Consider the following 144,179-nt stretch of genomic DNA (forward strand, 5'->3'; position numbering starts at 1 on the left):
AGGATATAGGATTTATAAAGGATAGATACAAATATAATACACTAAATCATCATTAATACAAGTAAAAGACTCTCTGTATCTCCTAGGAACTGGAACATGAAACAAAAAAACCTACGCTATTTTACATATATAAAATTCTAAACAGCTCAGTGCAACAATCAAGCTGTACTTCCACATTTGGAAGATATTAACTGCTGCTGGAGAGAAAGGTCCCACTTGGAGTTTGTGGCAAAGAGCCTCAGGAGAGACCCAAGGCCGACCCCTGGGATTTTGGAGTTGGGCGTAAGAGGGTCTGAAGAGCACTACACTCTGACTGAAAAGGGGATCTTGGCTACTTATGAAGGGGTTCGGGCTGCTTCTGAGGTAGTCAGTACTGAAACACAGCTCCTTCTGGCACCTCGACTGCCAGTATTGAACTGGATGCACAAGGGAAAAGGTCCCTCCACCCATCATGCTACTGATGCCAGTGGATTGTGTTGATTACTCAGCAAGCACAGCTGGGGAACCTCAGCCATCCAGGAATCCTAGAGGTGATCATGGACTGGACTGAAGGTAAAAAGTTTGGAACATCATCAGTAAAAGAAGTATCATGTGCTAAAGAGGGCCCACCATACAATGAACTACCAGAAAATGAAAAGAAATATGCCCTGTTCACAGGTGGATTGTGTTGTATTGTGGGGAAGCATTGCAGATGCTGGGCCAAACCAGCCCGTAAACCATTGACAGCAAGCAAGATAGAAAATGCAGATCTGAGAACAGTGGAAAAATCTAAACGCAGCATGTATATATAAAACTTCCCAGATGACAGTTATCAAATACCAAACAACAAAATAGACAATAGCAAAACTCATGTAGGATGAATAAGGAGAAGTCTCATTTTCCATTTACTGGAATGCTATAGTTGTGGGAAGTACTATAGGCATGAATTATTCATAACTTTTATGACAATGAGACAGATCTTGTCTCTCTCTTCAGCCCAGTTAAATACTCCTTATTGTTAGTCTCTTTAAGAAAACCTAGCCCACCAGCTTTTGTGTTCCTTTCTGATGACAAGCTCTAGAGGGATTTCTCCCTTTTTCTGGGTTTTCTTTATGCCACAACTTAACTCCAGAGCAGCACTGCAACATCTCCCAGGAACATGCTTTTGCCTTTGTTAGCTTCTGTACCCTTTAGCAGGTTTTTGGGCATACCAGTGGCTACTGGAAGTATCAGAGTGAAGCAGCTTTTACGTTTCAGACATCTTTTTCTTTCTGTCTAGCTTCTTTCAGATGACTTGAGCACACTGTCAAAATAGTTTATGCCAATCGACTTAACAATTCTTCCCCATGCAGTCAAAGACCAAATATTTGCTAACCCTGAGGATATTTCACACCAATATGCAAGTGCAGTTCAGCTCTAGTAGCATTAGCAACCTTTAGAATTTAGCACAGTTAGGCTCTTTTTGAGAGTATAGGCCATGGCACAAAGCAAACAAGGAGATACACAACTACATTTTCCATGTTATCAAACCCAGACAAGAACTCCCTGGGCTGTTTCTCCAGGACTTATTAGCCTAGAGCAAGCTCAGTGATAAACTGCATCTACCTGGTGTCCAGAGAATTTGCAAGGGAGAGCCTGCAGCTTTCTGAAAAAAAAAAAAAAAAAAAAAAAAAACCCACCAGCTTTCTGAAAAATACCAGGCAAATACTACATTGAATAAAATCAGTATTATAAGAGATGTCCAGGTTACCTCAGTGTTCCCAACATTGATCTTGCTTGTGATCACCTGGCCACAATGAGGATTTTCTTGGAAAATTATTCTCCTCTGAACATGGCTTAGGGCAAATATCTAAATAAACTTTCCCACACTGACTGTATACATTGCAGAAACAGTAAAGGTGAGAAGGGGAAGGATCCCCAAAAATCAAAGAACCTATGGGGAAAGGTTTGCTAATTGGATTCAGAAAAAGACCAATTTGCAGAAAAGCAATTCCAGATTTGTATACAGACTGAAAGAACTCTTGAAAGTAGCCCTGTGGAGAAGTACTTGAGGATCCTAGTGGATTAAAAGCTTGATGCAACTTGTGGTACGCTCTTGAAGCCTGGAAAGCCAACTACATCCTAGGCTGCATAAGAAGTAAGGCAGCCAGCAGGGAGCAAGTAGTCAGGGACCATTTACTCTGTCCTTGTGGGGCCCCATGTGGCATATTACTTTCAGGCTTGGGGCCCTGTAAGGAGAGGAAGTAGCAGACATAGTTGCTTTGAACAGTTTTAGATTACCCAAAAAAAGTAACAGTCACAATCTAGTAATAAAGGAAGTCTTAGTTATTCCTTTCCAAGGATCAGGGCTCACCAAACAGCCCAAAGGAGGTGACCTCCCAGTAGAGCTGCTTCCCTTGCAGTTGCCAGCCACTAAATGAGGTTAGGGAGGTGTAGCCCCAGGGAATTGCTTGCACCTGTGCTCCCAGGACTAGCATCAGGTGCTCAATCACTGGGTAACAATAACTCCCAATAGGCACCCAGCACAAGAAAGAGGTGGAGCTGACAAAGCAGATACAGAGAAGGCCACAAAGATGATTAAAGGGCTAGAGCACCTGTGAAGAAAAGTTGAGAGAAATGGGCTTCTTCAGTTTGGAAAAGAGAAGGTTCCGCAGAGACTTCATTGCAGCCTTTCAGTACTTAAATGGAGATTATAAACAGGAGGAAGAATGACTTCTTTCACAGGCAGATAAGTACAGGACAAGAGAAAGTGATTTTAAATTAAAAGAGGAAAGATGGAGATTAGATATTAGGAGGAAATCTTTTACTCAGAGGGTAGTGAGGGATAGAAACAAGTTTGACTAGAGAAGCTTTAGTTGCCCCATCTCTTGTTCAAGCAGGGGAGTCGGAACTAAATGATATTTGAGGTCTCTTCCAGACCAAGTCAATTCTGTGATTGCATGACTCAATGGTTTCTACACATTTGTATTCACACCATCAGAAAGGACAAGATCCCCATTCCCATCCAAAAATAGATTCCCAAGCCATTCTTTGCTAATTTTAATGTTATAATAGGATAATAGCAGGGTGGCAAAGCCCTTAGCACAGCAAATGAGAACTAACCCAAACACATCCAGCCATAGATACAGAAATGAAGAAAAAAGCTGCTTACCTTTGGAGGGCCACTGGAAGGTAGACAGGGATCTCTGGCAAGAGATACTCTCACTTCCACTGCCAACTCTTAAATGAGGTCTGGGAAGGAATGGTTCCACCTATTCCTTTCACTCAAGAGAATTGCTTGCACCTGATCTCCTCTGGCTTGGCCCTCCTTTCCATCAGGTGTTCAATCACTGCTTCAAGGCCATGACTTAGCATTTCTACTACGTTAATGTAATCTTCATACTATAATCATTTGTAAAGAACTTTCAAAGATGTAGCCTAAAAATCTTGTCCTTGGCCAGTGGTCCCTTTTTTCACTAAGACAGACATTATATTGGGCTATTAATAATATCCAGATATCCAAGGTATTCCAGATATCAGCCATTTGCGTAACCACAGAGATTGTTTTAATGACTGTTTCAGATGATAACAAGCTTAAAGCTGTTCTAATCACCTAGAAATCCTTGGTCTTCAGTATTTTTTCAGTGTAAAGGGATGTATTAAATTCAGATTTAGAAATTCACAGAATCACGGAATGGCTTGGCTGTATAGCCTAGGAGGCACTTCTGGAGATTGTTCCAAAATCCCCTTGCAGATCACGGTCAGATACAATAGGCTGCTCAGGACTGTGTGCAGTTAAGTTTTTAATATCTTCACACATAGAGAATCTACAACCCTTCTGGACAAGCTTTTCTAGTTGGACTGTCACAGTATTTTTTTTTTTTGCTTTAGGCTAGAATGATATTTCAATTGCATTTCATTTTGTGCCCATTGTCTCTTACTCTTTCACTAGACATTACTGGGAAGGGTTGAGGAGTCTAGCTCAGTATTCCATGCTCTCTACCCTTAGGTATTTATACACATTGAGTAGTCCCAACTCTCTCACTCTCAGCTAATACAACAAGAGAATCAGCATATTAATCATCTTTGTAGCATCTCATAAAATTTACCCCACACACATCTCTCTTGTGCTGGGGAGCTCAGCACTCCAGAGAAGCCTCACTAGTGCTGAGGAGAGTCAGTCAAGCTGATGCCAGCATTTTGCCCAACAAACTCCAGCAGGCTGTTAGATTTCTTTGCTCTAAGGGCTTGCTGCCTGCTCATGGTCAGCAAATTGACCACCAGAACCTATAATCCTTCTCTGCCAAATTATTTCCAGTTGATAATCTCCTAGCTTCTCCAGCTGCAATTAAGTATCTCTCCCAGGAGAAAGATTTAACACTTTCCTTTGTTAACTTAATGAGTTCCCCCTCATCCCATTTCTCCAGCCTTTCAAGGAATCTTTGAATAGCAGCACAAACATCACTCCTCTCAGTTTTATATTCTCTGTAAACTTGTGAGAATGTACTGTTCCTCATCATTCAGGCTGTTAATGAAGATATTAAACTGCAGCAGCCCCAGTGTCTCCCTTGGGCTAGTTGCACCTGATCCCCCCTAGGTTGGCCCTGCCATTCCACCAGGTGTTCAATCACTGCTTCAGGCCATGATTTAGCATTTCCACTACACTAATGTAATCTTTATACTATAACCATGTAAAGAACTAAGTACTACTAGTAACTAGCCTCTAGGTGCAATATAAGCCACAGATCAGAGGCCTTTCTGCCCATCAGTTTCAATCCACCTAACTCAATTCACTTCACTTATCTAAAGCCTATTTCATTAGTCTGAATGGTTTGTAAAACAGCATTAAAAACCTTGCTATAGTCCAATTAGTATTTACTGCTCTTCTTCATCTACTGAAACAGTTATTTCATAGTAGAAGTCTGCTATGTTGATCAAAATGTAACTGATGGGAAATAGCTTTTTCTCATGATACCAGAATAAAAAATGCGAGTGGTTTTACTGTCATGATCTGCCACCAGTCAGACATTTGTCAATAATTTAAGTTTTATTCTTGTATATCTTGCTTCATTGAGTGCTATCCAGTGTAAGGGTAGCAAATTCAGGATAAAAGCAATGTTTATTATGGTGGCACACTTTTTCTAATAGTGATGTCAAAATACAGCTGAAATAAAGTTCTTTGTTCATTAAACATTGTTTCAAATTATAACCTGTAATAATAAGTTGCTTCCTAGCCATTTTTCTGCTAGACTGTACTGGAATCACAATTGTGAATGTAATTATTGCTAGCTGCCTTATAAATAATATTTCATATGGGATGCCATGTAAGGATAATTAAGAAAAAATGTTATGGGGTGACACAAGAGTTGAAATTGTCACAGATTCATTTCTTCTTAATAGCTCATTAGAATTATGCAACATGAGTTTCAGATATCATTATAAAGCAGTGACATTGCTGTGATTGAACTTGTTAGGTCTGCCATAGTTTTTGTAATTTTTAAAATATTTTAGTGGATTTACTGATCCATGAAATTCACTGTTTTGAATGAGATGTTTCATGTAATACTTTCAGAAGGACCTCAGCTGGCCCTTGGCGTTCAGTAAAATGGGCACCACTGTAATAGTTCCAAGGTACTGTTTTAAAGGATGGTAGTAGTATCTACTGTCTACCTGTCTGCCTTATAGTCCTGGTAAATAATTTCATATCTTCTGAATGGGATAATAAAATCAATTGATAATACTAAACCAATTAATTTTTATGTGCACATATGTTTATTTAATGATGGTTTTTAAAAAATAACCTCTTAACCAGCACTAACCATACATTCAGCTGAGCTCACCATGGCATTCTAATAATACCACTAAAAAAAGAATCATTAGCAGAAAGTTGATTGAGTTAGGGAAAACTCCATTCTAATAAATAAACTCTTAGCTGTACAGTTTTCCATTTCTTTGTATTTGTAAAATATCATTTTAAATATTAGCACCTTTAGTATGGTAAATATTTTTAAGATCAGATCAGGTAATGGTACAATAATCACTGAAATAAGCAGTATACCAATGCTATGGGACTTAAATACAACTATGTAAAGTAGCTCAAGTTAGAGGAATTTGTTGCTTACCTATTTTTGAACAGCAACATCAAGTTTGTCACTATTGAAGTTTAGGTTTTTTTATTATTATTTTGCTCATGAAGAACAGAAAATCAAGTATCTCACTAATATGTAGATGTCAAATGCTTAATTTTTTACTGTGAAGGTTGAAAATGAATAATGTTTTCTTCAAAGGTTCGAAATAATGTTTGAAATTCTCCCTTGAGGAATACTTTTCCAGTTTACAGTTCTTCAGTAGGGACTCCTGCTGACTCTTCTTTCCTCAAGTACACATTTGTTTTTTTTAATGGAGCTACAGTACTTACACACCGGATTGTTAGCCTGTAATTCCAAGTTCATATCATGCTGAATATCTACTTTATGTAATCAAACAATTTAACATGTATTATATTGAATTTAACAAATTATGAAAACTTAAAAAGAGAAAAAAAAAAAAATCCTAAATGTGTTAGCAGACATACCAAATATAGTTTTCTGGAAATACAAACATACTCCACCCAGTCAACTTCTTCTAATCATCAGCAGTGAATTGCTTGGACAACTAAAATTGTCAAATCACCAAGTCAGAATTTTTAATAGTAAGTTTCTGAGGTTTTTATAGCTCATTCATATTACAGCTCATCTGTGACTTTCAAACCTATAAAAATCTTTTAGGTTAACCTAAAACCTGTGAGAGTGTTGCTGTTGAACTCAATAGCTACTAAGTCAAGCTTATAGGAAAGGTTTCTAATAAAAGATCTGCAAGTAAAATCTGAAATCCCTTTTTATGATTGTCAGACTAGTACACAAAGGAAATACTGGAGACTCCAGACATAAAATAAGTCTAGAGTAAACGCAGACAAATATCTGTGTCTGTCACATAAAACATATCACGAGAACATAATCCATTGTCCCTAATCTCAAAATGATATAATCCGTCACTTTTCTAGATTTGTGCTCAAGTAAATATTATTTATGTTATTAAGTTATTGGAAACCAGATTGACTAACTTTTCACTTCTAGGAGGTTGTGTGGTTAAGCAAAAGCAGTATTTGTGTAACTTAAAGGACTTAAAGGACTATGCTTAATTTGTTCTAAATACTTATGCTCTCAGTAATCAGATTCACAATTTGTATATACTTTGATAGTCACTGGTCATTCATAGCAGTGGCTATAACTCTGACAGGAATTATTTAGAAGTCATTAGCAGTAATCTTTAACATATCTGTTGCCTGCTTGCAAAATCAATGCCAACGTTAATTAACTGATCGTAGACACAAGTACAGCAAATAAAAAGAACTCACTGAATGGTTCATAGGCAACTCTAAATATATTCTACAAAAAAATAATACGTCACAAATGACAGTAAATATTAAATATACCTTCAGAATTCAAAGCGGGGGGGAGGAGAACTCATGCAAAGATTGTTGGTGGAATTATGCAATATATTTGTAACTTGATTTTTTTAACTGAACTTCAAAATGTTGGTATTGAAACCAAAATGAAGAAAAGAAAGTAACTGATCTGAAAAAAAAAATTCTTTAGTCCTTCTGTCACTGTGGTAACATTGATTCTGTCAGTAGTGAGGGTACATTTCACATAAATCACTACAGCTAAGTCCCCTCGCTTATCACAGGCTTATCACAAGTTGTCTGCGTCAATGAGCAGAGGTCACAAGTATCCACTGTCGCAGCTCACTTCTGGGGATGACTGAAAGAAGAAAAACTGTCAAATGAGACATCAAAACCCCTTCTTTTTTCAGTACTGCTAGAGTGAAAAAAACACCATGATAAGGACATTAATTTCAACTTTGTTGTGGGCAATTTTATGGCTAGTATAAATTTTTATCACCTGCAAATGTGGCTTCTTATTCATTAGTCACTACTGCCATGATTACATCGTTGAAATTTCTGATCTAGTTAGTAGACAAGCTTCTTATCTTGACATTTAGTTACTTTTAGTTGTAAAGAATAACACAACTGAAATTAGCAGTCAGGTGTTAACTTATCACCAAGAAGATCAGAACATAGATCTTCATCTAAATCAAATGAATAAATAAATAAATAAATAAATAAAACCACCACCACCACAAAAAAAAAAAAAAAAAAAAAAAAAAAAAAAAAAGTATGAAACCTTAAATTTGTATGATTCTTTACAAAAACAGGATTGTTACTCATACACGTGTGGCATTCAGACTTTATGTCAAAACCCAGGAAGCCTTTGACTATCATAGATAAGTAACTTTCTGGGGTCTAGTTTCCATCAGGTCAGTGGCACTAGAAGTAACACATGGAAGTCATTAGAAGCAAACCTGAAATCACGTAACAAGATCTATACTGTAATTTAATTGTGTATAAACTTGTGGAACAAAAATATCATTTATATCACTACAGTGATATGATTCAGTGGAGTGTGAAAAACTGATTAAGCCTTCAGCATGCTACAATTAGTCACTTTAAAAATCAAAGGAATAATGCACAGCCTTTCCCCCATCCCTCATTAGTATCAGACAAACTGCAGAGAGCTGAAGGCCTAAGTATAATCTTCAGCATTTGCTTTTTTTTTTTTTCTTTTTTTTTTTTCTTTTTTTTAATTTATTTTTGAGCATTTCATGGGTATTTAGACAGTGGAAAATATATTGCCTTTGTAAACATTTTATAATCTCACCAAAGTGGACGATGGAGTTCAACTTGAACTTTTCAATCAACATCCAAATAAGTTCAGCATCAAACAAAATGAATTCACTCATCTCTCCCTTCACACCTTGTGGCAAATGAAGCTTCCAGCAATGCAGCAAATTGTAAATTCATACCTGTGTGTTCACATGTGAAGGCCCCATTCAGAAATAAATAATACATAACTTGACAATGTATTATTTACTTCAGGAAACACAGTGTGATTGATGCAATCAGACACAATATACTGCAGCACAGAGCAGAGAAACTAAACCTTCAGGAAAAGGAGGAAAAACAAACCAAACTTTTACATCCCTGAAGAAGAAAGAAATTTGGGCATAAAGACACCAAGAAATGAAAAAAATGTTCATTCCAAGCCTTTCTTACGCTGGGAGTCCCAGAACTGAACACATTACTTCAGGTGAGGTCTCACGAAATTGGAACAGAAAAGAAACACCTCTCTCAACTTGCTAATTACACTTCTTTTTCTGCAGGTCAGGATATGGTTGACTTTCTAGGCTGCAAGTGCACATTACCAGCTCATGTCAAGCTTTTTGTTCACTGGTACCTCCTAAGTCCTTCTCTACATGGCTGCTCTCTATTCCCTTGTCACCCAGCCTATATTTATGTTTGGGATTGCTCCAATCCTCATGCATTTGGCCTTGCTGAAACACATGTTGCTCACCTGAGCCTACATCTAGAGCCTGTCAAGATTCCTCTAGATGGCATCCCTTTCCTCCAGCATGCTGACTGCTCCGCACTGTTTGGTGTCATACACAAACATCCTGAGGGTATACTCAATCCCACTGTCCATGTTGCCAACAAAAATGCTTAATAATATTGGTCCCAATGTAGACCCCTGAAGAATACCACATTTCACTGATTCCTAATTTGGACATGGAGTTGTTAACCACAACACTCCGAGTGAGACCACCCGAATAATTCCTCATCTACCAAGGGGTTCCTCTGTCATATCCATATCTCTTCAATTTGGACACAAGGAAGTCATGTGGGACATAGTGAATATTCTACTTATGAAAGTAGTAACACAATGCCATAATGAATTTTAAATCTGTTTCTTTAAACGTATGTCATGCTGTGATTTTCCTTGAGTGGTTCTTGAAAGGTAATTATAGGTCTTGCTTTCCTGAAATCTTATGAAGTACTATAAGGTTTAAAAGCTGGACCTCAAAAACAGATTCTACAGAAGGATAGAAAAGGGAGACTCTTCTTTTGTTTTCTCTCCATTTGATCAATTCTGCAGTACTGGAATCTAACCTTGTTATCTGAGTTGTTACTATGTATGTATCTCTCTCATTTATTTCCATGGAAACAGCAACAGATACAAAGAGTACAGTAACACTACTTAATAGAAAAACGTCTCAGCTACAAAACACTGTTTTTCAACATAGTCCCTACCATTAGCTGTGCATGTGATTAACTAGAGCCTGCATGCCACACTTGTAAATTCCACATGACCATCTGGAACGTGGCTTGTATTTCACATTGCTTGCCACTGCTGAAAGCACCTCACTGTGCTCACATCCACTGTTTGGTTTCCATAAATATTCAGCAAGTATTTATGAATGACAGTGGGCACCATTTTTTCCACATGGAGGAATACAGTTCCACCTCTTTGCTCCATATGCACTGCCATGTCAAACACCATAGTGTCAGACTATTCCTCTACTGCCATCTGTCCCACAGCAACAATGTGTAACAGAATATTAGTGGGAAGGTTCAACCTCTGCTGACATCCCACCAACATCCACCTCTGACGTCGTGAGCCAACATAATAAAATGAGAAGCATTACTTTCAGAATTGCCCTTGCATATAATTCTGCATTATTATTTTTCTTCTTTGAAAGGCTCAGTTTACCTTTTGGTACAAATATAGTTCCTTGATCTTGGTAGTCTAGCTCTCCACCAAACTTCCTAACTGAATTTTAAATGACTGTAAATTTACTTTGAACAACAGAATGAATGCTGAATACTGTTCTACCTATTATTTCTCTTATCAGGATTCAGACGAAAACTCCTTCAGTGACAACTGCTTTTCAGATCTGTCAATAAGTTAGCTCTTAATTCATTTCACATGGGCTTTATGGATATGAATAGTGCTATTTTGCTAAAATGGTGTTGAAGGGAACTATCTTATGCATACAGTTACCTTTATCTATCATACTTGTGATCAGAAACACTGAAAATAAGTTTACATCATAAGACAGATTTTGCTTATAGTAAGTTTGGGATATGATGGAATTGTGGGGATACTTCACATACAATTATATTTTTAGCTAATTTACTTCGGGAAAGTAAGTAGTGTTCAGAGTTCATTCTATTTAGGATAACTTTAAGAGATCTCGTTTAATTTCTGTCCTTCTCCAAACAGGGAAAGAAACTGGGAGCTCCACTCCTGTTTAAAAATCAGAAGACAGCACAGTTATCTAAACCTACCTATTTACAAAAATTGAGTCTCTAGCAAATGCTCTCTACTACTACTTGCCATCTCTAATGGATTGGAAAGTGCTTCATTTTTATCAATGGCATTATCAGACACACTAACAAAGTTTCACTGCTTTCCACATACAAAACAGGATTTCTGATTAGTGCATACTTATGCCTTTTCTACATTGTTATTCAAAGTTCCATCATCATCAGTCTGGAATCTGGTTTATGTCCCAGTATTACTTGTTATGCTTCCAGTATCTTTCAAATACTAAACAAAACAAAACAAAACAAAACAAAACAAAAACAAAACAAAACAAAACAAAACAAAACAAAAAAAACACAAACAAAAAACTGCACAGCCTTTGCTATTAGGGATATTGCAGCACAGAGCCCCCAGGTAAGGATTAAGGGTACAGATAGCAAAGCAGACATCATTATGGGTATCTACTATCAGCTGTTCACCCAGTAAAATGATACAGATGAGCTGTTCAATAGGAAAATAGATGTAATATCTGGATCAGTTACCCTTATCCTTATATGATATGTCAACTTCCCAGACATAAAATGCAAATATAATACTTACACAATAAACAACCCTGAGAAATTTCTAAAGCATGTTAAAGATAACTTCCTATCACAAGCACTGGGTGAGACAACTAGGAACTAGATTTGCTGATTGAGAATAGAGAAGATCTTGCAGGAGAAGTGATGGTAGGTGGCTGTTCCAGCCACAGTGATCATAAAACAGTTGAGTTCGACATTTTTGGTGTAAGGAGAAAAAAGATCAGCAGAATTCCTATTCTAGACATTAAGAGAGAAAATTTTAAGCTACTCAGGAATCTAGTTAGCAGTGTCCCCTGGGCATCTCTTCCTGAGGCTTTATTTGTCCATGAGAGTTTATCATTTTTTGAGAACCACCTTTTAAGAAGCATAGGAATAGGCAATTCTCTTGTGTCAGAAGTCAAGCAAGAAGTGCAGAAGACCACTCTGGCTGAACAAGGAACTCCCCCTGGAATTAGGGCAGAAAAATAAAATAAATAATCTCTATAAGTGAGGCCTGGTTTCACAGGAAGATTACAGAGCTGTAGTTCACATCTGCAGGGATAAAATAAGAAAAGTGAAAGCTCAACTTGAATTAGCACTAGCAAGTGTAGTGTCAGACAATAAAAAAATAGGCTTTTTCAATTATGTCAACAGCAAGAGGAGCCTAACGAAAACATAAGACCAACATTTTATGAGAGTGGTCACCTAACAAGTAAGGCTGATGAAAAGGCAGAGATACTTAAAGCCTTTTTATGCCTCAGTCTTTAATAGTAATAACAGAATAATAGATCTTGAGCTGCCTAATCCTCAGCATTGGACGACCTTGATTAGAGCAGTGAGTTTTTATCTGTGGTCATTGAAATTGTAACAGAACAGTTACATCTGCTGAACACTCATAAGTCCACAGGGTCTGTCTGGATTCGAAGTACTGAAGGATGTTATAGCTGGACCCCTTTCAACAATTTACCAAAGGTTCTGGGGGACTGGGGAAGTCCTTAATGACCGGAAGCTAGCCAACATTATATCCGTCTACAAAAGGGGCATGACGGAAGACTCAGGAAACTACAGACCTTTTAGTCTAACCTCAGTGTCTGGAAAAGTTATAGAGAAGATTATCCTGGATTCTACTGAAAGATATTTAAAGAACAAAGCTATTATCAGGCATAGTCAATATGGATTCATGGAAGAAAATTCCCATCTTAATAATTTTATCTTCTTTTATGATAAGGTCACCCAGTTCGTGGATGAAGGTAGAGCAGTGGATGTAATCTTTCTGGGTTTTACTAAGGCCTTTAATATCATGCCTCACTGCTTCCTTCTGGACAAATAGTCCAATTGTGAACTGAACAAGTTCACTGTACAGTGGGTGATATACTGGCTTAATGGTAGAGCTCAGAAGGTTACATTGAATAAGGCTACATCTGGTTGGCAGCCATTCACTAGTGGTGCTCCCCAGGGCTAAATTGTAGGCAAGTTCTGTTCAACATTTTTGTTAATGATCTAGATGCAGGAATTGACTGCATTCTCAGCCAGTTTGCTGATGATACTAAACTGGGAGATGCCACTGAATCTTTGGAGCAGTGTGAAGCCTTGCAGAGGGATCTGAAGTGGTCAGGCAGTTACATATGATACCGTTTTGCTCCTTTCTTACTGAACTATTCTTTCCTGACAGATCCTTCTTGCTTTTGCCAATTTTCTATGTATTCAAAGTTCTAATTTTTACTGACTTTTTTCCAAGCTTTTCTTTACTTTGATTGCATCATACTTCTTAGTAGCTTTATTTCATCACTTATGTAGTTTACTGTAATTAACTGTATAGAGGAGAAATAGGCAGGTTTAGCCAAGGTTACAAAAAAGAGGATTACTCATTTAAATTAAACATGAACACAGGACTTGAATCTGAATATAAGGTATGCTCTGAAAACAATGTCTCCTGTTTTATTAAACTGGCCTACAGTGTCAGAGGCAGATGTTGGTTGAATGGCAGTAGAGGTTGAATCTTCTGTCAGTATTCCATTACATTTTGTTACTTTGTGACAGATGGCAGCAAGGAGCAGTCTTACACTATGGTATCTGACATAGAAGTGTGTATGGAGCAAAGGTGTGTCTGTGAATGTGGAAAAAACGCCACCCACTGACATTCATAAATGCTTGCTGAATATTTATGGAGACCAAAGAGAGGATGTGAACACAGTAAGGTGGTTTCAGCAGCAGCAACAGTGATGTGAAAGACAAGTAACATTCTGGATGGTCATGTGGAATTTTACAAGTGTGTCATGCAAGCTCTTGTTCACCACTGGCAAAAATACATAGCTAACAGTGGTGACTATATTAAAAAATAATGTTTTGCATCTGAGAAATTTCTCCATCTGTACAGATAGGAGAGAGCAGAGACAGTTGCTTTAAATCAGTTTCAGATAACCTAAGAAAGGTAGCCATCACACTCCAGTAACAAAAAAGAAAACTTTTACCCTTTTCCAAGGATCAGGCCTCACTAAACATTCCAAAGGAGGCAGTCTCCAAGTAGAGGTGCTTTTCCTGTGGCTGGCAGCTCTTAAATGAGGTTAGGGAGGTACAAAGGTGAACTGCTTCCACCTATGCTTCCCAGACCAACTCAATCACTGGTTCAAGTCATGACCTGTTACTGTACTCTATCAAATAATTTTATTTTACTCTTTGTATCTCTTGTAGTTTCCACCAGAATAAGGAAAAGGCATTACTTTTGGAGTGACCTACATACTTCAGAGTTTACCTTAATATGAAAAAATTTGACATCTGCTAGCACCAAGTGTGCTGCAAGAATGAAGCATTCTTACACTAGTTTATCAGTCATTCATCCTATGCTGTGGAGACATGACCTCCCAAACATGACCAGTTTTCATTTATATTCGCATATAATTCTGTCTTTTCTCCCAGTTTTTCTGACTTATGCTTTTTAAGTTTAGAAATATCACTATTCCAGAAACTCGGCCCTTTTTAATATCTGTTACAGATGTTCTCCATTATAGATCTATAGAGAAAAATCTCTAATCGTAATAAGTAATCTATAAATAATTCCTGTGTACAATAAATAGACATTTTAAAAGGTTCCTTATTGTGTTCTGTAGCTTGATTTGACTGCTATGTAGCACACCACTTTGTACATTCCTTGTTGAGCTCATTGATCTGCATGCATTGCAGATCAAGTGCTTCTGAGTTTTTTGCGGCTTTAAGTCAGATAATGTTTTATTTTATTTAGAAGATCTCTTTTTCATGCACAGAAGCTTACATATTGTAAATTCCTTAATAAGGTAAAGCAGTTTATAATATGGTGTTCGTGTGGATCCTCACAGTCATTATTTTTTTATAATGCCAACTGTATAAAATGTTTGTCACCACCAATAGTTTCTGCTTATTTACATTTTCAAAATTTAGCTTTGATAGTAAATGAAAAACCACCTTTCTTCACAGCTTTGGGAGCTTGCTTTTATATAGGCCTTGTTTATTTAGCATTTTCTAGGATGTTCTTGCATACTACTCTTCGAGAATATCAGTGTTCTACAAAAATAGGATGGTCTGCTCGCTCAGTTTTTTTCTTGCAAAAACACAGTACCCCTAAACACACACACCATACATTAGTTCACCTCTTGTATTTTTTGCCATCTGTCTTTTCTTTAGAAAACCACAGGGACATCCAAAAAACAATTTATATTTTTCTTCTATTCAGTTGCCTTCTGAGCTCACATTGGAAGAGTTTTTGACAATGCAGTCAAGATCAATCTTGCTGTTACGATTTCCATTATGTGAATGTAGAACACCTTGTATAATCTGTGTAAACATATATATGTATTTCACTATTTATATTACAGAGTTGCTGATGAGAATTTCTGCTATGACATGCTTGAATAACTTCCATTAGCACTCGCTTTTTTATGCCAAATCGTGTTTTGTTCTTCCAACAGAATAATCTCACTATATGACTTGACAAACCTATGATAAAAATGTGAAATTTCTAGCTGCATAGAAGACCTCCTACTTCTTTTTAGCAGTTGATTATCATATCACCAATCTGTTTCATTTTCCTGGTGGTTTTTCTGCTAAGGATGTCAAATAATTTAAGCTGAAGAAAAACACTGTTGATGCTTATATTCCATTCAGTTATTGGATTACACTTAATGCTGCTGCAATTTCTCTTTCTCCCTTTTTTCTTTTCTTCCCTTTTTTTTTTTTTTTTTTTTTTTATTCTTCATCAATATGCAGATACACATGCAGGTTAGTGGTTGAATTCTTGTGGTCAGGGAGATGGAGAGATGAAGTGGGAGGGAGAATAGAAAACAGGAACTGTCCAAGGCAGCTTAGTCATTGTACTTGATTACTCATTATCTTCTTCTGTTACCTGCTGTAAAGCCATCTGTTAGTAGAAGGAACTCTACCCTATTCTTCAAATTTGCTCAAAATCCCTTGTTTATCATTCTGTTCAAGTAGTTTCCTGGGACTAATTGAAGATATAAAGTTAAATTGTGTTCTTACATTTGCATGAAAAAGGTCAAATGTTTGCCAAAAACAGTAAGAAATTACTGACTTTTTCTATTCATTCTTGAATGAATAAAAACACTACTAAGGATCACAAAATAAAACATTTTGTAAAATGCCTTCTTCCTCTGTTTTTCCCCAAACTCTAACATATTTTTCACTGAATATACTTGATGAAATTAAAGAGCTATAATCATTATTCACTTCAGCAAATAACTGGGGATTTTTTTTTAGATACCTCACCTGGGCCAGTTAGGGACAGATGGTGTTCATGTTCAAGCTTTACTGTATTAGACATTTTAACTTTACAGTACATTGAACTGAACCAGTTTTAATGGTGAAGCTATAAGTTAAGTCTTATTCTATATTTTTTGAATAATACTGTTTGTTATTTATAAGCCTATTAGTGAAAAAGCAAATAATGCATAATTTCTCCATAAAACATAGCACTGTAAAGAATTATTACAGCAGCTGTAATGTTATATAATTTTACTTCCACAATTTAAGTTTCAGATAAAAGCTTTAAAACAGTCACAACCATTCTAAACTTTTCATTGTTTTTACCCTTGAAACTAACATTGTTAATACTCAGTCTTCAATGTCTTCTTGTGTGAGGTACGGACTTGATTTATTTAATCTACTACATCTGTCCATCTGTAAATAATGGATATATAAACAGCAATAATATTTTCCTACATGTTAGGTTTTTGGTGTTTAGCATTTTTTTGGTTTTTTTTTTTTTTTTTTTTTTTGTTTGTTTTTGTTTTTAATAACAGAAGAATAACAATACTATTTCTTTAGTCATAGAATGATTACATCACAGAATTGGTTGGGTTGGAAGGGACCTCAAGGATCATCAAGCTCTTATCCCCCTGCCACAGGTGAGGCCACCAGCCCCCAGATATGGTATTGGACCAAGTTTATTGGAACACTGCTTCTCTCAAACATCTTGAATAAAGTACATGAACAGGGAAAAAGCAGGAAAATTTAACCTGCAGTCAGTGTTCCTATAAAATATTGCCATATATTTGCAGTTAAATCACTAGGATCTAGGAAACCATTAAACACATTAGGTTAAATGCTGTCCTATAAAACAGGTGGGGTTTTTACTTCATATTCCAGATGTGCTAAAATGGGAATATCAAACTATGAATATTGAATTTAATAAGTTTGTTCTGATAAAGTTGACCGCTTTATTTTATCCGGCTTTTAATTGAACTAAATTAGATTTATATAAAAACACTGAGCTTACAAAGCTTTCCTAATGAGTAAGCCCTGTTGGATTTTTCCTTTCTCATCACAAATTGCTTATAAAAAGGCTACTTCTCATTTTTGTCTTTATGAAAAATTGCTTATGACAAACTAATGATTAGTAGCTCATTATGAGCAAATGGCTGTAAAAACTAATTTTTTAATGAAAAGCTTTACATTGTGTTCTTTTTCATACCTGCTAATCTCTCCAAAACTGTCCATCAAAAGCAAGAAGTTGATGCATTTAATGTAAGGAAAGGCACAGCTATAAATTTCCTATTTGTGCTACAGACTACTTTTCATAATATTCATGACGTAAACTACTCTGAAAAATATTTGAGCAAGGTATTTGAAAAATTTAGTTTTTTTGCTCATGGTGAGGCACAATAACAGAAAACCATTTCAATGGGGAAAGTTCAAATGCAACAACAAAGATGAAAGAATGGAAAAGCAAGCAGTTTCTCACCATTCTTATTAACTAACCAGAGAGTTAAGAGATATCAAAGCAACATCCTGTAAGCTCAGGGGTACAGTAAAACCTGGATTTACTCAAGAGACAGTTCAGCTGTACATTAAACCACCTCCCAGTGAAGGGTAGGACAGACACAACACTCTAATCATCTGCTTCAGCATATGCTCAGGGTTTTGGGTATTCACAAGAGTTTTTGATTCTCATCGACTTTGACTAGTTTATACGCTGTTTTGATTTTCTAAAGTTCTGTCACATTATACCTTTTAAACTCTCCAAGAAAAGGCAGATCAGAAAATCTTCCATATTTTTTAAAGGACCAATTTCATTATAGCCTTTGCTCAGTAATTTTACACACAGATTCTGCTTTGTACATACAAAGACCAACAACAATTTAAGATATACAATTTTTGTTGTTGTTGTTCTTTTAGATGTGTGTCTATTCCAACCATAACAGTTATCTAATAACAGAGTCAATTCTCAGCTATCTTACAGATCTCACACATCATTAGATGAAACTGGTAGATAGATCCTCCTTTAAAAACATGCATGCATTTCACTGTATCTTCACATTAGGAAGAGAAATAGCTGGAAGCAAATAGAAAATTGTAAAAATATTGACATTTTTAAATTATAACAATGATTTGTGTTTAAATTAAATAAAATATTATGCTAGCTATCAGCTATAACTTAAGATCATTTAAGAGATGATTAAGCAATTTCTGGATTGTAATATTACCAGTGTAAATCATCAGAGCTTTAATAATTTACCCAACATTGATCAAAAACAAAAAAACAAAACATGCAGTGAAACAGTCCAGCCTTTGAACTTTATATTCCAAACAAGCCACAGCCAGAGGTCTGTTGCCTAGAAAACTAAAGGTCATGATTTTATCATAAGATCAATATTTCTCTCTTCCTCATTAGAATAGTAGACATCTCTAGTAACAGTAATCATAATCCAGTTGGTGGTTATTATTCTTCCTTTCCAAACTTTCTGAAATTTCTCTATAACGTTATCATCTTTTTAACACTTCTCTTCCCTTTATACTTTATTTTATCCTTGCTTTGGCTCCAACCTTCTGGTTATACATAGTTTGATAAATTTGCTCTATAAAAGATTCCCCTTGCCATTGTACAATTTTCCTGCTTTTGCAAATCTGAAGTACCTGAACAATTTGTCTGTTCCAATTGTCTGAAGACATGCTTCCTTGAAAATGAGATTCCATTATTAGCTGTAATAAGAAAGTAGGAAGAAAAACCTTTTTTTTCACTTTGTGCTTTCGATGTCTGCTCTATTCTCCTCAAATGTTTTTGCATTCACAATTCTGCACTGACTGGTTGGTCTTTTTTTCTGACAATATTACTCTCCTCTGTACTAGACTCATTTATTCATTTGGTGTCATATCCTTTTGTAGCAACAGGACAAGAGGTGATGGCCTTAAGTTGTGCCAGAGGAGGTTCTGGTTGGATATTAAAAATGACTTCTGAGAAAGAGTGGTGAAATATTGGAACAGGCTGCCCAGGAAAGTGGTAGAGCCACATTCCCTGGAGGTGTTCAAGGAAAGGGTAAATGTTGCACTGAGTGATATGGTCTAGAGTGGTCATAGGCATGATTTGATGGTTGGATGGTTGGTCTTTCCAACTTTAAAGATTGTATGATTCTATGATTCATCTTCAGAACAGTTGAAACAAGTTATTTTTTGTCCAAAAACTCCCATATCTTCTTGTCTAGCATTCCAATATTTCTTTCTTTCAGTTTCACATCTGTTCTTCAAATTTGCCACCAGCATAGCATAAAGAACACCAGCTGCTGCCCACCAGTTGCCCAGAGAGGTGGTGGATACCCCATCCTTGGAGACATTCAAGGTCAAGCTGAACAGGGCTCTGAGCAACCTGATCAAACTGTTCATTGCAGAGGAGTTGGACATCTGGGTGATCCTTTAATGTCCCTTCCAACTCAAAAGATTCCATGAGTCAATGATTCTTTGATTTATTCTGAAAATTCCGTGTTACATCTTGAAACAGTTACTATGTTGCTGCAAGCATTCTACCCTTCTGGACAGACATTTTTCTTTATTGCCCTTTCTGAAGTGAAATGCTCTTTCTTCTCCTGCAGTGATTCTAATCACAAGAATATTCTGGTCACTTCTAGAAAGAACTAATGTCTTCAACAGAATCCTACATAATGATTAGGAATTCCAAAGATTTCTTCTACAGTTTTCCTTTTGGCTTGATGCACTGGGAAGAATTTTTAAAATAGAGACAATATACATGGCCATGACCCAAAATATCTTGCTATTGGTGTAAATTAAACTCCTGTGAATTATACACACTATTAGTACCTTACAATCCTAATCAGGTGTTTAGCAACTGTATGTACTTTCATGTTACAGCTCTTATATTCCTATGCATTAATCTTGAATCTTCCATTCATACACATGCTCTGCTGCACGTTGTTTTTTAAATACTTGTCTTATTTCACTCCATGTTTTCTTTATTTTTTCATCTTTTGGGATCACTCCTCCATGTTGTGGCTTACTTTAGAATCTCTAATCTTCCCAATATTGATTTCAGAGATTGTATTTTTTTTTTTCAGCACCTTCTGTACACAACAAGAGTAGCAATAACCAATCTGAAATTAGACTTTTCAATTAATTAATGCTATTTCTAGATGTTTATTCTTGTATAGAAGCATAAATACATATTATTTTGTTCTTATTTTTGTTTTGTTGTGACTTTTTTTTTGCTGCATCATAAAAAAATTTATTTTCTACTCTATCTTTTGTTGCTGTGAATAATACTGAGCTTTTAAATTAACGTACCTCTAGAGAATGAAGCATTTACTCACTTTCCAGCAGTTGTTATTGCAATTATTCTATTCAAATGTATCCTAGTTTGACATTATTCCACTTTAATTTTAGTGAAGCCAATTCTTCCTGCACTGGTTCTATTAGTGAAATTCAATTTTTCTCCTAAAATTTTTTCTCAATCATGTATGAACATTTTGTCTGTTCTTGGAATATTTGCAAAGAAATGGAGCAGTACGTTATAGAATTCCTGATCTTATTTTATACCTGGCAGTTTACTTTTTAAAGTTTAACTAATTATTAGAAAAATTCTTTATTAACTGGGGGTGTATTATTGCATTTTCAGATATGAAAGAATGACAGGAAAATACAGCAAGTCCGATAATCTGTATACTTAAAGAACTGTGATTATTTAGTTGAGTAAATGTTCACAAGGTGATTCAAATCTATCTGTTCATAAGTAATTTTAATTATCACTCTGCTTAATGGAGCTTTTCATCAATTGAGATGCTAGAGCTGAGGGGCTACTAACATAGTTTAAAAAAAAAAAAGTATTTAACACAGAATTGGGAATAATGTTACAAATACCAGAAAATCTTCAAATCTGAAAAAAATGACATATACATTGCTCTTTCTATAGATTATTATTTTCCCTATGATTACATCTCCTTTAGGAAGGTTTGATCGATAATTCGAAAATTATTTCAAAAGCTTAAAAATATATTTATTTATTCATTCATAAAACTGAAGCCCAATTAATCATTACAAACATGAGAAAGTACAAGAAGCGTGCAGTTAAGTTTTTTTGTGACTGAGGAACAAAATCAACATGTACCCCTGTAGAGCTCCTATTGCATATAAGCACAATATAAGGAATTCCAAGAAACTTGGTATCAGACAACAAGATTTAAAGAGTCTGTATGGAAGAAAACCATGCTGACCTCTTAAAGTCCTTGAACACCACCTGGTCTTACTGTCTGTACTTAAAATAAACTGATTAACTAGGCTGCTGTTTTGATGCTTCCAAATTAAAAATCTGCAGACCTACAGATCTCAGGATGTTGTAACAGAAGACTTCAAAATACAAGAATGGGATACACCAGGGTCCTTAGTTATATAAGCACAAATCACAAATGTCTGTTGTTAACAAAAGCAAACAACTTTTCGATCTGTATAGTTTTCTTAATAAATCCTCACAAAGCTTACAAGTGTTTTTATTACAGAAATGAGTAAGTTTCTCAGTTTCCAAACAATAATTATTTTGCATTAGTCCAGTCTTACCTCAAGGGATTTAAGATGTAAGTATGTTCAGAAACATAATATCTATTTAAAAGGGAATATTGTTAAGTCAATGCTGAAAGCTGTAGGAAATTCTTCCTACACTCTTATGGTTAGGATTAAGGGAGAAAGAATTAAGTAATTTTATGGTTCAAGCAATAATTTAGTGTCAGAGAATTTTGGTCTGTAATGACTGACTGTGTAATGGTCACTAATGACAGGCTTCCTGAGTGAAAGCATATGGGTGCACACTGAAAAGTAATTCCATTATACCAGCTGAGTAAATTATGCCTATCAGCTGAGCCTTGATAACTAGACTGCTCTCGGTTTGTTCCACCATGAAAACTGTTCACACAGACCAAGTTTAACATCTCATAAATGTACTTGTAATATGAACTCCATAATCTAATGTCATGGAGACTTTCCAACTGGATGGACTAAATCTGCACATGATCAGTTACTACAATTACTACTAACAAGCAGAAACTCACTTAACTGTGGTAACTCAATCACTTTCAGCATATGCTTACATGTTAAGAAAATATTCAGAACTACCGTGAGCCTTTTCTAGGTAAGTTCTCCAGACTGTCACCCATCTGCTACTACCAAAAATATGAACTCAGTGATACAATTGATTAAATGGATATCTGCTGCCACCATTTCATTTGAAATTTTGGGGAAAACAACAGAAAACAACAGCATTATACTTCTGCAGCACTCCAGATGGTGACAATACTTCTCTAAGCATCCTAGGGCTGCAGGTAGAAGTGCACTGACAGAAACATCACTGATTTTTTTTTTACACCACTTGATATTCAAAATTAAAGCAAATATTTTTATCTGATTTTCATATTAACATTCACACTTTGTTTGTTGGAAGACTCTCAGTGTTGTCTAATAACTAGGAAGGAGATTATAGGTAGTTTTTTTCTGCTGTCATTCATATATCGAACTCATAAGAAATTCAAGTAAAATCAGAAAGTCTATTTCATTAAAACATGAACAATATGGCCTATAATTTTCTCTACCTTGAACAATTGGACCACCTAGTTCACAAGTCCTGCCCAAGCAGTTATTTACAGAATGGAGTTTTGATCTTGCATACCATACCAAGGCCTAAACTTGCAACGGTTATTTGGCTATAGAACACTGAATTAACAAGTTTAAATGATTTTATGTATCCTATTAAAAATACAGCATCAACACATTGTGTAAGAATGAATCTGATTCTACTGAAACTTGAATTTGAATTTCACAATACAACTGTGATAAAAATCTGCCATAATTTCTCAACAACACTTTGATGATATGTTTCCCCACATTCTGCAGATCTTTCAAGAGCCTTTGACTAAGCACTGACTCCCACTTTTGTTAATGCAGATCTACATTCTTAATTGATTTGGGCCTATCTCAAGGGAGTAGTAAAGCAGTTTACATTTGAGCTACTCTAATAGATTCTTCTAATAATTTAAAAGAAGCAGCAAGAAGTTGATGAAGCTCAGATATATTAGATGTTTCTGAACATGCTCTTAGTTTCAACCAACTAATAGTGGCTGAAATTTCTTAGTAACTTCTATATTTCATTATTTGAAAATAACTCTAAAATTTATTATGTTATTTTTTTTTCATTTTCATCACATAATTAAGTGCATTCCAATGAATTTTAGGAGATCACATGCTTTTGTATTTATTTCCATGAATGTTTCATTAGCAGAAGCCTTTGTGATACTATTTGAAACAGCGAGAATGAGGCAATGATTGTTCCTTGAAGCAAATTTGATTATATAAGTTAGTGAACTGTAGATGAAAATAACCTGTGTTATTGGTGAGCAATAAATAGGATGGCTTTTGTTTTCTTTTCTTTCCATTTTTTTTTTTTTTAATTCAGTCAGAACTTGAATGTTTGTCAATATGAACTACTTGGGGCTAAAGTAACATTTATTAATAATTTTCAAGAGTATTTTATTCCCTTTATTAGGCAAGGAATTGAATGTTGATTACTTTTAAACTTTTTCCAAGCAGTCTGCACCGCTTGGTTGTTTAATAACTGAAAGCCACAGCTTACTACTCATGTAAGTGAAGTTGACAGGCCTGAGTGAATAATGTATTTTAATGTTGACAGTCCTCTGGAAAACATTTTACTGACAGTCCTATTGCTGGTAGTTTTACCTTGATATATATTCTTACAGAACTCAAATGCCGCTCTGCCAACACACTAAAGACTTTTTAGATTTGCATGTATGTGAGAACTAGGTCTCTGGAGGATAGCAAAGAAGTCCTTTCAGCTAGGGACTGTACTAGACATTATTCAGCATAAAAAAAATTCTCTGTGGGACAGTGCTTGTCAGAAAGAGACTTTAATAATGCAGAGGCACTGACAGTGATTAGCTGATTAAGCTGGGGCCTCTCTTCAACAAACTAACAAAAAAAGCCAACATATTTATTTCACTACAACTTGTCATTTGAGTATCTCTCAGGCTCAGCTCAAATTTTCCTGTTGAATGTTGAGAAACCTCCAAAACAGCCATAGTATCAGAGCATTTGAATGAACAAGGAGAACTGTAAGTCAGATCTCCACTGTGCATTTGGGTAAATAGCATCATTAGCCATCAGGTGATGGATATTTTCCATTCAGTTTTACATTAAAAATATGCCATTTCAACAGTCTTATTCTGATGTAAAATTGAGTATTGGGCAAGTTACTTAGTTTTTCTCCTAGTGTGAAAGAAAAGATAATACAATTGCCTACCTTGTATTATTAACATATGTATCAACTGGTATTTGTGGTGTGCATAACAAGCTAGCTTGACATATGTAATAAGTTTTATTGTACTTATGAGAGTAATGAAGTCTGATCTTGTATTTTGCATGGGACAGTTCATTTGACCACAAGAATAAATTGAGCTTTAAAATACAGTTTTGCGTGCAACAGAATATAATATGATTTTAACAGTCAATATCTGAAGGACATGGTGAATGAAACCTATTTAGTGCCATCAGTTCTACTACACTTTTCCCCCAAACGCTTTTTAAAGCATCTTTACTCAGATATTAAGGAGTGTACAATCATTGGTAAACTGTTTATCCGATACAAAAATCAGCTAAATTAGGTATTTAAAGGCTCAAGATTTAAAGTAACATAGAGAGGATGTACTTATTTAAATCTATATCACATTCGAACTTGTATATATTACATATATGCAGAAGTAAATTGATTACTCCTTTCTGATTACTTATTATTACTCTAATTACTTAGAAGATTTGGCAATGGAAGGAGCAGTTGAAAGGCAATGCTACCTTGATAAAACAAATGTTGATTTAAAGCATTTTACAAAACATGTTACAAAAGCAGTGTGATAGGCAATGAAGAGAAGAATTTCCAGCTTTTATAAAAGCGATCACTTGAAAAAAAACTTCTCTAAGTTTAAGAGAATCATTGTTATATTTGAATGTTTTTATAGGAATAGTTTTTGTCTTCCTAATCTACACATGTGACTAATCAAGATGAGTTAATTGGTTTTACTCACATACTTATACGTGTACTTAACTATTGATATGATTATTTTCTTGGTGATTATATGGCAGAGTAATGTTCCTTTCTTATACCAACTGCATTTACAAATTATTTTTATGCTAAATATTGTCTATTATGTTGAATTTGTACAAAAAACAAACAAACAAAAATAGAAAATTGTTACTACCTCTTTGCTAGCACTGGTGAGATAGTCAAAGATCGCTTTCTAGGGCTATTATCAGCATAAATTATAATCAGCCTACTGGCAGTGGGAGGCTGATTTTCATGAACAAAACTGACCTGTTCTGCTAGTAAGAAACATTTATCTTGGAAATATCACTATATTAAACCGACAGAAAATATTACTCAAAATATCATGGACTAAGGAACGTGACAATGCCTATAAGAAGAAGGCAACAAACTTTTTAGTGGAGTGTGTTGTGACAGGATAAGGTGTAATGTTATCAAACTAAAAGAGGGGAGGAGATTTAGGTTGGATATAAAAAAAGTTTTTTTTTATGGTAAGGGTGTGAGGCACTAGCACAGGTTGCCCAGAGAGGTGGTGAATGCCTGATCTTTGGAGACATTCAAGTTCAGTCTGGACCAGGCTCTGGGCACCTGATCTAGCTGTAGGTGTCCCTGCTCATTGCGGGGGAGTTCGATTAGGTGACTTTTAAATCTTCCTTTAAACTCAAAAGATTCTATGGTACTTGCATTCTATGTGATTGATTCTCATAGTGAAGTTCCTCATCCACAAATTTTCACTTATTTTCAAATGCTCAATGTATGTTTTTAGGATATGACATTTGATGTAGAACTTTAAATTGCCTAGTTAGCAACAAGATTAATATAAAACGATATCAACAGGATCGCTTAAAAGTTACTTTGAAACCACGTTATAAAGCCATTATTTTACACAGTTTCTTACACAACAGTGTAGCATGGAAGACTGCATCTAATCTAAGAATATATATTCAAATGAATAAAAAAATTTACATTCAATTATTAAGCTTTAGAAATAAATTCCCCAATAGCACTATGCTGGAGAAAGGCATTTCATGGAGAATGAGTGATTCCACTTCGCATTTTGGAACTTAACATTCTGCTTACATGGTTATAACCTTTTTCAGTCCTAAATGCTGAGCAGAAAATTTTAACTGCTATAAAACTCAAGAATGGGAATGATAACACAAGTTATCTTCTCCAGCATATTCTACTAAAAAAACCTGTAGTATTGCTATGGAAATCACTTGTAACAGTAAGATACTGAATATCATTAAATGCACTGAGTGGGCTGTAATACAAGAGCCACTGAATGAAGTGAAAGTCTGCCATTTTGCTAAAGATCAGCATGGATCAATATCAGTATATTTTCAAACCATTCTGCAATATATTTTAGTCACATTCAAAGCTACTTTGAAAATGGTATTTGTATTCAGTAAAACTGACTGGTAGCCCGTCCATCTAATAATCACCTACATTTTCATCTTGCATATTTCCTATCTGTACACCGACTGCTTCTTTTTACTGTGTGTCACAAGAGTCACATTTTCTCCACAGGTTGTCATTACTATTTAATGGATAACCCAAGACAACAGATGCCAACATTTTTGTTTAAAATAAGGGACTAATTAGTCAGACACCAAATCAGAGCTGCATTGTATACATTCATGCATAAGTAATCTAAAAAGTGATAATATTTTTTTTTTTTTTTTTAATACTTGGCATCTCAGAAGAGTTGTTTAAACCTTTAGTGTTTTCCTTGTAAAATTACATGCAGCAGTCTATAATAGTTCTGTTCTTACTTGCCTTTCTGAGCATTTCCTCCCGCTTGCACTTTTGAGGAGAGGGAGTCAGAGAACAGCATGGAGTTCAGCTAGCCATCAGTGTGAAATAACCATTTCAGTGCTTAAAAATTAGATCTTTCATTCAGGATATGTAAGGCAAAGAAAAGTAAACTTATATAGTTTTATCAGTATCAAGGGGAGAAGACAGCATTTTCCCAATACTTTAGAATCACGAGATACTATGTCAGAGCAGCAGGGCAGACTCACTAGAAAATAATGTACAATCTCTCTTTTTATGAAGGGGAGGGGGAAACAATATTTAGAAAGATAATAGGCAAGTATAATTCTTATCCTTTGCAAATCCCAAGTTGTCACCAAACTGAATCAAAATCATATGATGAGTTTTTTTTAGCACTATTACTACTCTCTTTACTACTTGATATTTCTATTTTTCTCAATACTGTGTTGTTGGAGAAAGCTTTTCTTTGAATGTAGACATTATGGCCAGCCTCCCTAGAAGATTTCACATCCATTGAACCTAGAGAACAAGTTTTTCACCAGCTGGTTATAGATTTCCCTTTATATTTTTGCTAGTGTTCAGAGGAATTGGGATAAGGCCAATTCTGTAAACCCTGTAATATGCAAGTAGATAGCCAGATTGCAAACTCTGAATATCAAGGTTTAAAACCTAAGTTTGTACCTTGTATGAAAGCTGTAGTCATCCCAAAAAGATTGGAACTAAAAATCTGCTTTGACAAATGAAGATCTGCCTTTAAAAATAATCCTGTGCTTCCTGCTGCTACATTTTCTTATACAAAAGATGTAATCTCAATACTCAGAAAAATGGTGAAGGAACAATAATACAACTATGGATGATTTCAGTGTTTTGCCCTAGGACACAGGCTCATTGAGTGCTCCTAAACAATATCTATCACAGTCACCATGGAGCTTGGCTGTCCTCCACACACATCAGAGCTCCAGGGCTGACATTTCACCACATCATCTACCTTCTGACTGTGAGCCTCTGCCTTCATTATTCCTGGATAACACCTCAATTACTGCCTATACATGCTGTCCATCTGGATAGCTGCCAAAGTCCTGCAGTCTCATGTATGCCCTTCTACTCCCAAAAGCAATCCTGAGTGTATCAGCCCAAAGCTGGATGACAGACTGATAGGAAGTTGGCTACTAATGCTCAGTAGCTACTTAAATCTAGCATACTGTAGTGAGTGTTAAAAGCCACAGAAGGATTCCAGTTTTGATAGCAGCTAAGAGGATATGTGTAGTGAAGAGGCTCTTTTAACATGGAACTGTAACAGAAAATATTGCTGTCCTTAACAGAGGCAATAAATTGTACCTGTTGCTGCAAAGTCTGAGCGACTTTCAGATGAGTAGTTTTTAAGTCTTTGTGTATTCCAAGAACTCCTTTTCTGAATTCTAGCTGCATTTCCCTCTGGGGACATACCTCCTACTGTGCTTTTAAAAGAAGGTCCACTAAGATATCACTGGCCAGAAATGATCCCATTGCTTCCTACAGATTCAAGGATGGTTTAAGAACGTCTAACCACATGGATGTTCAGATGAATACAGGAAAACATCAGCGTTTGACAGCTCCCTATAAAGGAGCTGACTCCCTGAAAGTCAACTGGGCTTGGTTCTGATATTGCCAGGGAGGACTTTGGTGGAATGGTTGTCTTTACTACAAAACACCACTTAAGGTAGTGCTCCCCTGGGGAAAATTGCTTGTACAAAAACCAGGATATTATCAGAGAGATTAACTAACTGATTTATTTTAATAACATTTGTAGTACTGGTCAAATCTAGAACATGGTGACAATAATTGTGTTGCTGTTTGCAAGCAGTTCACTGCAAAGAGTGGTCAAGTTTATTTCCTTGTACTTCATTTCTCCCGTCATCCTCATTCTGTCCATGCACTGATGCACTGGAAACCTTATCCTCTCTCAGTGTTCTGAACAGTTTCAATTCATTCCGGTCCTGTCACAGCTCATTCTTTTTCACCCACACATTGTAGATTTCTAGAGCAATCTCTTTAGAAGGTAGCTGCTGAGCACTTTTCTCAGATTTTTCCACAGATTCTCTGAAAATCCCAGCCTCCTGGACTAGTTCTATATTTTGGATGCTTATATCTGGCAGTAGCCCAAACAGGGCAGATTTGTCAGCTCAGCCAGGACATTAACATTCACATTGTGTCCCACCCCTTACAGACAGCATTTAAACCTCAAAAATAGCTTAACGGTGCCTGGGAGGATGTGAGAGGATATTATTTTCTCCTTTAAATAGAATGAAAAAAATATATGATATCGGAACTACCAGCATGCTCAATGATTTTTTTTTTTTAACTAGGACTTTCTAGGTGATATTAGGAACCACAATATTAAATATTTTTTTGTGCAGAGAATATTTAACAGAAATTTTGAGTTACATAACTGTTGCATCATTTGAAATAGAGAGTTGTACTGTTTTAAGCATACACAGACACTCACGAATTCTTTCCCTTCTGATTGACTAGCCTCTTCAGCTATCTGTCTCTGGATTGATCAAGAGTGATGAGCATAGGAGTAAAATTAATGTTCAGTTTTTGTTTGATCAAGTTCTGCTTTTTTTTTTTTCTTTTTTTTTTTTTTTTTTTTTTTTTTTGAAGAGGGAAAGTCAAAACAATTTCTGCTAGGCTTAACTCAGATGTTCTTCATAATTGCAACAAATCTGCAATTAATTTCATATTTGAATTATTTCAAGAAGTTCCCACTTTTATTACTGCTCTTTACCCCTCTTTTCAGCTGGTATAAAATGAGTATTTTCTCTGGTACAAGAAGGTTTGTAAGAAGTCCTGTGCATTTATGTGGCAAATAGACATACCCAATATTTGTAAATCACAGTAGTTTAATATGTAGCATAAATCTCTCTCAGCTACTATATTCCAGTTTATTTTTTCAAAAATAGATTTTTATATCTGTGTATTACCTTTTTGGAGATAATTTAGAAATGTTTTAATCTTTTTATTTTTCCCTTAGTAGCTTGATACATTTGCCCTAATTCAACTGAAAACATTTCCTTTAAGTTCAAGAGAAATTGATAAAGCTCAGTACTGAGATTAACAATGAAGTATGTCTCAGTGAAATTCTGAGAGGTTTCTTCAGTGCACTAAGGTATTTACAAATAAAATGTTCATTATGATAACTATCTAAAAAAAAAAAGAGTGAATTATTGTGTAAGATATAAGTAACTTAGATGTCTTACAAGAGTCCAAGACTGAATTCATTAATTATACATGAATATTTTATATTTAAAATATGCTACTAGAGAATGATGCAAGAGACAGCTGAAACATAGCCATGCACCACAGCTCATCCATTGTTTACTTACATGGCTGAGAAATCTAAAACAATCACTTCTCCTCGTTTCTAATAGGCTTCATCACTGTTTTCTCTTGAAAGCAGTGGTGGCCAGGAATCACAGTCAATTGGGCAATGAAAGCTTGGGTCTTCACCATGCAAATGATTTAAAGAGTGCATGCTGCGGACAAGAATTCTTTGGCATTGCAATTTCGTCTGAAGTAATGCATAAATTGATGCAATATTTCTCTTTCAGGAGAAATATGGCAGTTAATAGAAAAATAATACCTTGCTTAGGTTGCAGTGTTTTTGCAAAAGGTATCCAAGGGCTTCTGATATCAATGGTAAGATTGTTGACATCACTGGTAGACTGGATTACCAGCCATTAAAGCATTTGGTCTGTACCCTTTCCTTCATTTGAAAGACAGTAAAAAGTTGGCTAGCGTGTAAAAATAAAAAAGAAAATTCATTTTATGCAATAAATGAATAGTCTTACAGGGGCTTCTTATTTATGGAAGTTCCCTCTTTAAGGTGATAATCATCACCTTATTATCTTGACACTTCACATGAATATGTAGACTCTCCTCAAAAGATCCCCAAAATATGGAGCAAAAAATTCAGTGTTATGAGGTGAAAAACTGTGACTGAGGGAGCCATACATAATGGTTTATTGGGAATCAGAAACACTGACTCTACAGAAGAATCAAAAATTCAGAGAAAAAAAAATTTAAATATGCTCTGTATTATTATAATGGAGAAAAAAGTCTACACAATATCAAACTTCAAGCACATTTTAACTTCAAATAATATTTTATGGTGTGCTTTTTAGAGTAATCTTTCATAACTGAAAGTTTTCAAGTTAGTATAATTTTCCCCCATAACTAAGGAAAAACAAAAGCATCAGGCTTGTTTCTTTAAAAATCAAAGCCATAAGAAAGTCACAGTAGTTTCAATCCTCAGCCTGCAAGTAATAGGTTTTCCCTTTCTTTCCTAATTTTTTAGAATTATTCCTTTTTTTTTTTTTTTTTTTTTTTGGTCTGACTGGAAATCTCCTTTTGAAAAGCAGGTTGTATTTTTTCCAGGCTCTGTGCAAGGAGAGTAACAGCCCACAAGAAGTCTTATCATATGTTCAAAGCTGACTACTACTACAATAATCTTGAAATGAGAATGAAATATCATTCTTGTGAAGTCTTCCGGGATTCCTACTTTTTCTTCAGTGTAATAATTCTCTGAATGGGATGCATCCCCTGAGGTACGAGTGTATCTCCACTGATAATCTCTATGAGTTTACACAAAATAATTCATTTGTATTATTGAGAAATATATCATGAATATTCTAAGGAACATTCTTCTTAATTATCTGCAAATGGTTTTCCTTGCATGTTTATATTCTTAAGCAGAAAACATCGCTTAACATTTTGGTCCTTTTTACGTGATGTGAATTTTAAGTCACAAAAATTTGGAAGTTCTTCAGTAACCTGTCTCCATATCCAAATATCCAAATAAGGTACATATCAAATTTACACATAATTAATGTCACATTTTCTAAGCACAGTCATTTAGAAATAGATTGCTGGAAGTCTAGAACCTTTATGCACTGAGTCTTCTTAATATAAATCATAGTACTGTACCACACTTAGGTACAGATAAAGCAGCCTCAAGGATTAGAAAGGTTTAGAATCCAATCTGGCTCTTAAGCAGAAATCATAAATCACATATGAAATCCAAAATGATGTGTCTATGGATTGTTTAAAGCAGTGCTCATTCTAGAGAGAGACTGCTTTCAAAACAAGGTTTTTTTAAAAATTCCTGATTGTGGCCTTGGAGGAACCTGGCATTTCATCAAATATGGAAGAAAGCAAAACATTTACCAAATCCATATGAAACACTATTCCTATCATTTCTCTCCACAAGTAAACACTTTGCATGTTGGAAACAAAGATACATTACTGTTCAGTTTCAGTTTGATTTCAGCAAAGGAAAATAAGATACAGAAACTTACAGAGATGTGTTATTTGAATTTTGGAACCACACACATGCATGCACACACATAAAAACCTTCAATTCCATTATGTAAACAACTCTCTCTTGGTTCTAAAACAGGTCAGTTTTTGTATGAATAATACAACATATAATTAATGGGGATATATTAGCAAGGATAATAAATATTTTTCTTGCCAAACTGGAGTAGTATTAATCAGTAGATACTTTTGCCTGGTAACTACCTGAAGTTCTGATTATTCAGCTTATTTGTGCTTGAAAGTAAAAGTAGAATACTGAAGCCTTTGACCTATGGATTAACAAGCTCATGCATGCATGAGTAAGAAGACAGCTGGGGTTGAACTACAGATGTATTTGCAGTGAATTTCTAGAACATTTGTAAACGATTCTGTGAGACACAATCAAGGAGGCTTTAGAAACTAAAAATTGTAGGCCAGTTTAACAACCCGTTTAGGAATAGAATGGATAGTATAATTGCATGTGAGTTCTTCAACTCTAATGTAAATTGATGTCAAGGCAGCATATATTAGGGAAGCAGATAGAAGTGATTTGCTCATTCCATTTCTTCGTTATCATAAGAAAATATAAAACATGCTGAACAAAAAATGTCACTGACTGAGAAACTGAATGTTGACAAATCCATAATTCCTGAAAACCACAGAATCACAGAATGTCTGGGATTGGAAAGAACCTTAAGGATCACCTAGTTCCAACCCCCTACCATGGACAGGGTTTCCACCCACTTGATCAGGCTGCCAACCTGGGCTTGAACTCCTCCATCTATCTAATAAAATCCAAGTATTAGATACACGAATGAATAAATAAATAGCAACTTCAATCTATCAATAATCCACATAGTAATATCGTAAATTTGTAGCGTTTGGCTTCCCACCATCTAGGCCGAAGCGCATGCCAGGTCTGGAAGCTATATGAGCTACTGACTGAACCAGAAAGACTTAGAGTTTCAATATCATCCTCCATAAAATAAGAGAATTACCGACCACTTTTACTATTGCTCTTCCAGTAGCAATGAAAATACAAGGATAAAATGCCTGCAGCTATCTTATTTCCCTTAGAGTTCATGGTATACTGGATGAAGTCTGTTCTGAGATCAAAATTTACTTTTTACATCACAGGATTTCTTGTTGTTAATACACAATGAAGTGTAAAGCCCTTGCCACTGAAAAAATCATACAATTACCTTACTTCAACCTCATATGAGTAAAACAAAACATATTTACAACAGTGCTTCTTCAATACAGCTTTCTGGTAAGAAAGTTAACGCTGCTACTAAATTTGCTCTCAGAATGAGAGCTCTAGTAGGCATGTGATCTCTTACAAACAAATTATGAACATTTACAACAACAGATGCTTATCACTGCTGGCTAAAAGGCTCAAAACAAGAACACTGAATTTACATGAGTAATGGGTGTAGAAATAACACCTTTATATTTACAGCTAAAAAGGTGAAAATTCTGAAAGCTGGTATCAAGAGGATTTTTCTTAGCTCTCAGAATTTTCCAATACTATCTTTAAAGGAGGAGCACTGGTGAAGTCGTGCTTCAGTACTGGACTCCTGTCCTTTGAAAATGAGATATTACTGCTTTCCAAGGAAAACACTTGCACTGTAATTTGAGGAGAACTTTGACATAGAATTTCCACACAATATGTGATTAAACTGTGCACCTCATTGTCATAAGAATGTTCAAATACATGACCTAAAATCTATACATATAGAAATTTTTTCTTGCACACTGATTTCTAATTCGTGTCAAGCAGCTTGTCTACATATGAAAGGACTGGTTTTAAGACAAGGAAGAGAGATTCAAAAATTAACAAAACGTGTGGTATTGTTTTTGTTGGTTTTTTGTTTTTGTTTTTGTTTTTTTTTTACTAAATGTGGTAGTTCTTGAATCAGCATTTTCTTATTTACATGTATTGAGGAGCAGGAGACAAAAGATTTCTGAGGAAGTACTTTCCAGAAAAATAATCACCTTTTCACTGTTTCAGTATTCTTTGATAGGAGAGAAATAAGTTTTCCTCCTTTCTCAAGGACTTTAAATAACCTTAGTTTCCACTCCAATATAGAACAAAGATCAGCAGAGAGGTATCAGCTTCCGAAGTATGAGGGCATTTGCTAAGAAACTGTTAATTTTTATGTGGCCATCACAGTAAAATATCAGAGAAACACAGGATTTTGAGGTGGCTACATTGTCGAAAATTATACGGTACTTGACTATATAAAAACTATGAAAACAAAACAAAACTATAAAAACAAGAATACCTCTTGTACATAATAATTTTTTTCTTTTTCCAATTTCTTCACTGTGAAAAGGATGTGAAGGTGTTGAGGTACATCAGCTGTTGTGAAGAGTACTTTGTAATGAAATACCAAACAATAGGCCATTTTACCATACTTCATATTTAAGTATATTATTTTTCTTACATTTCTTATTCTTTGATAGAACACCCTCATGAAATCCTGAATAAGCTGGTGATTAAATCTTTAAGAGTAAGGCAAAAAGGACTAAGATGAGTACCTTTTAAACAGCTAGCACATGACTGACTACAAAAGAGACACAAATAAAAATAGAAATTATTACCTTTTAGTTATTCTGTAAAGCACTCCTAAACAAATCATCACAAATGCATATCACCTTGGATGATATGCTAAAGAAGAATTGTTTAAAATAATTTATTTTTTCTTGTTCCCTTTGCATTCATTTTGAGTAATAACTTTATTATTATGCTTTGTCTTCCATCCTTTAAAACATAAAAAATCTGGTTTCCTCTCCACCTACACCCCCCCTACAGCCAGGACACTGAGGGTGGGAAAGAGGTGGGCAGGGGACATAGTAAATACACCCAGTCTGAACCCACAAAGAATATTCCCAACCATATGGCCTCATGCTCACCCCGCTGGGAAGGAAGAAAGAACAGGGGGAACTTGCACTATGATAGCATTTGTTTCCCAAGCAACCAGTATGCATATTGAGGCCCTGCTTCCCAAGAAGTGGCTGAACATCATTTTCTATTGGGAGATAGAAAATATTTTTTTTTCCCTCCTTTACTTCCCATGGCTCTTGCTTTTTTTTTTTCCCCATTTAATTATACTACTTCTATCTGAAACCTACATATTGTTTTCTATATCCTCCATCTCATCTCCTTGCTCTGTCCTGATGAAAATGGGGAGTGAGAAAACAGGTATGTGGTACCTAGCTGCCTGTTGTGCATCAAGACCTCTTTTCTAATCAGTTAATTATGCTCATGCATATCTCAATTCTCATTCCAGCTTTTGAAATGATCCCTCCCACATCAAAATGGTTAGAAAGCTACCTGTACATGTCTGTGGCTGTAATGCTTCCAAAAGCACTTGTACTCCCAAGCCTAATCAACTCAAATTTTGGGGGCCTTAAATTCTCCTCACCTTTATTTCTGTACCTGTATCTATTCTGTTGGAGTACTCCATCATTTTTCAATCTGGCCAAAATAAGCCTGATGCTAACATTCAGAAAGATTAAAAGAAAACCTTTACAACAAGTATGGAGTACTGCACAGCAAAAATACCTTGGTAATCACCAGCGTTTACTAGGTCAAAGTACCTATTTCCTATCTTCTTGACATGGGAAAAAGCAACTGAATACTAGTAAGAAAGCAATTTGAAAGTTTAGTTTTCATTCAAGACAGTGTTTAAGCTACCATCTGTTTCAGACTCACCTCATCTCTGGTTTTACCTGGAATGCAATTAAGCATTTAACAACCTGCAGGCTTTTGATTCAGATAATCACAAGGAGGTAATGCTATTCTATTCCAGCATGATAAGCTAGCAACTTTGGGCTTTAGTAATAAATTTCTATACCTGTCTCGTTGTGGAAGTTTGTTTGTTTGTTCTCCCCTCCAAGAAGAAGTGAGACTATCCTGCCAAAAGGGCTCTGCTGCTGGCTATTGAGGCCTCTCTCCTCTAAGTCCTTTCCTCACCACCTTTTATAATCCTGCTTTTCATATACTGGTCATGGGAAATAGAGAAGCTGGATCAAACTACTTCCACCACCCATTTTGTAATTCAGTCGTGTACTTACAGAAGGTAACTTCTGACAGGAAAATCCTTATCCATATAAGCACCAGAAGGTGAACACCCGGTTCTCGTTCTGAATGGCTTTAATGCACAAGGAACCAACATACGTTCTCTACAACAAATGTTACTCCTGCAAATATATATTTTAATGAACAAAAGCTGCTTAAAATAAATTTAAAATAAACAAACAAACAAAAATCTCTCAGTATCCTTGTCTCTGTGAGCATACTTAGTTTGACTACGTTTATTTAGTGAAAAAACAAAGATAACTAATCAGTATCTGTGCTATCACTAAGATTGTTATGCTCAGAAGTCACAAATTCAGGCACAGATAGAAATTACTTCACCTCTGATGAGCTGTGTCCTTCCAGCAGATACAGAGCCAAATTTTGGACAACAGCCTGAGCTCTGTTGAATAAGTGAAACTAAATCTGCTCAGAGAAAGAATCAACAGTGACTGTTGTTTTCATTATTTTAGTAGAAAAGAATAGAGGCAAGTTCTCACTGAAAGAACATTGTGCAAAATCTTTTTCACTGAAATGTGTTCCTCTTATATCTTTTCTGTATAGTGGATTTAATCTCCAAAGCTGCCTATTTGGCATATTTCATAATAACAATTTATTTTGAATTGCTACACAAGTATATGCAATACACTGTTATTTGCAGAACAACCTGTTGTTAGGGTCAGGTTGGTTTTTTTTTTGCAAATTGCTACCATTGCATTTGGGATTGATTTATAGACATAGGAAGACTGCCAAAATCAACTTTGTACTACCCTACTGTTTTCAGAGATACACTAAGTTTGAACTGGTGTGCTCAAGAGCAGAATCGGATTATGCAGATAGAAAATTCTACTTTCTTAGACAAGAACAAAGTAGCAAACACTGAATTTATTTCAAGTTGAAAAGAAAAAGCTGTAGGAATGGAATTCAATACCTAACAAAAATACAAAATTAGAAAATGAGGAATATGACACAACCATGAAAAGTAAAAAATAATTTCAAGTACAAAAACTGTATCATTTTCTTCACAGCACATGAGTTACTCATAGACAAGTGTACATTACCAATAGATCAATCAGTGTAACTATGTGACAAGAAATCAGTTTCAGCATAGGTATGATTTGCATTTCAAGTTGAGAAACACAGCCTTAGAGAATCACAGAGCAGCTTAGGTTGGAGGGGTCGTTAAAGATCATGCAGTTCCAACCCCCCTGTCATGGGCAGAGTTGCTAACTACTTCTTATTTCTATTGTTTGTCACCAGAATTTTTAGTGGGAAAATTTCTGTTCACATTTTAAAAGGGATATTTTCTGAAAGCAGGCAATAGAGTTTTCTTTGGGTTTTTTTTGTGTGACTTTTTATTTACATATCCTGCTTTTTAAGAGTAGATCAGCAAGCCAGTTTTCATTAAAGTGCATTCAAACCTCTTTGCCTGAGTAGAGATTTTGCAAGCCTACAAGAAAGTGACTGTGTACTTCTCTACATAGGGAGTTTGTGGGGAGTCAGGAAATAATTTAATTAGAACTCTTCCCTCCTGTGATAGTGAGGGAATGAGAAGTATAGATGGAGATCAAATTTAGTGTACAGAATGCCTAACAGGATCTGGTCCTAGGAGCTGGTACAAGATCTACTGCAGCCCTATTGAGGTCACTGGGTTTTGGTTGTTTTATTTTGAAAGCAGATATATAACTGAGCATAAAAGTGAAAATATCCTCTTTTACAAGGCTGAGAGCTTGTCAGTGACCTTTCTTAAAAATAAAGGCCTAGCCACTGTCACAGATGCAGCAGAACTAGTGGTAACAAATAAGATTTGAAATGCTTTCTGCCCAACACTAAATACAGCAGATTCAGTATGGGTTAAGCACTGAGCTTTAAGACACTGTAAATGAGAGACAAATTGTCTTCAACTTCAGAAAAGAGACTGCTTTTCCTTTCCAAAGACAGCTGTTCAGAATCTGGAGGGATGCTTGCCTGTCTTGACTTCAGCTTTTTTTATCCAGAGTGGCAAAGAATTTTAATAGCATAAGGTAACAGCAGTTAATCAAGTGGAGTTCCAGAAGTGGAGGAAAGATAAACAAGCAGGATTTTCTTTCTGTAGATATTCTGGAATTGTGAGTATGTAGATAAAATTCTGAAATTGACTTGGATGGATTTTTAGCTTTCCTCTGATTTTTACATGGAATTATATAAGAAATAATTACATAAGAAAATAAAAATTGCAGATGTTGCTTTTACACGTAGCCAAGAGCTGTCAGTGCAAAGCAGATTACTAAAAAATGGATGCAACTGTCCTTTCCAGAGTATTTTCTCACATGTGTCACAGATCAGAGGTGAAAAGTGTATACACATCCTTCTGTGACAAAAACCAACCAGTCCAGCACTAGTAGAATGAGGGATCATTTGGCCAGAAAGGGGTACACTAATATTTTCTGATACTGCAGGCAGAACTCAATGCTTGAATTCATGAATAGGTGGCATGGTTCAAGGCATGGGCTAAATTATCTGTGTTCTGCTGTGCTTGCAATAAAATTCTTAATTGCAAACAATTTTAGAGCACTTTATTTAAGTTTTTGAACTTTTTCAAAAAGTGAAGAAACAAAGTGTGTTTGTTTTTACTAAATGACCTATCTTGTTGTTAAACAAAATCCCATTTTGAACCTCAAAATTTCCACTTCACTTATGTCCACAAAATGTTGACTGTCCCATCGTAAGTGTTGTAGTAGGAATTACTTGATCCTGATATAATGCTAAAACCTCATCTCCACCTAGCCACAGAGGCCTGAGCCATCAAAGAATGGCAAGACTTTTCCATCTTAATATCTCCTACACTTAAAACATCTGAAGCATTATGTGATTCCAGAAGTACTACCTTAGTCAGAGTTCAATCTCAGCTGGAAAAAATATATAACTTCTATTAAAATTCACAAATAGATTGGCCTTTCCTTCCATTTAAATTGTGCTCCAATTCTCCGTTTTGTAATTTCAGCTTTTCCTTATCTAAGAACTAAGTATGCTCTTTACAGTATCACTTAAGGCAGAAATTTCATATGAACATAGGGTGAATGGCCCAGAGGATATGTGCAATAACATTTCAGCAAAACAACTTGTGAGAAAAGAACTACCACAACCCAAAATGTGCTGTTCAAATTGTTTAAAGTGCTTTAAAGTACCTTTGTACTTTACTTGAGGTTAAATACCAAAATGATAAAGATTTTATTGTACTTTGTCTAGAGCATCATCAATCCCTTAAGTATTTTTTCTGCAGTTTAAACCTTTCATCCTCATACTCATTCTCCTTGGATTTCACTTAAATGTTCCCTTTTCCTTCAAGCAATTTCTTCTAATTACTCCTTAAGTTAAAGGCAAGATTCACCTTCCACAGCATTTAATAAATTTCACTAAAGTACCAGAACACACAGGAAAAAAGACAGCTTTTTGGAATTCAAGATTTGCATGTCTAATTGCAGTGGAATTTTTCCTGTCTTTTATTTTTGATTTGAAGTGACTTGGGTGGCACGGTTACCTCCTTGGACCTAGATATTGATGATGGATTGAAATTCTTGGAAAAAGAGCCTGTCATTCCATTCTTTTAGATTATCTTTCTCCCAGAAATGTAGATAAAATGAGTTTCACGAAGAAAATATCCAGACTGTAAGTCTGGATATTTTCCTCCATGACAAAATCATAAGAACTGGTTGTCATATGTAATTGTATGACAATATGTCATGTTGAAACACCAGTGTCAAAAGGAAGAATAAGCATAGACAAAATTAGAAACTCTTAATAACTCCCAACTGGTTTACCTTAGCTGGTCTCCTTTGTGTCTCTAGAAAATAATGGAACTGAAATACAAAGTACTTTTCAATCCGATGCGCAACTACTTGCTCCTCTACAGAGCAGCTCAGATGGCAAGCATGTCCTCCAGAGTCCAGAGGCAGAAAGAGTTATCTATTCTTATTCTCTGTATCTTTCTGAACACATTGTTCATGATTAAAAATAGTAAGAAATTATCATAATTCATTTTCACAATATGTATTATTCTTTTCCAAGATATTTGTAGCACAAAGATTTTTTACTTCCTTCTAGGTTTAGAGGGAAAGGAAAAAGGCTTCTGTGTCAAGTGCCCTCAGCAATACAAACAAAGGAACAAACTCATCATTGGCAATAGGAAATTACTTCTTAAAAGCCTTTCTGGAGGCAGACAACTGAGCCTCAAGTGGCAATCCTTAAAATCTGCTGCCTACATAGCTGTTCTAATCCACTTAGCCTTTTTTGGAAGGTAGCAACCTGAAATTCTTGTGTCAAAACCCTGAGAGCAATCTCTCTTAAACTGTTCCTCTACACAGCAGTATAACTCAATAGCACCACCGTTAACATACATTTATTAGCTCTGTAGAGGTGACTAATTATGTTTGATTATACACAAAAAATTGTCTGAATTTGTAGAGAAACTGGCCAACACCTATATAAATGTATGCTTCTAATTTGAATCAGGCTGGAGTCCTTAAAATTTTGAAATCATTTAACATATCATGAAAACATATAAGAAATGAGAAAAGACATAGTATTTGAGAATATTACACAATGTACTGTAATAGACACCTCTGTGACTAATGAGCTTGTACAAGAACTACAGCCGTTTTTAATTACATCATTAAAGTTTCGAGGAAAATAAATTCAGAAAGTATTGTTAAAATGTCAAGAGCATTAGAAAGAGACATGGAAAAAGGCGTTTTTTTTTTCATTTCAATTTATGACCTGTCAGCCCTTGAATTTACACATCCACTTTCGTTGTGCTACAATAAAGCCTCAATGAATTTCTAGTGCTGGTGCTTTTCTACAAGTGGAATGTGGTGAGTTCTTTAATCCTAACTCTAAATTAAACTTGTTTGAATTATGTGGTTAATCAATTTACACAGTTATCCTTAGGACAGATACTTCTGACAAACTCCAACTAACATTTCTATTCTTAAAATAACTAATTCAGAATAATTGTTTCTACATCTGTTCATTACTTCCCACGCTTTTTTTTCCCATTCATATCTGACAAGGGAAGAGGTGAAGAGGCAACACAGTGCTGTAAGCATTGATGGATCCTCTGATGATAGGACAGATCAGTACTTTTATCTATTCTTCTATAGCTACTGTAAATATACTATGTTCTTCTTCACATGCTGCAGCATAATGGGAAATTCCTGAGATTCTCAGAATAGTCTTTAGAAAGGTTGTATGAGCTCAGAGTTCATCAGTATGAGTTTAAATTACGTGTAGTAATATAGACTATGTGCACACTAACATTACACCTGTTCAGTTTTAGCTGTTTTTGGAACAGGCAGTCTGTCACAAACTGACAGAACTCCTCCAGTACATTTAAATACAATTAAAGATTATCATATCTTCTGTAATTTTCATTTGCAGAATTTCATCAGTGTCATAATCAAACTAGTAAATTCACTTTCAAATTATTATTTGTTTCTGTTTGGGTCATGTTACAGAGCAAGGACGATCCAAATAAGAAAGTAGAATGGAATTAGGAGATGTGCTGAAATATGAAGTCAGCATTATCAAGTAATGTAAGTCTTAGTATGTTATCCTGGAGAGCGGGGATTAAACCTGATGAGTGACTAGTTGAAATATTATTACTAATCCATTTCTAAAATTGCATCAGAATGTCAAAATCTAAGGATCACAGGCAAATGCCTGAATATCTTAGTTCAGCGAAACATCAACTGATCTGATACATGTATTTAAAATATATTATACAACATTAGTTCAGTTGCTGTATTCTTGCAAAACAATTCTGTTTGTTCTACGCCATAGTTTAACTATATTTCACTGTACACAGCATATATACTGTTGAAAATACACATTTGCTGACTTGTTAAAATCTATTGTACTTTCAAAAGGCATTCTGAGACATTACCTTTGACAGTAACTCTAAATCATTTTCTGCTTATACCAGCTTACACAGTTCTGACCTGCATTTAACTCATCACATCTTAACTTTCCAAACACACATGCAGTATTTTTCTCCAAGTGTTCAATAACGTATCAGCCAACATGCCATGGGATCTATGATCCCAAGGAGACCAAACTGCAGAAACATATTTTTAAAGGTTTTTTAAGTTTTTGTAATGGTATAACAACCTGAAACTAAATGAAAGTATTAGCAATTTTAATTAATTTCACCATGAAGAATAGCAAGACGTAATTTTTTTGCTTGTTTTCTATTGTTTCTGGAATGTGTATAAACCAGAGTTGGTAGCATAATCCAGTGACAGGGATAGCATTGTTGTAATAACTCATAAATTAATGAGCTACTAGAAAGAAGTATTTAGTGTGACATGCTGTTTTCATTATTGATTTTTTTAATCTCATATAGAAGTCAGTGAAAATAAGGCAGTTCAGACTTGTAATGTTGATTTCATGTTGATAATTTATACTCTATACCTGAAATAACTTAGTTTCATCTGCAGAAACTCATCAGTGTTTGGCTTTCTATAATTAAGAGTTACAACCTCGAATTATTTGTTAGAGCTTCTGTTTTGATTTTGTTTTGATTCACCAAGGATGGAAAAATAACATAAATAATTCTCAACTCATTTTTCGCATATTATATATGTAAAACTAAATATAATATCTTACTGATGTCTTATTAGACGTAAATCTCTTTGTACAAACAGCGAATTCAAAACAACAAATAAGAAAAATATGTCCCGGTCCATCTGTGCCATATTTTCAGAGACAAATTTGATTTTAAATTTACTGGAGAGAGAAATACTCTCTTGGGATAGTCTCAAGTTCATTGAGACATTAGAGGAAGGAAGAAAGAATCAAACAACGTGAATATTTGTACCCACGTTTTGTCAGTGCAACTCAGGTCTTGTGTTAAGGAAAAGTCTTTTGCCAAATAGCGCTTTAACTGTGCATTTTTACTATGTTGTTTTCCCTGAAAACTGGGGTGATTTTGTAGTTCCAGTGAAGCCAATGAAAGTTTTATCGTTGTTTTTAAGATCAGGATTTAACTTTTCAACTTCTATATATGTTTTCTACATATCTCCATTTCTCCTCTCCTGTTTTTTGCTAGAATTGCTGAGGTTCTTGGGGAAGCCTTCAAACTGTATTAAAAAAAAAAAAAAAAAAATTGAAAATAATTCACACAACTAATTTTATGTATGAAGCCGAATTCAGAGTAATGGAATGGCTGCTTAACAAGGCATGTCATGTTCAGGTATTAGAATTCTACTTTTCTTGTACCTCAATTCTGTCTTTTAATGAAGGACAGTGGAGATATTTTTCCAAGACTTTTCAGGAAATATTCCACAATGTGAAACCTCCAGGCATATGTGAAAAATCCTGATAAGACGTTAAAGTTTCTCATCTAACTTCCAAAGAGAAAAGCTCTATATTGAAATCCTTATTTAATGTTTAAAATCCATCTACTGAGCAATGTCGTTAATAGACATTTCCTGTTCCTGGATCATCTGGCCTCTTTTAGCTAAAATTGCTCAGTGTTAAACTTCGCCTTTATTAAGAGCCACAGGATGACTCAGATTGGAAGGGACCTCAGCATACCATCCTCTAGGCACACTAATTTACAGCTCATAGTGGTATCTCTATACGCATGTAATATTCAGTACTATGGCCATTCTGCTCTTCTAACCGGGAATCCTGAAATAATTCTCTCATTACATAGGTGTGCACAGTTAAATTTTAAAAAGGAATCAGGATGAAAATTCATTTGAAATTGAAATTACTGGCACTAACACGTTTCAAATCATGTACTGAAATATGTTGGAATTAATTATATTGCTATTTGACTGTTAATGTTGTTTTGTTGTTGATATTTTTCTATCATGATATACTTTGTTCTATGTGATGAAAAAGTGGGAGCAGCTGCATGTACTGGAAAACTCAAATGATTTTGCTCTAGTCTCAGTATTGTTATGTGAACCAAACTACCATTATACCTGGCAAGTTAAACCAGTTTCACTGCCAAGCTGCTGGTAATTTTACTGCATTAGTAATAAGATAAAAGAAATATAGATGATGACATGAAGTTTTTCTGTATAAGCAAATGGTCAACCTGGCCAGCATATGAGCAATGGTTATTATTTGTTTTTTGCACAGGAAACACTCGATTTCAAAATTGTTAATTTACCGGGGGATAGGAAAAATCCTAAAGTTTTTGCAAAGCCTAATACTTACTGTATCTCAGTCTTTCCTTAAAAAGGGAAAATCAGTTCTGCAGCATTCATATTCTTATCAAGAGTCAATACATGGGATATTAATTTTTTCCATTGAGAACTATCTATGCAGGAGACTCATTTGTAATATCTGACAGTGAAAAAGTAGCTCTTGAATACATGTCATCATTTACCCGCAATGTATGCCTGTCCCTGTAAGACAGAGTGATGTTCTATATGACAGTTTTCCAAATAAATCTGATTCCATTCTGTCTTGTAGTCGTTGTATTTCTCTGTGCTGTCTATTAAGACTTGCCAAAAAAAATCAATTATTTTCAGCAGTGACCACGCTGTGTTCTGATTAGAAAGGAAATAGTAGAGGAATTAATGGTTTTGAGGTAATAAAACCAAAACCCTTCTCATGCTCCACTGCATTAATCAAATCTTACTTTTCAAGACATAATTCAGATAATTAATCTGTTGTTACTGGTTGCATTCATTATAGCCACTGTTGTATCATTTATATTAAAAATACAAATATGGTTTTAACAAATGATGGTATTTCAAAACTTGGCTAGTGACAGATAGTTCCATTAGTGACAGCAAATAATTGGATACTGATAAAGTACAGCACAGACTTGGGTGAAAGAACCCCACTTCACAGAATAAACAGCACTCAACTTCTGCATCACCTCAGTCCTTCAATGCCTGTAATTTGTATTCTCCACACAGTTTCCAATCAGCATGAGTTTTATACATCACTTTTAGCTGGTCTATCTCAGTAAACTGTGACCATCTCCATAGCTAACCAGCAGCAACAACAGCATACTGAAGCAGAAATACAGCGAAATGTGTGATAAATGTTTTGGATTTGCAGGAAATCAGAATGATAATTTTCTAGTGACTTCAGCAAAGAAGGGCCCTGCAGCCCTTTATGTTAAAACTTTACATTAAAACTGTATTTTCATATTTTTTTTTTAATAATAAATTCTCACTCATTTCATGGAAAGCAAAAATTCTGATGAAAAAAAGGAACACTTATGAATACTTTTGCAGGGTATAGTTTAAAGATAGACACATAAATGTGGGAATGATTCTTACTCTGTACAGGACGCAGGGAGGAGCACAAACAGAAGTACCAGAGATTCATGGAAGAAAAAGCAGCCAAACAAGTTTGAGTTCAGGAGGATTTGTACATTCATAAATAATCATCTAGCCAAGAGGTGAGAAGAAGTCCGGGAGTGAAATCCTCTGCTTTATTCAAAGAAATTACCTGGAAAAAGCTTTCCAACAGACTTTCTGTGGATTTACAATATAACTAGATACTAGGAAAGTATCATTTAACTACTTATATTAAATGGAACAGATTAATTAAGAAAGGATCCAAGCAATTTAGAAGTGAATTTGGACTCAAGGAAAACGATTTGAACTTGAATACTTCACCCTGCAGTCACCTGCTGGACCACAGATGTAGGACATTTTCTCATTATGAATTAAAGTCTGACTTTCAAATAAATAAATAAACAAGAAAAGAAAAAATATCTAAAATATTTTGAGTTTCGGTAGCTGCTCTGATTATAATTATCCTTATACATTTTCCTTATACTTCCAGATATCAACATCTAACGGGAGGGGTAGAAGTTCCAATCAAGGAAATAACAGAAACCAGCTGAGACATGCTTCTTAAGTAATTTCCCATTTAAAAATGCAACTGATCTGTATCAGCCTTTCTGAACCAGCAGATAAGAATACAAATACAGATTTTGCATCAGCAGTCTTCCCTTTTCTTTTTTCTTTCTTTTCTTTTCTTATTGCTTGAAGTCATCTGATCAGTTTTATATTATCCTGGAGCAACATAAAATACGACGCACAGAATTACTTATTCAGAAGTGGATTCTTATTCCCTATGCTCTACAATACTTTATGCTATTTCAGTTATTTCACTTCACTCTTTTCCTTATGAACACAGTCAAACAAGGCACACTGGTGGCACAAATACTGGGTTAAGGGGTTGTGACCTACTTTCAACTCCCTGTTTCTTTGCTCAGATGGCCACCGCCATATTGCAGCACATGCACAGTCTCTTCCTGTTCCAGTTCTGTCAAACGGTCTGAATTTAAAAAACAAACAAACAAAAAACTACAGATGGAACGAGAGTGAAGCAGATGCACAGTTAAGCTGTCAGATCCAAAGGGTGATAAATTCCACCTTACGAAGGCAGAGGGTATAAAAGGAGACAGCAACAAGACACTCAAGGCTGTGATCTAGCGAGCTGTTCAGCTGCAGTCAGAAGAGCATCTCTGGTCACACTCTCAGATGTGCACTTCTGTGGTTTTGCCATGATATCTGCAGTCCCTGGCGAAAATTTTCAAATTTGCAGTATAATGAACATTACAAAGGTCTTAACTACTTCCACAATAAATCTAGATCCACGCCACCAATCTGTCTTTAGATTTTTTTAATTGTATTCTTCATTTGTATATATTATTTGCAGAATAAAAGATTAATCAATAGGGTGAATTTCATTTTCAGAACTGAAATTACCAAAGCTATTACAATTTTGAGCCACTGAGACTTTGCTCCACTGTATTAACAACTTTCATCAAATTATTGATAACCATACAGAGAGAACAGATAAAAGTTTCATTTATAAAGCCAAAGAAGAAATATGTCTCATCTACTTTTCTAGACATTAGGAAAACTTTCCAAACAGAAATGATGACTAAAATTATTTCCTGTGTTCCATGCCTACTTTCCCTTGTGTATTAATTACTCTTCCATGCTTATCTGATACCAGTCTGCTTTTAAATCACTAATTAAAATATGAAATGTGGAATGCTATTTTTAAGCGCAGAATTCTATTGTTTCATCCAGCTGAATTATTCCTTCCATATTCAAAGAGGAGTTACCACACATTTCAGATCTTAAGACACTGAGCAAATAGCACTAGCTTTCAGATCACCTTTCAAAACAAAGCTTTTTCCTCGGTTGCAGTTTCCATCTCAACAGATAACCAAAAATCACTGTCCTCTGGGAACTATCCTGATCTAATTTGCAATGCTGGGGCATGACCACAAATACAGCCATGTTAATCTCATCTACATTCAAAACACGGGGAAAAGACTGTTTCGGAAAGAAAGATTCTTTTTTTTTCTTGCCCCTGTACAATTTTCCTGTGTCTCTGCTCTGCTTAACTGATTATTCTGGATGTTCATTTTCTTGTACCAAAAAGCCTCCATCAAAAATGTATTTACAAAATACTTTCCTTCCACAGGATCTTTCAAACCACGCTGTCGGATGCTTGCTCCAAATGAGGCATTGTTACTCAGTAAATATCAGTAAAGATGACTCTAAAGAGTCTTTCATTAGTATTTTTGCAGGATTACACGGACACAGTGCAAGCAGGAGATTATAAAATACATTAAGAAAATGAAGTCTGAAAATTGTAAGACAGTAAATCAGATCCATTAGAATCAACAGATTTTCAAGAAATATCACCAATTCCCTGCTGTTTAACAGACTTGGTATTCACAGTGGGGGATCTACATGGTCAAACAGCCCATCAGGCAATAGATAATATCCTGACTAAAATCCGTTTAAATCATCTACATATATTTTGTGTGCATAAGATTAAAAAAAAAAAAAAAAAAAAAAGAAAGAAACAAAAACAACCTTACAGCTGTAACTACAACTTTGTGAAGTGAAAGCTAAGCTGTCAATACTAGCATTGAACAAGAAGGTACTTTTGCAATATACCTCCAGGCTGTTAGAAATGACAAAGGTACCTGAATTATCTGTTTTTGTAAAGTGCTATGATCAGTTGGAGACTTTTTGTTTGGTAATAAATAAATAATACATTGAAGTATTTAGCAAAACTCTATACTAAAAATATTTTTAAAATTTGACATCTTAAGAATATTTATAATAACAAATGAACCCACAGCAAACTAGGCTCAATTATGTTCATCACAGAATGAAAACTGAGGATCTTAAAAAGAAAGTCATTGGTGTGAAATTTATTTTGTGACAGGAGCTTTCTCTTGTGCGAAAGTGAGTAAACAAGAAGGAATTCAACATTTGTGTCAGATTCATTCTGGGCAAGGTCAATAACAGCCTCTCATGGTAAATCCCAGAAAGTGAAAAATCAAGTAGATCCAGAAAGAATTGCGCCATAGCAGCTGATACTGAAATATCAGTATCAGTGAAATATGCTCACCTCTATGAGGTCTTCATTTTCACAGTCACAGACAGAGATTTTCTAACCTTTTGTTACATGTTACGGCTTTGCACAAACTTGAGCTACAACTTGTGTATTTTTTTCAAAGAATGAAGACTATAAGGAAATAAGCCAATGAGCCACATACAAATTCACATTGGGTCTTCTTGACCCAATTTGGGTCACATTTTGGACACATATTTGGACTCATTCAGATGCCCCAAAATATTCTGTGGTGACAGAAATATATGTTATCTTCTGGGCATAAGAGAGCACAAAACTCTTATCCTGTCACTCTTTCTCTGTCTTGCTTCTAACTATATAGTCTAGTTTCCAAAGGCAAGCTCCTGTCAGGTCAGAAGAAAAACATTTTTTTTTATCCAGTGCACTCATCTCCCCGTACCACATTGTTTTACTTCGGGTCATACTGAACTATATCAAAGTACAGGCTGTCACACACATTTGCAATATGCTGTAGCACATCATTAGTGGATACAGACGCTCAGACTAAGGACAAGCTTGTGTATATACATATGTACACAGAAAGATAACTGGATGTGATCTTTGCAGTTCACCCAGCTACAGGTTGGTTACACAAAGATCACTCCAGGGATATATAAATATAATAGAAAAGATCCATACACCATCTCAACTTCCCTTGTACCTGTCTGACACTGTCAACTTGCACAAAACCCAGCTGCACAGAAATATTATTGTATGTGTATCTATCTTTGCAAATTTCCTTTTAATAATACAGACAAGCAAAGGGATTTCAACTTTTTAGAGTCTTATTCTTTTCAACTTGTTGTCATGGATACTACATCTTCTCCTTTTTCCCTTTTTCCCATCATCGTATCTGTCTTTTGCGTGCTGGTGTCCATGGTGACATCCTGCTATCAGCACACATTGCATGTCTCAACTTCCACATTTTTTACAATGGTCTCAGGTATTTAAAGGAGTTTCCCCTATATGACTAACATTATTGCATATTAATCTCTCTTTACTAGGAGAAAAGAAAGAAAAAAAAAAAAAAAAAAAAAAAAAAAACAGTTTGTGTACTTATGCAATATTTTCAGTTTTATTCACTTCAATAAACTCAGAAGTTGCAACATCTTATTTTCAGGATGGCCTCTGGGGACAGCTGCCATACATTCAATCCATCACACAGGCAAAGGAGGATGCAGAGAAATCAGGCAAGTGTTTATGCATCAAAATATAATTGGCTGAAATTTCAGAGATGCTGAACTTCAAAAGTAGATAGTGTGAGCAATCAGGTCAGAGAAAGATATTCCAGAATCTGAGAAAAGTAAGACTGCACATTTCAGAAATGCATATTTCCTCCTAAAGTCACATAATAAAAAATTAAAAAAAAAAAAAGAAAAAAAAAGAAAAAAAAAAGAAAAAGATGGATAGGAAAAATAAAAGAAGGAACAAAGGAAAAAATGAAAAAAGGAAATAAGGAAAAAAAAATCAATTAAACAGTGATACATAGGATTTCATTATTTATTTTCTATTTCTTAGACCCTCTTTTCAAAGGATCCAGCATGCACACTCTGGGGATGAAGAACCTACCACTCAGAACATGCCTGAAGATCCTCCTTGAACTTCTGTTGCTATGAATGCATACCTTGTTTTAATGATTTGGACTTTAAAGGAACTGTGTAGAGTTATATCAGTCTTTGCTTAGTATAAGGTCTAGAAAATTTTAGCTTGTAGAAAAAAATATTTTCTGATACACTTCTGAGCAGTATATCAGTGGTAATAATGGTAATCAATAATGACAAAGCCTCTGATACCTTCAGTAGGGCCAGGATCCTGAGCAGCACTGCAAATTTATAGTGAGTGAAACCGAAGCTGAGCAGAAAGTCAGTAAAAGCTCTAGGCTTACCAAAGCTGCACAGAAACCTTAAAACAGAGCAGAAGTGAATCGCTATATTGGATTTTACCAGATGGTTGCTTTCTAACGCTCCCCTGAGTATTTGTGATAGGGATCCTATCAAATTGTTGTAGTCAACATGTAAAGAAATCATTCAGATCTTTATCTTGATGCAATAAAGTAACTCAAATAAAAGATGCTTATATGAAATCATATTTGTTGGAGTACAAGTGTAGGATTTCTTAAGTATATGATATTCACAGGAAGCTTTCCCTAGTGCTATGAGTTGCAGAAATTCAGCCACGGGTACTGTGAATCACTGACTTGGTAGTACCTCCCTGAGATGCAGTTCAGAAACATCTCCCTAATTTCCTCCACTTGTTTTTCCATCTCCCCAGGAGGGAACTATCCTAACTTGCCTGCTCAGTACACTGAGATCTGAAAACTGGCTGCTAATTACCTTGCATTTCAATTCTCAGCTTAACGGGTGATCTGGGAAATCAAGCCATGGTCTCATATGCACAATACGATCAATAAGCTACCACCTAGACTGCTGTGACATGATTCTAGTGTTTGCTGTTATATAGCACATTTGACTCTGGGTTGCTCCGAAATTCTGATGATCATGTACAGTGAAGTTATGCAGACTATTTGGTCAGATGTACCCTTATTCTGAAGGAAAACAAAACAAAAAACAAAACAAAACCCAAAACAATAGCAACAACAACCAAACCACAAATGTACTCTTAATAGCTATAGATAAGTGATTCCAGTACAGCTTCTAGCTAATGCAAAAAAAAAGTTTTGCAGTTTATCTTTCCCTGATTTTTAAAAAGGTGGGGAGGAGCACACGTAAGTTATGGCTGTTGCCTTATCTAATATTCAATAAACCTTTTTAAAATAATAAAAGGACAGTAAAAATCTACACAGACTAAAGAGAAAAATGCTGGGAAACTATACAGGAAGAATTCTTTTTTTTTCATATGGAATAGTACAGTCCTATTGAATGAAACATACTTGAGTAAACTAGCACCAGTATGGTGTGCAGTACATGTTCCCCCAATAACTAATAATGAAGAGCTGAGACTATAAAAAAATTTCATCAAATTTATGTTATAAAACAGCCTGTACATAAACATATGAAACCTGTAGTTTTTGGAGGATATTTGGGACAAATCAGTAAGCAAAATAAATGTGAATCTTGAAGTATTCTTTTGATTTTGCAGTGGAGAAGAACCATGAAGTAAAAAAGAACACTTACAAGACAATACAAAGTAGTTCCCACATTGTAGAGGGGAATTAGTTTTAGAAAGGATTAGATTTAACTGGGTTAAAAATTAAATGCTATTACTGGCAAAATATTGTATAATTATGGACCAAAAAGGCAGGTTTATGCATTTTGTTTCATAGTTTGTTATCTTTCAAGCATTTTCTGGCACATCTCAATTCTATTATAATGATTTAAAATTAAAATCCTTTATTTGTGATCTCCGTATCTACTCCCATACTTACATCTTAAGCCTTTCTATCACTAAGGTCATTATCTGATCCTTCCAGCTTATCCTCTCTGAAACATTAAAGCTCTTATCTAGTGATCTATCACAGGGTCACACATCTGTCCAAAAACGTGATAGCCTTGACTGAAAAAAAAATAATAACTCTTTTGCTCATAGTTCCCTTCATCACCAGTGATGCTTACATGTTATCCAGCAATTATTTTTGGCAGTGGAGTATTGGTTTTGATGTACATCTCTTCTAAGCGAGATCCATACCAGAACTATCAAAAAGAGCAAAACTGTGAGCAAGTCACTGGAAAAAAGGAACAATAATTTACTTCCATGCTATTATTCCATGCTTCTCTGAATGCTGAATACTTGCTCTTCATTAGTCTAAACTTTGGGCATACCCATGACATTCAGGAAATGTAAAACAGCAACTTGTCTTGTTCAGCTGAATAAAGCTACCAGCATATTATGAACTGCTTTCTTTTTGTAGTTCTCTATATCTAATCAGTGCAGGTGGCCCAAAATCTGCCTGGGGAGGGTTTTTTATTTGCTTCTGGTTATAACATGACAGTTTGAAGAAACAATCAGTTCCAAGTAATATTTGTCCATTAGAGCTCCAGAATGTTTTAGGAAATAAATTTACCTGTTTACTTCCTTACACATTACTTCCTTTTAAAGAACAACTCAAAAGATTTGGCAAAGCTCTAGGCACCCTAATGTACCATTAATAATTCAGTTAAATCACAGTAGCATTAAAATAACAAATTCAAAGAGAATTCAGCCAGACAGCTGGCTCTCAGCAACTGGATACATTTCTGTGACACAATAGATCCAGATAATTTCTGGATCACATTTTGGCACTTACAACTTGATACGCCCTGGGAAGGAATACATACACTTGAGATCATCCTTTTTCAATTACCCTGCTGAAAGACCTTCAGTAACAAACTCATGTTTAAACTAATGATCTTTTTAAAAGAGAAACTGCTAAGTTTATATGTCTTTATTTTTGATTCATAAAAAAATATATTTTTTCCCAGCAGGAATATCGCTTAAATATTTCCATTATCTGCAGTGGTTTTAGCTCCCATGAACATAATTGTCACAAACCACTGTAATCACAGACTCCCTACGAGCCCTGACAGATAGGTACCATATAGGTACCAGGGAGCTATAACCTAACCTAAGACCGTTATAGAAAAAAGAATGAAAAAACAATTACTAAATTGCAGTTTCAGAAAGCACTAAAGTAACTTTGCAAAACAAAATAATTTGGGCTTAAATGTCTGATAGACATTTATTCTTTTGGAAAGAGTATCTGACCAGCAGTATTTTGAAGACATGTAGACCAAACCATTGAAGAAACTGTGACTTTTGCAGAGCTAAGACAGATTTTCTTTTTTCCTGAAAAATTCATTTAGCTTTGTACTTTCTACCTGTATTTTCTGTGTGTGTAAGAAATGGTTTTTTGTTTGTTTGTTTGTTTGTTTGTTTCTCTCCTGCTTCCATTTGGAAGACAATTAACTAAAGCTAAACTCCTTCCACGCTCTGGACAGCTGATGATTACTGATACAAACTTGCTTAGAAATATTTCCAGTTGAACATTACAATGGCACTGTTCTAATCCCTGTGAAGCAAGTCAACTACTATTTAACAGAAAACTTGTTTAACCATGGATTGTAAACTTAAATGTGGGAAGGCAGGGCATAAAACATTGCAGTAAATTCAGGATAATATACTTCTGGTTTTGTTTTGTTTTGTTTTGTTTTTTTTAAAGGAGAAAAATGCTTAACACTGGCACAGATTTCAGGGCTCTTAAGGTAAACTTATGAATTGTAAATGTGTGTACTAGAAATGTTTGTTTAGAGTAGTCTTGTATCATCTACGGCCTCAAAGCTTGCTTCCCACTGTCCTGTTGAATGTTTGCCTGGTTCAGTACATACTTATATGAAAGCTGAGTGGAAGCTGATTTGTATATTTAATGCATAATTGCTTTTAAATAGTAATAAAACCTTTTAAAAACATTAACTGTGCAATTGCACTGTAATAAGACAGCTTTCAGACTCCTATCTTCTATTTCTTTGAATTTAAATTCCTATTGATGATGCAATAACTACAGCTACATAATTAGACCTCATTTTGGAAGTTCTGTGTACAGAGTTGTGCCGCAGCTCTTAGCACTTCCAGATGAAGCCAGAAGATACTGGCTTCAGTATCTTCGTCAGTGCTGTCTGGAGCACTCAGCAATTCAGACCATCTTCTCCAACAGCACTCGTAGCTGCAGTGCTGTGCAGCTGGATTTCAGAGGCTACAATTTACAGTCCTGGTTTGGCCTGAGAAATTTGGTATTTCCATATCCAACAGCCTTCTTGTTGATGAAAGGTCACTGTAGGATGTGCTTGTGTTTATTCTTTCCTGTGTTTTTTTCCACTTTACTTTAGAAACATAAAACCTTGTTTTCCAAATTGTGAAGCAGAAACAATACATTTATAGGATATTTTAAATGGTAAGCCTGAATAGCACATGGGACTAATACAGGACGTGGAGAACCAGCTAGTCAAATTTTTGAAGGGGTATTTCACTTGATATGCAACCATAGCAGGTGGGAACATTTTAACAACACCTAGTGAGGAAAATTGCAACACTTGCAGGACTTGCTAAGAGAAACAAGAAGCAAGTTTTTGCTATCATCCTGTCTCCATTTCTCCAGAAGTATCCAGCTCACTGTAGATTTTCTTCCTACACAAAATTTCAAATTTAGATCTGAATGTTGATATTCCAAAAGTCAAGAATCACTATCAGGTCATGCACAGACACCATCTTGTATTTTTTTTGACCACTTCAAGAGAGTGGTGTGCTGCTGCTTAGCTGCCCATCAGTGTTTAAACAACACATCTAAAAGAAGTCATAAGCCAGAGCCCTCCCCACTTAGCTACATCTTGAGCAGGGAAAGACATGTTTTCTGCCATGTAAAAGAAATGTTATTGTTCTAAAGGTTTTCTTATGCATGTCGGATAGCAATTCTGTTAATATGCATGCATCTTTTTTCAAAGCCTACCAATCTCAGATCATCAGAATTCTGACAGACTCATTCTTCCTTGCCCTTCACTCTCTTTTACCTAGTGCTCTTGTGCTGTCCTAAGGGCTTCTTCTGGCTGAATACTAGCAGACAGACCTTTTAGTGGGGTCTTATACACAGACTACACTTCGAATGGGACTGCTGCTCTTGATGGCGCCTCTCAAAACTGCCTTCTTACTTTTATGCTCATACACTCTATGTTCATATGCACTGACCATAACAATGCTGTTGGCAATTACGAAGTAATAAAAACCTTTTCCACCAACAGTTATTAATCCATTGGAAAATGATGTCAAACATGAAAGCAGTCTACAAGAACCACATGCTTTTCAAGCTCAACCATTATGCTAATGTATATTTCTGTTGCTTATTTTGTTTCTATTCTCCTTATTCCCATGGGCAGCTAAGCCACTCAAGGAAATAAACTGTAATACAAACAGACACAAAAAATTTACCTACTAGCAATGCCTCATTAGTATTTATTTATTGATTTCCTTTGCTTTAAAGAACAATAAGCCAGAATATAATACAAACTTTTTTATTAGTATTTAAATTCCACTTTACTCTAATTGGTATATTGCTTATTTCATTCCATCACTGGTTTCAGTAGGCTTGCCAACAAAACAATCCTTTATTTAATGGAGGTTATTCCAGCTATGACCTTGGACATGTAAACCAAAGATTTATGTTCTGAGGAGATTTTCTTCCAAAACTAATGGTGAGAAGAAAAGGTATCTCAGGGAGCCTGAATATAAACTACAAAGTAAAATTCAGCTCCAGGACTGACCCTACAGTGGAACTGAAAATAAAAATAACTTTAATGACTGTCAATGAACTGAAAACAATATAGCAGATAACTAATCTAAATAATCTTCTTATTTGTTGGTGAACTGCGTGACTAAACAGTCAGTACCAATTGTAGAAAAAGAATCAAATATTTCTAAGCATGTTAAATAAATGTTTAATATGTTCAAATTAAATATGAATAGACATACCTCTGTCAAAGAAATTAATTTGTAAAAAGTTCAGAATATTATAAGTAACATTTCAATTTTAAACAATGGTAAGTAACTAGGATATAGGAGTAAACTTTCAGCATAACATTTTCTCTCCAAGTTTCTGATTGAAAGATGAACGTTTGAAGCAATTGGCCTTTAGCTGACTTTTTCATTTATCAATTTTCTTGACAAAAAGAGTCTGTTAAAAGAAAATTTTTACTAAGAGTTATTTTTAATCAAAGTTTAATAATATTTAATCTTAAGATAATTTACACCATACTCTACATTGGTAGACTTCCTTATGAAGTCCATATTGAAGCTTGAGAATTTTAATATTGAATATTTTGCCAATACTCTTTTTTTCCCCCCAGCAGTGATTATTTGTTTTAAATTCTACTTTAATTTGTTGAATAAGTTAGTCTGTGTCTCCTGCATTCTTCAGCAAATAAACAGCAGTTGAAACACTGGCATAAATGTATTGAACATTAAGTGCTGATAACTTTTGAAAATTAGGTGATTTGTAAAACATTTTATCTAAATATTGTATTAGTATGTGATAACTTAATAGTTATGAAATGCGAAAGACATGATGGAGTTCCCATAAGCACTGTTCCTTTGAGAAGTATGGAAATAATTTCAAGTGGTAGCAGGAGAAGACACTTTGTTGTTGCTGCCCATTTTCTAAAACTTGGTTCCACCTAATACATGTCTGCACAGACGGGTTTTGCGAGTACTCTTTAATCTGCTCCTGTTGCTGCCCTATAAATATCTGTTTCACTGGTGGTTTAAATTTAGGGAAAAACTGTACACATCAGGTGGTTTGGAGCACTGACACTGTTTTAGCTAGTGAGGCTGTGAAAAGCAGCAGGATGATGACATCTCCCACTGCTACCGCCAGAAGAGCAAGATACCTCTCTGGTGGCTTTTTTATGTCATTTAAGACAATCTACCCTTTTTCTTTTTTTTTTTTTTTTTTTTTTTTTTTTAAACTTGCCCTTCCCCTCATCTTTTACGTGGGCATACTTTGAAGGCTGTTGCATTGTTCCAGGCTGCCATGGCACAGAGTTGCCTTAATCCTAGCAAAGGCAGAGAACATCTATCTTAATTAACAGCTAAGAAATAGAAGCTCTAAGAAGAAGTTTCTTCCTCTACCTCTTGCTCCAGAGAGGGGGCATGAAGTGCTATCTCATACCCTTAGTAAGCCTTCCCCAAGCACACAAACAACACTTCTACCAGTCTGCAGAAATGTGAACAAACAAACAAACCATTATTGAATTTCCACCTTTTCACATAGAACAGGAGGTTGGCCAAGGGAATTTTTTTTTTCTACTGAGTGGTGAAGTCAGACATTTTGTATCTCTATATATCCATATAAGTCTTTCTATCCCAGGCAGCTTCATATAGCAAGTGGCTGTATTAACCACTCTATATGTACCCAAGCAATTGAGCACAAACAACTCAATTCAAGAAAATGTGGTGCCTCACAGTAAAAATGAGTAATACATTCATTTACCAGAAACTGTTACTGGGGAGACTGAGATTCAAAAGTTAATAATTTCATATCTATTCTCATTCAAATATTTTGTCCCTTTATGCCCTAAACTATATGCATTTCCCAAATTCTCAACTTTATAAATTATGTTTAACCCTTTAATAAAAATTGAATGTACCCTTTATATCTTTAATATTAATGGCGATGACAACTTCTACACATAAAGGAAAAAAATTAAAATGAACAATTAAAACAATTACTTTGCCTTCTGACGTCCTCTCACTGATTCTATGTGCTTCTTCTGGGCAACTCTCATTTCTTTTCCCCTTCTGTAGTTGGTAGTCTAAGACAATTTAAATGATTTAGATATTTCTTCTCTTTTGTCCCATCTATCCTATCTCCTCTGATATTTGTAGATTTACCTACTGTAATCAAACTTGCTTTTTCAGAATAGGTTAAATATGCAGGTGCACAAGTCCACGTGAATTATCATCTTCTCATTCTTTTTGTTTTTGTTTTTCCAAAATAAGAAGAGGTTCTGGCTGCATTAAATGCCCTATCACAGAAGAGAGCCTTACTGCTCCCTACAAAGAGAAGTGCACTAGTAAATAACCTCAGAAGTCTCTTATGCTGTCAAGAGAGAAAGTAAGACAAAATGCATCCTCATCACTTTGTAAAGCCTGGCTGAGTTCTCTGATGAATTCCTCTGCCAAACAAGCACCATTCTGTAGTTCAGTTTATATGCAAAAGGCTCTTGGATTCTTCCTGTTGATAGTATCTTCAAAACAAAGTGTCTTGCCAGTTCAGTTTAAATAAATCAATAAACTTTGTCTTTTCCTCCTATTAAATATGATTCCATTTTAATGTTTCTTGCTTTGGTAGTTTTATAAGAGTGACTTGCTGGATAAAGTAACAGAAAAACGCCTGCAAACTAAATTCTGACTTTCGTGATTATAAAAATATATTTGCAATATATTTATGCATGTGCATACAAACATATTTGAATATAAAACATGACTAAAGGAAGTCTGTCTGAAAACTTATTATATCATAACAACTCTGCTACAGTGATTGCAATTAGGAAGTTTTCAGCATAAGTTTTCAGTAGTTTCAAGACAGTGGTGACGTTTTCTCCATCTGCTTAACATACTTGCATGCACAGCAATGCACAGTTTTTCCCCTTTCAAAAATGGTAGCAAATAGATGGTATCATCCTTCATATCATCATCATATCCTATCATCATATGCATTTTTGTCAGAATTAAGACCATTCAGTATGTTTAATATTAAAAGAGTTCAGCTGTGGATCTCCATAAAATTGATACTTTCTGAGACATAGGTAAATGGACCCCTTCTAAGACAGTAGTATCTCCACACCTTTCTATTCTTATTTTAGCTTTCAATGAACAGATTAAGCCCACGTGTATATAAACAAATACAGAAAATGGCCTAGTATACTTTTGGGCTGAATCAGCACTGAGGTAGTGCATCTTTGACTTTTTTCTTATTGTACTGCCTTACTACTGGTGTAACGAGATGAGCAATCTGATCAGGGTTGTTTTTTTTTTCAGTGATGATGCTGTGTTCTCACTGTTTCTTTGCTTCATTTTCTCTGCAGAATTATCAGGAATTTAACAAGAATTTATACTTACTGCTCATCAAAATAATCTTAGATTGCCTTGAATAATGCTATCAAGTATCAATTTTAAAGAAATAATTTAAAAATACTGTTGACTAATTTTTAGAGTATAGACACACTTTAAGCTTGAGCAGGGTTCATAAGCCTGGCTTTCAGTTTTGCTTTTTTTTTTCCATTATAGTTCTAATTGCCATAACAATAAAGTGCCTTCCTAAAATTACTTCTAATATCTGGTCACAGCTATGTCTCTAGCTTGAATGTTGGTTGATTTTACAGAAATGCATTGTGCTGTGCTCTCCTCCAAATTTTAAAATGTGTTAAATGTCGGTAAACTAATAAATAATCTGAAAAGAAATAACAGAAAAGGTCGAACTACATTAGAAGTATTGGAATTGCACAAAACTGACGTAGGTGCAGTCAGCAATTAAAACTCATGTAAGTAACTGCACTGAAACTCAACATCCTGTGATCATAATAAAGTCTTATTTTTAACCTAGTAGGAGATTATGTCTGGTTATTATTAAAGCTAAATCACATCTTCTGGAAAAAGAAAACAAAACACTCATACGTGTGATTTATATATAGAGGAATCAGTTTACCTCAAGGGACACCATTTTCTATACAACTGGAATTATGATCTTTGAAAAGATCCATCATAGCTGACTGTTTCAGAGGTTGTATTGCTCTAGAACTTGAATTCTATTTCATGAATACTCATTTTCAGTAATTCCTAGATATAAATTATTAAACACTAACAGAAAGATAGGTTGCCCTGCTGCCAGTCAAGTACCAGAATCAGAAAGCTGGATACAGTCATGCTCAGAAACAGCCACGTGCAATTACTGAACAACTCTGCTAGCACAAAGTCAACCTTATCCAGAAGGACACTCCTCGAGTACTTCCTGCTCTTTCTACTTGAATTGTTTCTATTTATTTATCTCCTGCTCTTTTTTATCATCTAATTACTACCTGTACCCTAGCAAAGTACAAATTCTGATTCCATATATCTATATAGATAAACTACAAAGGGGAAAAAACAACAGTATTTTAAGTAAAATCAGGAATCTCACTCATCAACCATTGGAGCTTTAATTAGACTTCTGTTTTTCACAATTTCTCTAAAGAAATAATATTTGCTTCCTGTCCTTGCCTCGAGCATCTGATCAGAATTCAAATTTTGCTTATCAGCTTTCCCAGACAACACTAAATTGTTTTTTCTTTTATTTGCTGTAAGTATCAGTCCTTTAAATAGAAGTATAGTCTTATAAACATGTATTATAAATAATTTCATAACCATTCTTAAAGGGCAGTGTTTGTACTGTCTGAATCCATAAGATTAAAATCACTTAAATAATTGATTAAGTGCTGCTAAACTAAATTTAGAGAGGTTTTATTTACATAAAGTAATTTCTTCTAAACATTAACCTATTAATAGCAGAGTACAATATTTCAGATGGTAATGTAATGGGAGCAGTGTAATAAAAGTCAGAAATACTGCTATTTATATAGGGAAATACTGGAAATTACTAGGAACATATTTGCTTCTCTAATTATTGGTAGTACACACTTGCTAGTAAACTGCCTAGAAAAAAGTCTGAAATTTTGTAGCTATATTACATGCAAAGCAATGAACGTTGCAATCTGTTAGATTGTTGATAAGCATTAATAAACCTCTGTTTTGCAGAGACATCAAAATGGATTTTTTTCCCAATCTTTTGGCAGAACCACTTGTATTAAACAGTAGTTGAACTACATCCACTTACACACATGGATGCCTCAATTTTTACACTATAAGCCACATACCAGACGTTTGAGAAAGACTCTTGCAACCATAAGATTGCAAAGCTACTATTTGTGGGAGAAAAGCCTCACTAGTGGCAGTGGCAAGTGGGCCTCCATGAACCTGCCTTAGACAGGAGCACTTTGTTTTAATCTCTGGCTGGTTCCATCTAAATAGAAGTAGAGGGCAAGAATTGAAATTACTGAAGGGATTCTTAACTGTGCTTCATGAATTGGTATGAAGATTATTAGCAGGAATACATGAGCATGAACAGAATATATCTACTGGAGATGAAGTTATTTTTATGATGTTAATTTACTGTTATCTACTTACAAAAAGAAATGGAAGATTATGGCTTCATGGACAGAGAAAATGTCACTTGTTTGATTTTGATTAGTATTATCTTAAGATTATTTAAAAAAAATGCATCTCTTCTACATCATTCCCTTCAGAAGGCTCACTTGAAAAAAAATCACTAATGTTTTCTGTGAATAAGCTTCTGAATTAAGAAATTTCTGTTTAAGATAAACATTTTAAGACATATACCTTGCAACTCTTGAAGATAATATATGGGAAGTGAGGTGGAAATAACAAACTAAATACACATGTACAAAAAATTCAAAAGTCCTCATATTAGACCAGTCTAAGAGTTGCCCTTTAAAGCATCAGCCTTAGCCATCACATACCACACTTTAAAGATGTAAAAACAGTGGATTGTAGATAAAATTTTTAAAAGTTTATTAAAATATGAAATTCTATTTTACATATTCATCTATAGCAAAATGAGGGTTTTTTTAAGGGTTATAGTAGCAGTTAGTTAACAATAGAGATGACCAAATCTAGCATTAGGCATCACCATTCTTTGCCATGTTATAATGAAAAGCTGTTTTCAGAGATCCAATAATTTGCAACCCTAAGTCACTTTGAAAGTAGTTAGGATTTTTGACCAAGGAAAACTTCTGAAAACTCTGCTTTCCATGGGGGAAAAACAAAACAGAACAGAAACTTTTATTAAACACAACAGAAAATTTTGATTCCAGAAGGCCTCTACTGTCATTCTCAAAATCTGACTTCTGTCCCTTGCTTTTCATTTAAAGATTCTAAGAAAGCATCAGGTATGAATGGATAAATTGATTAAAATCCATAAGAACAGAAAATACAGAGTTATTTTTCCCCTCCCTTCATTCAAGACAGAGGACAAGTTTACAGATTGCCAGAGTAAAACAGTTTTAAGACAGAGAAGTCAACAATTATGAATTCGCCGAGATGTAAAATTTGTGTACTAAAAGAAGTATATTTTAGCTTGAAAGTATGCTGAAGTATAGGAATATATTCCAATTAATTTCACCAGCTTGTAGGTTGGACGAGGATATGGAATCCCACTAAAAGCTTAGAGTTGAAAAAAGAAAGGTAAACAGGTGAGATATAGGCTATAAAGGTTGTTAGTACTTTTAGCCTGAACCAAGAAAATTGAGGAAGGAAACATGAAAACAGAGATTGACGGTAAGGGAGAAAGTGTTCGTGAAGGAAAAACAGAAAAAGTGAGAGAAATGCCAGTTGTGTTTTCTGCACACACCAGTACAGCTGATGCGGCATCATGCAGCAGCAATACAAAAAAACAGGAGGCTATGTAAGGAGCTGCAAGGAAAATAAGAGCAAGCTGCTCTGCAAATCATAGCAGCGGAATTTTTATCTCACATTTAACCACTGAGTTACCACTGCAGGCTTTCTCTGTTCAAGAGGAGAGACAAGCAAGGCAATTCATTGTATGTGCATTAATGAGTGGCTAACACTTTCATTCACTATAGAGTACCTGAACAAAGACTAAATTCAAAACAATGGCTTTCTGATGAATAATTACATATCAACAAACTTTTAAATTATCATAAGAAATCAATCTTCACAGATATGCAATTTATTGCACACAGCAGCACTCTCAAAATAAATTAATAATTTTGCCAGGTGCAAAATTGAAATAGCAAAGAATCATTACACTACAGCACAATAACATGAAAGTAAAACATTCCAACTCTGAAAAAACCACTATTGAAGTATTTGCTGTATGACTATATTTTTCAATTTCACCCTTCCCGGAAAAAAACAGAGTAGAAAAGAAAATCAAGGAATGTTCTTCAAATTGACACTTCATTCACTTTCACTAGAAATGTTTTTGAGTATAGCAACAAACTAGCATGCTAACAAGTAGCATTTGTTAATACAAATACAGAATTTCTTATTTATTTATTTATCTTTTAAGAAAGGCTCCAATGAGATGTGACTACTGGATTTTCAACTTTCCAATTCACGTTTCCATTGCAAATCCCAAATATAAATCACTACTCACTTGAGTTTTTGGATGAGCCCATTTTAAAGACAAAACCTAATAATCAATTTGAAAGTTATTAAATTCTAGAAATTCCAGTTTCCATCTCTAAAGTGAGGAACATATTTAAAAGAAATACACTGTCATTTTGTGTATATCGGTCTTGTAGTTCATTATTTTAAAATAATTCTACACTTCGGATGAACAAAAATCATATACAGAATGTCACAATCTTCTCTGACAGATTCAGAAGTTTTCAATGGTAGAAAATAAAGACCCAGAAACGATATTCCCAATGACCATCTTTCATATACACAGCTAATTAAGAATCCATTTTTTCAATTTTTAAGATCAAGTGACCACAATTAAATAACTTTTTTTTTTTTAATTTAAAAAATCTTCATTGCTTATGGGAAAATTGCAGAGAAAATAGCTGCTGCTCAACCCTCCCCTCAAGTTAACCAGGCTCTCAAACAACACATTACTTCTGTCTCTGAAGTCAAACTTGCAACCCCATTCAAAAGCTCTTAAGTGAACTTGCATGTAAATAGTAAAATTTCACGCAAAATGACTCCAAGTTCTGCAATGAAAAGCCAACAGAAGGATGAGAAAGAGAGGACTGTTATCACTTGATTGTCATTTGCCATCTGGTTGAATTTAACACGATAGGATTTTAACAAAAATTCAAAAATTCATTCACTAGAAGACAAAGCCTAAATAAAATTATAGCACTACAACTATCTCCTCTAAGTTGTTAGGGATAAAAGGGGAAAATTTCTTTTTAATGCACCAAATAAAGAAGGAAAAATCACTTACTTAAAAGGTCTGGAAATAGACAGTACATAAGTTTACACACGTGTAGACAGTTTAGATCTTGTAAAAATGGTCTAATGTGAAAGCTGTACAGGGAGAAAGATTAAAGAAAATATTTTTTTTCTCCAGCATTTGATTATGGCAGCATTAGGAAATACCAAAATTTCACTCCTATATCTAAAGAAACTGAATCTTGAGCAACCGTCCTCTCCAGTTACAAGAAATCATGCTACACACTATTTTATTCATAATCTTTATAAGATCCATCTTCAGTTATTTTGGGGGCATTTTTGCTCTCATTATTTCTCTTTTCAACACTTAACAGTTTTGCTCTGGAAGTAACACTTTCACATTTAAATGTTGACACCTTACAGTGTAGCTTTTAAAATGTGAAAAAGTACCATTTAACCATATTTTCATGTCATTTTAATCTAAAGGTGTCAGATGCTGGAGGCAGCACTTCTTCAAAGTTTAGGTTTTGCCATATGAGATACTAGAATTTTTCAGCATCTATAATGTAAAGGGATTTTTTTTTTCCTCCCATTAAAAGAAAGAAAAAGTTGTTTTTAGGACTGTTCAAGTAATGAATTATTCTCTCTCTACTCTGTAGCAATTCAGACAGCTTACAAGAAGAGAGATGTCAGGAACTGTATGTCTACTATATTGGAGCGGGTTAACTGGGAGAAAACTACAGAAAATAATATTACTGTTATAACTGCTGGAGGTAGGAAATAGGTACATTATTAAACAATAAACGACGAATTGGTAATAATGTCTGATTATAGAGATATTAGTAATGATTTCAGAATACTAAGAGAATTCAGTGGGAAATAAAATTTAAAAGTACATTGTTAGAGTCAAACTTTATCACTCTACATTCAATATAGGAAAAAGGCAGATTCTAAATGAATCTTAACAGAGAGTAGGCATGTAACTATTTACTATAAATGTTTTTAATGCAGATATACACCCAAATACTTATGGTAAGTGTGAATTCATATCACCAATCAGAAATTATGATGTCTAAAGTTCTATACTTAAACAAGATCTGTGATTAAATTGCAGGTGAAGGGTAAAAGAAATTCATAACCTTCCCAGCAGTCAACAGATACCATAACCAGTAGTTTTTTGAACAAAGTGTGGTCTTAACTGTAGAAAGCAAGATGCTTCCATGAAATATTTTCTAAATGCATAATCAATTTCTCGTGACATCAAGAGTACATGGAAATATCCATTAAGAAGAAAAGTAGTGAAACTTCTTAAAGGGAAAAAAGGAAGAACAGTTTTGTCACAAGATTTTATCCCAAACAGAGAAATTAGAAAAAACTGAATCAGTAATGGCTTTGAAGCAGACCTGTCAGGCTTTGAGAGAACTCACCAAGGTAAACCTCAGGCTTCTATGATCACAAAAGCAAGAGAAACGCCACTGAGGACAAAGAAGAACTGAAAACCAGTCATTGCTCACAGAAGCTCAGAAAGGACCACATCTTTAATGGATATCTCAAATAATTGCTAGCAGTTTTGTTGTGCCCTTGTGTCGTTGTTTTACTGGACTGGCAGCTCAGCACCACACAACTGCTTGCTTACCCTTCAGACGGCATGGGGAACAGAATTGGAAAGGTAAAATTGCAAAAATTCATGAGTTGAGATAAAGAGAGTTTGCTAGGCAAAGAGAAGCTGCATGTGCAAACAAAGCAAAGCAAGGAATTCATTTACTACTTCCCATCGGCAGGCAGATGTTCATCCATTGCCATGAAAGCAAGGCTCATCATACTTAACACTTTCTCGGGAAGACAAATGCCATCACTCCAAATTTGCCATATCCATCACTTACTCCTTTTTTTTCCCAGTTTTTATTGCTAACATGATGCTGTATGGCACAGGACATCCCTTTTGACAGACTTGGTCAGCTGTACTAGTTCTGTCTGCTCCCAGCTCCCTGCACAGCCCCAGCTCCCCACTGGAAGGACAGTGCGAGGAGCTGTGTAAGCACTGATCTGTAATAAAGTTTTTCTAAAAACAATGGTATCACCACTATTTTTCATCAAAATTACAAAATACAGCATCATAGGAGGCTCTGAAAAGAAAATAAGCTGCATCCTTGCAGAGATCATCTTTTAAATCTTTAGCAATAAAGTAAAGACATTTATATTTATGAATCATTAGTTACTTCCACTATAAATTAAGGAGAGTTTTAAAATTAGGACTTTTTTTCTCCACTCCGTGAAAATAAACTTATCTGTCTTGGAAACATGTGCAGAAACCCATATTTCATTTCTAGAGAAACTTCAGTAAGGATGATAAAATTTCTACTATAAGCCTGTTGAAGAAAACACGTTTTGACAGAGATCTTGTGAATGTTTGCTTAGATGCTTCATTTTCACTTTTTGCCTGCATGATAAACATTACAGTCACAATTAATCACAAATCAAAACCAGGAATACAAAGCCATCCTCTTCCAGTATCAATTTCTGGCTAAGAAGTCCATATTTACATACAAACTGTTCCAAAAATGTGACAGCTGCTTGACAGGGAGTATGGAAAGTTAATGATGCTGCATGCTCTTTATTTCTGTGATTTCTGACTTCTGTGAACTTGAATAAGATCTACAACACTTCCACATGATTGATCTTAAATCTTTCTCCCTTATCAGCTTTTTCCCATAAGTGTTGAATAATTGATTTATTACCATCTTTTATTTGTAAAATTATTCATCGGGTGAAACAAAATATATAGTATGTACACTAATGTCATCCCCAGCTACTTTTTTGTTCTAGGTATGTCTTCTAGGTAGTTATTTGAAAACCAAACTTGATCAATAAAGTCAGCTTTGGCAAATTCTGCATAAGCTGTGCTTTTAATACAAAAGGAGTCACTGTATGTAAAAAAAAAAAAAAAAAAAAATCAAAACAATAATATGAAAATGAAAGTTATTTAACCTATCATAAGTCTTATTCTCCAAGTCCTTTCATTTGGTCTGGCCTGGTCATTTTTCCCTGTGTTGACCTTGCTGTTGTATTTCAACACAAGAAGCAGTCCATTAAAGACTGTAGCCAGCAATACTCCAGTACAAGATTTAAGTGCATTGTCTGATTATTTGCTGTCTCTGTTCAGCCAACTGGCTTCTGAAAATTCATCTCTAAGGAATGCAATTATTCCTTTTCCACTATAAAAAGAGACAGAACTGCATAAAGCTGCTCAAGACACAGTTGAATCGTTCCAGTCTTCATTAAGAACAATAACTACAGCAAAGTTGCATCACTGCAATGTCTTTGTTAAAGCAAGGAAAATCAAGTACAAAGAAAGATTATGCCAAGAATAGACATCCTAGCTTCAGAAAAATCTAGACTGAAGGTAGAGCAAGTCCATGAACTGCTGTAATGTGTACAAACAAGTATAATCAATGAGAGTCTCAATCTGAATCAGCCTGCCACAATTAGAAACAAGAGGATACATTAGGAATGGATAATTTTAACTCATACTATTTGATCTATATTTCTGAGCTGAAGATACTACAGACATGACTATGAATAAGGCATTTTCAAATAGTAATTAGAATTAAGAAAATAATACAAAGAAAGGTAATATCAAACAAAAATTTTCAGAAAAACAGTATTTCATTTTGAGAGTGTATAGCTGAAGAGAGAATTACAGCAAAAAGTTTTACATTAGCTTCAGTACTTAAAAATGTGCTCAGTAGACTCTGGTTGTACACTCTTAGAAGGATGTCAGAAGGTGCGAGTTTTCTTGAGTTTGCTCACCTTGTGAAGCACTAGGTATTTATGCCAGTATTTCTGACAACTGACAAAAGATGAAACATCAGTATTTTAACATTTACAACATATGACCATTTTGTTTAACTTGAACAGACCATGGAACAACCTTCTAGTATCTATGTGAATTTTAAAAGATTGTGCCGTTATCAGAAATTTGTCAGCATTTTCCATTCAGTAAAATCATGAGAAATTGGAACTTGGCAGTATTTTAAAATGTTTCCAAATTAATTCTGCTTTATAATTCTATTTTTCCATCAACTGCATGGTAATACAGTTTACCTGGGGACCTGGGCAGGTACACAAACATTTAACACAAAACTGCTATTTATCACAATAAAGATTTCATAGATCATTTTTACCTAAAGTAACATTAAGACTAAAAGTTTTTGATCTGAACAGGTTTGTCACAGAAACGTACATGATATCTCTCACTATTGTATTTTTAGATAGCCCTACTTGCCTGGAAAGGTGAAAGTTTCCTTGTGTCATCTATGAAAAATGGCAAAAAAAAAAAAAAAACCACAAACAAGCTGACAGTTTCCTAATGCCAACATTTTTTATCTTTAAAGTAAATATCGGATCATTTTGTGTACATATAAATTAAGTAATTATTTAAATCTTCAAATTCTCCTGCTTCATAGCCACCAACTTGCATTTTGGTTGTCAGGCAGAAAACATTCCTTCACATTGAAAACAGTGATAATTACACAATTTATCCAACAACTGGATCACAATCACTTAACTTTTATTATAACTATGCAACCATCATAATATAATAGATGGTAGAAAGCTGCCAGATACCCCACAGTCTATACTCAACACCACTGCCAATCAGTTCCATCTGGACATATTCCTTAGAGGAAGGAAGCTGCTTGAACATCCATTCAGGTAAGAGAGTTGAATAAAAATTCAGTTCTGAGGCCTTGAAAACTCTGTACAGGGTTTGCAGTCTGCTACTAACAGTGAAAATGCTATACTGCTGGGTCACATGACTATATACTGTCAAATCAAAATATCTTCTAGACAGATTGTGTCTGCCATCAAATCATAGACTTTCCACTGATACCAGATAAAACTTTCTATAATTCTCCTTAAAATTATTAATAATGATGACCATCTGCCACAGAATATTTTAAAAGAATCCAGACTCCAATTCACTTCAACATATTATTCCAAAAATAGGCTTCCTCTGCTGAATTCTGCTATTTGCTCTTATATTTGGGAAACCGTGTAAATAACAGTTTCACTAAAAACAGACGCCAGAACATGCCACAAAACTGAGCAAACAAAAATGAGTTTGAGCCCTGTGTTTTTTCACAGATATAATCAGAATCATGCAGGTTTTAACACTTGCACTCTGATATGACAACTTCATCCTCTGTTTAGACATGATGAAGATATGTAATTTTAAAACTTACTCTTTCAATTATTGTCTTTTAAAGCTGCTTAGCCCTACAGACCAGGAAAAGTAGGCAGGCTATTCACTGCTGGAAGTGCTGGGAGATACTCTTCAGCTTCAGCATCCTCCAGTGACAGTATAGCTCTGCACAAATCCAAATAAAAACCACACTTTTGAGGGACTAATCATCCTGTCAGTAAGAGGGAGAAAATTTTAAATGTTGATATAGCCAGATGATCTAAAAGAGGGCTGTAGAGATATGAACACTGAATTTTTCTGCTTATTTCAAGTTGAAAATCAGCACTCACACAAATAAAATTCCAAAAGTTATTGTGAAGCTTACGGAGAGCATATTTAGTTGAAGGATGATACTGATACTGTACAGGTTAGCAACAGGTGATATCTTTTCAAGATTTAGGATTTCTTTATTAGCTTTAGTATGTAAAATGTCTAATGTAGAATTAAACTAAATCTGTTTAACTGCTACCTGTAGTGCACTTATGCACTTAGAAATACAAGATGTAGTTTTCACTAAAGTTTACTGTAATGAAAAATAATGAATGACTATTTGTTGCAATCCACTGATTCAGAAGTGGATGTAGAGCACATTTAACCTTCCCTGTTAATGCAGTGGGCTTCAGATAAGACTAATGATACACAAGATGCAATGCTGACATTTCCATCCACCTGAATGCCATATCTACTGTATTTTGTTCTGTAAAGTTTGCTTTTCATGCTTCAGTTCTTGTCTTCTGTAAGTACAACATAGCTGCTTTCATAGGCTTCATACTAGGAATTGTATTCATCAAGTATCCTAAGTCTAAAAATTACAACAATAATGGATTCTACTGAACTGTACACTTTTACTTGTACAGGCATACACCTGGCATAAGAGATTGGCAAAAAACAGCTGTTCATCCACTGAGTCAGGCACTCCCTCACTAAATTCAAATTTTTACTGAATTTCTGTAAAATTACTGGGTTTCTATTCATGACTTAAAATTTAGTTTTACCAGTAAATGTGTTTACCTGCAGGGAAGTGGACTTTTGGAAAAAGAAATAAAATTTAAATAAAATTTAAACTCCATGTGATTTTTTTTGTCCCTTTATGGGCTCTGCTAATAACTGATCTTTCAGTTTATCAGCAAAACTGGATCCACCCAAACAATGGACAGTAACTTTTATCCCTTAGCCCAAGGGCTCAAATGTAAAGGAAGTTCAAAACAAAAGCCTTCTGTAAGGATAATTGAGATGTTCAAAGATGCTCATTCCATGAGCAATCTGATCTAGTGTAAGGGTGTAAGGTATTCCAACCCATGGCATGGATGATCTTTTAGACCTCTTCCAACCAAAACTAGTCTATAATAATACATTAGTCTAGAGTTCTAGGAAAAAAAAAAAAAAAAAAAAAAAAAAGCAGGTAAAATTCCTTCTAATAGGAATTATCCTTTTTTTCTGCTTGAACAATTTTCTAGTTCTATCTTCCTCAGCAGTTGCAAAAAAAATTTCCTCTGCAAATCTACACAAACCCAGGTAATTTTTGTAGCATCTTCCAAGTTTTGTTTCTGTGGAGTCTACCCATTCTAATCATATATGAAATCCTAGGAGGCACGAATCCAAACAAGCTGTGGGTGTCTTTATCATTCACCAAGTGTAGGCAGTGGGCACAGATATGTTCATGATATGGATGTCTGTGATTGGCTGACATTTGGTAAATGCCTATGGGGTAGGATGGCTTTAGTATTAATCATCTGTGACATGGCTTAAAAGGGTTTTATATGACTCAGTATACTTTGATGTGTAAAGACCTGGGCCTTTGTTTTTAGGACAGTTTTTTCCAAATGAATAAATTGCCAACATTTTGTTCTTAAAAAAAAAAAAAAAAAAAAAAAAAAGCCTAGATTACCTTTTTTAGTCACAAAAACAAATGAACTTATATGCAGCAATAATGTGAAGATGTGTCATTTTGCTATAGATAGAAAGCTCCAGCTATATCTGCTAGAGAGTAGTGCACTGGAGAGCATCACAAAACTTAAGCATCTCATGCATTCTTACAATAAGTTTTTTGATCTCAACTAATATTTAGATCATTCTTCCAGAACACCAATGCAGTTCTAGAAGCCTCAACAGATATCAGCTTTATCTATGTGATCAGTAAACAGCTTTCAGTGGTAACTCTATTGTCACCATCTGACCTTTAACATTAAAATCATCTCTACTCTGAAATTAGTTCTGTTACATCCTTCTGCTTTCATTGGTTCTGCATGCTTGCATAGCTATCAAAAAAGATGATCCACAAAGTTGACTGCCATTGCTGATAAAGCTACTGCAAACCAGTGCAGGAAGCATTATCTTATCAAAAAATAAAAAAGCTATCACAAATTCAAATTTCAAGACGAAGAAGTCACCTTCCACAAATCTTTCAACAGAAATTCTCATTCCTCACAACGATCAGGGAGCAAATTCAGTGTTTCCACATCCCCTGAGGGGACTCCTACATAACTAGTTATCTTTCAGGATTTACTGCCTTTTCAACATTTTGAAAATTTGTATCCTGATAAAGACATGTAAAAACAGCACTATGTTTTATCAGAATGAAATCCACTTTCTTCTTTAACGTAGCATGTTTATGGAAATGTTGAAATACTATGGCAAATTAAATAACATTATGCGAATTTATGCTAATGTTGTGTTATTCTACAGTAATACAGACAGAATTTTAGTCAGTAGTCATTCAAAGAGGTAAAACATATATTCATATATAATTTATTCAACTGTTAGAAGAAAGCCTGGTGGTAGCATAATTTTCTATAAATATTTTACTCACTGAAACAGCTAATATATAAATAACAAACTTGACTTGTTAATATTTTATTCAATGCAAAATACCAAAATTCACTGCATAAATCATATGCAATAATTCATATACCTGTAATTGCTTGTCACTACTCAAGGATTCAAAAGAATTTTTTTTTTTTTTTTTTTTTTTTTTGTGCTTGTATTAAATCAGTAATGGATGAATATATTGAGTTTGGTTGTTTTTTCCCATGTTTTCTGCAATTCATTGTTTGTGTTTACCTTTAGTGTCAGTTCTTACAGAGAACTTTGTTAGATAAGTAGTGTACAGAAACTGGTGAATCACAGCATGAACCACTGCTGGAACACCTGGGGAAAAGACCCAGTCAGCCCTGAAAGGACAGGTGAAGGCAATTCTGCTGTGTGACCAAAAAGGGTGGAGCCTGACTGCTCCACTCTTAGACTTTGTTTTAGGATTGACTGCCACTAGAGAAGGGTTCCTTTCTAGAGATCCCTTCTTGGTGAAGCTTTTCCCTGTGAATGTAGAATCTTCTGATACAGGTGAGCAATCTTCCTCCTTTTCTTTATAGCACCTTTCTATCATGCTGGTCCTTCCATCATCACACTTTCGTTGTAATACCTTTCCTATTGTACTGATCTATCCAATTGCTACAAGTAGTAAGCCACGATTCCACAGTAAAAGAAGTTACAGCATCCTTGCCTAGAAGTTCGCCCTCATAGAACAGAAACTTGGTATGTAAAAAATAGAAAAAACTTAGTAAATTAAAGAACGTACATTAACTCAAATTACAAGTAACAAAGCCTACAAAGTAATAAAAGAAATTAAAGACATCAAGGAAATAATCTCACATTTGGGTTCAGACATCATGAGTTTGAAGCATAAGATGAACATGGAGGTAATACAAGCTTATACCAGAATGGGAATAAAATTGTCAACAATTACATAAGAGAAAAAAAATTGTGCTTAAATTATTTTTGTATTTCAATATAGGTATAGTATATCCTCAGTCCACAAGACTGTGAAGTACTTTCTATCAAAGACAAATATAAAATTTATTATGTAAATTATACATTAGAAATCAAAAGCTGAATACCTCCAACAGTTCTACAAATGTAGCTGAGGATATCAGTTGATGTTAGATTTTCTAAATAAACCTTGAAAATATTGAAACACTGTAGGAATGTTAATATTGCACATCTGTTTACAACAGGAAAGCAAAATAATCTGAAAAATCATATAATCATTATGACTGGAAAAGACCACTAAGATCCTCTAGTCCAGCTGTCCACCTACCACAAATACTGTCCATTAAAGTTTATCATTAAGTACATGTATCCTTTCCTTCAACACTTCCAGAGATAGTGACAACTGCTTTCCTGGGCAACATGTTCCAATGACTCACCAGTCTTCCTAATATCCAGTCCAAATCTCCCCTAGCACGCTTTGAGCCCTTTCCCTTTTGTCCTATTACTAGAAAAGAGGCTAACTTCCACATCAATACACTCTCAGGTAATTTAGAGAGCAATAAGGTCTTCTTTGAGCCTCTTTCACTCTAGACTGAACAAACATAGTTCCCTCTGCTACTTGTGTTACTAAAACTTGTGCTCCAACCCCTTCACAACTTCACTGTCTTTGTCCAGGCACATTCCAGGACCTCCATATCTTTTTTTGTAATGTAAGGCCCAAACCTGAACACAGTACTCAAAATATGGTCTCACCAGAGCTGAGTACAAGGAAATGATCACTCGTCTAGTCCTTCTGGCAACACTATTTCTGCTACAATTCGCAATACTTCTTAGCCACCTGAGCACAGGGCTGGCTCATGTTCATCTGGGCATTGACCAACTCCCCCAGATCTATCTCTTCTGCACACCTTTCTAGCAACTCTGATCCAAGCCTGTAGTGATAAATGAAGTTGTTGTGACCAAAGTGCAGGACTGACACTTGGTCTCGTTGAACTTCATCCTACTGGCCTCAGCCCATTGATCCAACCCATCCAGATCCCTCTGTAGGGCCTTTCAACCTTCAGGCAGATCTATGCTTCCCCCTAAACATAGGGGTCACCTTCAGACTTACTCAGGATGCACTCAATTCCCTCATCCACATCATTGATAAGGATATTAAAAGAGGGTGGGCCCAGTACTGACCCCTGAGGAACACTACTTATAACCAGTTGCCAGCTGGATTAAACTCCATTCACCACCACTGTCTGCCTGTTCCCAGCCATCCAGTCAGTTTTTGATCCAGTAAAGAATGTGTTTGTCCAGGCCATGAGCTGCCAACAATGGGAGAGTACTGAGGGAAGATAGTGTAAAAGTCTTCACTGAAGCCTAGGTAGACTACATCAACAGCCTTTCCCACAGCCACTAAGTGGGTCACCTGGTCATAGAAGGAGACAAGGTTGATCAGGCAGGCCTTGCCTTTCATGAACCCATGCTGGCTGGCCTGATCCCGTTGTTGTCCTGTGCATGCCCTGTAATTACAATGAAGCTGATCTGAACCAGTCAGAGTGGGCTGACCAGTTTTCAGAAGAAAACACTTCCAGTAAAGTAATTCTGATTACTTCCTTTGATATTTAGAAAAAGTTAACTTTTAAAAGCTAATAGATATGAATTTGATGTAGCACCACCTAATATTCCAACATTGTAGTGTGTGTTGGAAACAGATTACAAGCCACCTAATAAATAAATAAATTCATGGTTGCAGTTTCCAGAGAAGAATGACATGAGAAATTCTACTCAGATTTTGCTGAGGCTGATACTACACTTCTACTTAACATTTTCACTGATAGCTTAGACATTCTTACCACTAAGCTTTGCCTGCGACACAAAGATAACTGTGTTTCACCTTATCTGGCATCTCACTTTTTTTGATATCTTGAATTTATTCAGCAATCTGTGCTCAACTATTTGTAAGCTCCACAAGCCTTTCAAGACCAGTGAAGATCACAAAAGTGGTTTTTTGTTACTACTGACAAAAAGCCTTTGAAAGAAAGTATCATAGCCATTAAAGTTTCCACACAAAATGTATTTTGAAAGCAGTTCTTATCAACTGATAAATAATCTTTATCCTTCTATTTTGTGAAATACATTTTAACTGCTCCAGATATATCTTTATATAAATGCCCTTGACCCTTCCATTTATGATCATAACATTGGATTCAGACTACCTGTTCTGGGAAATTAAAACCCAGACAAATAGGAAACTGAATTTGGGGTTCCCAAGCCTTCTATCAGCATTGTCTCATTTGGTAAACTAATTCTAGTTTAAAAAAGTTTATTTTAACCTAAATGCAGAACAAAAAACAAAAAACAAAACAAAACAAGAAATCTGAAATGCTACAAGCTATTTAAAAAATAAAACCATTCTATATTCAAACATTCAAGTAGAGTCTTAATACTATTAATTTCCTATTCACGTTATTTTGCACTCTAATGAATAAGCTCTTAAGTCAGTTTAAACTCTGCTGTTCTTGGTGCTACATGCATATTATGAAGAAAGGTTCCTCCCTCAAGGGATGGGTGGCTCATGACTTTCACCCTGCAAAGATTTGTTCAGAAGGTTAGTTCTGTTAGTTGTGATAAGAGTAACAAGCCTAAGTAATTTGTCTACCCATTGTGTTGGGAAAAGGATACTAGTGGTATCAGTGGAACTGCTCACAGACTATTTAATTATTGGCACATATTTGTTTAAGGTCATATACATTGCATTTATTGCCTTTTGCACAGCACAATTTATGCATTTTCTAATGGTGTAGAATCAGGAGCTGCTGAGTGACAAGTTTTTGTTCAAATGGTCAATCTTGTCCCCTCAGCTGCATGGTCTATTGTGAATCATCAACTTGTGATATTTCAGTGTTACATCTCCTATTAGTTTGCCTCTAATGGCTGTAGTGAGTGACTTGCCTGCCGACAGCAAGAGGTAAGACAGGCTCAACTCCTCCCGTGGCCTGTCAGCTCTGCTAGCACAACTTGGAGTCCAGTGGCTGTGGCACACCACAGTGCTGGGCCAATGGCACAGGATGCACAGGGGCAAGTCCTCTCTTCAAAAATGCATGCATAGAACAATGGAGGAAGTCACAGCCATCAATGCTCCTGTGACTTCCTGTATCAGTTTAGATACTGTTTAGAAGTGATGGTAAGTTTTAAAATGTTTTGTAAAATCATACATTAGTTATCCTCAAAAGCAGACATTGAAAATTGTTTGACTTTTTCACTTTAGCACTAAAATATCATTAAATTTCCTGTGCAAGGACATTGACACATATTTATCTAGTTGACAACATTTCCATCCACTGCAGCATTTTCTAACAGGAAAAGAAATGCCTGTGCATGATGCATGAATAGCAAAGGTGCAACCTGAAATGCTTAGTGCTTGGACCAATATTCCTACATGTTAGAAGTGACCCAGTACCTTAATTTTTCACCTTTATTGAGAACGAAATGTGTTCACTAGAAACAATATTTTATGTAGGTGATTTTGTAAAATGAAAAAGGCAATTTTCTTCATGCAGTGCTGATAATTTAATACTGGAATTCTTTGTCCCGGTACTCAGTCTTTAATAATTACACACAGATAATAAACCATTATTTGTTTATGCATATAACTCTTGTACACGGGCATTAATCTTGACTATAAAGTGGAAAGTAAACTAAAAGTTATAAAACATTACTGTCTGCTTCTTTCCATTAGTTTTGCTGTATCAAGCAGTTGTATGTAAAACGAGTAACAACTATTTAGTGTTGTTATGGTAAAAAGTAAATTGTAGTTTTGGAATATCTTAGTAAAGCAATTACAGTTTTGAAGTGTAATTTGTGGATTTATGTGACAGTGAAACACCAAACCATGTGTCCATATTATGTTAAGATGCATTTGTAAATTAGCTCCATCTTCATGAAAGGTCTAAAATAATGTATCACTAAACTGTTCTATAAAAAAAAGCAAATATCTACAAATATGTACAGGAATCTGTATATCAGTGCCTGCTATCATCTAGATGTAGAAGACAGCCAAACAAGGGGAAAAAAAACTCCAAATTTTCTTTTGCTGTTTCATCAGCCTAGGGAACCTGCGATATATTTGATTAGCAATTATTCAAAGAGAAATTACTGAAGTGCTACTTAAAATAAGCTGTCAACAGGAAAAGGATAGATATACTTGGCATGCTCGTGAAATAGGGTTAAGACTTTAAATGAGCAGTACAGTTTAGCATTTAGATTATTAAGGATGAAGTAGCACAAGCAAAGCTCACAGAATGTGGAATAGCAAAAAAAAGGAACAAAACGGCTTTAAAAAAAATATAAGACTGAGTTACTGCATGATTTTTGTTGATGGTACTTGCCTATTTAAAGGTAACTTTAAAATTCTATGATGCTACACAAGAAAGACAGGAAAAATAGATACTGCACTTTTCCTGTTAGGATATGGTATAATTTTGCAGTGATATCATTAAAAAAGCAGTTACAGCACACTATGCTATTTATACTGTACTGTACAGTTTGGTATAATACATGCATATGACCTTGAACATTTTTGAGTATAAGAAAGCCTAGGTTCATTGGTGGACTCAGGTTAATTTATTGTAATACAATCTGAATAAGAAATAAACTGTCTCTTGAAAAGGGACAACATTTGTAAAAAGATTCATCAATGCTTTTATACCAAGAAGTGAACATCGTTTCCACATCTTATTTTTACAGAACATTTTTATTGTAAATGTTACATTTTCATAAAAAAGCTTTTTATGAATGTATATTAGCATGTTTATGAATGTATAATAGCATGTTACCTGCTGCTGTAACAGTTTTATCTGCTTATGCTGTTTCATCCCACTCCCATTGCAACTAACACTAAGTGCTCCAAGGCTTATTCAATTTATCAGTCCTAATCTTTAGTCTTACATATTAGAACAGGTATGAAATGTGTTACATTCACTACACAGCACCCCAGCTTTGTAGTTTCATGTGAATACAAATGCTGATAAAAAACAAACTCAGGAATTACCATTGCCAGTACCTGTTTTGATCTCCTAGTTGGTTCAAGGTTGCAAAAATCTATGTAACTTATTGAGTTTTATGATACTCCTTGATATCTTATCCCATTCTGCTACTGAGAAGAAAAATAAAAATCAACATTTCCTTCTCTTAATTTCTAAACTGGTATCAGTATCCGTGCATCCTTTCCTTCTTTGATATTCAAACTTGTACTTTATACTTAAAAAGTTTCCTGATCACATAGTCCTTAACTACTTTTTACTGATTAATTTTATTATTTCTTATTTCTGGAGCTATCGGTTGTCTTGTAATCATTGTTTTATGAGGCCCACCAAAGTTGGAATACATTTTTTTCTGATTTTCATGGGCATATTCTATGTTCAAGAACTTCTAATAAGATCTTCCACACTTTGATTCAAGCAGAAGCAGATTCTAGACATTTAATAGCATGCTCTTCCATACAACATTTATTACCTTTCTATTTAATAGTTTATAACTAGAAGCATAATTGATGAATACTCTAAGTACATGCAGTATTTGTTGACAGCTGCAGAAATTTGATAGACCATCCACTGTTGCAGTTTAAGAAAATTATATGTAACTACAAGTCTAGCATGAATGTATGCAAACACACAAGTGCACAAATCAATAAGAAATTCAGGAAAATGTGCTAAATTTCATGAAAGCAATTTACAAACATAACTCCAACATGTAATCAGAAAGGTAGATGAGTTGCTGAATCCAGTGTAAATAACCCTAATAAAATTGGTAATATTAAGATTGTCTAACACTTCTTATCAAAGTAAATTATTCATGTTTGTTGTGGTTTTGGCAAGCTTGTGTGACTCTAGATGATTTTTTTTTCTAAGGTAGCTAGTCCTTTTTGTCATAATGAAATGTATTCTTTCACCAAGCTTGACTATCTAGAGAACCTAGTACTGCACTTTGAAATATCATAGGAAGTATCCTCATTTGAGGACAGCCCTGTGTCACTGTTATCAGTTGTTACCAAGAGTTTAATCAAATAAATAGAAAGGTATTTCAGAATTCACCAGCTGTGAAGTAACACTCCTGAAGTAAGCTGGGTAGGAAATACTATTGATAATTCAGTATTATGTATTTATTATGGCTTTAATTTGCTTTACCATAAGACCCATCAGACAAATTATTGCTCCATTTGATTGTAGAATCTACCTAGTTGAGTCTTAACATCCCAGGGCATAATTAAATAGGCTTTTGTTTTGGTTAGACTTTTTTAAATCTACAGACAACACCCAAAAAAACAACAAAAACATTCCAATCAGATGCTCCTAATCTTAACTCAATTTCCATGTTTGTATGAAATGAAAACAATTCTAAATGTTAGTCTTATTTAACCCAAAACACAAATGGGAGAGATTGCGACAGTCAAAGCATTAGAAACAGAACCCAAACCCCCAGTACCTGAGCCCATTAATCTATATTACACAGCAAATAGATGTAACTTTTATTCTATAACAAAGTTTTCATTACAAGCTTCTTATACTCTTCAAGGAGAATTTCAGACTTCATATTTTAAAAGGCTAGATCTTTCTCCCATCTTACTTCATAGAAGATAAGCTGGGCTGAAAACTAGATTAACCAAATAAGTAAAAGGCCATGAGAAGGAACTTCACTTCTGGAGACAGTGCATGTGAATACATATAAACCTACTAATAACCATGAACACTAAAGAAGGAAATCCTTTGTTTTCAAAGGACATGCAAACCAGTAAGTGGGATAGATACATAAAAGAATGTTTGTACAGTGGAATCCCAAAGAGAAACAATATTGGGGCAGTCAGCAGCACAACTGCCATTTGAACTGCCTAGGATACATACACAAAGACATTAGGAGTAATAAGATAACTAAAGTGTCTAATAAGTCTCATGGTTTGGCTTTAAGGTTATCAGAGAAACAGGCAGAAAAGTGTACTATGAGTAATCTTTGATCATTTAAATCCCACTTAAGCAACTAGTCTGCTATGCAAGAGAACTTCACCAGCTGGTACCTCTGGAAACAAAGAACTCATGCATCATCTTTCTGACTGCTTTCAAAGTCATGTTCTTAGGTTTCTGGCTCCCTTTCATAAAAGAGGTTTTACAGTCTCTCAAAGTCTTTAAAAACTAGATTTATGTAGAAGAGTATTTTGAAATGTTCCTTATTAACCTTTTCAAAAAATTGTAAGGCATACCCACTAACCACATAATCTACAAACAGATACAACCAGTTATAAACCAAAGTGGTTTAAAGCCTGTAAGGAAAGTACACTTTAAAGACTACTTCTTCATATTTTTCTGTCTCTAAAATCTGTGCATAGACAATAGCATACACTTGAATAGATTTAGTTATCTGTAATAGATATTTTAATGACATTTATTTCTTCCCTTTCTCATGTTGCCTCCCTTATAATGAATTGTCTGAACAATATCAGACAGACTAAATTACAAAAGGTCAGAAGTCTTTTTTGTAATCCTATTTTACTATATTCTACCACATTTATATTATCATGTGCAGAGAAGATTTTTTATTGAATATTCAAGCTGTTTTATCTCTTGCTGGCAGACTGAAACATTCAGGAGGACTTCATTTGTACAGAAAACGTTTTTTTAAATCAGTACTATATGATATCTTCTTGGATCATCTGTTTTAAACCTTCAAAGGCAAAAAACCTAGAAGTTTCTCCTATATTACTTTTTCTAGGAAACAATTTTATTAGACTAAGTCATATATCTTCACACTCATTGAAATACCAACAGCTATTTTATGATTTGCCATTTCAGCTGGTGTTACCCTGTTTCTATAATGTGCATCTACTCTAATAAGCTGCATACTAAAATACAGGAGGTTTGATTTAAATTCTTTTTTGCAAAGCTACAATAAGAAATCTTAGTAAATTTTAACATTTTCAAATTAAAACAGCAGATTAAAAAATGTAGGCACTGAAACAACTACCTTTAGCTATAGTACTGGAACTACATCTTCTTTCATTCCTTTCTGTACCAGTACCACATGGGCAATCTGCAGATTAATTGGAAATGGACTTTCCAGGCAAGTCTAGAATGATAGAATCACTAAGATTGGAAAAGGCCAATAATACCATTTAGTCCAAGCATCACTACCATGCCCCTCAACACTACCTCTATATGTTTCTTGCACACCTCCAGGGATGGTGACTCCTCTATTTCCCTGAGAAGCTTGTGCTGATAACTAAATGCTTTTCCTGAGAAGAAACTTCTCCTAATATCTGACCTAAACCTGCAAATCTAAGAATTCCGAGATATTAAGGAAAGGTAAAGTCTTTAGTCAGTTTGAGCACACAGAGCACTCAAGCAGCCACTCACTTTCACCACAGAGGAGACTGAAGATAATTATGAAACATCAACCAGATGAGAACCAAGGCTTACAGGTAGAGCATAAATGGAGACTCCAAACACATAGACAGGGCTGTTATTTAGAGCTCCAGGTAAAGATGAACAAAACATTAAAGGCCTGCCAGTGCCTTCTAAAGGAGATAAAATCTCTTTAGAACAAAAGCTCAAGGAAGAAACTGTTCAGAGCACACCAAGTGATTGCATCCCAGACTTCAGCTACAATTATTTGTAATAAAACTGAGAATGCAATACTAAAAGGTATCACTTTTGCATTTTTTCCTTTATAAGAAATATTCTTATGACTCAACCAGTGATTCAGGTTCATAACACATATGGAAACACATAACGGATTTTCTCTACAGCATATTGCCTAGTTTTCACAAATTCTAGTTTGTTAGAATCTGAAAGATTAACAAAATGGAAAAGCAATACAGGAATGGAACAGCAAAAGGACTAGAGCAGATGGGGTTGTAGTTCAAAGAAAAAGCAAAGGTTCTCACCTGCCTCCAAAGATCTAGGCTCACAGGAAAGACTCCAACCAGAAATCCTTCCCCCAGTGCCAGTCAGCCCTTCAATGAAGTCTAGGAGAAGTGCAGCCAGGCTCCACCCTTTCTAGCCACGCAGGTGAATTGCCTTCACCTATGCTTCCAAGGCTGAGAGGATCCTTTCCCCACGTACTCAATCAGTGGTTCAGGCTGTGACTCAACAGTTACCACACACAGTTTGACAAAGAATTATTAATGTAGGCCTATCTTAAGTGAAAATACTATTGCAAAAATTCTAAGAGGTGCCAAGACATTGCTTACTCAAGGACAGCTATTTTGGTGTAGAAGTTGTATGAAATCAGTAATCATCTCCTGAGCATATAAGTGAGATAAATTGCTTTATTGAAGGGCTAGTGGGAGTTTTGGGACAGTTTTGAAGTCCTATCCTAGGAGGCTATCATGAAAATTCCTTAAGATTTCTCCAATTTACAATTTACACTATAATCACAGAGAAGAAAGCATGTGAAGTCATGTCTCATTGCCCAGAAACCACAGGTAGCAACCTCCTGTGCTACTATTACCTTCTTGAAGGACTACTTTTGTTCTCAATGAAATTATTAGCAAAAAAAATTTAAAATTATACATATTTATATGCTAACTACCAATCAAAGTTTCACATTTCCAGAGCTGTTTTCATTTTATACTTAAATTGTTCATAACTTCCTTTGACGACGCCAGTGATATGAAACACTATTGCTTTTGTATTCAGAAGGAACCTTGCACTGAAGACTCATTATGCTTTTTCCCCATTTTGTCCTGTCAGTATTGCTTAGGAAATCCTAAACTATATTCCTGTTCAGCTGTACTTTATTACATGGTATTGGAAATATTTAATCAAAATCACCAGTACTGCAGGTATCTCTGCAGTAAAGTATTATAAGTCCACAGAGAGATGCAACACTGCCCTCCTAAAACACAATATTTTAAGACCCTGCAGGGTTCTTCTTGAGGGTCTGAGCCCTGAGTTATAATCAAGGGAAGACTGGGGGTTTTCTGAGGCATTCCTACTTCAGGAAGACTCTCAGATACAAGCCACAGCTTTCAATTCTCTCACTCGCTTCTGAAGAACTGCATTTCTTTTCCATGGTATCTCTTGAAGTATCAGCTTTACAGTTGTCTAAGGTCGTGAGCTGCTGTACACGCTGTAACATTACACCAGTAATCACTTCTATCCAAAAAGAAAAGCAAACTAAAATAAAACAAAATAAATCCCAACCCTCTATGAAGTATCTGCCCTGGATCAGTTTACAGATAAGCCAGCTCTTACAGAAGTAAATGATGAATCATTGGCAGAAATGCTAAAATTGTAAGATGGCTTGGTTTGGAAGAGACCTTAAAAAATCACTTAGTTTGAATGCTTCTACCATGGATCAGGCTGCCCAGGACCCTATTCAATCCAGTCTTGAACACCTCTCAGGATGAAACATCCACAACTTCTCCAGGCAATCTGTTTCACTTTCTCACCACCCTCATAGAAAGGAATTTCTTCCTAATATTTAATCTTGATCTCCACTCTCTTAGTTCAGTGCCATTACTCCTTGTCCTACTACTACAGTTCCTGATAAAAATTCCATCTCCAGCTTTCTTATATGCCCCCTTTAGGTACTAGAAGGCTAACATAAGGTTTCTCCAAAGCATTGTCTTACCCAGGCTGAACAACCAAAACTTTCCCGGTCTTTATTGATAAAAGAGGTGCTCCAGCCCACCGAACATCCTCATGACCCTCATTTGGACTCAATCTAACAGGTCCATATTCCTCTCAGGTTGGGAGCCCCAGAACTGAATGCAGTACTTCTAAGTGGTGTCCCATTAAAGAGTGAGAGAATCATTTGCTTCAACCTGCTGGTCGTGCTTCTTTTGATGTAGCCCAGGATAGAGGTTCACTGATAATATTCTGTAAAGATCAAAGTTACAAAAAAGCAACAAATCAATAAGAAGAGGCTAGAGAGTTTCCAGCATAGATACTTCCTCCAGATAGCAACAGAGAAGTTTGTGAATCATATGAAGAGTTTGGAGCAAACATTATTATCCACAGCTGCAGAAATAGCATCATTAAGATAGTAGTTACACTGCAAGATAATGGACTTGTATGTGTTCAAGAACATCAGTAAATAATTTGTTTAAACAATCACTGCATCCAATATACCTCTTTTTGCAATTTCCGTAACAGTAGAGACATCAACCCTTAAAAGCTTATTCTATCACAACTAGTAAAATAATTTATGGAACACTGGAAAAATTCAAGGTGCTGGTATGTAGCTGAATGAGTCACTGATGACTGGCTTTTCCCACAGCCATTGTATCCTTTAATGGAACAAAATCCAGATAAGGCTGTGTTTTACCAATTTAAATATTTTATATAATATAAAGGGTGTTGATTATCTTAGCTGTTTCAGGTTATGCATTCAAATAAATTGTATAAAAATTGCATCCACCTGTTTTCTGACCTATTCCTCAGTAACACATTTTACCAGTACTTACAGAAACTGTTAGAACATCCTAAGGGGAAGGATGGAACACGTAAATACTACCAAATCCTCAATACTTTGCTGAATGAATCAAATGCGATCTATAACAGTCAACTCTGTCAAAAACCGTGAAGAACTTCACAGCGACCTCAAGTAATAGCTTAATGCCACAGGAAATTCACTCTATAAATTGCAAGTACTGTAGAGGCAAAGGAAAAATAAGAACCACTAGGTTCTGAATAACTATATTTCTTATGATTAAAGTACTTTAATGAAAGCCTCTGCTTAGAAATCATTTTGGCCAAGAAAACATACCAGAAGTATCTATGGTCATCTATAGAAAAGATACAAAATTAATTTGCTTTTCTCTGAGATAGAATATCATTCATTCTAGCTCAAAAAAAAAAACTAACAAACAAACAAACAAAAAAAACCTATGAAAAAGGATCAAGGAAAAATATTTATCAGCATTGAATAAATCCTATTTGAAAAAATGGTTTTAAGGATTGGAGTTACTTACTTTAGAAAGGTAAGGAGTAAGAGGTTTGTGATAAAAGAGCATAAAACGGTAACTGGTGGGGAAAAAAAAAAAAAAGATAACAGAAAAGCTCTAGCTTTTCTTTTAATAAAGGAACAAGGACCCACTCAGTGAAACTGAAAAACTGGCAAGTCAGGATGAAAGGAAATATTCCTTTCAATGGAAGGTGATTTTAGGCTATGTAATTTCCTGTCACAGGATGCCTTTTAGGCCAAGAGTTCTGCAAAATACCATGAAGACCTTGTTTTCTAATTGCATAAAAAAGTGCCAGGAGTTTAATAAGGAATTATAACATAACTTATGGAAAAGTTAAGCACATTCTCAAGGTAGAAAAATAAATAGGGAATATGTCCTACTCCATACTAAATTCTTGTACTCCTATCAAAGATATGGGTTTGTAAATTTACCATAGCCCACAGGGAAGTTTTAACGTCATTTGCATGTTCTGTTGTTAATTATTTGAAGATATTGTTTTTAAGAAAGGTAGCAATAAAAAAGTACTGCCTAAACATCAGTTCTGTGTCATTCATTTAGTCCACAATAGTTTTGCACTATAAACCTTGATGATCTAGAGATCAAATGGTTATATTTTACATGAGAAAACTTAGAAAAGAAAGAAAAAAAGAAAATTAAATGGAATGCCTAACATTGAATTGTACAAAAATCACTCTGAGACATTTTTTCAGAATTTCTTACAAGTGCTGTGAATTTCCAAACTGATACTAAAGGCTTGATTATGATTGAATATTCTGCAAGAAAACATTCATTCATTCTTTTTGAAAGAATCCTGAATTCCATCTCTGATTTTTGACAAGGTATATAAATAGTTTGAAGGAGTTAATAAGGTTTTACTATCCTGGCATTAAACTTATTTACAAAACTTATAAATTAACTTATGAACTTAGGAAAGATGTGAGTCAAATTTCAAGGAGATAAGAATTCATCTGAGTAGCACACTTTAAGAGATGAGAAGGAAAAGAAAAATCTAGTCCTCATTCTAAACGCTCAAGATTGACTCTGGCTGCACAGGGACTGAGCATTACTATACATTGGCTACACATGGGCTTCAGTGACTGAAAATGCTTAGGATGTGCAGTGTGCTATTTTCACAAAAGAAAACTGCTCCAGTGAAACGAATATGAGTTTGCTTTTGGTGTTAGTGAGATATGAGGATTGACTTGAGCACATAGGGAAAAAAACATTCACTAAAATATGAATGCCTTTTTGTTTTTTGTTCCTTTTAAAATGTATTCTATAATATAATACTGCTAAAATCTACTTATGTACGTGAGTACATCCTGGAAAACCTCAACACTGGAGAGCCAGGATGCATGCGAGAAATGTTTAAGAACTATAGATGACCTGTTTTTCGTGACAACTAACATAGTAAAATGCCTGTAAGGAGAATATGATCAAAATAGTGAGATCATTTATTTTTAAACAAAATGAAGCAGTATAGTGTGATTTCTAATGTGAGTGATGTTTTCATGATTGATTTATGAAGTTATATGCCTTATTAATTATTAAAATCTACCTCAACACGGTGCATTATATATGATTCAGTGGAAAAATAAAATCTGATCAAATACTAAATTGAATTTAAATTTATCCTATTAAGATGCTGAATTAATTTTAGATGCAATCTGTATATTCTAAACCTTGATTAAAAACTTGTATTTATTTTAATACTGATTAATGTGATTATAGTATTGAATAAATTTAAACTTAAGCAACTCAAACAAATGGACAGTTGCATAAAGAAGACATATAAGTCAAAGTATTATAGTGGTGCATTCACTCTATCATGTTTTTAGTATTTTTTCTTGAAAGAGTTAGAATTATAATGACTACGAATATAGAATACTGTGAATATACTAATAACAAGTAGAAAAATTATTTATGCTTTTCTGATGTGCATGTCTAAATAGCACTCTATAATAGTATTTTTGAAACAGCTCTGCTATCTCATTATGATTTTTCCAGTGTTATTAAATTTCCTTGATTGAAATATTTTACCATATACATGAATGTTTTACGACAGGTTTGGTACTGGTATTTTGGAAATGCATGTGTAGAAGCTGCACAGCTTAACAAAGAAGCAACCGTTTATTCTTGAAATCTAACAAACAGTCCCTACGTAACAGATGATTTGACTTAGGAAGTATTCTTATGACAATTTTATACAACATTTGTCCAGGATTCTATATCCAGTGCTTGTCTTATGATGGTGAAATATCACAAGCTGGATACAAGAATGTAAGAAAAATGAAGACAACCCTGAACAACGAAAGACAAAGTTTAATGACCAAAATAAACATGAATATTGAAAACATATGTGTTGAAGTTTATGGTACCATCACTTTGATATGAAGAGAACTCTTTTCCATGGGTCGTTTCCCCCCTTACAAGAAAGCTGGAATCAATAACCACACAAAATCTATACAAAATGAAACAACAAACTGCCATATTTGAAGTTATATATGTAGCTCTATATTTGACTCAGAACAAATATTTAATTCTCTCTGATTGAATTGTACAACTAATTCTGGAATGGGATGATTTAATTAGGTAAATTAGGATGCTATTTTCAACAAAGATATTTTCTTACCTGGGCATGTCACAAAAAGCCAGAGTACTCTCCAGTGCAGACAGACAGACAGTAAGAACAGATAAAATTTTAAGTGTCTTACATCCACAGTGCAAAGCTATGTTCCAAGACCATGCAAACCTTTTGACTGGTTTAAAACTCAGCATAAAAGATTTTCCCTTCCTACAGCAATTACTCTTTTGATCACAGCTGAACTTGAGCTTGAGCTTTATCCGTTGAAATGATTAATACTGTGTAATACTTTTTTTTCAGAACTAGTGCCCATACTGAAGATTAAAAGTTCTGATTGTGCAAGGTAAGAAAAACTTGGAAAAAATTATTAGGTTTCATGAGCAAACTGGCTTAATTTACTTTTTATTCAGTCTTTAAGTCTTTCCTTCTAGAAATGTTTGGGAGATATGCCGTATAAACAAGACCATATATAAGGGAATAGTCCACTTGAGAGGGATGGAATCATTCTCTATGAAATTTGGATTCAAGTGCAAGCTAATAATATTTAACCACATGATCATAAATTTCAAGGAGTATTCTCTCATTAGAAATAAGTTGGAAAAATGTTAGTTAGCCAGATGCACTATGAACAGTTAAAATCCACTGATGATGAGGGATTATTCAATTTGGAGAGGGCACTAATAGAAACAGGATAGGATTCTAGGTCTGTGGGAAAGAAGTCCATTAGCTCTTCTTTACAAATCACTGTTTCCCATTAAGATTTCTTCAGAATTTCGTATGGTACATGTGTAAAATTAAATTCCCCTAACAGCACAAAAGTTTCATTGAAATAGCAATTTAATGATACCTTAAAGATGTGAATAATACTACTGAACTTTCTGAGATTACAGACGTTCTCACTTTAAACATGTGCAATTTTCAAATGCCTTACTAAACAAATTCTTCCATTTAATTTAGTGGTCCTAGATATTAACATGAATAGTTTCTGATCCCTTCTTAACTTTCTTCTTTTGTCACTGCTATCCAAAAGAAACAAGCTGACTTTTCATTTCCAGAACATTTTCCACCTCTTGAAACCTCTGAAAAGACACAGAAGTATCACACTGCCATTATGAACTCCTAAGGCGATGACAACTGCTCTAGAAATCTTCACAGAATGACAAGAATAGTAATAAACTATGAAAATTAAAGTAAGTACTTTTTGCGTGTATTTCAGTTGTTAAGTTGTACAATGCTGCAAATAATTAAAAAAAAAAAAAAAAAGAGTTCTGTCACTGTTACATCTCATTTTCCCCAAGAGTCTGTAGCCATTGATTTTTAAACTGTAAAAGAAGCCAAATATGCTGTCTTCTAAGTAAGTGACCTATTCACTAGATTGTATAATAGAGTGAGAATTAAAGTCACAGCGTTATAATGCTTTTCTCTGTTAAGCAGGAAGGAAGGGAGTACAAGAGGAAGGAAAGAAGGAAGGACAGAAAACACTTATGTATTCTTTAGTATGAAATATTAGGAAAAACAAAAAGGAAAACAACAACAACAACAACAAAAACCAGGGAAGAAATAGAGAGTTTATACAATTCTTAACCAGGAAGTTACTAAGCTTATTCTTCAGGGTTTCCACTCAGGATCCAGAATTACATGAGTAAGTCTTGAAAAGGCAGTTCAGAATATAAATTAGCAAACTCTGGGTGGATTGTAGACATTGTAAAGGAATGTAAGTACAGCTTCAGATGCGTAGGTTTTTCCTACTTGGCTTTTTCCCTTGTCTGGCAAGAAGCACTTGAATTAGATAGCTTTATCATTGTGAGAAGGAGAAAATGGGTCCTTGTGCAACTTCTTTTGTTTCCAGCGTCATCTTAATCTTAAAGTACTTCAGAAACTATGAGCTATGAATATTCAATAATTTCAGTGATTTTTATAGGTTCTTCCTAACCTTTCTTTCAGAAGGCAATGATGCATAGAAGTGAGGAAACATGATTTGCAGGATCAGGTCTGGTGTAATTATATGATTGGATGTGTTTATAATAGTGTTTTATTACAAACTGTACATAACCGACTGCAGATTTTAATGGAGTGCTCTCTCCCCTTCATTTTCCTAACAAAAGAAAGTTCTCATGTTCATGAATTAAAGTTCAGGAGAACTTTGTAAATCTACCCGTGGGTCTGTTTTCTCCTTAGTAAAGGTATGTCCCAATTTTGTGACAATTGTCATGCAACAAAATTTTCTTCCATATAAATGGCAGCAAATCAGATTCAATTAGCTTATCTGCATTCATGTGGGAATATGAATAGGAGCTGACTTCAGATGTTAGTTAATCTAATCTTATGCTAAGCTATTACCTGCATCTATTCTTTACTTTTGTGAAAAAAAATATTGCTTTCATCTTCAACTTGCAAGTCATTTCAGTTTTCATAGTGATCTATAGCAGCAACAATATCTCTTGCAAAAACAGATTTGTAGGATCTGTAGCATCATATTGCCATTCAAGATGGAAATAAAGGTCATTTAAACTGACTCACAGTAGTACTTTCCCCTCTGCTGAGCAAGCAGTTGCATAGTAGCTCAATTTTTGCACAATTATTTCTAAATATCATGTTGCCAGGTAATTAATTTTTTGTGATTAATGATTTCGCAATTCATCTCTTTCCAATTTTTTCCTTTCACAGGTGAAGACTATCCTTGACAATTACCTTCTTTTTTTTGTCCCCTGCATCAGAACTGCCAATAGACCACTCTACCACAATAAAATGGACAAACTTTTCCTGATAAAGTTATAAACCAATACATTAGTCTGCCTTTGCTATGCCTCACTATCCAAACACTTCAGGACATGAAAATCTTTTGCTTCTCTGCCTCATATATCTTCACTGATTCCATCATCTTTCATACTCCTCTCATCCTTCAAACTTGTCAGAAGCTTCCTGTAGAGTAATATCCAAATGAGTTTCATGGTCTCACCTGTACATGCATCATACACGAGGAGTCCACACTTTCCCTAAGCAAAAGCTCTGACATTCACAGCAGTTCTGTGTATCACAACAAAGTAGCAACACCTTTTTCCACTGTGATCTGTCTGCTTGCTGCAAATATCCTGACTGATGTAGTAATCAAAGAGTTAGAACAGACTGCAGGAATGGTCAACGGTCTGTCCTCTGCTATGTGCCTCAGGGAGAAACTTTCTACAGCAGCAAAGTGTTTGCAACTATTTCCCTTTCTTAGACATTCTATATCTTCTAGCAGAGATTGGAGATGAAGAGATATCTGGCTCTGTCATAGATGTATCTTGTGTTTAGTGGAAGAAATGAAAGAAAAAAAAAAATCAACAAATAATTGAGGTAATCCAAAACTCTTTTATCTTCCAAAATATTTGAAAAGCATTTCAATTTGCACTATGTATAATTTTCATAAAGCTTGGATTTATTTTCCACTTTACACTTCCAGTACAATTACCTAACATAACCAGCTTGATCATACCAAAGTCCCATCCTGTTCACTAGTACACTGCTAACATAGACTAGAGAAAGCTGGGTAGGAAAAGCTGACTAGGACAGAAGCACCACAGACCCTGCTCCCTACATGAATTCGGAATGTGAACAAGGCAAAGATGCTTTTCCCCCAGACTCTAGAAGCCACTTTCATTTAAGAGTCTTTGTAATCTGTGTATGGTTTCACTGTGTTAAATAGATTTTCCTGCAGTTTTTTTTCTGTAAGCTCCTTCATTCTTCACTTAAACCTCTACTAATATCTGTGGTTAAAAATGTGGTAGTCCACAGCCACAGAAATGCATAAATATTATATCTCCCTATGATGTTTTCACTGCTACGTCAGATTTACATTCTCTATGGCTTAAGTGGATGGAGCAGTTGTTTAATGTACATGTTAGTATTTTGAAGCAAACAATAAAACCCTGAAACATGCAGTGGCTGAGGCTATGTCAGTGTTGCTCATCTCAGAAACAACTAAAATCAAATCTCTTATATGAATTTGACAAGTTAAGGGAGTTTTGCCAAGTATTGCAGTAACTGTGCTAGTTATTCAATGCAAAGCTACAAGAATTGCATTTGCTGGTGTTTTGTGAAAACAAAGTAATTTCTTTAAGAATTTTAAAATGTATTTAATATTAGATTTCAAAAATTTGTTTGCAATCTAAACTAAAAATTCAACATCAATTAAACCAAATCTTTTTTCTAAAATACCCCAAAAGCACTGAATTTATTAAGTTATGCAATTTTTCATACTGTTGGGCTGTGTCTAGCCATCCCTGCATAATGACCTATTTGTTCTTTTGTTTTTCCCACTTGTTTTATCAGTCACTGTCCATAATAGCTTCCTGGCTGTTAAAGGTGTGTCTTCAATTCCAATGACTTGTCTTCACTTTCTCATCCCCTGTACATTGCTTTTCAGGTAGTATTATTTTAGATTGTGTCATCAATCACTGTTTACTGCTTTTTTGTAAGGTTCTACTGTCTTTTACTTAACAAAATTTCAAAAAATTTTTAATTTTCGACAGTGTAGACTTTTGTTGAATCCCAGTGCAATCAGCAGGGGCAATCTGTAACATCTGCCACAGAGAAGGTAAGCATGCTCTCTCTAGTACAAGGCAAAATGGCCTTTGTAATGCATTTTAGCAGAGTCTTTACTCCTAATGCACTAGCTTACTGAGGCGTGCAAAAGTCATTTCCACATTAATCTACACCCAAAAAGGCTTCTCTGATAAGACTTGGCCTCGGTCAGTAAATCCTTCTCAGCTCATCTTAGTGCTACTGGAAGGCTAATTGCACAGGCAACAATCACATATCTAGCCAAGGGACTGACTTAATTTTAAGCTCCTGTTGGAGCTTTACTGTTGCACAATTCAGTGTTGATTTGCTGCATCTAAAGTACTACACTTCAACTTCTGTACTTAGTTTGTGCTGACATTATTTCTAATAAAAATGAAGCATTTCCCCCCTTCTACATATATATGCATACACCTCCAATTATTAGTATTAAACCCTTGTCAGTCTATGTCAGCAAAGTTTAATTCTTTCTAGCAGTTCCCTTCTAAATCTACGCTCACTGTGATCACTCTGTGCATGAGAAGTACAGCAGATTAAAACGACTTCTCAAAATGGTGTTAGACATAAATGCAAAAGCTTTGACTAAAGTTAATCCATATCTTTAGATACAGTTCTCTGAAATGAGGATTTGTAATATTTCTGAGGATGAGTCTTATTTCTCATCCAGGGCACAGCAAGTTCTGTGTCTGATTCTGAAACAGGCAGTTTGTAGGAAGAAAGGACTTTGTGTGTAACAGTTGTTTTAAAAAACACAATAATGAGAATATTAATTGTGGCCACTGGGCCCATGACAGTGTTTTTATCCTCAACAAAACACTGCAATCTTCTAGTATCAGAAAATGTATCTGCTCAACATAATGGCTCACCAAAATCTGTGACACAGAATTTTTGTCCCTTTTTTTAAAATGTTTTTATCTTCTAAATATCTTTAGGCCATGCCTTTAATATTTTCATTGCAAGTATGAAGTTTTTATTTCTAAACTACAGTAGAAATTTCCTAATAATCATTCAATTCGTGTAGAGGGGATCGAGGTAAAATATCTACTATACCAAGATCAAGATAGAATTGCAAAGGCTGTCAATAGTGCTTCCACTTCAGTTTGCCAACTGTGCCAGTTGGTGAGTGGGTGGGAGTCAGAGGCCCAGTCTTCCTGTGCTGGATGATAGGCAGGGACAGCATTGATGGCTTAGGGCAGAACACAACTTTTTGTGCCCCTCAAATATACTACAATATTCTAGCCTAGGACTAAACAAATTACAACGAATGCATTGCATTCGCAAGACAAACCATTTGGTCTGTGCCATCACAACATTTTTTCATCGGTCCAAAGTCCTTTATTACTTTCCTGTTCGAACTGATCTGTCTCTGCCTATTTTTATCTTGCCTAAGAAGCACAATAGCAAGCTATCATAATAATTTTATTATTCCCATGTACTTTGACAGAATTCAACAGAAAATGATTTAGATGAAAATATAAAAGAAAATGTAATTCTGCATATCTCGACAATTGTGACTGTACAAGATTTGAGTGGATTAGCCAGTCCTCTATAAATGCGAAAGACAGTGTCAAATGCTAATATGGAAGCATTGGAAACTTTCCTGGATCTGTGAAACAATGCAGCTAGTTTGCAGCACAGAACATTCCTCATTAATACAGCTATTATTCTATTATTATTATACATATAACATAGCTACTAAAAGGCTAATGTTTCAGAAATATTATTCATCTACCTGTGATTTTTTTTCTAACATTATTTAATGAATAATATGGAAGCAGTAAGTAAAGAACACACAAGGTAGGAAACTATTGCTTACTACTGTAATTTCAGAACAAAAATTTAGTCAATTTCCTGTAGTTATATAGTGAGGCTGTGGCTTCAACTTAAAAGCAGTTTCTAAACAACTGTATGTAAAGAATTGATAGTAAGTTTATGTGATTAACATAAATATAGCATAAGTATTAATAGAAAAAAAACACCAAGGCATAATATTCTATGCTACACAGCCTGAGGAAATGAAATGTTTAACTGGCTTAGTTTCTTCAATTTTAATATTTTTTCATCCACTACTCAAAGCACTTATGAAAATTAATTAATGTCTGCTTTGTCCCATAGATTGCTATAAAATGCCAGGTTTTATGAATACTTCTGTATTATGGATTTTTCATGGGACTTTGCTTTCATTCTTTTTCATTCCCATATGCACAGTGTATATTGAGGATATTGTTTTACTGTTTAGAAGTGTATTTAATGGATTGCACGTAGCTAAAACTACTACAGATGGTTATATGGATATATCACTCAAAAAATATAGGCTTTTTTTTTTTTAAAAAAAAAAGAAATTTGTCTTCTACTTCTGGTTAAAGCATGTAAAACATACACACATACCCACACATGTTGGCTATATTTCACAGGAATTATTTGAATCTGTGCAGAAGAATGTGCATCTCCACTACTGCAAAAACTGAACTCAAGTTGTGGTCTCCAAAGAGCACACATGAACAAAAAAAGTTCTTGATACATACAATTTATCTGTGCATTTTACATGCATCAGATTGATCAAATATGTCACAGAGAAGCAACCTGCACGCGAAGATCCCATGTATTCAGGATATACAAAGCTAGGTACCAATTGCAACAGGTTTTGCTCTGACGTGGGATGCAGAATACACAGTGTATTTTTACCTGCTAATATGTGTGTTCTGTAGTAAGGTTATGAGTTTCATTTAAAACAGCACATGAAAATCTGAAGGTTAAATTCCCTTACAGCTGTTAGAAGTTAACCACAGGTGGTAGCTAACTTGTGAAGAAATATGAGAAGGCAAGTTGCTTATTTATATCACAGACAATTCATGCTGCTATAAAATCATCTACATTTCCTCTTTCTAAAACTGAGTAATTGTTACCAAATTGTCTACTTTTTTCTGTCACTTCCTGATCTCGTTAAAAATATTCTCATTTTAAAAATAATAGCAAGAAGTAAGAAATGTGGTAAAGACGAAAAGTGAAGCTGTAAGGTCTAAATCATGAGCTGCTTCCTTCTCTTATGAAACTAGCTGGTAACTCAGAAAAGCAGCTCCCAAGCTTAACTAAGACTTTAGAGCGCATTTTGAATAGAAGACAGAATTCTAAGGCAGAGGAAAGCAGAAATCACTAAATATGAGCTGAGATTATTTTTTCTATTCTACTGTTGAGAAATGCACCTTACAAATGGAACTTAGCATTAGTTCAGATTACATATATTCCAATGGCAAAGAAAAAAAGTCTTGTTATACAGTACACACAGTTACAATCCATAAATTAAAAAAAAAAAAAAACAAAAACCCACCTATGATCCTGGCTAAAAGAAGAAAAGATAAATATCAAACAAATGACTAGATAAACAAACAAATTGCAGGCTGCTGCCAAGCAGTGTAACCATATTAAAATATAGACATACTTTATAAAAATTGCATGATCTAACTCCATTTTGGTCTCCCATCAGTTTGTGTATAAAGCGTCCCTCACAGAGCACAGCCAGTTGTAGCAAAGGAATACCTGATCCTTTAAAACAGCATTCCTTACAGGAGAGAAAAAGTTTTCTCTATTTATAAAACTAATGCTACAGATATTCTCACTTACTGTCCTTTTCCCCAGGGCCTCCCATCCTTTCCAGGCTTTTGTCACTTGTCTCTTCATTCTTCTTGTGTTCTTCTTTGCTCTCTTGGTCCTGATGCTCAACAAGAGGACGCTAAAAAGATATTGGAATCAGTTAACAGAGGAAGCTGGAAGGAGGCAGAAGCAAATGCACTGATAAAGACTTATGTGAATGTCAGGTCTTATTCTATTTCCACAACCTTCTAATTAAAACTTCATACCATCATTACATGTATTATTGAATGAACTCTCTACATACTAACAATTTTTATTTAGTTCTATCTTTAGCCTTCATGGATTTTTCAGCATAAAATCAAAGAATCATATAATCATTTATGTTGCAAAAGTCTTAAACTCCTGAAGTCCAATCATGATACAAATCCAACCAGCATCAGCACTAAACCATGCTCCCAAGCACCACATCCACATGTCTCTTATGTACCTTGAAGAATGGTGACACCTGGGCAGCCTGTTCCAATGCCTGACCATCTTTCCCATGAAGAAATTCTTCCTAATACACAGTCTAAACCTGTCCTGGTGCAACTTGAAACCTTTTCAACCCTTCCTGTCACAATTGAGGTATGGTCTCACTAGAGTTGAGTACAGGGGAACAATAATTTCTCCAGTCCTGTTGGCTATGCTAATATTAAAGCAAATCAGGATGCCATTGGCCTTCTTGGCCACTTGAGCCATCAGTGTTCCCAGGTTGACTGGCTATCAACCAGCATCCCAGATGCTTTTCTACTAGGCAACTTTCTAGCCATTCTTCCTAAGCCCAAACCACTGCATAGGGCTGTTATATGCAATATGATGCAAGTGCAATACCCAGATTTCAACCTTATAGAACGGTGTATAATTTATGGGAATCAACAATTTAGCCTATTAGAGACCTCAGTAGAGCCTGCCCATACACAGGTCAACAAACAATTTGGTGTCATCTGCGAACACACTGACAGCAAACTCACTCCCTTAAAGATCATTAATAAAAATACATTTATTTTTAAGACAGCCCTAGCACTGTGCACTGGGGAGTGCTACATATGACGGGCTACCAGCGGATATCATTGCACTTCACCAGACTACAAGGACTTCATTCCACACCCTGCCTCTGCCTTCCAGCTCAGTGAGCTGGGTACCTTGTGAGCAATAAGTCTTACTAATGAAGGCTGAGGCAAAGAAGGCATTAAGAACCTCAGTCAGCTACTACAAGTCAAGTGAGGCACCTTCCTAAATCAGTTCTCTCACCATCGGTGTCAGGAGGATATTTTCCACACATTCTAGGAATCTCCTAGTCTGTTTCTTCTCCATTGCACTGTATTTCCAACAGATGTCTGGGAAGTTGAAGTCTCCCATTAGAACATACACTAGCAAACATGACACTTCTAGCTTCTCATAGAATGTTTTATCTGCTTCTTCTTTTCTCATGTTGGCATTTCCACTGACTCTTACCCTAAGACACTGGATTCTTTCATCAGCATTACTAATCTCTATGCAGTCAGGACATCTCGTAATGTAGAGGTCTGTCCCATCTCACCTCCTTCCCTGCCTATAGCCCCTGAAAATCCTGTAACCCATCCTGTAATCCATCATGGCACTGCAATCTTGTAAGCACGTTTCATTTGGTTTCATTTTGTTTCAAATAGAATGTGTCTACATTCTAACAGATATCCACGTGAAAACACAGAATGCTTACTATAGGCTGGAAAACTCCTATGAAAAAAAGCCACAACACAGTTGCTATAATTTTAGCATTTTTCTTTGTTTTCATTGAAATTCCTTTCATGAGTGTTGTATTATTTCTCATTTTCTACTTCCATCCCATGGACAGAGAGTATCTGATTGTGACATCTCATATGCTCTCTTGTCCTAATAACAAAACTCTTTGCACTTCCATGACACCCAGGAGTATTCTCACTGACCTCAAAAATGCTGGGGCTACTTAAGCATTATTTTGTCAAAGTAACTCTATTTGGGAACCTGAAACACTTAGACTTGAAATGTATTAAATGCAAATAAAATAACTTTTGCTTACATTTCACTGATGCCTGGAACATCTGCTATATTAACCAATGTCTGGAAGATATTTGTTTTGAACATGTGCTTTATTAACAGACTAGAGAAATATCCAATTGTTGCTGATAAATTTAAATGAGCCAGAGAGTTGTATTTGTTTTATTGGTCTGCTTTTTTTTTTTTTTTTAATTTATATTCAAAACACCCTAGAAAAATGTATTTAGTATATCTTGCTACACATTCAGAAACAGGTTGAACAGAAATTCCACAAATTAGATGTGTAAATACAGAAGGACTTGTATGTCCTTAAAATGTTACTGCTTAGATCTCCAAATGAAACCAAAACCAGGAGATCAGTTTTTATGATTGAGTTAAGGGAAGATTTATTTTTGTAATGGAAGTACCATGGATAGTTTGTGGATGCTAACAGGGAATCCTGGAATTCCATTACAAAAGTGAAAAGAAAATTATGATGCAAATCACCCCCAAATTAATGTCACATGATCAGAAGTTCATAGCTGTCAAGAAAGCACACTTTACTTACTCTGAGCCAACTAAACTAAATCAGAATTCTGGATGTTCATTTCTGCAACTGTTTGATAACTATTTTATTGTCGTATTTTTGGTGTTATTTTGCATCACAGTTTTCTTCATCTTATAGTATAGTAGGCTGGGAGATTTGCTCATGACTGAAAACAGAATAGCATTTAACCTGTTTGTTCAAAATCCACATACGATTTTATACTTCTGATCTCCTGTGAGTTTAAGGTAGGGGAAACCTTGAAAAACCTGTTCAATGTTCAGTGTATTTTTATTTTCTCTGTCATATTAATGAACCTTTGCAAACTTTAAGTGGTAAGATGAGATAAAAGCAACAGCATATTTTTTTTTTCTCTCTAAATATTTAACTATACATAGTATATATTTATAATACCTAATTATATATATATATATTAAACATACTGGAACACATATTTATTGTGTTCATTTATGGATGTATGCATAAATCTGTTAGCATGGGGGGAATTAGAAAATGAAATACCAAGTTAAAATAGTCCCTGTTTTTGACTGAGCAATTTTCAGCACATTTTCAGTAAGATTTTCAAATACTTCTGTAATCAGTTTCAATCTGCTGCCATGAAAGGTAATGAAGGAATTTCCAAAAACTCTCATGAGCAACCATACACTTTTCACATATTATATTGTATGCACTAGTAAGGCACAGTATTGGTTGAAAGCTACCCTTTTTCCCCTTAAAAAAATGAAAAAAACTTAATATCACCAGAATTGCACTAAGATTCAAACAACAACAACAAAAACAAAGAAAAAAACTCCATATAAATAATATAAAAATATTATAAATGTCCATTGCTAGATTAAATTTCTTAGCAATGAGTGACTTCAGTTACGTTGGTGGCAAACTCTGAATATTTTATTAATGGTATCATGTATATGGAATGTACTAAAAGAGAAAATCTGAAAAGAAATAAGCTGAAGCAACTGGTTTTCAAATCCATGAGCGATCTTCATCACTAGTACCCATAAAATGAACAAACTGGATATTTACAACAGGAACATCCAACCTTATGTGAGTCTGTCTAAACCTAGTCAGTCTAATCCGCATCCTCTCAGCCAAGTATTTACAATTCCAAAAGTGCCCCAGGTTTTGGATGCTTAACTAGAGGCAGGGCCAGAGCATAATAGGCAACTCTTATCCAAGAATCTGAAGGCTAAGGGAGACATGTAATCACATACATCATCAACACCAGCAGGAGGCTTCCCTCAGGTACAAATGGAACTTCTTTTTTTCTCCTGCAACAACACGAGTATTTTTTTGCATTGTTCAGCTTGCTAGCTCATATAGAAAGGCTATCATCAAAGAACTGAGTCAAAGTAGTTATAAAAGCATTAAAAATTAGGAGATCAGAATCCAATTGATGTGTTTTCTTCTATAATGATGACCCACTTCAGGCCATGGAGGTAATTTCACAAACCAATATTAAGAACTTCTTAATCTATCATGCCATTCTTCATAGTGGAAAAGATTGATTCAATAACCAAATCCCAAGTCAGTTGCTGCAATTACTGTGATTCCCTTTGTGCTTTTGATAAAATAGACCTCTTTTTTTTTTTCCTTTGGGAGATGTACAAATCCAAATCAATGAACCAAAATTGGTTCCAACACACCAATTTTTGTTCATCGATTTCCAGGCCAACATTCCTTTTATTTACTAGACAAAATCTCACAATCTGTCAGTAATATCTGTAGCCCGTTTTGCTTGAGCTTGTTTCGGACTTCAGTCTTCTTTTCATTCCTCTTATTATCAGTAATTTTTTCAGGTTACTGTTAGATTTTATGGTACTTCTCACAGCTGAGCACACACATAAGGCATGTGTTGGGGTTTCACTTTCTGCAGGTCATAGAATCATAGAATTGTTAGAATTAGAAGGGATCTTTAAAGGTCTTCTGGTCCAATCAACTCCCTTTAAATGAACAGGGACATCCACAGCCATATCAGATTGCACAGAGCCCCATCCAGCCCAGATTTGATCCTAAACACTATACATTATGTGCTGCTTTAAACTGTCTTCAAAAAAATCTGTAAATTTGCTTTTTCTTCAACCAAATCTTTTCACACAGATGCCAGCAACATGAGCTAGTGCAGTGCATGGGGCATCACTGCTAACAGGGCCATGGAGGAAATGCTGACAATTGTCAGCACAGGCTTTCCCTGAGCATCAGACAAACCATATTGAACTTGAACTCATTTTATAAACAAGAGCCTCTATTGTTTAAGCCATATCTATATGCATGTGTGTGTGCATATATACAGATATATGTACACACAAATAGAAGAAAACTTTGTTGAAGATGAAAAGTCACAATTATTTGTTCCATTTGAATTTTAGTATCATTTTTATTTTTTATTTATTTATAAATCTATCATTTTTTTTTCTCTTTAAAAAATTAGTATTCCCTTAGACTACTCGCAAATGTGATACTTATTTGAATAAACTTTTAAAAATTCTGAATGGAAATATGTAGCTAGGATCAGAAATATCTTTCACTTTGTGACCAGAATGTTCTTATATGAAATCTGAAAGGCTAGAAAAAAAAAAAAAAAAAAAGAATCATGGCAACAAAAAATGCCCTCAAAATTTCATTTCAAATCACTATGTTTAACTAAATAAAGTTCCTAAATTTTATCTGTTTTGGAATGTTTCTCTTTTGATTCAAAAAAAAGTTCAAAAGAAATGTGTATTTTGGTTCAATTAATGCATCAAAGAAAATACGGAATTAACAAAATTCAAGAGATCATACACTGAAGAATTTGAAACTGTGTTTCAGAGGATAACAGAAAGATAGGCATCTGATATTTTTAATGTATTCAACTTTCTAAAAAGAACTAAAAGGCTTAATTCATTGTATATTACTTTGACTTGAGGAACAACTTCTTTTCTGTTATAATTCTGTGGTTAAGAAATTTTATTTAACGTCATGGCTTCAGTTCTGCTCAAATAGTATATGTGTATAATCCTGCATTTTTAAAGCTTTGTGCTTTTCTTTTTAAATAATATTCTTATGAAAATGGGTGTTAAATACCTGATGAAGTGCATTTTATACTATTTTACTGGACATTTTTACCTGATTCATTAATCATTCTATCTTACCTTCTAATTTTCTCATTCAGGCCAAATAAGAATTATGCTAACTAAGGTTCAATATTTCCAATGAACTACAGGACAGCACCCTTGAGCAAATGTTAATGAAGAAGTATATGTCTACTTTTACTTCATGCTCAGAATCTGAGCCTTACATTGTAGATTTAATTTTACTTTTGAGGTTCCTATTGATTATTTTACAGTTGCTTGTTATACAGACCACCCCTGGCTAGGTCATTCTACACGTTTTTATATACCACAATAAAATGAGCTACAAATATAATCACAATTACAGAAGCAAGAAAGGAAAGAGCAAATGCAAACTAGGTTTATGAAAGGACAGGTGAAATAGAAGTAAAACCATGGAGAAGAGATGACTTCAGTTAACAAATAGCTGAGAATAAATGAGCTTTTAGAAAAGAGATGAAAGAGCACATTCATGTTGGTGAATGAATTGAAAATGGGAGCTTATTCCACAACAGCCAGGCAAGAAGAGAAAGAGTGTGTGAAGTCAATAAGGATGAGAGAATTAAAATTGACTTTATGTTCCTGCTTTTTGCATCTCAACAAACAACATTAAGCAATCAAAGGTTAATAACCAGCAACTTGTCACAATCGCACAACTCTTCTTCCAGAATGGCATAGCAGCATCAAGGCAAAACATTCACAACCTTCACACTTGCCAGATATGACATGCCTTGATAATTCTAAAGTAGTACTGAGCAAGCTGGAATTAGATTAACAGAGAGGAGAGCAAATGGAAAGAATGATAAACAAGCCAACCATGAACTATCACTGAAACCTGTCCAGAAAGAGTAACAAAAAGAAAAAAGTTCGCTGCTGTTACATGAACTCTGGCAGCAAACTTAAAGGACTATATGTACGTGAGAATATATGTGACATTTTAGCAACAGGCATTGAATTCCATCATATATGTATATATATATTCACTGTGTAGTTCCCTAAACTGTATCAGCCTGGTTTCTGGACAATCAAAGAATCATAGAATGATGAATGTTGCAATTCACCTCTGGAAGTCATTCTGGTTATTTTCTGAAGATCTCCAAGGAGGAAAATTTACAAACTCTCTTAGCAACATGTTCTAGTGGCAGGCTATTCTCACAATAACAGAAGTGTTTCCCAAAGTTCAAACAGCTTTTGGGCCCCTCACTGCAAGAAAGATATTGAGGCCCTGGAACGTGTTCAAAGGAGGGCAACAAAGCTGGTGAGGGGTCTGGAACACAGGCCATATGAGGAGAGGCTGAAGGAGCTGGGAATGTTCAGCCTGGAGAAGAGGAGGCTCAGGGGAGACCTTATTGCTCTCTATAACTTCCTGAAGGGAGGTTGTAGTGAGCTAGGGGTCGGCCTCTTCTCTCGTGTCATTAGTGATAGGACCAGGGGGAATGGTTTCAAGCTACGGCAGAGGAGATTCAGGCTGGACATGAGGAAGTATTACTTTTCAGAAAGGGTGGTCAGGCACTGGAATGGACTGCCCAGGGAGGTGGTGGAATCACCGAGCCTGGGGGTGTTCAAGGAAAGACTGGATGTTGTGTTGAGGGACATGGTTTAGTAGGAGCTATTGGGAATAGGTGAACGGTTGGACTGGGTGATCTTTTAGGTCTTTTCCAACCTTAGTGATTCTATGATTCTATGATTCTATGATTTAGTATCCCCAACAGTTGCATAGAATTCTGAAGTATCCATCTGGTTCTGTCTGTAAATGTCAAAAATGGTAACCATTAATAGATTGGTTGGTATTAGTGAACTGCAACTGGGCCTTAACACGTTGAACAGGCTTTAAATCCCAGCTACTATTTCAACATATGGATGAGCACAGATAATCACTTAAGTTAAAATTTTTATAAGGTATGCAGAAGAAGAAGGACTTAACTCTGAAGCACAGGTATTATTTCCTTGACCCTCCATCAGAAAGTTGGCCTCATTCTAATGGACAGAATGAAGCAGGAAGGATGTCTGCTGGTTATAAAGCAGATGTGAAAAACATCTCTAACAAAGAATTTGAATGTCTTGATTTTAGACCATTTTTTGAGGCAGCACAAAATCCCACATCCACTGATGCAGAAAAGACCATAAGGAAGAGAGGTCTTTGTGAAGATAAATAGCCATGTCTCTGTTGTACTTTTATCTTTCCAAAATATATGTCATAAGAGAGCTCAGCGTCTCACAGAATCACAGTGGAACTGGGCTTTCTCCATACCAACAAGCTAGTATTTGTGTTCATCATACCTATGTTTTATGCTTAACACAAAGAACTGTGAATCTGCGTGAACAGATATGTATATATTTCTCCTAATGTCAATAATTGGAAAACAACAGAGAAACAGTTCATTAGAACTATTTCTGATAGATATGGTATTTGAAAGCATGCAAGATTTTCTGTTCTAAATGGGTGCAACCACAGCCATCTAGTATCCCCAACACATTCCATTGATTCACTGATGCTGTTACACTGAATTTTATGCATCCTCTTCACTAGAGGGATATTTCTGACTTTGAAGGCAAAAAGAGGAGTCACTGCTGTACTTGTTTCTTTTCACACAGATCAGCAGGAAGATAGAAGAGATATGAACATTCAAACAGCAGGAGTTATAAAACATGAGGGAAGGAACAGCTTTCTTCAAGCAGGATGTTGGATAAAGCGACAGGTATTCTTCCACCTATCTCAGCTTTCTCAGTCACCTGGATCCAGAGCCAGCAAGCTCAGCTGGGGTCAGAATATCTCTTGTCTCACACAGACCTATGGGCAAGGAGCTTTGAACAACATTCCCACTGCAGCCACATGAAGAGCTGAGAAGCAGCACCACCCTGTGCTCCTCACACAGCATGATGCCACACTTACTAGCTGACAGCTATGTTGGATTTATCAGTTCTATGCCACAGCTGGTTTGGTGCCTGCTACATAGGCACTTTCCAAGAAGCAAAGAGGAAATTAGCTACGTAGTAACTGATACATTGCTCTCATTTCCAAAATTATAAGATTTTTTAGCACAAAAAGATTAGTAATGAAATAATAGAATAATAACAAAAGAAAAGATAAGAAGTAGCATCTATCTTTGCATATCCAGATGACCTACCTTCATGATTATGGTCTGGATGAAGAGAAATGGGTAAATGACCCTCACTTTTGCATATGGTATGTTCAGTTGCTACGGTGTCTATGACTGGTTCAAAAGGGATTTACCCTCTTTAAGCTCAGATTTAAGATTTTTAGGAGCTGGGTTACGTTGCTTGTCTTTGCTGCTTTTTTTGTTGTTATTTGTTTTAATTTGAGCTTCATTTCCTAGCTACTGACAGGAATATTCTAAATTTAACAAAACTCACATAGGTCTTGGAGAATATATCCTATGAAAAGCGACTGAAGGAACTAGGGAACTGTCTGGTGAAGAGGAGGCTGAGGAGAAACCTTATTGCTCTCTTCAAATACCCGAAAGGTGCTTACAGCAAGAGTGAGGTTGGTCTCTTCTCACTGGAGACAGGAAAAGGGGAAAATGACCTTAAGTTGTACCAAGGGAGTTGGATATTAGGAAATACTTTATAGAATGGATTGTTAAGCACTGGAATAGGCTTCCCAGGGAAATGGTTGAGTCACCATCCCTGGATGTGTTTAAAAAACATTTAGATGTGGTGCACAGGGTTGTGATTTAGCTGAGGGTTGTTAGAGTTAGGGTGGTATGGTTAGATTTTGGTTGGACTTGATGATCTTTAAGGTCTTTTCCAACCTGAGCAATTCTATGATTCTATGATTCTATGAATGCATGTGGTGAAACTGTTGACTTCTGATTTCTTGCTGCTGATGTGATGTTGGAGCATGGAGTAATACATATACACACAAAAGAGAATATTTTTGCATTCTCTGCAGTGGATTAGCATGGTCTGGTAAATTCTAAAGGAAAAATTCATGATGAAATGCTGTGGTCCATGTAAAAAATACATAATTAAATGCAGTATGAGTTTTCTTGATTCTGGGAGAAACTCTACGTGAAGAGTTGTACCTCCTCAGGCTCAGTATGCCTTTTTTCCCTTCCAGTCTATGCTATGTTTTGTGAATCTTTGCATTTTCTCATGGATGGATGTCCTTGGATTTCTGTTAATGAATTAAGTCTTGGCTCTGTTTGAGCCAATGCAGGTTTTACTCATCACACTTGTGGAGGAAGGACAATTTTGTGTAATTATTGATGTTAAAGGATAACAAATTCTTGCTTCTGTTCAAAAAACTTCCAACTCTTGTCCTGAGCAATGGGCATGTATAAAGTCTTCTGCAGATGACTGACTAGATCCTTAAGTAAGGATGTTAAATTATTGCCCTCCAGCCTCACTGGCAGGAGTTCCCTGACATTGTTGTGGGTGCTAGACCCTGAGACAAGACCTCAGGAATTCTTGACTCATTCTGAGGCACAAAAGGATGAAGATTTTATGAAGAGGGATTGGTTAAGAATAACTCATGATACATAGCTTTTCTCCTTTCTCAGGAGACTGGCAGGACCAGTCTGGGGAATGTCTTCTTTATTTGCTATCTTATAAATCTTGCTTTAGAAAAAAGAAAAAAACCCAGCAGTTTGCTTTATTGTACTGCCAAGTTTTGATTCCTGGTCTACTGTGCCTCTACTGATGTCTTAATAAGGGATAGGAAATAATTCTTCTGGACTAGAGAGTCATAACTCTGCTGTAAGTATCTGATTATTCTGTTCCATTATTTCTTTAAATCTGTTCCATTATTTCTTTAAACATTGTAAGGCAATGTTTCAGAGAATTCATCACTGCAACAAGAAAATCAGAAATTAGTGTCAGTATAGAAAATAAAAATGCTCTTGCTAAGGCAAATTGAAATATTGTATACAGATATTTGGAAACTCATTTAATATGTTAAAAGAAGTGACTTAGAAAATTATTGCACTTTTAGAAGTAGTACATTTTTCTAGCTGGACACAGTTTTAAATTAAGTCTTTTATGTCTTTCTTTGCACAATTTATTAATATATAGATCATATCCTGGCCTAAATACTCAACCCTGAAATCTCTGGGCTACGTTTATCTTGGAAAAGAGAGCTGAAGCAGAGCGATGCTTTGGTTATTTTTCTCCCTCTGCACAAACTACATAATCTGAACCATTTATGTCTTGTGTTTGTTGCACTGTGCTGCATGGTGGGCATTTACACACTATGTCTTCATCAGTTCAGTCATCTGCTCACAATCTTTCCTTGCTTTTTTTCACCTTAGAAAAACAATATTGAAAAAAATCGCCTTCGTAACAACATTCACGATCCATTATTAATTCCATATAATATGAATGCAGCTTAAACAGAGTTTGAACACCTCTTCCTGCACTTGTTATACCACTTGTAACAAGACCAACAAACACCATAGTAAAAGCATCAAAGGAAAGACAAATCACCCTCATCCCTTGCTTTATTAAAAGAGAAACTATGGCAAATTGGGTCACTGATATGCCCCGACCACAAAGAAGGCTAATGGAGGGCTGTGTTAGGCAAAAAGTTTAACCAGCAGGTTAAGGGAGAGGGGTGATGCTTTGCCTCTGCTCAGCACTGGTGAGGCCACATCTGGAATGCAGTTTTGTCTTCCCCAGTACAAGAGAGACATGGATGTAATGGAAAGAGTCTAGTAAAGGGCTACAAAGATGATTATGGAGCTGGAGTATCTCTCATATGAGAAAAGGTTGAGAGAGCTGGAACTGCTTAGGCTAGAGGAAGAAAAAGCTTGGGAGGAATCTCATCAGTGTCTACAAATATGTGAAGAGAGGATGCAAGGATGACAAAGTCAGGCTGTTTACGGTGGTGTCCAGTAACAGGGCAAGAGACACTGAGCAAGAACTGAAACACTGGTGTTGAATCATAGAATCATAGAATCATAGAATCACTAAGGTTGGAAAAGACCTAAAAGATCACCCAGTCCAACCGTTCACCTATTCCCAATAGCTCCTACTAAACCATGTCCCTCAACACAACATCCAGCCTTTCCTTGAACACCCCCAGGGTCGGTGATTCCACCACCTCCCTGGGCAGTCCATTCCAGTGCCTGACCACCCTTTCTGAAAAGTAATACTTCCTCATGTCCAGCCTGAATCTCCTCTGCCGTAGCTTGAAACCATTCCCCCTGGTCCTATCACTAATGACACGAGAGAAGAGGCCGACCCCTAGCTCACTACAACCTCCCTTCAGGAAGTTATAGAGAGCAATAAGGTCTCCCCTGAGCCTCCTCTTCTCCAGGCTGAACATTCCCAGCTCCTTCAGCCTCTCCTCATATGGCCTGTGTTCCTTTCAAAAGCCTCTTAAAGTTTTCTTTAATTTGCATATACATGCCTATCAGCCCAGTCTAATAATTTCCATGCTCTGTATTTGGTTCACATGACTTACAGAAAACAGTTATGAGAAAATATCTGTTCTCAGACCTGAACACTATCTAACATTTTCTGATTCTACTCAAATGTAAAACATGTAACAGAAAATAAAATCTACATAGTTAGATAACTGTATGAGAATAACTTGTTCAGGATTTTTTTTTTTCAAGATTTTTTTTCCCCTTCAGTTTAGAAATACATAAAGAGGTTAAAAATGTTAATTACAGAACTTCACATGTTTTTTATCACAGTCAGGAAACAGTGCTCTGATCCATTTCAGCTTCCTGCTAAACAAGAAAGGCTATCAGATATTGCACAGTGCATGACAGTATAGCATTATTCCACATCATGTTAATGTTTTCTGTCTGCAGATTGCACTGAAACCAATTTTCAATTCAAAAGTAAATCCTAAGATTTTTTGAAATGGCTGTAGCTAGAATATGAGAACACAATAGCATCTGAAGGTCAAACCATATTGCTCTCCTGTTGTATGATCAGTGCTTGAGAGAGCTCTTATGCTGCTCAGTCTACATTCTCTAAAACATGCTTTTAGAAGTTATGTCAGCCTCTGCATAAAGACATTACATTACATTATTAATTTGAAAAAAAAAAAAAAAAGTTCTGCTTCTAGCATGATTTAACACCAGGATATAAAATGTTTGTGCACACAGCACCAGATTTAACCACTATTTATATCAGTGCAAGCAAGTTCAAATAATAAAGTAAGGTTTTAAAATTTAGAAGGCCGTCTCTGTACTTCCTGGCTTTAGCAAAACTTATAGCTCAATAACTGTGCTACAGAAGGAAAAGCCCTTTAGACAGCTGATGGCAGCAGGCTCCCTGCTGACCAGGATGAATCAGGGAGACATGGGGCAGATGCACGAAGTGTGAAGCAGGACAGGCTCAGTGGTGCTTAGCTACATTGGATCCTTCTGTATAAAGAAAGCTTCCCCATTTAAGTGAAATGGCTTTCAGAGTACTTCATTTTGCAGAGGCAGCTGTAACTGGCCTTGGGATTGGATAAAAGATATCAATTTTGTATCAAATATGTAGTAAATTAGCAGCGCTGAAGAATTTGGTAGCCTCTTAAGACAGCATTTTGCAGGTACCTTAGAAATCACTGTCCTGGTTTTCTCAGATGCTTATAGATACATACACATAAAAACTTGTAGTAAAATTTTTCATACGTTGAACAACTCAGCTGGGGGGCAGGGACAAAAGTGTAGCAGAAGCAGATGTGTCATTTCATGTGCAACTGTTTATTGCTAATTGTAGCTAGTTTAGTGAATGGAAACTTTAGACAAATGATAGAAAAAGTATCAGGCTTGGTTAAGGAAGGTCACAAAAGATAATGAACAATAATAATTATTTCTTGACACTTTCTCACCCTCTTCAAATGTCAAGTTAATTTTTTCCAAGATTTTACTTATTAAAGTGGCAGACTCTTTTTTTTATTATTTTTTTAATTTTTAAGCAATTCAGGCCAGAGATACTATTCATTGCAATCACGTTCAGTGATCATAAGCAAGGTAACTACTAAAGTATCCTGGGCGTAAACTGACAATTCACTTAAAATTACTGGCTTTTTTTTTTTTTTTTTTACTTGATAGCAGTATTTTCTTAAGGAATGACACAACTACTTATCCAGTGAGTTTCAGGCATACTACCATAATCCCATAACCTTTTCAATAGTGATTTTCTTGTTGAGAATAAAATAAACAGTTGATCCATTAAAAAGCAAATTTCAATAAAACATTGTCTATTTATTATACATAATTGAGAATCTCAAGAATAATATTTATTCATATAATATTTATGTTTGCTAATCATAATTAATCGTAAGGTTTTACTTCTAATTATAGCTAATGCTTCTACATAACTTTTTTTCTATAAAGACTGAGCACTCTTCTAATAAGAATGTTGTATTACATTACTTTAGAGAGCAGTAAGGGTTTGTAACCAAATATTCCCTTGTTTGCTTTGTCAGATTGTATTTTAGAATGGAAGTTAGTAACTGGATTTTCCTAATCCAGTTTTGTCACTGGATCAGTTGATGGCAATAGGAAAGTCACTAGAAATGCAAAAATCTTGGTTCTTTCTTTTCAAAATTAGGAAATTAGTACTTACCAGAAGAATCATCTGCTGCTGAGAAATTAGGTGTAGTACATTAGAACTGTAAGAAGTCTCATCAGACAGGCTTTTAGCTGAGCTTGATAGCTGTTAGTTATTTTTAAGCATACAGTTACTTCTGAAGCTGGTTTCTAACTACACAACATGGATGAAATTGCTTAACAGCGAAGAAAACAAACAAACACCCAAATAGATTTATAGAAGAGCGATCTTTCAAAGCTATATTTTACACTGCACTGACCTAAATGTACTGGCTTCACAGACGTGAGTTTAAGGCACTTTTCAAATCCCAGAAATGCGCAGAAAGTGACTAAGCAGTGCAGCTGTGTCTCAGTGCAGCAAGATGGCCACTCACCGAGGCAACCAGCTCTGGTGCAAGGCCCGTTCTGGTGCAGAGTAGGGCTAGCAGCTTGTGGCTGCATACCTGGGGATTCCTGAGCCAGGAAAAACCGAGGGGAGTGCAAAAACCCACCAGGAGCTGGCAATTTTCAGAAAGTGGCTGATAAATCACAGACAGAGCCAGAAATAACGTCTGCCATGCCCGCATGTACAAACTGCAGCCAGCAGGGCAAGTTAGCAGCCCCAGCTGGGAGGATCTGCCTAATCAGCCCCAGCAGCTGTTGGAGAGGAACTGCAGCGCATGCCTCAGCCTCTAGGAAGACCCAGGCCTCTTGTGCAGGGGCAGACACAAAACTGGGCCCACCAAAGCTGTGCCCAGCTGCTGCTGGCTTGTCTTGGAGCACTAGCAAAATCCTGGTAGAGAAACCGTGGAGCTGTTAGCTTACCTCTGACACTGCACGTTGTAGATACCTCTGAAACTTTGTTGCAACCTGGAGAAAGTGCTTATGCCTGCATGTGGAAGCAACAGAAAAATGCAGTAAACATTAAGTACTTTGAGAAGTTCAGGTGATGTTTTGTGAGTTTGATGACCACTTATTTGATTCATGAAGGTAAGTGTTCTTAACTAGCAAAAAATTATTAGCTCTCTTTACATATATGAACAAAATAAAAGAAAAATTACCTTTATGCAGTAAGAAAGGTGATGCCACGTAGTTAAATGGTAGACTAATAACATGTCATTTAGTGTAACTTATATATAGGATAATTAATGTGCGAGAGATCAAAAATCATACTCAGACATCCTAGATTTGCTTGTGTAAAACCTAACATTTTGCAATATAAAATAATGAAATTAAAGATGGGAATAACCAGCTCAGACACATACATCAAAATCTCAACAGAACAGCCAATCCCTATTGAGACCAGCTTGCTACAGCAGTTTTGTTGTTGTTTTGTGTTGGTGTCGTGTTGTGTTGGTGTCGTGTTGTGTTGGTGTCGTGTTGTGTTGGTGGGTGTCGTGTTGTGTTGGTGTTGTTTTATCCCCAGCAAGACAGTCTTGCAAGCTACAGGTATCTTGGTCCTCAACTAGCTCTTCTGTGGGTTGGTAAAAGTGCTGGCTAAAGCGAGCGAGTGCTGTCAGCAGAAATGCAGAAAAAGTGATCTAAGTACAGGTATTGCAATTCAGCTCAGAAATGTCACTTTCAGAATCTGGAAAATAGGATATTAAAAGAGTAACATTTCCTTGTCCATTTAAAAATCATGTATTATTAAATTATTCAGAGTCACTGGAATAAAGCCATGAATTTAATGTGTTTGGGTAGGAGAAACAGTGAGATATTTGTATGGATTATATAGCTCTCTGTAAGAAGATTTCTTAAAATGCATACGGGTTTCTTCCTGCAGCTGTTTCTGACAGCTAAGTGATGAATTCTAGAACTTATCAAATGCACTTGCTGTTCAGTTTTTTCTGTTTGTTATTTCATCAGTGAATGACTCTTGGCTAACAATAAGTTCATTATCCTATGGCAATCTGTGAAGAATGGCAGTTTAGAGTTTGTGTTTTTCTAGTCAGACGGGTAGCTGACACGCAGTTTTGCAAATCAAATGATATTATTCCTGCACCCTAACTAGATACATACATGAATAACTAAGATGGCATATACTTTTGTTTTGTTTTGCTGGTTGAAAATATTTCAACTTTCATACTGAAAATTCAGCTTCAATGTAGACTTGGTTCGAAATTTATGATGTTCTTTATCAAATTAATTAATTTTGTTCTAGAAGTTGGTGGCAGGACAGATACAATATTTGGATGAAAAACCCTGAGTAATGGACAAGTGGAGGCAATGTGGAGTGCACATGGCTGTTAACCAACAGTGGCTCTGTTTCTGCTGATCAGAAAACTGAGCACTTCTGAACAGTTTTCACACCACTGGAGTAGCACTGCAGATACATGCGGATCCCATGAGATGGCAACTGGGATGAAGGTTAACATGAGCATGCCTGATTACTCTGTCCTGCTGATAACATGCAAGCAACAGCTGGAATCCAAATCATTTAACATGTAACAAGTATTCAAAATGCTTAAATGATTTTAGATCATATTTTGTCAAGTTCGGTGCCAACCTGCTTCTCAAATCCTTGAATACTTGCTGGTCCACATGATTTCTGCTGTAGGCAGCTGTTACTTCAAAAAGTAAGCCAAATGAAACTTCTCCAGACACTGCATACCCAATACGGGACATTTTGATATTTTTTTATACCAAAACCTCATCATACAGCTAAGCATGCTAAGTGTCCCAGCTTTATCAGCGGGCAGTTGGCACAGAATCTAGCCATTCTTTCTATATTCTGCATTGCCCAGTATCATTTATTGCATTGTTACCTCCTACATACTACACTTTTACAGAGGAGTACATTTTATCTTAACTGCCTTTGTGTCCCTAAAACTGAAACAACATATGTTAAGGTTTATAGTATCAATTTTATTAGGACATGTTTATTCAACATTTTTGCAATATATCTGGTTCATAGAGTAGCACTTTCTCTAAGTTGATCAAAGCCTAGGGCAGTCCATTTTCCTTCCTTTCCCTACTGTGAGGGCACTTGTGTACCAGGCAGCCTTCTCCTCAGAATACAATAATTGCTGCAACCAGTTTCTTTTTATTAGGCAGCATTTCCTCTCCATGAATGTATCGCTTCAATGAATTCACAAACCAGCTCTGTCTGGTTCAAATCCGCGAACCTACACTTATGATAAGATAATGAATGCACAGTCATCAAGCAGAACCATATTGAAAGTGCTGTGGGCAAATGTACAGTACAATAAATTTTGTTAAATGAAGATGATGTATTTTTAGAGGCATATCACTTCTCAGAGGCATCTATTCACTCATTCAGCCTCAGTACTCACTATAGAAGTAAGCTTTTGGTCACCGTGTGTTCAGAGAAATAAAGTCAAACAGAAAATACAAATAAAGCAAGCAATAATTGTAAAACATGCATTGATGTAGTGACTAGTGACAGTTGGGAAAGGGCACAGCAACACACAAAGCTGATTCTGGCTGATTCATAAAAATGTAATTGGTAAGTCATCTAATGTCAGACTAAAATGTAGATGGTTATAATAGCACAAACCATTAGCATTATACATACAGTAAATGAACACATCTGCAAGTTTTAGTGTTTTAAACCACAGAAACCAGGAAGAATTTTTTCCATTTAATTAAAGAAAGAAGAAAACTAAACTCTCTATCCCCTCTTTGATCACTGAACAAAAAAAATTAATTGATTAATTCTTCATTAACGCTGAAATATTCCTAGTGAAAATGAACAGTAGAAAGTTCCTCAAGCAGCTTTATGATATTTGTACTGCTTCATGTGATTATTACCTTTCAGAAAATATTGTGATTAGCAAGCAGTAGGTGAAGGAAAGGCATTGTCTAATACAGGCTGTCAGAGGCATCATCAGTTCCAGCTTTATTACTTAAGACACTGAGATATCCACTTGGTTTATGGCCGTATGCTTCCTTTATGTGAATTTAAAGACAGCTTACAAAGTCTGTATTTCTCAGTAGATGTGTAAGGTACTCAGCATCTCTAGGGTCAGGTGGAATATGATTCTTTGACTTTCTACAGTTTCTTGGCTTAGCTTTTATCCAATTCCAAAATATCATTATTGCCTCCATATTGTTTGAGTTTTATAATCCAAGATGAATGACAGAAATTTCCCATTTAATTTCAAAGATACAGGTTTTGTTACATCATCTGCAATGCCTGGAAAAGTATGTAGTGAGGATCACTACATCTCACAAAAAGGTAGGTGCTCTGCTTTTTCTCTGACTGAAAATTGTCCTGACCAGGAATACGAGCAAATTGCAGTCAGTATGATATATTGTCTACCAGAGTAAAATTCATTTGGGAGCAAACAATAAACTAAGTTCAAACTTCATGGTGCTCCACAAATCAGATCTGGTATACAAGGCTATCTCTCTTAACAATAATCAGCCTAGACCAACTGCTAACCTGTTCCGTTTAGAAGTACAGAAAACTTTTTTTTTTTTTTTTAACCTTACTGTTGCTAAAGAAAGAACATGAGACCTTGTTCACATTTATATTATACTGAGAATTTAAGGTCCGCAAATTGAGGCTGATCCAGATCAATTTTATGTATAATTTGAAATTATATATCATAAATCTTATCTGCTACAAATCTCATTGCTATTTTTAGACTTACTCTATCACATTTTCTACGTCAGTCTATGTGTTTTCTTCCATTTTTTTCTGTGGCATTTCCTGCCATAGAACTATCTGAATCTGACTCACTTAACACTGCAGAGAAAGATGAAAGCTGCCTTCAGGCAGCTTCAGCAAATTAATAATCTTTCTCAAGGGTGACAGGGTCAGCTAGAGTCACAATTGTCTGCATGTACATAAAATACTGAATACTGGAAGTAAAAAAAAAAAAAAAAAAAAAAGAAAGAAAAGTTATTTGTTAAGACCAAAAGCATACTTTAGCTGCTCAGCTCAGTAAATGCTGTAGCTCAAACGTTTCCAAGAGGCTTTTGATGACCCTAAATCTGAATATATTAATACTAGCATTGGTTCAATGAGATTAACAGGATGCCATGTTACACTGGAGGCTCAAAATGACCTATACCTATTTTTCTTAAAATTCTACACTTCTGTCTTCAAGACAATATGTTTAACTTACAGTGCACAAACTACTCGAAACCACATTGGGCTATGCTGGTACAGGCTAACATGTTACCACCTAAATTCCTTATGGTTTCCAATCAGCCATTTATTCTCGTAATCAGCACCATAATGGTCCACTCAGGCAAACAAAGCTCTTCCTTCTGCCTGAAGTATTTCCAAATGAAGGCATCTGCTCTCTGGAGCTAATCAAAGAAAGGTCCAGTCCCCCCCACTTAAGAACAATGCCCAACACTTAAACACAGTAGGGAGGTTAGGATGTTTTACATAATTATATTGCTAAAAAGATGATATAATATCTAGTTTATCGGTTGTTCAGGAAGGAAATTGACTCTTTTGTCTCTGATCTTCACCTCAACTGCAGCCTCTCTCCTCTATGGCTTGTTTAACAGCCTGTAACAAAATAAATACCAAATTCAATACTGAATCCTAAGAGCTATTTTACAAGCAAGAGAAGATTTAAATGTAATTCTCAAAAGAGAAGAAATTATTATATCCTTTTATCCTTCATTGTAAGGATTAAGTCTGTAACAATAAGGAAGGGAGTTAGGAATCTTGTTTGTGTGTGTGTCTGTCTTTGCAAACCTAAGCAATGGAAAAGCCATCTCTTTTGTTCTGAAAGAAACTTGGTTACAGATAACTTCAGAGTATTTGAAATGATGCTTTTAGCAATTCATTCATCAGAATTTGCTTCAGAGTTCCACTTTAAATGAGCGTTGAGCGTTGCTATTCTAAATAGCACATAGAGTATATGTTGCAAGTAAATTTTAAAAAAGCATAATGATCAATAACAACGTGCAGCATTAATAACACAGTACTATTCTTCCCATAGCATTTACTCCCAATAAAATGAATAATCAAAGCTAGCTTATGTACAGTCAGTATAAATAAATTAGGCAATTTCATTTTCTAGCTCTACTTTTTTAATGATCTCTGTAATCCTGGAAGAGAGCTACCCAGTTTTAAGTAAAAATGATCTATGTTTTTTTTCAAATATTCTGATGGAGTTAAGCTCTGGATAGTTGTATACATTTTGAAGTAAAAACAGTATAAATTAACCTTTCTGAAAAATATAAAATTGTAAGCAATCTTGAATTACTTAGAATAATGTTGCTGAATGTTTAAAATTATTAAAGTAAAAATCAAATGCAAATAGTTCTTGCTCTGATAGGGGAGAACAGAACAGAAAAGATGAAACTTCTTGAGATCAGCAAATTATTTCCACACCACCATGTCAAAGGCTTTCTCTGCATGCAGAGACTTGATGCATATCAAGTCAGTTGCTAATTGTTCTTTACGTACTTTTTTTTAAGAGCAGAGAATCTAATGAGCTACCAAGAAGACTTCTCTGTGGTTAACTAAAAGTGAAGTTAGAATGATTCTGATTTCTGTAGATGATGTTTAATTTTTAAAGAAGAAAATACTAAAGGCTACAAATGTACACCTTTAGGAGCAGATGGAATGTGGACTTTAGAGATGATAACAGTTGTGCTCCATATCAAGTATTTTTGGAATTGTGGGGAACAGCAGAAATAAATACAGATTCACAGAATTGTAGAGGTTGTAAGGGACCTCTAGAGATCATCAAGTCCCACTCCCCACATGCTTAGTAGGCCAACCAGCCGTTTTGCTCCTGCTGGACGCAATTTGCTAAGATAGTTGACACAGCTTCTAGAAACAGTTGTTTAGGAAAGTAGGTAATGACATTAATGATCATTACAACTCCTGCTGTATTCTACCCATGTAATTGCTTGTGACGACATTTAATGATCAGCCAATAACAAATTCCTCATTCATTCAAACACTGATTGAGCTAACTTCAATTCAGGATCAGTAGAAAAAATTCCTACTTACTTACAGCCTACTCCTACCTGCATCACATGCTGCCTTTGATGGAAACAAAGCTGAATCTGCTGATTTGCAACCCTTTATTACTGAGTTGCAGCTTTGATTCCATCATTATTTCAAGTCATGCCACCAAGCATTTACTTTTCCTTCTTTCCATAAAAATGAATTAATGAACTGATTAATGAAAATTGCATTCTACTTGCTTTCAGTGTGAGTTTGCATACCTGTTACTAATTACAGTATGATTTGTTAACTCAGAAACTGCATTCAACTCAAAGCAGAAAGGCTATGAACAGAACAGTTGCTCCTTCTGAAAGGAAAGCTTACCCAGTACACCTGCTCAAGCCAACCCTAATGCATGCAGAGTGCATAAACGCTTTGTATTTTTATCTTGCCTTTAGAACTAGGTAGGCAGTGTTTCATGAGGGTTGTAGCTCTTGTTATTTTTATTTTTTTCCTTAGTGCATCTTAGATCATTTAAGCAACTATTTAAGAGGAAGTTATGCTCTCAGCCTATTAATGTGGTTTTATAAAGTCAGATATAAATACTGTTTGTTCACAGTGATCATGCTTATATGTTAATTATTTTACTTTCTCTGCCATTAACAGGAGCTGCCTAGACTTCCTACTTCAATAGTGTATGATTTTCTGGAAACCACATAAAGGATACCATTTACCATAATCATTGCTTCAGTACTGATACTAAATTGATTCAAAGTTCTCCTTAACATTATTCTGTTGATAAAAGTTTTATTGTATGAATTTTAGGTGGCAAAAAAAGATTAAGTACGGTACACTACTCATACAGAACAGTTTATTTTTCAATATAATCTCTTGAATCATTAGCCAGTAAAAATAATAATCCCAGTGACACACATAGAAATAATACCCCTTATAATATAAAACCAACATTATATTAACAGTAATAATGCAAATAGGCTTCTAATTAATGATTTTGAAAGACTATTTTTCAAAATAACCTTTAATATACTTTAATGCTGTATATGCATATCAGTGCCCTCTGCTGGATAGAGTAAGATCTAAACTGGTATTTCTGATCGGTCTTTCCCTGACATCTATGTCATAGGAAGTTATAAACTATTGTTACTCCATACAGAAGGTGAAGGAAATGCATTCTTTAATGACATAAAAGAGAAAAAAATGTGGTTTGGGACTCAGGATCCTATATTATGTCCCTAAGGCTGGATGTAAGCAGTTAAACTAAGCAGCTGTGATCTCCCTGTGTTTCAGCAGAGGAGTCTGCAAATATATATGAATTTGCTCCTTATCTGTAAATGTACATTACTACCCAAAGTATTTCACTGTGCTGTATTTCAGCACAGAATTTTCTTTTCCTTTATTCCATGCATACAGTTTTCTATTTTAATACTAAGCCCCCACAAGTGGCGTTCAAGAATATTAATTAGCTGTTTAAAAGAACTAGCTTTATTGCTGCTGAACTAAACTATACAGAACCAACATAAATGGCTGCCCCTACTTTACCTTCTCTGAGGATAAATGACATGCTCTAACTCCAGGGCTCTTAATCTAATCAGTTCTAAATTCATAAAAAGCCGTATCCCAATCTAGGCTTCATTCAAGATGAGATTCTGCCTTCAGAGTAATTCGTAGAGAACATCTATATTTTCTTATAAATGGAAAAAAAAGCTTCATTCATCCGCTCCAAGAAGGTCAGATTTGGGAAACCAAACAGGTCAAAGGCAATACTGAGGAACAAATGCAATACACAGCCACACACTTGAGGAAAGTGCTCATACCATACTGCTATACAGCTCCTTTTCCAAGCTGTATGTCATATTCTTTTTTTTTTTTCTTTTCTTTCTTTCTTTTTTTTTTTTTTTTTTTAAGGAATTTGCTGCAATCTGGATGTCCTCCTCCCCCTTAATTTCAGTACTCAGGTTTTTTCCAATTTGCATAGATACAAAAAACATCAGAAGCTTATCAGTAATTAAGGCATAGCATAAGACAACATCTTCCTTCAAGCCCAAGAATTAATCAAAGTCTAGATGCTGCTACCTCATCAGAACTCTGCAGCTCTAGATGGATCTGAGCCTCCACCCAGCCTTGCCCCTTCTCAATCTATGAAGCACATTTGCATCCAGAAAAGGGCCAAAGAAAAAGCATTTTGAATCAAGAACAGAGACAGAGATGTACTGTGCCAGTCCCTGGTTTCTGGCAGAATCCAAACTTAATGGAGAAGTAAGGAGACATCTGGTTTAGAATTTGTTTTACAGATTGTTTTGCAGACATTCTGACTACAAACAGATTATAACATTTAAATGAGCTAACCAGGTATACCCTCCTCACCTCTCTGGGGGAAGACACTATGTAATGAAGGACTGACTGGGAAATTTACTTGGACTGTAGCCAGATCTGTCTCATTTGTCCTTTACCAATATGGCTTAACTCTTACTCCTCATGCTAATCTACACATGGGTAATAAACTGGGTGGTCCCGAGTGAATATCTGCTTATGAATACAGAGTAAGTGTTGTGCCTTCTCTTTGTGGCGTGCTTGATCAGTCAGGATGCTATACTGAGGCTGCTGAGGTCCCAAGAAACTATTGCCTTTTACTTTCACCGCAAGCACTTATACAAGCAACAACTTCTTTTGTTTTTTTTTTACTTTAATAAAAACAAATTAACACCTGTAAGATAAGGTGTATTGATCATATACTTTCCAAGGGTATATGATGCTAGCTGGGAAATTGGTCAGTACACCGTTATAATTCCAGAAGTTACTTTCTAACAAGTTGTTATGCTCTTCTAATACTTATTATTGCATCTTTCTTTTAAACACATTAGTAAGAAATAATATCAGTATCTTTTCAGGACAGCAATGTGCATTGCAGTAGAATTTTCCCTTCTTATACGGGCAGAACTGCATTTTTATTCCTGTCAAATGTCAATTGAGATGAGTAAATCTAGTCACCCTGGAAATGTTCGTCAACCAGACATGCCTCAAGTGGTGAAGATCAGCCATGAAAATGTTCTCAATTGAGCATAATTAGACTTTGAATTTTAATCTTATTAAGAATCATATGTTGTCAATCATCTGCGACCAAGCTTCCCATTAAAATCAGCAAGACTAACATTGTAGAATAATATTTTTTTATGACCCAAAAGGACTTAGGGATACTTTTAACTTTCCTGCAAAATTAAAAAAGACAATACTGCAGCAGTGTATGTTCTGGAGGCCATTACCACAGCTTCCTGTATTACAGCAATGCATGTTCCATAAATGACCAGGCAAAGCTATCTGTCTAATTACAAGTTGTTCAAAAATAAAAGATATTGTATACAACAGAAAATGATCAGAAGTAGATTTAAAAAAAAAACATTGCAGACCTTTATTAACTGAGCTTTGGCATGGCATCAAGAGTGAGGATTTCTAGACTCTCCTGTCATGGTACAGAACAAATCTTTAGGAGACATCCTTTGCCTGGAAGGGGTGTGCAAGTGTAGACATATGTGGATACTAGGCTGAGAAGATGGGATATGCAGCCAATTACCTTTATATGGGATATTCCTGGATCTATCACTTGTATGCTTATTACTTAGTTTATTATTAAATAGTGCAGTAAACTTACGGCAATTCAGATACAGATGTATCAACAAAATAAAACTACTTTAAACTATAATAAGGACCCCATTGAAGAGTAACCTTTTCTGAAATAAAATGCCTGTTGATAACACAAAGGAAACTTGCACTGTCTAATAAAACTGTAAGTTAACAAAAAATTGAAGGTTTATGCTGATTTATAAATGACCTATAATATTTTTATCAAACAGCATGTTGACAACGCATGCTTTATAAAACTTATTAAATATGAAATATGTCAGCAACTTAATATTTCAACTAATTTATTAACACAAGAGTAACTGCAAACATACTGTTATCAGAAACCTGACAGTAGGACTACTCTCTGCAACTATAATAGTTGCATAATAATAGTATATAATAATAGTAACCAGTGTGGTATATTTCTTTGAATGTCATATCCATACCATTAGAAGTAATAAAAAGCATCCAAAAGATAATGCAAAAAGCATTCAAACTTAGCAATAAGGTACGCTTTGCAAACAAACTTTAATTTCCTTATTTAGAATTGTTAGCATATTATTTTTATTAGTATTTATTAGTAGCAATTACATGAAAAAATTAAGATGTTCACACAAATCTAGAAAAGAGTATTATTTATGAATGGGCCTCAAACAAGAGGTTCAACAGTAGTGTAAGAGCTGTATTTCTAAATTATTTGTAAACATTTATGAAATCTCTTATCTTTCAGTGAATACATATTTAATTTAATTTAATACATACATCAGCCTTTGGGGTTATTCCTTGTTAGAAATGTATAGTTTCTTTTCACTAATTGTTGTCTGATAAATGTCCATCATTTATTTTCATAATTTCCCTTATTAACAGATTCAGTAGACCACTTCAGAAACAACCCTGGCAGTATGGCATTCAGATACCCTGTCAGAACTCATATCTGGAATTTATTGAATGAGCTGGCGCAAGGTTATTTGTACACCCTACTTGAGACTGAGGCTGAAAAACAGAAGCTGGACATCAGCATGCCTTGACTTGGTAATGTCATTACACTCAGAAATGAATTGAATCAGAAGTGAAGAATTCATAAACACCACTCGGTTCGACCCTTGTTCACCGTGAAAATGATCACTGAGCAAATGGCCTGAATAAAGACCATGGATCTCCTAAATTGCCCCAGATCCTCAATATAACTGATATAGTGATTGATCAGCACAGCTGGGATCACCGTGCCCCATTTCCAGTGAAAATCCCTGATTTGTCCATTGGGCTATAATCCCTCCCTAATTCCACAACCATTCACCATTCAGCCAAAATCTTTTTGCTTTCCATACTTCATACATTTGGCTCACAGGATCTGTAGGCACTGTCAAGAGACTTTTGTTATTCCCATCAGAGTTCTGAAGCTTTTACATCTGCTTCCTCCACTGCCTTTTATGTTCTGTATACACTTTAATTTGACAAAGTAACCAGAAAGTACATTGTAAACAAATATATAAAACCATGAGAATTTATCAATAGTTGTTAGAGTTCATTATGAAACAAAAGTAGATCTTCTACATTTTTCTTTATGAATGCAGTGAACTGTAGGGTTCTTAAAAACCGTGAGCATTGGCAAAAGTAAGTAAGGCTGTCAGGCATGCAGACTTCAACCCTGACAGCTTATCTGGATCCAGAACTCCAGTCCACATGCAAGTACATAAAAATACTTTCAACAGAACAAAATACTGCAGTCTTAATATCAATGAGGACTCCTTTTATTTTTTTTTTAATTATAGATTTTATTATACAAAAAAAAAAAAAAAAAAAAAGAAAAAAAAAGCTGACCTAACACAGTGTTGAAAAATAAATGGATAATACACTGCATTCACAAAATGCTAATAATTAAGATGGTATTTATTACAATTTAGTAAGTGCCAGGTGTTTGTTACAAGCTGCTCACCCTGTTTTCTCTCTCAGGTGCTTGCTGAATGACTATTTCATAACACCAGTCTTAGATGTTTGACACTGAGATGGAGCGAACTACACTCTAGGGATTTTTGTGTCCATAGATTACTGAGACATCCCCAAAAAGTAACTTAAGCCAATTTCTTAATTGTTAGATTATATTATTTTTGCTGAAGGTCAGGTGAAGAACAACTTCCACATTCACAGTCCAGTTCCACCTAGAGATACAGACACTCTGACGACTTTTTTTTTCTCAGTTGATTATCTTACTTCAGTGGGGAGAAAATATACACCTGATATACACCTGAAATACACCTGATAGCTTGGCAGTACTGTCTAATTGTATATTTTGCTTGATGTCTGTGTTTTATTTACACAAACAAAAAAGTATGGAATGCTTTCATTCTAGAATTTCTAGAATCTAGACTCTTTTGGTCTTCTAAGAGGAATATTTCTCAGAGATAATGAAGGGAATCATCCTCTAAATGCGTACAAATTCTTTTAGATGCATGTGTGACTTCCGTAAAGACAAATATAACACCCTAACCTACTCACACTTCACTATTACTTTAAATAGTTACATTTAAAGAAATGTACATCCAACTACCATCTGCTTTGAAGACATTGTCTTGTCCAGCAGAAATGCATAAGCAATGCTTCCTACCACCTCAAGTGGGCTGAATATCTTCCTTTACATTTGAACCTCCAATATACATAATTGGTTCAATTTATCTTGTTAGCAAGAAAATTTGCAAGAGAGTGTGTTGGTCTGTAACTTCTAAGATGTTAAGATTGTGTTCCTTGCTCACGTGAGTGGCTTCCCACAAAATAATACCAACCAACTTTAACTATCCTGAAGGTTTTCTGAATTCCTGTGGTTCAAATATGGATGATAATGCTGCTGCAAAGCTGTAGTTGGATGCCTCCCACATACAGATTGAGGTCATTTGTTCAGGGAACTGAACTTTCTCAGGTTTGTAGTCCTGTGTTGCTAGCAGAGCAAAAATGAATTACAATTGATCTGAGCAGATAATTACTTGGAAGCACTTGCCATAGATGATAAAAATGTACATTTTCTTTGCAGTTCCTAAATTAAAACTTAAGATAAATGTAATATAGACCACTCTTCAACTTCTGCTGCAGTTGTGTGTTGTTCAGTTTATTAAAATGAATGATTCCATGGAAAAAAAAATTAGCATTTGGCAGTTTTGGAAATATAATGGAGCATAATTAAAATAGGAAATAAATTGAAAGAAAAGTGTTATATGCTCTACATATGAAATCCACCAGTACTACAGGGAATCTACCGAAGGTCTCAGATGCTATGTTATTTCAGTCATTTCTGCAGGCCCTCAGAACTAGAGAATAGTGACTGATACTGTGCTAGGCAATACTGATTGCCCAGCCGCTACCCACCAAGCCTGGGAAAGAGCTGTAAACATATGTCATACATTGTACGTAACATTAGATACTACAGGATAAACTGCCTAAAAAAAACCAGTATGGATTTCATCAACATGTATGTTGGATTAAAGAACATTAATCTGTATCTGTGTAATACGAGCAGCTCCGTATTATAGCTAGCATTTTCACTTTCAGGATTATTTCCTAATATGTTGGTGTATTAAGTCTTCATCAAACCATCAGCTATCCTACTCAAGCTAAGGACTTGCTCTCATTACATTATGTTTGCTATGAAAGCTCTGTAGATAGGCAATGTGGGATCTGTACAAGCAGTACAGAAATAACAACTGCAGTCAATAGCAACACGATGTAAATCTGTGAGAGTCCATGAAATGTGAACAAAATGAATGCAAACTGAAAAAACGGACATTATTGTTGGGCAGCTGTAAGATGCAGGCAGAAATTTTCAAAGGCAGACCAGGCTGGGAAAAGTGCTTAATGAGGTATTAAGAGTTTGCTCCAAATGGCCTTTATGATGTGTAGAAGATGAAGTAAAAAATCTTAACTGTTTGCTCTGGTTTATTTCCATCCTGTGCATTAGAACATTTATGGAATTTATGAGCAGAACAAAGATTTGAAGTGAGCAAAATATGGCATTAGATGTGAAAGGAAGCTTGGAAATGTGAGTATGGACACATTTGTTTCAGAAAGGCTTAGTGAATGAGTGAAGTTGTTTTGATCATCTCACTGGAACAGAGAAATAATATTGCTGTACAACTACTCACAAAACTGCATTATCAAGTCATACTTTACTTTGAAAATTTTTCCTGGTAAAACTTGTAATGACTCTCTAAACAATGTTTGGTGAAGACAAATGCTGTCAGTCAAGCAGAACTACAGGCATCTGTGTTCATTTTTAACAAATACCCTTATTTAATTTTATATATAGTTGTATTAGGAAAATTCCATGTAGCTGGAGAATGCAGACAAATAATAGCCTCATACCAGTGTCAAATCTTTCTAAAGTATCATCAGCTGAGAATGCAAAGATCATTCTCTCTGGTATTAAGGAGGGTTTGTTATTGATTCTCTGCCATAAGAAAAAAAGAAAGAAAGGAAGAAAAAGAAAAAAAAAGAAGGAAAGTAAGAAGAAAAAAAATCAGATTAAAATAATCTTGGTCTCATGCAGAAATGAAAAATAGGTCTTGGGGGAACAAAAGAAAGGCAATCAAAATTACTCTCTTGTTCCAAACGCAGGCAGTTTCAGCTTATTTTGAAAGATTTATTCTCATAGTCATAAAAAAAGACTTTGCAGAAGAGGTACAATAATAATATCTTGTCTAAAAATAGGTCATTAGAATGATTATTAGATGAGAATAATGTTGTCACATAATTGTTTTGTTCTAGTTGGAATCGTTCTGTTTCCAAAAAAATTCAGATGACAAAGGACTATCATGAATCAAACAGATATAGTCAGAAGGCAACCTGAAACTCTCACCTTGTGTTTGGATAGCATTGCAGGTTGCCTTCCTGGAATGCTCTCCTCGTCCTCAATGGAGAAACTCTTGAAAGGAAATCTTAACAATAATGGAAATTTAGACTGCAGCACATCTATACTCCTGGGAAAGAGACATCTTACACCAAAATTATTCTTCTTTTGAAAACAGGAGTAATGTAGCATTATAAACTACGTTTTCTTCCTAATCATGAAAAAAAAAAAAAAAAAAAAAAAAGCCTTCCTTTCTTCTTAACAGTCATACCATTTAATTTCCATTCATGCCCATGTTTCAGATCTAAACAAAACAATTATCAATGGCATTTGGCAATGCCTTAAATAACCTGAATCTGAGAGAAGTTAATCCATGACCTGCTTCAAGATATATTTGAAAGCAAACATTACTTTTATTTACTTCTTAGTTCATGATCACAAAGGTATGCCTAGCTTATGTGAGTTCACCTCTATTTAGAGGATCCCTGTAGAGACTATTTAGGTCTCCCTGTAAATTCTGAAAATATCCAATGTTCGCGATTGAGGTCCTGCACTGATTTAAGGCTTTCTGTCTGCCTGGAGAAAAACAAGATCTTGTTTGCACTAAAATTTATATTTTCATATATGTTCCAGAATCTAGCCTGGTATGAAGACAGTATTTCCTTTTTATTACATTGGGCTCTAATGAGTAATACCAAGCTGCATGTAGTGTTGAAAATGGCAATTTCACTTAAGTCTAGTTTTGTTGCAGATTAAGATAATTCAGGTATAATTGGCTTTTGAAAATTAGTTCATGAAAAACACAACATCCTCAGTACTCCAAATCATAACTGTAGTGGATGCCCTGAATTTTAAACTGTCTATAAATGTGAATAGGGAGCTAGTGAATTTTTCAGAAGTATTAATTATCTCATCCTTTTCCAAGTAGACAGCCAGAAACTTTTAGCGTCTCCAAGTTTTTCAGTGTCACAGGTTATATTTCTATGTATTTACTCAATCAGAATTCTTCAAATGATGTCCAACATCTACGCAGGGGTCTTGGTTGCATAAATTTGCATTACTTTCATTATTAAAATATTTAATATATACAAACATTTGTGCAGGTAGCAGTTCTATATGGCAGAAAAATATTTAATTGGAAAAACTGTCTATTATTTCACTTCCATAAATCCTATAAACTTTTTGATTTTTAGATTTTTTAATTACATGTGCACTTATTAAATGTATATAGCCATGTTTTTTAATCTGGATTTTACTAAAATGCCAGTTGATAGTTGGACTTGGTGATCTTTGTAGGTCTCTTTCAACTGAACTATTCTGTCAGCATATAAAATCAAATTCTACTACTTAATTCAATGATTTATGCATCTATTTATTTTCTTATTTAACAGTAGAGCATTTAAGTAATAAATCATATAAATAATATAAATATGACCAATAAATCATAAGATTGCAGGAATCAAGGATGCATGTTATCATCTTTCCAATGAAAGTTAAATATCTAATTCGTATATACAAACGTGGGATGAAGTGGATTATTAGACATTGCCTCTTTTTTGCTTATTAACCATGCATTAATCATACTGCACATCTTATGCCGTGCTTTTCTGTGTTTATAGTGAGAAAACATGAATTATCTAATTAAAGAGTACATAAACAAAGCTACTATAGCTCCTTGCAGAAGCAAGGTGAGATTGCAATCCCTGCTATACAGATTTGTAACAAGAGTTTTGCACAGGAGACTGAAGAGAGAGAGCAAAAAGAGATGGATGGAACATTGTTCCCTGGAACTGGAATATCTAAAAATTGCCCCCTTCTTACCTTTTAAGAACTAGATCTTAATGGTCCTTTCCAACCCCAACCGTTCTAAGAAGCTACAATTGTGTTCAAATATTAGGAACTGGAGAACTAGTATACCTTTATTTATAAAATAAACATATATATTCTTTTAAAAGCTGTTTGGCAATTTTTCAGAGGATACAGACTGAAAAAAATTCTGAAAATGAGTGACTCAATGCAAAAATGGAAGGGGGCTTTCTGACATGTCATAGCTCCACAGCATGTCCATAAGCAAGCTGCCTATTAGCATTCTTCAGGCTGTATAGGCCATTGCTCAGATGAATGATACAGTTAAATGTCATAATAAATGTAGTTGAGCAGAAAAATCCATTTTAAGAAGGATCTAGAAATTTCTTAACTTGATTTAGATATCATTTGATTTTGCTCAGAATTCTCTGATATAAAAGGATTTTGCGCTTACAAAGTTCTGACTTTCAAAGCAATTGCAAGAAGAAGAATGGAGCAGAGGCTGATCAGAATGGTCCCACCATAAATTTGCAATATTCAAAGCACAAGAACAGCACCTGACACTTCTCTACCTGGAAAATTTGACTGAAAGTAGGTTTTCTCACTCTGTTTTACAATGATTTACAATGATTTTTGAGGAGTGAAATGTTGCTTATTATGCTTCTGTCTGAAGGTTTTTTTTTGGTATTATAAACACCTGATAAAACATCTTCTGTGATACCTGTGGACATCACTACTATAATTAAGCACTTACATCTGCCAAAGATGGGTAACAAAGTGGAATGGTATTTGAACAAATTAACGTTCTTGTATGTTTATCTTGCTGCATTCAAATGACTGCAGGTTTTGGTTTTGTTTTTTTTTTTTTCATGACAGCACCAGCTGGGTTGGGAATCATAACCATTGTTTATCTTGCAAATCTGAATATCTGAGCTTCAGTATGCCTGATGAAACAATCATTAAGTCAGAGAGGCTGTTTTCCCTGAGCGAGTCGACACTGTTACTGCAGATTTCAGCTATTGCTACCTTGGCAATTTGTATCCAAGCTGTCTGGGATTAAAGAGCATCATGTTAGGATAAGCACTGCCAGCAAGAATTGAGTGGAACTGTCTCCTTCCTTGCAGCTTGTTCTTACCTTATGAAATGGATTGCTTCTGAAAAATTGTCTGGAAGTTCAACACTATCACTCTGCAGATTGTATTTTTTTATTTACAAGTGTGGAAAAGAGTGAAAAATGCTGGTATGTGCACTTCCAACCATGTGCTGTTCTGTTTACTATAAAGAACTCAATAAAGAGTGAGCCTTTCTTCTATGAAAATGGCATGTGCCACTAAGCAATAGATTACACTTACAATTTTTTCTCTGCATAGTTCTTTGAAGATGAAGTAAAAACACGCCAGTGTAATAATTCTAGGGGGAAAAAAAGGATATGCTCAAGAAAATGCAAACTTGTGGTTGTCATGTTCCAAGGTTAAATGACAGCAGTTATAGCCTTTTATATCACAAGTTATTTTAATCTCCAGTTGGAAAGCTGAGGAAACTGTCGTTGGAACGATTTAGGGTTTTAGATGACAACTGTCCAAAAAGGTGCTCTGAGAAGTAAAGATGCTCTCTAGCTCACTGAAAACTCAGCTAATACAATGTTTCTGTAGAAAGCTTCCCATTTCCTCCTTGAAGTAGTAACACAGGAGTCATAATTCAACAAGCCTTCACAGCTAACTTCATCAGAAGCGGGTTCACCTTCTATATTAGATATGGCTGAAAAGCTTCTAAAACTTAGGTTAATCAGATAGCTTAATGCCACTAGAACATGAAAACAATGACTTTTTAGACAGAATCCTTTTCCATTCTAAGTTTAAGTTTTTGTTTGCGAACAGAAATAGAAATTACTTACTAGTCAAGGTGTATGTTAGGTGTAGAAACTGTAGTTTTTTTCTCATGTAAATAATCTATTTCATTCAGATGAACAAATATAAAATATGGATTTAAAACTTTAATATTTGAGTGCACTTTGGAGACAAAATAACTGGAGTTCAAGTAAATTGAGGGCATAATAATCTAATTTTCTTGACTGACTAGACATTTAGGCTGCAGAGGCAAGAGACAGTCATTCCTGTCATTGCTGTTACCATCTGTTTCTCCAGTGTCACAGAACGCGAATGCTGGCTGATTAATGCACTTCATGCAAGAGCATAAACTTTACAAGAAATGACTTATAATCATTTATGAATAATTGTATAATAAAGAAATTAGTCGATCTACTAATCTAGAGAAAGCATTACTAAGAACACTGGTTAGATCAAAATTAATGTCTAGTTGTATCTTTTCTAACCTTTTAGAGTTAGGGCAGCATACAAGCTTCGCATATGCCAACATATGTGCTCCAATGATTTAACATTACTTATGAACTACTGTCACAGCTTCAAAGAGTATCAGGATCATGATTATGGGCAGTGTTACTCAATAGTGAGCTTTCTATTCTGTGAACAAAAGTGCTTTAAAACCTTCAGCTCCTCAGGGCAATCTAATACACAGAGCCACACTCAGAGATGAGTATGAAGAGCAGTGAAAAGCCTCTCTTCATAGAGTAGAAGCAATAGTTATTGCCCATATCATCATGCATTAAGCACAGCCCTGGAATATCTCCTGCTTTATTTTTCCAGTGAAATTGATCATCAGTGAATTTACGGATAGAAAAGAAGAAAGAACATGATACATCTATACTTATAAAGGGCTTCATCATCTGAGTTGATGTACAGACCTCTCAGAGAAAATGACACTCCAGGGAAGGGTCTGAAAATGCAGGGTCAGAGGAAGAGGTGGGAGAGGGAAATAGGATAAATGAAAAATAAAGGAAATACGATACAGCTTTCATTCAGAAATTTCAGTGATTGCTAAAAACTCAATCAAGTCAATATTTGTGGTCAGACTATCACAGTATTTATGACATTACTCAAAGAACTGTTCACTATTCATTAACATAGGCTGGTCACTGGTGGTGCATACTGCCTTTTCCCAAGATTGTGGCAGCATCTGGGATACTTATTTTGATTAATTTATGTTATACCAAGATCTGTCTAGATGTAGCTGTTAAGAAAGTACCTGTCCAATGAGGAGGACTGCTGAAGTGCATCAGCAAGAGATGCTGCACTGATGTTCATAGACCAACCTGGAATATAGTACAACTGTCTTGAAGCCTAAATATTCATGTATGGACGCCAGTCAGAAACATAGCAATACAAAGGCAAAAGCTAGTAGAGTTTTATCGTAATTCAAAAATATTCAAGACAACAAAAACATTCTCTCCTTCCCTTTTTCTCCCTTTTGCCTTTACAGCAATCTGTCATTAGATGTCAATTGGTCTTTTCCTAATTTATAAGTGATAGCTCATTTTCTTCACAACCTTTGCTAGCCTGTCTAAATTCCAGTTAATTCCAAATAAAACTTTTTCTTGTGTTGCAGAAAAATTTCTTGCAGGCACATGGGTATATTAAGGTACTGTAGAAAAGTCAAAGAATTTACAGACAAGAATATTTTTTTAAATAGATTTAAGGTAAGGGAGAATTGAGTCATTAAGCTAAAATCTGATTAACTACATATTCCCATCTCGGACCCACTGAACTATCATTTTGTCTTTTCAGTATTCCTTGAAGTCTAAACTAACTGACTAAAGAGGCTATAAAGTGTAAAGAAGCTAAATCAAGCACACCAAGAGTTAAGCTGTACTCTATGAAAGTATATAGACGTCCACAGTTGAATGGATGATGTTAATGTCTTTTTTTCAAAGGATAAGAGTGTAAGTTGCATCCACTTGAGAACTGGCATAAAATTCTTCATGTGAGTTGAGCCAAAATTCTCATAAATTGTTATTATGAAAAATAAATTCTCCAAACACCTGAAGCACTGGGAATAGTCCATCCAAGGAATTTAGGTTGGGATCACAGTTCATATATTATCATATAAAAATTCCAATACATGTATTTTTTTGCAATATTTAATCCAACTTTCAGCATTTGTTGCACTTTTTTTACAACAAGATTTTTCCACTTCATCTACAATTCTTAACAGTAAAGCATCATTATATCAAACAGACGATAAAAGAGAAAATTTTCATTTTACTGTCAGAAATAGGAAAACTGTATGCAAAATAGCACTTTTCCGGTTCACCCATACTATTTTTCCTCTGTATTATCTAAATTTTTCTTCTTTTATGCTTTATGATACTTGCTTAAGGTAATCAACATATACAGCACGTTTTGCAGTGCTAAACTTTTACGGTGTTGTGTTGCTTTAGTGGGGAACACTAAACAGCACATGTTCAGCAAGGAAACATTCTATCAAGCTTTCTATCAAACAATGTTCCTTATGTTCCATTTTAAGCTGGTTACAAGACCAGTAATGTTACAGAGGTGTTTTAAAACCTTTGCCTGGATGTGGGAATACAAGAAAAACTGCTCAGAGCAGAAGCTGTGGAGCAAGATAAACAGCATGAGAACCAAGGACACCTCTGGAAGAAGAAAAAACGTCTTACGGCTCTGACTGGATAAGCGTCTGTGTGAACGGTTGAAGAGTGTTTTGTGGAATGCTCTGTCAACATGTAAAGGTGGATGGGAAAGTTGTAGGGGTGCATGGGAAAGCTAGAAAAAGAACACTTGTGAAGGTATATAAGTGATGTGAGAACTTGTAATAAACTATTTGGATCATTCACATCTGAGTCCGTGCATCAGACGCTGCACCTGGAAAGCTAGAGAAGACTGGCACTTCCACGACTAATGGCTCAGCTAAAATATTATCCAACAACCATATAAAACTCTGAGGATTAATTTACTTCTAGATGTCATAGGCCCTGAAGGACTCATTTGCTAACTAGCTCATGGAAATAATTAATGCTAGAGGTCATGTGATCTGTACATTAAAATGTCAGGAAAATAATTTCCTGCAAATCTCATTAGCACAAAACAAAACAGTACAATATAACCACTCACATTTTCCAGCCCAAGCTTTCATTATTATCTTTTTTTTATTTAGATTGGGCAGCTTGAGTATCTATGAAAATGTGAATTAATGTTTAATTGTACTTTATCAACTTTCTAGCAAAATATTTAATCAAAAAACAAGTTGATAATTCAACTGTTTGCTAATCAGCTAAGTCTTGTTGACCTCTTCAAAATAAGAGGAAGAAAACATGAGATGTTTCCTGATATGTATAAACAAATACATGACAATTTATTTCAGCTTTGCAAGACTTTTGAAATGTAAGGAAGTACAACCACTCCAGATTCTTGGACATTTTCCTGTGTGCAATGTGCAACATTATAAAAGACCATCTTTAAAGCTGTGAAGTCAAGAAATCCAAAGTTACGAAATATCAGACTGCAATCTGTAGTGCCAATTTTTTCTAAACCCTCTGTTTGGGCATATGATGCTATACTCTTTAATTACATGAGCACATACTGTTTTTCCAACAGAATGCCTGCCTCAGGGCATAATATGTATGTGGTTCACTTACTGAGCAGCCAGTCAATATTTTGTGTTATCCTTGTTGTTTGAAGCACTTTATTTACTGCATGCTACTCAAATCCAGCTCAGAAAACTGACATTACTTTTTGCACAGACTTTTCTATGATACTTTTCTGTATAGCATTTCATAAATCATCACAAACTCACCTCCTGATTTTGTAGGTTGTGTTGCCAGGGTTCTGATGAACTAGTGGAGGCAGGATTTGCAGGAAGGGAGACTTACTACTATCTCAGGCTATTGGCACTGGTTCATCTCATGGTAGACTGACATTGCTTGGCTATTTCCATTTTCTGCTTGGTCCTCTTTGATCTGCATTATGATATATCTTCCTGCCCTACTTTTACAGTCAGTCTCACATATGTGTAAAAGTAATTGTCGGCAAAGACTCAGAACTTTGGCTAACAAGAATATCTCCAATACATTCAGTATTTGAAACTGACAGCAAATGTCAGTTTATCTCCAAGTACATTACATTACATATTCATAGAATCAAAGAATTGTAGGGGTTGGAAGGCACCTCTAGAGATCATCGAGTTCAACCCCCTACTACAGCAGGTTTCCTACAGTTGGTTGCTAGGAACTTGCCCAGATGTGTCTTGAATATTATGGAGAAGGAGACTCCACAACCTCTCTGGGCAGACTATTCTAGTGACAGAAAGAAGACAGAAAAGAGGTTATTCACTGTATTGGTAAGAAACATCTTGTGCTCCAGTTTGTGCCTATTGCCCCTTGTCCTACTGTTGCTCACCACCAAAAAGAGTTCACCCCATCAACTTGGCTCCCACATTTTAGACATTTATAAACTGTGATGGAATCCCCTCCAGGCCTTCTCTTCCACAGTCTGTCAGTTTTTCCTTGCAAGGGAGGTGCTCCAGGCCCTTATTCATCTTTGTCCCCTTTGCTGAAATCTTTCTGGGAGATTATACTCTCTATCAGTGTGTGGATTTACACATAGATAATTTATGGAAAATTTCCTGAGATTCATGAAGACAATATAGATTTGAGTACAACTTCGAAAAAAAGAAAGCAAGAATTAATGAAACACATGTTCATTGTGAGTTCTTATGAGTGTTTTACATGGCATAAATCAATGACAAATCACTACAGGATCCTAAACCCATTTAATTAACACATTCATATTATACTCATCAAATTATGTTTCAGTTTGATATAATCAAAATCATCATTATTCTTTTTCTTCTTTCAATCCTTTCAACTTCCTATGGAGTTCCAGTGTATTTTTTGACTTAGATCCTCACAAATTTTTTTCAAACTCAGTGTACTAACTTTTAAAGTTATAAATCTCAGTAATCCTCAGAGCAGAGACAATAATGTTAGAAGCACTCAATATCATATAAGTACTAGTGTCATAAAAGGCACTTCATGGACAGGGAAAAGCAGTGTTTGAGGTAGTATCACGAACTAAGGCAGGAATATGACAAGCTGCTGGATGAGAGTACTATCCTGGAACATTTATTTTGGAAATAACTTGAGATATAAATATTTTTTGTGATTACACAATGAAATCAAGTCAGAACTTCAACTTCTGTAATTTTCTTACCCATAATTTCAGGCAAATCACGAGGTCAAAATTAAAGCACATTCTTCTCTAGAAAACAATATTTCTGTACCAGTGTGCGTCAGATTGACATACAATCTGATGAGCTGAGATAGGACTATAGGCAAGGACCATGAAAGAAAATTAACGTAGCCTATGTCTTCCCAGAGGACCAAAATGGTCTAATGAGTTGCTGTAGTTAGATACATTTCCAAAATTTACTATATAAAATTTGTGATGTTAAAGAGAAATCTTCTTGCTCCTGTAGAAAAAAAAGTCGTGATAAACAGTTAGAACAAATAGGAAGGAAATTCACAGTAGAGGAAGAAAATTTTAAAATAACCTGGGAAGAGAAAATCATATCCATCTGAAGGAAATTTACTATCAGAGCAGTGAAGTGAATCAAAAGTTTGGATAAATAAGAGCTATGTGCTTCAGTTTCTTCAGTCAACATATTATAAGAAGAGTGTATATATTAGGAACTTACACAATCTTACACAGGAAATACAGTGTAATTTCTTGTATTGGAAATAAATTGTACAATTTCTGCCATGGACAGTCATTTCTCTTCCTAGGATCTTTAAATGGAAAAAAAAAAAAAAAAAAAAAAGAAAAAGAAAAAAGAAAAGCACCCTACCTGCCTTAAGAAGTAAGAGCGACAGATCATTGACAGTAATAGTTATTACACTCCTTGCTGTGGACTTGTAGCCTGGAAAGTAGAAAGCAATCTATAGAAAAACTGGCAATTAGAGGGTATTTGATTTTCTAGCCATAGCCATTTAAAACAGATGCTACTGCTCACAGAGCTTTGGCCAGCCTCATCCTTCCAGTTGTGCTTATCCACCAGGAAGTAGGCTGCAAGGTCATAAAACAATATGTGCAATTCCCTCTAGGAAATTAGAGGCGTACGCCTTGAAATTAGACCATCCATTTCATAACACACAGCCTTTGAAGTATAAGAGAAGCTAACAGGTTTGGACAGCACTGTTGCGTACTCCAGATTGTACTCCATTGCTGCTGCCTTTCTGCCTGTTCTTCCCCAAAGAAAATGTGACCACAGCCACCATGTGTTACATGGCTCTCCTTGAAGGCTCTCAGACATAAATGAGCTTAATCAAGAGAAGTGTGAAATCACAGCAAAGCCAGTGTTTCCTCTTTTGCAGATGGTGAGCTGCCAGAAAGGATCAGCCCAGGCTTAATTGCAAGGCTGATGAGAAAGGCAGGCAAGATGGGAAGGTACGTGTTATGGTGTGGGCAGACCATTACATAACAGCAAGGCTGTTGCACACACAGTCCCATATGAATCAGCACACGATAAAAAAATGACACTTGAAAAATGGAGAGATAAAATACCCCAATTGTCTGTGAGTAGTGAAAGTTCACTTTACCAAGATAACCCAAACAGCTAACAGCTGGGAAATCACTTGGCTGAAGTAAGAACAAAAGTGTGTTTTTTCCTTTTGGATGGGCAGATCAGTGGTGAATGCAGGAAACAATACCAGCAGCACTGAGCTTCATCTGAAGTGCTGACAAAGGGCAGTAGTTGTCTCTTGGCTGCGTGCAGTATGCTTTATGTTCACAGGGCCAAACTCAGCTTTATAGCACCAGTCAAAGACTCACCGATACAAGGTCAAGAGAGACTGGTCAAGAATCTGACAAGACTGCAATTTAGAACTCAAAAGCAACCTCTACTCCTTTTTTACCTTGCCTCAGGAAGATACAGATTTAGTCAAATGCGTGTATACGCACACATTCAGAAACACGCATATACTCATATCTAAAACCTCATATGCTAGACACACATGTACATATCCTTATGAAGGATCTATTTTCCTATTTTTAGGAATAGATTTTATCCTAAGGCAGGGAAATGTCCTACGTCACTCTAAGAACATTTCAAAGAAGCAATCATGACATGCAAACCAGAGTACTTCTAACCCTTGTCTTACTTTCCTACATGGGAGAGTAGTAACAAAGTTGTGCTTATATTTATACCTCCCTGGGGCAAGGAGGTGACCCTGAATCTTTGTGTTTCTTTACTGTTGACAGAATTAGAGAAATATAATACTAACTGCATGTCATTGAACCAGGCAGAAAGGAAGTCTGTAATCACCAAGATAGTAGACTGAAGTGTAAAATCCATACTTGGCTGAAGAATATAAAGCCTTTGCAGTGTCCATAAAGGCCTGAATTATCATGACCTTATGTTTGCATTGTAAAAATAAACTACCTAAGCACTAGGAAGTCAACGTTTTCGTAGTCTAACCAGCATGTGAACCAAAACATTTCTGGAGGTGGATGTGGGCATTAGGTATCGGTTTCTATGGATATAATGCAGAGGGAAGGATATAATGCATAGTTATTTACATATGTCACTAATTTAAGTGGTTGTTTTTATATCCTAGCTTCCAAAGGAGACACCAAAAAAGGAAAAAAAACTAAACTAAACAAAAAACCCTGCAAAATAAATCACCTAGATTATGCAAATATTTTGTACCAGAACACATTAGTTAAAGAAACAACAGAGGAAGTGAAATATTCAAAATCTGCACAACATAAAGGAGATTATCTCTGAACAGAATACATTTCATACATTTCCAAAAAGAAATTGTTTCTCTCTAAGACAGACTAGAAGCTTATAATGTCTAAATACAGTATGTGCTTATTTAGGGATTTTTGCCTACTCATATTGGAGCTGAGAAATCTTAACCAGTAGCACTTTTTAGAAACATGATCCCATGTTATAATTGTTGTTTTTTTTCCAGCAAATAAAAAGATCAGTATTTATGGAAATGACTGTTCATTGAAAATTCAGCAACATAACCTTATAATCTTCAGATATATATTTCTGTAAGAACATTATTGAGTCCCCGTAACTGAAGTATTGGATGAAATAAGCACAAATTTAATAGAAATATTGGAATACATATATTTCTCTATAGTTCTTGAGGAACTTGAAGGCAGGACAAGTCACCTTCATCTCAATGTTTAAAGAGGCACTTAAGGGTCAGGATCTCATTGGCAACAGTTTCAGTATGTTTCACACCTGAACCTGAAGTGTCTCAAAGCCTTGTTAGTATTTGAAAAAAATTTTTCAAGAGCCTTAGAACAAAATGAATATTTTAATATTTCAGTGGAAAGAAGAATATCTTGTCTACTGCCAGAAATATGGAATACATTTTGAAGTTTGTATTGTACTAGACAATATTTGTATTTCTGTGGGGATAGTAAGGGCTCTCAGAGTGCAGCTGGACACTAGAATCTGTTTGGATTTTCCATTTGCATCTTCAGATCACAATTCTGTCATAGCAGAACCCAGAATATAATTATTCATATGTTTCCAGTTGTATCTATTGCCCAAACTTCATTTTACTTTTCTCCTAGAATGCACAGATGGACTAGGGGATGATTAGCTGGCTGGCTATACTTGATTATGAAACAGTATATAATTCACATTTTAAAATTCTTATACCTTAGATCCTTTTCCTGCTTGCCAAAAAGGAAAGTCTTTTCCACTTTATTTACGTCTCTCAGATATATTTTTGATATATTTGATCTAGCTACCCAGTGAATTCTAGTCAACATGGATTTTAAATACTAATAAAAGTTGAAAGCAAACAGTGAATTTCTCTATTGAAGAATCTGTTTTAAACTAGGGGGAAAAAAAGCACAACTATGAGCTATTTCTAAAACAGATGAATGTATGGAGGGTTGTTCATCTAAAACCTTCAACTGTGTTTAGACACATCTACAGTGAGCATTTGCTTTTATTTTTGCAACAGTAATGCAAGCAAAAAATTAACAAGGACAGTGCTAGAGTAAGTGGCACTGTTGACAGTAATACAGTTGTTGTACTTTATGTCACTGCATGCTTCATCTCAAACAGAACCTGCTTCCTAATGAGGATGCTTACAGTAGCAACCAACACATACATATCTGTACAAGATTGCAGACTTAAGCACTAAGCATGGTAACTGTTGGTGAAAGTTCTCAGTCAGTGAGCAGAGCCTCCAGAGCAGAAAGATTTATTTTCATTTCATCCTGAAAGGCCAAGAAATTTAGAATGAAGATTTTCCTGCTACACTAGAGCTAATTCCTGGGAAAAACAAGTTTAATTTATACAAAACAGCAATAGCCATTAGGACATTTGTGTCTGTGGTTCAAGTGAGTACTGTAAAATGATTCATTGTTCATAATTATTCCTTAAAATTAGGAATAATTTTTTATAAGACAGAGTGGAAATCAATGACGGAATGAAACTGACAGTATTGAAAGGAAAAACTGTCAGTCATCAACCTACCTGAGTCAAAAGGACAGCCCAGAAAGTGATTCAGCAGATGAGGTTGTTATATTTTGTTGTCCTCATTTTTCCCCTCAAAAAATTTCTGCTGTATATCACAAAAAGCTGTGATTCATAATTACCTTTCCATTACATTAGTGGAAAGGATACTTGGAATATTGGAATCAATCTCTCTTTTGCTTTTCAAAACATGGTGTGACATTCCCTGTCTATCCAGAATTTTTTCCTTGGCTTCTCACTATTGGTTAATATTTATGGATTCATAATTCTGACGGTGAGAAATTGCCTACTTTTTTGGAAGGAATGCGAAATTTAACTTGACCTATGTATGTACATGCCTGAAGTTCAGTTCTGAAGGCTGCAGGATCCATATCCAGCACCACTAGTGGTGAATGAGGACCCTGGGCTGAGATGAAGATGGAGTTTTAGGTCACGGGGAGGTGTTGGAGAAGAACCCAGGGAAGGCAGGTCAGGGCTTTCAGCCAGCTTCCAGCTGGAGGAAGCCTAGTTCTTGCTGCTCCCTGACTGCATGGAGGGCCCATGACCTCACCCTTAATGCACCTGTTCAGCTTCTTCTTCTAGTTTGTTCATTCCCATACAAAATTGCATTACTAGTCAGGGCTTTCTTGTCACTGGGGTATTTATCTTCCAGTTAACAATAAATAAGGCTTAGCTCACACAAGTGTTAAGAGGACTTATTTGTATATATCAAGGGGAAAACAGACTTCATAGGGTGGATTTACATACTTTATTTAGCATTAGCATACATTTGGACCACTGAGAATGTCTGTGCTTACAATGCATTGCACACACTGAATTATACTGAGAATAGTTATTTACTGTCACAGAACTTAGCTATCAGCCTATTAAATTACTGGCTCTTACGGAATTACATAGTTGCAATCATTATGAAAACAACCAGTACAATGGATTAGCATTTTCAGTGACATAAGATTGATAGATGGCATTTAAAAATAAAATAAATAAAAGGCACAACTTCTGATCCAGGAAGTGTTTGATCTCCAGTGGTATTGCATTCAGCAAGTTCCAGGGCACTGGAAACTGATAGAAACTCAGGGGAAGTACAGTTAAATATATTCCTGCCTTACTTATACATCTACAATTTGGTTAGATGGCTCTTCAGTCCCTTTCAGCATAGTCATTCAGATTGATGTGTGCTTCTCCAAATATCATCAGCATATAAGAGTACAAGAACCTAGTCTGTAGATTACATTGAATTTTCTGGCGTTACATATGTTATTCAGCTATCTCCAATTGACATATAGCACTGTGAATCCACTGATGTCAGCAACACTATATCTACAAAGAAACTGAGAAGAGAATGAGGGACCAAAAGGATGGTATTGGAAAAGTATTATTTTCATCATAGTGCGTATCCTCTGAGCGCAAATATGATCATTTCACTTCCCTCCAAACACAATTGGTAATAAATAGCTCACAGCATCACAGAGATGTGCTGGGTAAATGCTGCAAGTTATGAGGCAAATTTACTGCCTCATAAACTCACAGCCGAGTAAACTGTCATTTGCAAGAACAATTAACTCATCATTCTGTTCCATGGAGAGTGCAGGGTATTCCTGAAACCTGTAAATTTTAAGAAAAGCAAAGCTTGTCATACATTTAGAATGAATATGCTTTATTAATATTGAATTCACTTGCGTGCAAATATATTATTTTCTTCCAAGCATCTGCAATCTAGTGCCTATTCCTTACCATGCATATCGTTAAAATGTAGAAGAAATAAGACAGCATAGAGTGATAGTATTTTTCTTTGTTGTCTGTTCCTAAAATGTGTAACCCTTGAGTTATAATAGTGAGATATTGCTGAGAAGATAGACAAAAGATCAAAGAAAAAGATTGCTACCTGTGAGCCATGTAAAAATGTAACTTCTGGGGCTATTATAAAAATTGTTAGTTTAGACTGAAGATTGTCCAAATGGATAGAGTATGATATTATAAGATGGTTCTTTTTTGTAACCTGTTCTTACTACTTGCTCACACAAACCCATGTAAGATCTTCACAGGTTTGTTTTTTAATCTTCATGGAGCTGCAAAATAAAATTTACCAAGAGATGCTTCCTGAAAAGCTGTAATAATTCACAGATCTTGTGAATGCTGTAGGTGCAGGTGATAAGAAAGTGTCACCTCCTGATCTCTTGGTTCACGAGGAACAAAACATCCACAAGCAGTATGCATGCACTGCATCGTGGCAGAACAGGCTGTTGTTTCGCTGAGAGCCTGAGCCACATAGGGCCTTCATATTTAACTGCAAGAAATATGGCCTGCTACACACAGAACTGTAGATATACACTGCAGCCATCATGCTGCTGGTTAGCTGAAAGGGCAACACAGGGAAAAGATTAAAGAATGAGGCTGAACTGAATTGCTGAATAGGAAAAATGACAAGCTGGTAATTTAAGCAATGCCTGTTCTGTCATTTTACCCTGGAACAAGAATGTGAGCCTAAACTCCCCAGTTGTTCTCACTGTCACAAAGCTGACCCACATTTCAGGTTTAATTATAAGTGAGCTAAGTGGACACCCAGGTAAAGAAATGAACAAAAACTGACAAAATTGCTCACAGCCCAGTGTTCTGCTTTTAGATAGCATAAATGCAACTTTTTGGATGACTTAGTCTATGAGCTTGAGCCCAAACTCATGCAGAACCTCTTCAGGCATTGCAAATGAAGCCCTCATTCCCATTAGTGCCCAGCAGTGTTACCCCAGGCTGGCATGAAGTTATGTGATGTTTTCCGTGAGTGTGACACCATCAGTACCTGTGATGTGGCAGCTTACCAAGGCCATGCTGCACAGTAACCACATCCTGTTGGGAACTACATTGCTGACTTCGCAAAATCAACCAGAGGCAGCAATGTTGAGAAGTGCCAGAGTGAAAAAGCAGAGGTAGTTAAACCTTTGAAGACTGTAATTTCTGTCTGAGGAGACTGATTATAAAACTAAAAACATACATAGTGTAATTGTAAAATGAATGTGGAAAATTCCTAGCTGAAATGCTATAGAAAGTGACAACAGATTCATGTTACAAACCAAATAGCAGAATATACAGTATGCTTTAAACTTCTATTACTGCCGGGGGAGCCATATAAATGTGCTAAAAGCCAGAATAGGTGGCTGTAAATTATTAATTATGGTTACGTAATAATAACTTGGTGAATAAGAAGAAAAATGGTAAAAATGTACGATTAAAAACATATTAAAACAATAAAACATATCATGCACACTCTACTTCACAAAGCACTTTTCTGTAGAATTTATATTTTCGTACAAATATCTTTAAGTAAAATCACGCTTTTTGCCCAATTTAGTATTTATGACATTAATTTACAGAAAGTTTATATGTTTTGCTGAATGCTCATTTCTAGGCACTGCATTGATTCTCACAGTGGAAGCAAAGAGGTCCCAAATGTATGCTGTACCAATTTTGACATTTCAAGAGCAAATATAAGAGCAAAGAGCTTGTAGGTCTATAAATGAGCTGAACCATTGAAAATTCTGTTACACAGGGGACATACCATAGTAGCAATGGGATGCTGATGCTTTTTTAATCCCAGAGGAAAGAAAATGTACAAAGCATGTCCATATCTTGATTGGCTGTACAATAAGATATTGCATAGAACTGTACAGTAATAAATGGCTTAACATGATCTGTGTATATGAAGCCAGTTCCTAAGGAAGCCATGGAAGCCCTGCTATTCGGTCATGAGCTTGAAAATGCCTTTCTGACAATGCAGTGTTACGAAGCTGTAATTCTTTAGACAATGATAAAGCATGACTTTTTTTCCGTTCATGATATAAGCTTCTCTACGAAACACTGTTGTATGGTACAAACACCACAAAAACTGATATAGAAATTGGTTTGAAGCATAATCTGTAAAACATGGCTTTCTGATCAACAGCAATAAAAATTGTTAGCAAGCTTTTAAAATAGTTTTGGAGATTTTTGCTTCTGTGCAGCTCACTAAACTCCCTCTAATTATCACACAGCTTAAATATGAACAAATTCTTAATGTTATTTCATTCTGGGCCTTGCTCTGAAAGAAATGGCATCATATATCTAGTTACAACATTATAAATCCTCTAAATTGAAAGAAAAATTGTTAAACCTGTCTAGAAAATAGTCTTCTCCATTAACATATTTGCTCTTTGAATAAAGAGATTTCTTTCGAAATTCCTTTTCTTGTTAAAACTGACACTTTAATTTTTCAAGTTCGTTCTTAGTGGTGTTATTCAGAAAAGAAAAGTCACATTCTTAGATGCTCATCCTTAGTATTTTCTAGATTTCAAATTCTATGGAAAGCAAAGAAATTTTAGAAAGTCATTTTTTAGAGAGATACAAATGTTTGACTTCACATAAACAAGAAAACACCATGGTGTTCATCAACAAGCCTTTCACCAATTAAAAAATGTATGATAAGATATATTAATCATGGAAAATAACTCTTCAACAAAGAGATATCCAGATGGTTCTATGGCACTCTGGATACTCCTAATGGAATTATATGATGTCTTTACCATTTATGTGAGGGTACTTTATGTCCTTGTTTTTGAAAAAAAAAAAAAAAAAGGAAACCACATTTCCCTCATACATAATGTTAATAACAATCAAGTATGTCTAGAAATGAGTTTATTACGTGCTAATTAGTAACCAAGTAAAAGGAAAATTTACATTTTGGCTGGAGCTGACATTTGTTAGCAAATGAAGCATTCTAGGAAAAATGCAATTTAAAAATAAAATCATAGTTCTTCCTATGTTCAATATGATCTCCCATGATTCAAATAAAATAGCTACCCATGACTGCACATCTGCTCTGTAGAGATGGTGTGCTGGGTAAATTACAGTGATCAAGTAACCGATAAACAGCTCTGTGACTTCTGTAGAGGAGAACACTCAATGCATTTGTCCAATCTTTTATCTCTCTGCTAGACTGGGCAGGAATTCAGTTTCTTTCCCAGACTGAAAGGTTTCTTCAGCAGTGACACCTCAGCATGAGGGAAGTCTGGGGCTTCCCACAACCAGTTCGCTGTGTCACCTCCAGCAGTGGGGCCACCATGGTTGGACCACCATTGTGACCACATGCTGAGCAGGGGAA

The sequence above is a fragment of the Lagopus leucura genome, unplaced genomic scaffold (assembly GCF_019238085.1).
Source record: "Lagopus leucura isolate 7727_CA_CO unplaced genomic scaffold, USGS_WTPT01 Super-Scaffold_73, whole genome shotgun sequence".
Classification (NCBI taxonomy): domain Eukaryota; kingdom Metazoa; phylum Chordata; class Aves; order Galliformes; family Phasianidae; genus Lagopus; species Lagopus leucura.